At 52.6% G+C, this 137,931-nt stretch overlaps 5 protein-coding genes and 1 long non-coding RNA gene across 23 annotated transcripts; 5 read left to right on the forward strand and 1 right to left on the reverse strand.

Annotated features, from left to right (window-relative positions):
- The first annotated feature begins 7,306 nt into the window (after positions 1-7,306).
- Positions 7,307-40,595, forward strand: ACVR1B (activin A receptor type 1B). Of its 7 annotated transcripts, XM_042946598.1 has the most exons (11): positions 7,471-8,384; positions 8,682-8,830; positions 10,623-13,771; positions 23,725-23,964; positions 24,762-25,010; positions 28,166-28,396; positions 31,452-31,619; positions 32,673-32,829; positions 34,057-34,181; positions 37,654-37,784; positions 39,286-40,595. In XM_042946598.1, the coding sequence occupies exons 4-11, from the start codon at positions 23,790-23,792 to the stop codon at positions 39,409-39,411; spliced, it is 1,362 nt and encodes a 453-aa protein (XP_042802532.1). In that variant the 5' UTR covers positions 7,471-8,384; positions 8,682-8,830; positions 10,623-13,771; positions 23,725-23,789; the 3' UTR covers positions 39,412-40,595. The 7 variants fall into 7 exon arrangements, with proteins under 7 accessions (XP_042802534.1, XP_042802528.1, XP_042802530.1 ...); XM_042946600.1 differs by lacking the exons at positions 7,471-8,384; positions 8,682-8,830; positions 10,623-13,771 and adding exons at positions 7,307-7,445; positions 29,635-29,757; XM_042946596.1 differs by lacking the exon at positions 7,471-8,384 and adding an exon at positions 7,360-7,445 and having other exon boundaries at positions 8,682-13,771.
- Positions 40,596-42,393: 1,798 nt separating this feature from the next.
- LOC122224572 lies at positions 42,394-52,220 on the reverse strand. The gene is made up of 3 exons (XR_006204858.1): positions 52,128-52,220; positions 44,304-45,201; positions 42,394-43,049 (listed from the first exon to the last, which is right to left on the reverse strand). It is a non-coding gene; the product is annotated as an uncharacterized LOC122224572 (long non-coding RNA).
- On the forward strand, positions 51,170-58,215 carry TAMALIN (trafficking regulator and scaffold protein tamalin). Its single transcript, XM_042946601.1, has 8 exons — positions 51,170-51,485; positions 53,642-53,691; positions 55,308-55,362; positions 55,467-55,569; positions 56,719-56,812; positions 56,916-56,982; positions 57,198-57,264; positions 57,704-58,215. Exons 1-8 carry the CDS (start codon positions 51,234-51,236, stop codon positions 58,213-58,215), a joined length of 1,200 nt encoding a protein of 399 aa, XP_042802535.1. The 5' UTR covers positions 51,170-51,233.
- Positions 58,216-81,353: 23,138 nt separating this feature from the next.
- On the forward strand, positions 81,354-102,996 carry NR4A1 (nuclear receptor subfamily 4 group A member 1). 5 transcript variants are annotated; one of them, XM_042946603.1, is made up of 9 exons: positions 81,355-81,529; positions 85,093-85,214; positions 87,213-87,319; positions 97,519-98,396; positions 99,243-99,372; positions 99,659-99,810; positions 100,151-100,353; positions 100,439-100,617; positions 101,943-102,996. In XM_042946603.1, the coding sequence occupies exons 4-9, from the start codon at positions 97,521-97,523 to the stop codon at positions 102,197-102,199; spliced, it is 1,797 nt and encodes a 598-aa protein (XP_042802537.1). In that variant the 5' UTR covers positions 81,355-81,529; positions 85,093-85,214; positions 87,213-87,319; positions 97,519-97,520; the 3' UTR covers positions 102,200-102,996. The 5 variants fall into 5 exon arrangements, with proteins under 5 accessions (XP_042802539.1, XP_042802537.1, XP_042802538.1 ...); XM_042946605.1 differs by lacking the exon at positions 87,213-87,319 and having other exon boundaries at positions 81,354-81,529; XM_042946604.1 differs by lacking the exons at positions 81,355-81,529; positions 85,093-85,214 and having other exon boundaries at positions 87,042-87,319.
- Positions 102,997-111,444: 8,448 nt separating this feature from the next.
- Positions 111,445-117,650, forward strand: ATG101 (autophagy related 101). Of its 3 annotated transcripts, none has more exons than XM_042946607.1 (4): positions 111,445-111,537; positions 111,799-111,921; positions 114,971-115,247; positions 116,943-117,650. In XM_042946607.1, the coding sequence occupies exons 3-4, from the start codon at positions 114,996-114,998 to the stop codon at positions 117,345-117,347; spliced, it is 657 nt and encodes a 218-aa protein (XP_042802541.1). In that variant the 5' UTR covers positions 111,445-111,537; positions 111,799-111,921; positions 114,971-114,995; the 3' UTR covers positions 117,348-117,650. The 3 variants fall into 3 exon arrangements, with proteins under 3 accessions (XP_042802541.1, XP_042802542.1, XP_042802543.1); XM_042946608.1 differs by lacking the exon at positions 111,445-111,537 and adding an exon at positions 111,603-111,716; XM_042946609.1 differs by lacking the exon at positions 111,445-111,537 and having other exon boundaries at positions 111,803-111,921; positions 114,920-115,247.
- A 1,426-nt stretch (positions 117,651-119,076) lies between these two features.
- On the forward strand, positions 119,077-123,292 carry SMIM41 (small integral membrane protein 41). 6 transcript variants are annotated; one of them, XM_042946614.1, is made up of 4 exons: positions 119,077-119,994; positions 120,277-120,758; positions 122,766-122,882; positions 122,982-123,292. In XM_042946614.1, the coding sequence occupies exon 1, from the start codon at positions 119,434-119,436 to the stop codon at positions 119,854-119,856; it is 423 nt and encodes a 140-aa protein (XP_042802548.1). In that variant the 5' UTR covers positions 119,077-119,433; the 3' UTR covers positions 119,857-119,994; positions 120,277-120,758; positions 122,766-122,882; positions 122,982-123,292. The 6 variants fall into 6 exon arrangements, with proteins under 6 accessions (XP_042802548.1, XP_042802545.1, XP_042802544.1 ...); XM_042946611.1 differs by having other exon boundaries at positions 120,277-120,407; positions 120,661-120,758; positions 122,766-123,292; XM_042946610.1 differs by having other exon boundaries at positions 122,766-123,292.
- Positions 123,293-137,931: the final 14,639 nt, after the last annotated feature.

Genomic DNA, 137,931 nt, shown 5'->3' on the forward strand with positions numbered 1-137,931 from the left:
TCCTGTGACCTTCTGTATCCTTCTGGAAATCTCCTTTTCTCTCTCTTGTCCAGGCTGGAAATCTGTGTCTTTACATTGGATTATTTAGCCCATTCATATTTATTGTAATCATGGATATATTTGAATTTATTTTCACCATTTTGTTTATGTTTTCTATTCATCCTACCTTAAAATTATTTTTTTGCTTTCCTTTCTTGCCTCCTTTCGGATTGATTATTTTTCTCATTCTATTTTCTTCCTTCTCTTAACCTGGAAGTTAAATAATCTATTTCTCTTCTATTAGCAAATACCTGACAGTTAATAAAGTACTCGTGAATTCATATATAATTTATACATTTTTTTATTTAGCCTTCATTTTTGAAAGACGTTTTCTATGAGTATAGTAGCCCCCCTAATCTATGGTTTCCCTTTCCACAGTTTTAGTTACCCTTGGTCAGCCATGGTTCAGAAGCAAGCAATCCTCCTGACATATTGTCAGAAAGTCAGTAGTAGCCTAACACTACATTACAAGCCTACATCATTCACCTCATTCATCTCATCTTGTAGGCATTTTATCATCTCACATCATCACAAGGAGAAAGGTGAGTACAGTACAATAGGATATTTTGAGAGACCACATTTACATAACTTTTATCACAGTATATTTTTATAAATTGCTCTCTTTTATTGTCGGTTATTGTTGTTAATCCCTCACTGTGTCTACTTTATAAGTTAAACTTTATCATAGATATGTATAGGAAAAAAAACATAGTATATAAAGGGTTTAGTACTATCTTCAGTTTCTGGCATCCACTGGGGTCTTGGAACACATCCCTTGTGGACAGGGGGAACTATTGTATGCAATTCTAAGTCACCTCCTATTTTTCTCTTGGCCCTATTTAGTTGCTTTTTGGATTTTTGACTACAGAGCTTATATTTCTTGCAATTTTGTCTGTGAGAATTTGTTGTAGCTTGAGATGAAGGTGGCTTCCTCTAGAGATGATCTGCTCTTCTTTCTTCCAGGTACAATCAGGAGGTACCACCAGCACAGGACTACTTGAATCCAAATAGTGTGCAGTTTTTCACATCACCCAGGTAGGGCGAATCTGGAATGAAATTCAATCACGCAGGCCAGCTTGTGGTTGAGAATTCTCAGGGAAGATTTTCCCCCATTCTCACTCAGAGCCAAGGTTCAAGTCCAACAATTTTCCTTGCCTATCTCCTGGGGGAGTCAATTATTTCTAGTTCATCCTTCAACCTAGTATATTATTACCCATTGTGGGTCACCTTTGTGCAGATAGTTGCTTATTAGTCTCCTCACCTTGGGCACTTGGGCTTTGTCTTCTGTTCCCTTGCCTTTGAAAACCAAAGTTCAAGTTCACCTGGTAAGCAAATGCTCTCAAGGTGAAAGCCAGCTTTGCTGCTCTACTTTCCCCTCTTTTTGTTCCTTCATTTTTGACTCAAGTATTCTATACTTTCTTGGTAGTTTACTAAGCATTTTGAGTTGCTTCTTTAGCAGAAGGTTTGCTCAGGGAAACTGGTCAGTCATTCTGAAAGAAATCCAAACCTCCCTCTCCCGTCACAGCCAAGTTCTTTAAAGAACAGATGACAGTCTTTCTAAGCCTTCACTTTGCCTTCACCTGTAGCCCCCTGAGGTTAGGCCTCCACCCCATCCGTGTTCCACTGAACCTGCTCAGGTAAGCATCACCAATGGGCTTCAAGTAATCAAATCTTAGACATTCTTTGTTCCTCATCCTATTTTACCTCTTCTCAACATTAGAAACCACTGACCTAAGAGTGCCTGGGTGACTCAGTTGGTTAAGCGTCCAACTTCAGCTCAGGTCATGATCTCACAGTTCGCAAGTTCAAGCCCTCCATCCGGGTCTGTGCTGATAGCTCAGAGCTTCGAGCCTGCTTCTGATTCTGTGTCTCCCTCTTTCTCTGCCTCTCCTCCACTTATGCTATGTCTCTCTCTCTCTCTCAAAAATAAATTTAAAAATTAAAAAAAAAAAAAAGAAACCACTGATCTCTTGAAACCCTTTCCTGCCTTGGTTTCCATGAGTCTATTCTTTCCAAGTTCTTTTCCTGTTTCTCTGACTGTTCTTTCTCTGTCTCCTCTTTCTTGCCAGTGTTGCTGTACTTCCAGCAACACCCCTAAGCTATTTGAACAATTATGATATGCTTCCAAATCCATATCTCCATGGCTTCAGGTGCCTACAGGAGGCCTTTCAAACTCTGTACACCCAATGGGGAGCTCATCTTTCTCCCAGACCTGCTCTTGCTAATCTGCTGAATGGAGCCACCAAGTATCCAGTCAACCAAGCCAGATTATCCTGGAATCATATGGGCCATCCCCATTTCCTTCCTCTTCCTCACTTCCCACATCCAATTAATCTTATAGCTTCCACCTCTTTCAAACCTCTTGAACCTATATTTCTTTTTTTTTTTTTTTTAAGATTTTATTTTTAAGTAGGTGCCTGGGTGGCTCAGTTGGTTAGGCAGCTGACTCTTGGTCCAGGTCATGATCTCATGATTCATGAGATTTAGCCCTGTGTTGGGTCTGCACGGACAGCATGGAGCCTTCTTGGGGTTCTCTCTCTCCCTCTCTCTCTGCTCCTCCCCTGCTTGCATGTGCTTTCTCTCTCCAAAATAAATAAATAAACATTTTATTTATTTTTTATTTTTTTAACATTTATTTATTATTGAGAGACAGAGAGACACAGAGTGTGAGCAGGGGAGGAGTAGAGAGAGGGGAAGACATAGAATCTGAAGTAGGCTCCAGGCTCTGAGCCGTCAGCACAGAGCCCGACGCGGGGCTTGAACTCACAAACTGTGAGATCATGACCTGAGCCGAAGTTGGTTGCTTAACCAACTGAGCCACCCAGGTGCCCCAATAAATAAACATTTTAAAAAAGATTTTATTTTTAAGTAATCTCTACACCCAGTGCGGGGCTTGAACTCACAACCCAAAGATCAAGAGTTGCATGCTCCACCAACTGAGCCAACCCGGTGCCCTCACATCTCTTTCCCATCTCCAGTGTTGCTGCCTAGGGTCAGGTCCCCCTATCTTGACTGGACTGCTGGAATTGTCTCCTTTTTGGTTTACCTTACCACCAGCCTTGCCTTCCTCCAACCACCAGCACAAAGTTCAAGTTCATTTGGTTCAGCAAAGTGGTCTTTCTAAAACACAAATATAATAAAACACACACACACACACACACACACACACACACACACACACACACACACCAACCCATCTGCTTAGAACCCTGCTAAGAAAACTATGTTTCCAAAGTATGTTTCCACATCTGTCTAGCTCTTCAACATTACCTGTCAGCTCCACCACTGGCCCCCTTCACCTTGCACCCTTTGGGTGTGCTGCCATGCCGCTCGTGGTTCCCCTAAATGCCAGGCAGTTTTACTTCAGTATCTTGATTGTGTCACGCCCTCTGCGGGGAACAACCTCCTGCTTTCTCTTGCCTCCACAAGCCTCCTATCTATCTAGGGGACACTCATCGATCTTCCAAGAGTCAACTGTAGCATGGCCTCTCCGTGAAACCTTTCCCACCTCCTCAGCTTGTCCCTGCAGCGTTGAAGCATCCAGACCCTCCTGAGTGCCCCCACTGCCCCTTTACTGGTGTGTGTTATAGCATATATCACATGTTGCCTTTTTAGAAATGCTTGTCTTGATTATTGTAAGTTCCATGAAGGCAAGGAGCACGACTTCTCCAAGTTTACATGTTGCACCTTGTATACCATAGATGCTCCACGCGTGCTTGTAGAATGGATGAATGAAGATGAGCCATTACTTTCTTGAGGTTAATGACCCTGCTATCCACCAAGGCAAACTATGCCAAATCCCATAAGATGACAACGTCTTGGTGCGTTGTGACTAAGATGGCAGCTGTAACACTGGATGGTCCAGTCATTGGAGGCTGGGGAGCTCCAGGGAATCCCATGACAAAGTCCAGAGACAGGGCAGACAGGGAGTTTAAAGAGTGTGATGTGGGTCCAGTCCTAAGATGAAGGAGAAACCTTCACAGAAGATTTTTTTTTTTTTTTTTTTTTACAGAAATGGACACCTTGCTGAAACTTTCAGGGATGGTCAGAGAGCCGATCTGTGAGTGGGACACCGATAGATTGGGCTCTCTAGTGCTCGGCTCAGGACCTAAAAGGGAAGGTAGGCACATCATCTAGGAAAGCTCTAATTTGAGGGGGTGTGCCAAATTCTCAGGAATAGGGTGTGAACGATCCAACCCGTCCCACACCCCTGCCAGTCTAATTTCCCCACCTTCAGCTGGCTCTTGGAGACCAGTTCCTGGGAAAGCATGAGATGCTATGATGTCAAAGGAGCACAGGACCAGTAAGTAGGCTGTGGCTCCAGCGCTTAATTATACGTGAGCTTGGGCAAGGTGCTTCCCTTCCCTAGCTCTCAACTGCCTCACCTGTAAATTGCACACACACTGACATGCCTCAGCCACTTCACAGGATTGCAGTAAAGGTCAAATCATCCTCATCCTCATCACAGCTATTTTTATGTCCCTTCCTGTGTGTCAGAGGCTATGCTAAGTGCTTTACATACAATATCCTCGCAACATCTCTGCGACATAGAACTATCATCGGCTCCGTTTTCCAGATGAGAGAATCAAGGTTTAGGGAGGTAAAGTATCTTGCCCAAAGTCAAATGCTATCAAGTGAGATGGTGGAGCTGGCTTTTGGGCTGTTGCCCCAGGGTTCTGGTTCTCCAGGCTGTATATTCAGGTATCTAGCCGACCATGCTGTCTGGGAGAAAAGCAGCCACTGGTTCCTCCTGGGTCTTGCAGCCACAGTGGCAGCACTCAGCAAGGTTTAGGGGAAGCACAGTTCCTTCTCCTTGGCCTCAGCAATGTGCTCCTGAGGGGTTAGTTTTCTCTCCTCAACTGCAGGGTTTGGTTAAGGTAACTGTATTGAATAATGCCCCCCCGCCACACACACAATTCATGTCCACCCAGAACCTGTGATCGTATTTGGAAACAGGATCTTCGTAGATGTAATCAAGTTAAAATTAGTTGAACTCATACTGGATTCGGGTTGGCCCTGATCCAACGACTGGTGTCTTTATAGGAAGAGAGAAATTTGGACACAGACATACAGACACAGAGAGAAGATGGCCATGTGAAGGTGGAGGCAGAGAATGAAATAATGCTTCCACAAGCCAAGGAACACCAAGGATTCTGGGAACCACCAGAAGCCAGAAGAGACAAGGAAGGATTCTTCCCTAGAGGCTTTAGAGAGAGAGTATGGGCCTGCTGACACCCTGGTTTCAGATTTCTAGCCTCCAGAACTGTGAGAGAATAAATTTCTGTTATTTTAAGCCACCCAATTTGTGATACTTTGTTAAGGGAGCCTTAGGAAACTAACACAGTAACCCAGTGCTGTGCACATCACAGCTGGGTCCCCTAAGTATGGGTGGAGCAGGGTTTGAGAGACCAGTTAGATGGACTGGGGTGTGTGTGCCCATTTTGGGGTAGTGAGGGAGAGCAGTATAAAAATAAGGTGTTTACTCATCCAGCCACTGACCCACTTGTAGACAGTGTCTCTGCGTAACTTTGCACGTGTGTGTTTGCATGTCAGTTGTGTCTGGGGGGTGTGGCTGCAGTCTTTTTTTTCTTTTGGAGGTGAGGAAGAGCATTCTTCAGATTGGTGACAACTTAAAAGGTAAGGATTCCATTTGGGAAACTCTGCCCCCTACCTCCAGTCACCCTGTCCACCCCTAGATCTCACATGATGACATACTGTACTTAGATTAAGAAACTTGCCCGAGTGTTCATGCCAGTTAGTTAGAAAAGGAAAATTCAGATCCAGAAGTCTGGTTCCAAAGACCCTGCCTTCTTCATGAGTTCAAACTCTCAAGCTAAAGAAAGTAAACTCTTTTCAAAAAGATATGGGCGATTCAGTTTGCTTTCTATAAGCACTTCTTTCTAAATTTGTAAGTGACACTTGTTTGTTTTTTAATTTTTTTGTTTATTTTTAAGAGAGAGACAGAGCATGAGTGGGGGAGGGGCAGAGAGAGAGAGAGAGAGAGAGAGAGAGAATACCAAGCAGGTTCCAGTCTCTGAGCTGTCAGCACAGAGCCCAGCCAGGGCTCGAACTCACAAACCATGAGATCACGGCTTGAGCCGAAGTCAGACTCACAAACCGTGAGATCATGATGGCCTGAGCTGAAGTCGGATGCTCAATCAATTAAGTCACCCAGGTGCCCCAACACTTGTATATTTGTAAAATATTTAGAAAATATTGAAATGTTTCAAGAAAAAGTAAAAAAAAAAATATTCTGGCAATACTTACTGATAATATCGGGTAATTCCTTTCCAGTCTTTTTTCTGTACAGTTATACATTACCAACAAAACTAGAATAATGCTGTAAATAGTTTGGTATTTTGCTTGCTGATTTAACATTATCTCACAAATATCTCACCTTACTCGTTTCTGTAATTTTTTAGTTACTAAATAATGTTCCATCATATTGATGGGCCAGCATTTATTTGTCTTCTATTATTGCCTACTTAAGTTTCCAGCTTTTTACAATGATAAACATGCAACTGTTAACATTTTTCGTACATATTTGTCCTCATCTCTATCATTTCTTGAAGACAGATAAGGAATAATAGCAGTCCACAGGTATGGATATTTTAAGGCGTTTGATACATAATGTCAAACCCAAAAGGGTTCTATCAAGTGAGGGTTCTACCTCCGGGCAGAATGGGAGTGCGTCCCGAAGTACCCTCACCAAGACTGAGCCGTAGCATTAAAAACCTGGCTCTGTCCTGCAAAGGGCCCCCCCAGGCTGCGATCACACAGGTTGCCTGCGTCCGGCGGATGGCAGGCGGCCGCGCGGGACAGGGAGCCCAGCCAGAGGCCGGTTGCGAGGACCCGGGCAGGACGCGGGACGTGATGGGGGCTTGAGGCTCGGCAGTGGGGATGAAGGGAACGGGAACACGCACGCGACTCGCCGAACATTCGATGCTGGGGAGGGGGTCGGTGCTGATAACTGCACGCTGGGCGGGGCGCAGGCCAGGGTGGAGGCCGCGTGTCAGGCGCGGGCCTCTCCGCGGAGCGCTCCGCACCCACCCGTGAGGTGGCCGAGGCGCGGGCCCCTCCCACCCCTTTAACAGGGACACTCCCCTTTAAGGCGGGCGCCCGCGCGCACCCGGCCCCGCCCTTCGGGGGCGCGCGCGGCGGCCGCGGCGCCGGCTCGGCCGGGAGCGCACGTGCCGGCGCCGGGCGGAGGAGAGGGAGGCGGGAGCGGGGCTGAGGGAGGAGGGGAGGCGCCGGGGGCGCGCGCGCGCGCGCTGGGCGCTGCTGGGCTGCGGCGGCGGCGGCGGCGGCGGTTACTATGGCGGAGTCGGCCGGAGCCTCCTCCTTTTTCCCCGTTGTCCTCCTCCTGCTCGCCGGCAGCGGCGGGTCCGGGCCCCGGGGGATCCAGGGTGAGTCCCGGGCCGGGGGGCGGGGGCCGGGATGGAGAAGGCCGGGCGAGGGCGAGGCCTCGCGCCGCGGCCCCTAGCTACAGCGCGCCCCCTCCCCACGCGCACAATATGGCCGGGTGGGGGGCGCGGAGGAGTCGGGGTGACCCTTGGTCGGCGTCCCCAGACCCCCGAGGCGTGGCTGCCCTGCCAGGACCGAGCTCACGCGGGGCCCCTGGGGACCCGAGCCCCCTTCCAGACGGAACTGGTTTCGGGGAGCTCTCGGGGTCGCGCTCCCAGCACCCCCTTGTTCCATAGAGGGGAGAGCGGGATCCCTTCCCTAAGATTTGGAGATCCGTGCTTCTGCCTCTCAGCGTGTCCAGGGGCGGGGGTCTTCCTTCCCTCCCACCAGATGCTCTTGGGGGGGCGTCTTTTCTCCCGCCAAGATTGAGGGGCTCGGGCGATGGGTCTTTGCTTCTCCGAGGTACCCTGATGGTGCGAGCCCTTGCGCACCTCAGATGACAGGGGAAGGGGTCTCTAACCTTTTCTTCAGGACCTGCACTTGGGGTGTCTCTTCCCCTCCCTCCCCTCCCTCTCCTTCCTCCCTAATGTTCTGGGAAAGGGAGTCACATTTACCCTGCGCACAACCCCTTTGAGTTCAGTGGGGCAAAACCCCCCACATACACATGCCCCGTGGAAGCTGTTGGGAGGAAGCGAGACCAACAGGCCCCTAAACGTTTTTGTAGCTTGGCTGTGGAATCTCTTTAACCCTAGGAAACCTAGTTCCCGAACGGTTAATCAGCATCTAGGTGTATTTGCTTTCCGCCTCGCCTCCCCCACCCCACCCCAGGGGGCCCATTCAGTTAATCACTTTGTGGATGCCTTTCAGGTGAAATCCTAGAACCTACCTCCAACCCCCAAGATTATTTAAAGATCCCACCACTGGACCGACTCTGGCCCTTGGTCAGTACTTATTTACCTTCCCACACAATCCCTTTTCCCAGCCCTGCCCCCCACGCACTCCCCCACCTTCACACGCCCCTTACCTTCCAACCCCCACCCTTCCCACTCTAGAGGTGGGCACCTTTTCTGTGGGACACCCGGCTCGGTGTGTTGTTTATGAGGCTTTGGGGGCAGAAAAGAGCAGATGAAACCCTAAAATATTTAACTTAAGAGACTCGTCTTAAATGTGTTTTGGCATTGGGGTAGCAGATGAAGGTTATATTTGGCAGTTATATTGAAGTGATTATTGACCCGCAGATGGATCTGGGAGAGACGATCAGGATTGTATTCGCTCCCGATGTACAAAGCCTGTGCTTTGACTTCTCAGCAGCCCCTAACCTTCCAGCTATGGGAGATCAAGTGTGTGCACTGTGGCTGTCCTCTCTACTAAAAATAATGATTCTCAGGTGGGTTCAGGCTTCTTTAATAAACCAGACAAACAAGAAAAGACATCATCCTACTTTGGAGTCTCAAAAACAAGTTCATTATCTCCAGCTTTGATATTTGCTCCCAGTGGTGTAGCCTGTGCAGTGGGGTCTTTGTTCACTGGCTAATGCTTCTGTTAAGCACCTCGTGTGTGTTCCTGGGTCTCGCTGCTCTGTGTATGGGTAACATGCTGTGGGATCTGATAAACATGGTGAAGGTGTATGAACACAGGCCGTCGGTTGTGGTAAGATCATGGTTTTCGTGAATAATGTTTGCCGGGCCTTCTTATGGGCCATGTTCTGGGAATGTGTAACATGATGTTATTTCTCTAGTAGGATAGTAAATAAGGAGGCTCAGCCTTCAGGTTTGTCATTTTGTATGTGTCTGAGTAAATCTTATCAGTTCTCTCCATAGAATTTTTTTATACTGGCCCTAATATATGTAAGATTTTTTTAACAGCCATTTCCCTGTTGATTTGGTGTAATATCTGTGGGGTTTTTCTTGTGGTGAGCCTAGTTAAGAATGTTTAATTGGTAATCCAACTGGTTCTGAATAGGACAGAGTTCATTTTTTGTAACCTTCCTAAAATGGATGTTTGTTGGGATGAGGATGGGTGGGCATAATAGAGAGTTAGTTTCTTTTTTTGGTAAATTGGAAATTAGGTTGTGTGTCCAGCAAACATTCTCGAAGGCCTTTAAACTTCTTGGCCAGACACTACAGTTTTTTCCGGGACACATCTAGTTGCCAATAGTGCATGCTACAGAGACCACTGTTGCAAAAGGCTGAAAGTAAAACGTCAGTTCTGGGAAAATAGAGGCTGTGGGATAACAAGAAGTTGATTGCTTTCCTCCCCTGCATTTCCTCTGTGTGCTCCCCTAGGTGGGCTGGAGGAGTGGCAGAGCCAGGGAGCCTTGATGCCTGGTACTTGGACGTGGCATGAGGGCAGCAAGGGATAGGTGTTTCTGTTAGGGCATGAACTGCGACTTTGTGAAAGGCCAGTGACAAGGAGAATGAGTTCCAGGTTGTAAACAGCAACCACTTGATGGGTATAGCAGGTTTTAAGGCCTACTTTCGGAATTTCCACAACAGTCTTTAAAAATATACAATTGCATTTGTTAGTGGTGGGAGAACATGACATTCGTTTCTTAAGACCAAAGCAACGAGGGAGACATTTGAGGTTCTGATAGGAATATTTTGAATTTCTGTGAGCAGACTTCATCTAATTTCAGGCCAAGTCTTAGAATTTTGTTGAGGGGACATGGATTTGAAGTACAGTGAGAGCGAACTCTTGTAGAGAAAAAGAGAATCTCTGGTTACTTTTGTTAAAAGAGCTCCTGGAACAGATGTGATTAAAACATAATAAAATGGCTACTCTGGTTAAAGGTTGGAGCCAGATGGAGGGAGGAGGCCAGGTCTCAGCCCTAGAACTTTGCTCCCTTACAGGTTGTCCTTGAACAAGTCACTTGCTTAACCTTTCCGTGACTGCCTCAGTTTTCCCTCTGTAAAGTAAGGAAATGGTGTGTGTAGTTCTTCTTGGGACATTTGTGAGACTAACTTGCTGATAGCCAGTTGGCTGGGAGGTATTTTTAGACACAGTTTCTGACTTCAGTGAAGGAGCAATGTTGGGCTACTTTTTATCTTACGGGGCAGAATAACATACTCTTGGGATTGATAGGGGCACCACATGCCACCGCGTGGTTGATTTCTTCTGATTCGTGCATATTTTTGTGGACCGTTTCAGATTTCCTCAAGTTAATTTCTGTCTTTTGACAGGCTCTTACATCGTATCCCGGGCAGCGTACCTGTGCTAATCAAAGACAGTCTGGAGGGAGCGACCTGCTTTAGGTTTTATTGGTTTGGCAACGTTTTAATTCTTACGCAACTCTGGGTATGTTTATGGCACTATGTAAATGTTACATAAGAACATGGAGGCTGAGAGGTGGCTGGAATGGTGCCTGTGAACACAGGAAGGTTAGACTGAGGACTTCATCCGAAAGGACCTTGGGAATCTGCAGTCAGTACAGGAAGAAGCTGCACTTCATTTTCCTCTAAAAACCTTTTTAGGTGATTGTGTCTTTCAGGTGGACTGCTGTGTTATAAATAGGTTTATTCTCCACCGGTGAGCTAATTGTAACCTTGCTACCAAAATATGAATCAGTAAACGAGGAGACGTGCTGCTGCTTTCGGCATGTCCTGTTGAAGCTGCTTGTTGCATTTTGGAACATGAGTTGAATTGTGTTGCAGTCTGTTCTCATAATAACTCAGGAGTACAGGGTGTTGAGGTGGAATGGAATTCTCAGTCCATGGTGCTTTAGATCTTCTTTATTTGTGAAGGTTAAATTAGAATACCGAAGTGGCTCTTTTGTTTTAATTTTGAAATCCTTATTGTTTACTGTTCAGCATTTGCTCAGAGCAGCGGTGAACATGAATTCTGGAATCCCGCCTCTTTGTCTTGAATTCTTGTGTTACTGGTCTGTTACAGGAGGAGTTGATGTAAGGGGGTCTTATCTAATTTTCCTCTCTGTATTTATAAAAAGCAAATCCTGGAGTCCCCTTTCTCGCCGGTCCCTCCGACGCCGGAAGTGCTGCTGGCGTTGGTACCCCATCAGTTTGGCCCTGCCTGGGAATGCCAAAGCCTTGGTTGGAATCAGCCCCTCAGACCCGCAGTGTGGCCCGCACCTCTCCCACTCTGTAGGCACTGCCTCATGGCCACGTTCAAATACCTACCTACCTGCCTGCTCCTGGGGTTCGCTCTCCTCAGTTTCTCTCACACACTTGGTTTGACCTGCGCTTAGGCTTTCAGAGGCACCGTCCCTGCTCTTGCCTGTTCTCTCTGCCTGCCGGCTTCTCCGCCAAGTATAAATGTAACACCAAGCAAAAATGCTATTTCGGAGCGTATCTCTCTTTCCCTTACTCGGTAGAGCCGCCAGCATTTGGTTGAGCTGTGAAGTTTCCATCCCAGACCATCTTACCTGCTCTCTGGGTTTCAGAGACAGTGCCTCCTCGGGCAGCTCTGGTGTTCTTTTCGGTTTTCTTCTCTCTCCACTTCATCCCAAGCCTGCGCTTGTCTCGTTGAATACCTTGAATTTAGCGTGATGAAAGTAACTGCTCTTCCCTTTAAAAGTATCAGTCACCCCTGATGTTTACACAATTACGTATGGGAGATTTCTTTATTCATTAGGTTGGGTATGTGTGTGGAATGGTTCTTGGCTTGGGGAGATGATCCCAAGAGAACAAGAGAGATAAAAATCCCCGAATCCGTAACTGTCATGACAGTAGCAGTGGCTGAGACTGAAAATAAATAAGTAAACACAGTTCTCAGTCATGAGTGCTCCGGAGAAAATAAAACTGAATGATGTGCCAGATAGAGTGTGCTGTGAGCTACCATTTCACGTCTCTTTCAACTTCATGGTTTCATCTGTAAAACAAGGCTAATGTAGCCCAGTGTCTTTATTCATGGTACTTATGTTGTGTAAAGTTGACTGGAACACCGGATTAGCAAATACTGAACTACTGCTCCTAGGGGAGAGATGGCGTTAGGTTCCCGTGAGCCACTGGTCACCACATTTTCGTCAGGCAGTCAGTGCATAACCTTGCTAATGTGTGTGTTTCTGTTTAAAGACATCTTATTCAATATATAGTGTTGGTTCATTAGCCTTGAACTTGAGGCCAACAGTACCACAATGCAAGCCTGAGCAATGCTTATCTGATACACATATTGTCTCCGTAAGGCACATCGCCGTCGTCTTGAACTTAGGAACGCTGGACAGCGTCTTAGCACTACCCTTGGGGGCCGTTTTAAGTGGTGAAATCACCAAGAGAAAAAAATGCAGAAAGGGGAAAAGTGTGGCACAGAGTATACTATGAAAAGGACGCATATATATTTACTGTATGAAAGCTGGAGCAAGAAGACAGAGCGTCGTCCCCTTGTTCACTGTCAGCCGGGAACACATGTGTCGGACGACTCACGTTTTTTACCACTCTGCACACGTGTGTGAATGCCCGTGAGAATGCCGAGAGTATTGATTTTGAGGTTACAAATAAATTTTAATGAGTATGGAACCTATGGATGACCTGTATTTCGTGAGAGCCATACAGATAATTGTGGCAGAGATAAAATTATATCGTGTGGAGTTCCAAGAATTCCTAAATGGTTTCACTGAACCAGAATTTGAATATAGACAGAAGTCCCATTTACAGCCTGTAAATAAGCTAAATAAATATAGAGAGAGTACTACTCTAGTGGTCTGAAGATTCCTTTAACACATACTTATTGAGCACCTACCATATGCCAGGCACTATCATAGGTGCTAGAGGTACAACAGTAGACGAAGGAAATAAAAATGCCTTCCTTCATGAAGCTTACCTTCCGGCAGGTCACGTGGACGATAAATAAAGATACTATATAAGGTGATTCTGCCTACCATGCTCCACCCTCTGCCCCCTCCCCCCAAGATTTCCTGCCTTTGGAATATACCACCTTCCAGTTATGAAACATGAATCTAGGCACTGCTTTGAAAGGATTTTGTAGATGTAATTAAGGTCCCAAATCAGGTGATCTTCAACTAGGGAGACTGTCGTGGTAGACCTGACCTAACCACGCTAGCCCTTTGGAAGCACTTTTCTCAGCTGATTGCAGAAGAGGAAGTCGGAAGTGATCTGGCTGGTTTGGAAGAAAGTAAACATCCATGTGTGAACTGCCCATGGGGGCCACGTGGCCAGGAACTGCGGGCCAACTCCCAGAACTGAGAGTGGTCCCTGGCTGTCAGCGAGGAGGGAAATAGGGACTTCAGGCTTCCATCCACAGGGCCGTGGAGTTTGCCAACAACCAGTGAGCTTGAAAGAGGTCCCAGCCCTGAATGAGAAGGCAGCCCTGGCCAACACCAGTCACGCTGTGTCTGGACTTGTGACCTACAGAATCTGTGAGATAGTAAATAAGTGGTGTTTGCAAAAATGTGTGCGTGTGGTGGCTTAGATGGATATGTGAGGGGAAGGAAAGCAGGAAGGGAACTAGCTAGCCAGGATGGGTTCGAGGGGACTTGAGACCTGGTGCCCAGCCATGCTGGTGATGGAGCTCGCGTGTGAAAAATTCTTTGACCGCATGTGGCTTTCGTCTACTGCCAGTTACCTTTTCCTAGATATTTGTGAGTGAGTGAGTGAGTGAGTGAGTGAGTGAGTGGAGGAGAGAGGAGATTATGGGTGCTTTAGAGATAAGTTTTTTAGGTGGTTGCAATGTTTGAGTTGAGGAATCCGAACTGAAGCAGGTCTTTTTTTATTAAGTAGTTGTGGTGAACCTGCCTTGCCCTAGATCATCATGTGTTGTCTTGGTGTACATTTGTATATCACATTTTATATTTGTGGTCGATAAAATTGAATTGTAATAAGCATTCATTTCTAATATCCAGGATGAAGCTGAATGGTGAGAGGGGTACTGAAGAGTCTGTGCTTGCCCGTTAGAGGTTGACACACAAACTGACTTTCCTTCTTCTTCTTGTTGGAACAACCACAAAACTAGGAAGAGTTTAGACCCTTGTCACACACCGGGACGGCAGAAGTGATAAGGGCATCTGGTTTACCAAACATTTACCATATACTCAAGGGTTACGCTAAGGACTTGTACACTTACTCTGTACAGCTGCTCTCTGAGCGCTCTTATCCCTGTTCTGCAGATGAAGGGACTGGGGCATGGAGAGGTTCAGTGCTGAGCTTGAGGTCTGTCAGACTCCAAAGCGTATGCTCTGCATCCTGTACTCTACCATATACTATGAGGACTATGAAAGTAATTGGCTAACCAGTCTCTGCCTCCAGTCTCTCACTTGTCCTCCATGCTATTGCTGGGTTTAACTTTGGAGAGCATGCCCTCTGTATCTCATGGTTCTACTGCTTGTATGTGGCCTCCAGGATAACCCCCAGACCCTTAGCCGGGCATCACAGTGCATCTGATCTGGCCTGGTCTCCCTTACCATCCTTGTCTCTGGCTGGAACCTTGCGCCGGTCTGTTCGCTGTGGACCTAATATGCCTTGTGCTTTTCTTGGCCTTGGCCTTCTCTTCTTAGCCAAATCGACCCATCCTCCAGTGTGGGATCTTTGTCCTCTTGCCTTCCCCTGGTCGATGAGTCCATCCTCCTCTTTTGTCCATCCTGCTCCTCCCAACCTCCCAGACTCTGCCCCCTAAAAATTGATGCTAGGAACTGGCTTATTCTTGAAAGAAAATTTTTTTAATGTTTATTTATTTTTGAGAGACAGAGCATGAGCAGGGGAAGGGCAGAGAGAGAGGGAGACACAGAATCTGAAGCAGACTCTAGGCTGTGAGCTGTCAGCACAGAGCCTTACGTGGGGCTTGAACTCACAAAGCGTGAGATCATGACCTGAGCCAAAGTCGGATGCTTAACCGACTGAGTCACCCAGGCGCCCCGGAACTGGCTTATTCTTTATGTGGCTTTATCCTGTCACAGAGCCTTGCACATTTTAAGTAGTTAATAAGTTTGTTTAAGTGAATCCATTCGGTTCTTTTCCATCCTCTCAGCAATATCCTAGGTAAAATATTCCAGTTCTTCCCTGCTGTACTTCTAGTATCTCCTATATGTACAGTTTTTATCCTAGTCACTTAAAAATGCTACAGACATTTGTGAGTTACTTGGAACATGATAAGCTCTCTTCCTACCTCACCTCTTTCATCTTTGTTTTATTCTACCACCTACCCGTTTTATGCCAGCCAAATGCACTTGATCTCAGCCTCATTAGTTTTATTCTCAGCTCTGGCTGATTTTTTTCTCCTTCATTGTCCCAGTTGCCTGAAACCATTCCTATCCCTCTTCTCGCTCAGAACTGTGACGTGCACTGTCTCCTCTCCACTCATCCATAGTATAGGAAATAGGTCAGGGAGCAAATACAAAACACCACTCATAAATATCGTCCCCTGCCCTAATGAGCCACATGTACGTCTATTTCAGTACAACAAAGAAAGAAAACAGAATGATTTTATATGTTTGTTATAAACTGTAGGTGAAGGAGAAGTATCCAGTTACTAGTAGATAGTCTGAACATGACAGCTGAGTCCATACGCTTCTCTCCTAGGAACACCGGGCACGCTCTGTAGTAACGATGCCACTCAATCCAGTTTTACCTTGACATTTTCCTGGGCAGCAGGTGGGCCCTTGTAGATACTCAGGTATTTACAGTCAGCCATAAATTAAGCTGCAATGACAGGTCTCCTTAGCATAAACATCAAACGTCTCTTTTGAGTGAGAACAAAGCTTTCATTCTCTAGACCTGAGGCTTAGGGGTGAACTTGTTTAAACAGCTCTCTAAGGTTGGGTTTGTCTCCAAGTAGAATGTCAGCAAGGCAGTTGGTAGAATAGATATAGTGTGGAGCTGGCTTTTCAAACACCTTTCTCTTATGCAAACCCCATTCCGAGACCTTTCCCAGATTGGAATTAAATACCAAGCTTATCAAGTGTCTTATTGTTAAATCTCTGGGTTTTTTCCCTCCTCCTACAAATAACTTCCTTTATTAAGTCAGTTACATTTTTTTCATAAGTGCTTTTTACCAGTATATGTTTTGTTTTTTTTAGGTACTACCCAACTACACATGTAAAACTTGACTTTATTTTGGCTCTTGGATACTTGAGAGTTTTTGTTTTGCTTTAATGTGTTTTTAAATCTAATTTTGATGATGGTGAAGGGTGAAAATGTAACTTGGGTCTTTTTTACCAACCAGTAGCAGCAGCTGATTGCTTTACTTCAACACTGCAAGATTTTTCTACTTAGGTTAGAGTTGTGGCTGCTGGTATGTTGTCAGTTCCCAGTTGTTGTCCCCCATCACTCCCTGCCAGGAGAACCAAACGTTATCTGGATTTTGTGACAGTTTAGTGCCAGACACCTCCATTTTTTTAACCTGATTCAGGATTTTCCCAAACATTTGGGCAGTTGACTAGATCAGAAGTTACTAAACACCGGTTTTCTTCTTTCTTTGTCTTTTTCCTTTGTCTTTTTCAAGCAGTGGAGTTCTTTTAAGAGTACACACGTAGAAACGTATGTATGTGGATGGTAAAAGCCACTGTGGCAGAGCCCCCCTTCCCTCTCAGATTATTAGGCTGAGATTTATTAAGCCCAGTGCTATTTGCTAGACGCCAGTGAGAAAAGGTGAAGCAAAGCAGGACAGTGCTTCCTCCCTTGTGGAGCTCAGAGGTTGCTGGTACATCTTGGAGAGCATGGGGGTTCAGGAAGGATACAATCTGAAGAACACTATACCTCCAGTTTTCTTTTTCTTTTTTTTTTTTTAAATTTGTTTAAGTAATCTTTGCACCAAATGTGGGGCTCAAACTCATGACTCCAAGATCAGCCATTGCATGCTCTACTGACTGAGCCAGCCAGGCGCCCCCACTTTTAACCATTTTAATATATATATTTTTAACATTTATTTATTCTTGAGAGAAAGAGACAGAGTACGACCATCATCAGTGCTGTTAAGTAACCTCATAACCTTGTGCAAGCCATGACCACTATCTGGTTCTGGAACTTTTTACCCCAAAGGAAGTCCCGTAATCCATTAAGCAGTAACTTCCCTTCCTCCTTTCCATACTACCCCCAGCCCCTGTCAACCACTAATGTGCTTTCTGGATGTTTAATATCAATGGAACCGTACGGTATGGGGCTGCTTTCACTTAACGTAGTGTTTTCAAAGTTCATTCATATTGGGGCACTTGGGTGGCTGAGTTGGTTAAGCATCCGACTCTTGATTTCAGCACAGGTCATGACCTCGCTGTTCCTGAGTTCGGGCCCACATTGGGCTCTGGGGTAACACTGTGGAGCCCACTTGGGGTTCTCTCTCCCTTTCTCTTGCCCCTCCCCCTCTTGGACGTGTGCCTGTGCGTGCCCTCTCAAAAACAAATAAGTAAATAAATAAGTAAGGAAAGAAAGAAAGAAAGAAAGAAAAAATAAAAATAAAAGAAATAAAATTAAAAAAATAAATAAAAAAAGAAAGTTCATATTGTAGTGTATATCAATAGTTTATGCATTTTTATGGCTGGATAATACACCACATTTTGTTTTTTCGCTCATTGACAGACATCTGGGTTGTTTCCACCTTTTGACTATATGCACAGTGCTATTATGAACATTCATGTATAAGTTTTTATTTGAACACTTGTTTTCAGTCTTTTGGTGATATACCTAGGGTTGGAATTGCTGGGTTATATGGTAATTGAGTGTTTAATTGACGGAGGAACCATCAAACTTATCCGCAGTGACTACACCATTTTATGATCCTACTGGCAAAGTACGATATGAGGGTTCTGGTTTCTCGGAATCTTCACCAACACTTGTTATTTTTCTTTTTCTTATGGCCTTCCTAGTGGGTGTGCAGTGGTGTCTCACTGTGGTTTTGATTTTCATTTTCATTTAAAATTCATTTGCGTCTGAGATGATGTTGAACATCTTTTCATGTGCTTTTTGGCTCTTTGTGTATCTTTTTTGGAGAAATGTCTATTTAAGTCCTTTGCCCATTTTTTATTCTGTGTTGTTAAGTTATGAGTTCTTTTTGTAATCATTCTGAATACTAGATCATTATTAGATATGTGATTTACAAATATTTTTTCCCATTCCATAGCTGTCTTTACATTCTCTTGATAGTTTCCTTTGATTTACAGTTTTTAATTTTGATGAAGGTCAGTTTATCTGGTTTTCTTTTGTTGCTTGTGCAGTTGGTGACCTATCGAAGGTACCGTTGCTAAATCCAAAGTCATGAAGTTTACCCCTGTTTTCCTTTATAAAGTTTTAGAAGTTTTAGAATATAAGTTATAGTTTGTATATTTAAGTTGTTGATCCATTTGGAGTTAATTTTTGTGTCCAGTGTGAAGAAAGGGCCGACATCATTCTTCTGCATGTGGGTATCCAGGTGTCCAGCACCAAGTGTTGAAGACTAGTTTTTCCTCTTAAATGTTCCAGACATTCTTATCAAAAATCAGCTGATCACAGATGTGTAGGTTTGTTTCTGGACTCTTAGTTCTATTTCTTTGATTTGTATCTATACCTTTTATTTTTTTAAGTTTATTTATTTTGTGAGAGAGTGCACGGTTGCGTGCAGCATGCGAGTGGGGGAGGGGCAGAGAGAGGAAGAGAGAGAATCCCAAGCAGGCTCCGTGCCGTCAGTGTGGAGCTGGACCTGCGGCTCGATCCCATGAACCGTGAGATCATGATGTGAACTGAAATCAAGAGTCAGATGCTTACCCGACTGAGCCCCTCAGGCGCCCCTTGCGTGTCTATACTTAATGACAGTACCACACTGTTTTGGTTGCTGTGGCTTTGTAGTAAGTTTGGAAATCAGGAAGTGTGAGTCCTCCAACTTTGTTCTTTTTATTCCCCCCAAGATCATTTTGGCTATTTAGGATCACAGAGTTGTAGTCTTTGTTCTATCCTAAGGAGGCTGTGGAGGATTTGGATAAGGTCCAGAGAAGATTAATTAAAATAATCATGGGTTGTAATAGGCTATTCTTATCAGTTTGGTCTGTCTGATGGATGCTGTCATCTGGAAGGAGGAGGGCCAAGAGGCAGTTTATGATCAAGTCGCAAGATCATGAAGAGAAAGGGCTACGCCAGCTGATTTTGGCACCACGGTGGCTACTAAAGTAGAAGGTGAGCCCAGTGAGGTTTGAAAGAGGCAAGCTTAGTGTGCCCAAACAGGGCAGTGCTCCATTCTAGTACAAAATTGATGAAGCTTATTATAATTCCCCAAGGAGCAGTTGATATAAGCTAAAAATCATAAATCCTGTCGCTTTAAAACATTTTAGAACATTTGTGGACCTTTATCTACCCGGACAAATGTGGCCGTTTTGTGGCTCGCTTCTTACCTTTTGAGGTTGGTGCTACCACCCTGCACGCCCCCCTACCCTGTCCCCTGGAGATGCGGTCTAGGGCAGAATAGCGGGCTGAGTGGCCGTGAGTCCATGCCTGTATGGTGGCGCTTGGGAATTCCCATGAGCCACACCCTTGCTGCGTGTCCTCCCCGTGTAGGCCAGCGGGTCAGAGAGAGAAGACCCAACCCCAGTGTCCTGCCTGCAGTGGGATTGTCTTTGCTGAGAGCTGGCCACGTCAGTGTCTCCATAACATGCACCTAGACAGAGGCTGCTCAAGTTGGGACTTGTTGGTCTTCCGCCAAACACAGCCTCTCTCATGAATCAAATTTGCATCTACATCCTCCCACATACCACCTTCTCATCATATTTTAGAGCCACGTTCAAATCTCGCTTAGGTGGTTTTGTCTTTAGTTCCGGTTTGACTGACTTGTTTATAACAAAATGCTGGGCTAGTGAGACTGTCGTTCTGACCACTTTTTAACTTGGTTGTGTCTAGAGTGATTTTGATACTCCTCTGTGATTGGTTTTCCAAATTGTGTCATTTCTACTACATAACTCTTTGGTTATGGAATACGGAAGAGTTTTAGGTATGTATGTATTGTTTATATGCGCGCATGTAGACTGATTTAACCTGATGAGTCACTGTGAAGTAGATTATAAAGCGTTATTAGCATTCATTAGTCCAGATTTAGCTTTTCAAAGAAATCATGATTAGGTTTGTGATTTAATATACTGTACATTTACAGTAAATTCAGGTATTTTTATAGTTTTATTATCACTTATTTTGAAAAACGAACATTAACGCAAGACTAGCCCTAATGTCTGTCTTTAAAGTTCAGGAAAAAGTATATAACATTTAAAGCACCACTTCCCATTGTTGAATCAGTGATTCAGACAGTGTGAATTTAAAAACAAACTGGATTCAAATTTCAGCTGGAGGATGTAGAGGTCATCTAGTTCACTCCCTTCTTTCTGGTCAGTCATGAGGAAAGTGAGGTTCAGGGAGGTTAAATGACTTGCCCAATGCCACACGACTAGTTACTTACTGGCAGAGCTGAGACCAGAACAGCAGTTTCTTGCTGTGCCTGCTGTGGTCTTACTGTAACTTGCCACTTCCTAATTAGTGGTTAAAGAGAGACGTTTGTGCGTGTGTGTGTGTGTGTGTGTGTGTGTGTGTGTTTGAGTTTTACATTGAGAGGAGAGATTAAAATTTACTGAACACCTATTTGCTAAGCACTTTTGAAATGTATTATTTCATATAGTTCTACATAGTCCTGTAAAATAATTATTAACAGCCCCACTTTACAGATTAGGAAACCAGGGTGCTCCAGGTCATGTGATTAATGTTAGCGCTGGTATTTGAGCTTGGCTCTTTCTGACCTGTGCCTGCCATGATACCCTGCTGTGGCTCTACTGGTAGTAACTGAAACCTTTTCAGGGGTGTGGGCAATAGTGATGGTTATCTTAAAATCCATCTTTTTCAGACTTCTCCCTCACTCTATAAAATGTATAGATGTACACAGATGTGCGCAGGGAGAGTCTTTCTCAGAATACTCACAGCACTTAGCGGATGTTTGGCTAATCTTCATACCATCTCTGTAAGATAAATGGTATTTTCTGGTTAGGCGGCTGAGGCTCAGATAGATTCAGGGACTTGCCTAAGTCCTTATCACGAACCCGCATGGCCCCGCTCCCAGTTCCGTTCTTCGTCCCGTCTCACATAGATTTCACCACTTTTGTTCTTTCCTGTCTTACACCAAGATTGTTTAAGTACTTCCCAAAAATAATGAGCCACGTGTGGGTGTGTTCGTTCTCCAGAATGAATCACTGTGAAAGAGGCCGTGAACCAACGAAGGGAGAATAAATATCTGGAATCAGAGACTCTTGGCTCTCCTGTCTAATTGACAGACTCAGAAGTGAGCTTTTTTTCAAAAGGCGGCTACGGGTCTGGCCTGTGTGTCCCACTGTGCTCAGAATAGCCCTCTTGGAGTTGTTCGTTTTCCCTTCTTGCTTCCCAAAATAGCCCAATGCTGTTCTCTGTGCTGGATGTCATGGCACATGTATTGAGAGGTGTGTGCTCCACGGGGAACCCCGTTGTGCCTGAATGTCCACACCAAGGGGAGGGGCAGTAGCTTTCTTGGATTACCGGTCAGGACTCCGGTGTGAGTAGAAGAGGTTTGGCTCGAGTATTCAGAGAGTTGCGGAAGTAAATTTCAGCTGTCAAGAATAAAAGGGGAAGCAAATAAAGGCATTTGGGGGAAAACGAGGAGAGTTCTTCGTCTTTCCTGTGTCTAAAAAGGGTTGGAATCGAAGTTTAGGAAGAACTTACTTTTAAAATTCCTTTTATGATTTGGATCCTAGTCTAAAGGGTACCTGCTTTAAACTTCCTGCCCTTAAAATAGAACGCTACTCTTACCCTTCAGCAGGTAGCTGCGTGCTTTGGAATTTCTCCCAGAAGAAAGGGCTTTGATAGAAGGCCTTACGGTAGAGGATCCACAGCGGCCGTTTACCTGTCAGTGTGCGGGTGCGCTCTGCTTTGTTTCCTTGGGTGGGAATGGCGAGGGATCGTGTCATTTATAGAAAGCCTGGGGAAGGGGGCTTGGACACTGAGATATTTAGAATCGGTCTTTGGAACTGAAAAGCCGAGAGATGCCTTCTAGTGTATTGCAGGAAGAGACAAAGATAGACTGTTTACAGCCTGAAGGGGTAAGTTACAACAGGCTAGTTTTTCATGGGATTGGTCGTAAATGTCTCTTCTCTAGGGGCTTCGGTTTGAATATATTCCCACCTGGTAGCCAGATATTATTCACTGAGTGTCCAGTCCGAGACTTGGGTGGGCTCTGCCACCTCCATTCCCTGATGGGTGGGCGCCTCATTCGGCGCTAAATCCCAACCTAAGTGTCCTAGTGGCCACAGCCGCACTCCCGCTGGTTCCAAGAGGTCAGGGCTAGGTTAGGCCCATGAGAGACAGTGTTGGGGAGAACCAACTGCTGCTGTCTGTGCTATTCTTGTTAGATGGATAAATAAAGGATTTCAGATTCCAGGGCTGCTGAACTGGCTTTCAGAGGCGCCAAATTCATTTACAGTAATTTCCTGTCAACAGGGCACACTTATGTATAAAACACACCCAGCAGAACTCATTAGTCCCAGAGATGATTGCATACACTGCCTATTTGGAAAGATGGATGGATGGATGGATGGATGGATGGATGGATGGATATTATATTTTAAATGTGATATCCAGGGGCCTTCCAGAGTAGGTTGAATTTATTGAACACATTTTATATATTAGCTCATTTCATCCTCACAATAACTTGATGAGGAGGGCATTAATATCGTCTTTGGAGGTTATTCTTTTTGTCCCTCATGAGAGGTGCACCTGCCATGGACTAAAGGGAGGAGGAGGATGTTGGACTAGTGGGCGGGAGGCGTTTCAAAGGAAGTGATGGTTAAGCTGAATTTTAGAGGATTTGTGAGAAGTAGCCAGGAAAAAAAGCATTGCAGCAAAAGAATGTGTGAGAGCATGCATACTGCATTCAGAAAACGGTGGGCATGCCTAATGCTGGAGAAAGGAGATGGGGTCGGTAAGCCATTGTCAAGTGAGGAAGCCTGGATGGTTTGGGGTGGGGCAGGAGGTGGTGGCCTGTGTCTTCCAAGGGGAAGGCACCTTCCTCTAGTCCTCAGGCGTCTATTTAAAGGAAAGCTGCTTTCCCAGCCACAAAATAATGTGTGATAAGTCTAAGGCAAAGTTTAAAAGGTCCTTTCTCTGTTTCTCACAGGCATAAGATAGGGAGGACACTTAGAAGAAAATGGTAGGGCTTGCAAGCCTGCTTTCTGCACTGAATAAACAGGTGAAAAGTTTGTGCTCCCGTTGACGGTGTCCTCTTTCTGGCCCTCTCTCTATAAAAGCTCCTTATTTGGGAACATCCAGTATGCTAAAGGATTATGTTCTAAGTCTGGAAAGGGACCTAGGATAGGATCTCACCGTTAATGTCACCGTATTCCCAAATTTCCTGCAGCTCTGCAGTGTGCATGTACCAGCTGCCTCCAGGCCAACTACACGTGTGAAACAGATGGGGCCTGCATGGTTTCCATTTTCAACCTGGATGGGATGGAGCACCACGTGCGCACCTGCATCCCCAAAGTGGAGCTGGTCCCCGCCGGGAAACCCTTCTACTGCCTCAGCTCTGAGGACCTCCGCAACACCCACTGCTGCTATACTGACTTCTGCAACAGGATCGACCTTAGGGTGCCCAGTGGTGAGTGGACACCCTTGTTGGACTATTGGCTCATCCTGGAGGTAGGGCACCCCTGTCATTTCGTCCTTCTCTACTCTTCCCTAATCCCTTTGTTTGGTGATAGGTAAAAGTACCTTTTTGATGTTCCCTAAGGTGACAAGGGGATAGGATTCTTCCCAGGTCAGATTTGTAGACAAGAGGTTGAGGGAGGCAGACTGTCAAGGTTGTCCCAGAGGTGGAAGCTGCGCTTTGGAGACTGGCTGAGCAGCCATGGGCAGCTGGTGAGGGGTGGGAGAGCCAGGCAGGGATCCCCATGGAAAGGTATGTGAAGGCAGCTGCTGGGTGAGGGTGATGGTGGGACGGGAAGAGAGGCTGGAGTTGGAAGAGAAGGACAGCGATCCAGGCTGGGAAGTTTTCAGTGGCACCCCTTTGCAAATGTGCCATTTAGAAGGCATTACTGGGGAGATTGGAGGAGCGGGTACTTAAGGCTGCAGAGCTTAGCACAGCTGTCACGAGTGGAGGCACAGAACCTGGTGTCTGTCTGGGACACTGAGGCGGGATAGGCCCGTGAAAGGCAGGCGGTGACACAGTGCCTTGTGAGCGTGACTGCTGAAAAGGGCCCCTTCACTGGAGATGTTTGCATTTGAGAACATCAGGCAGACACATAGCCCAGTGAGACCTGGGAGATCGAGGGCACCTTGAATGCAGGGAGAGGGAAAGGGTATTTGCACGTGGAGGGAGGTGTCGGGGACAAATAAGGCCAGAGCTTTCCCATGTTTTTACTGTGTTCTTTCCCTCTCCTCTCTCACTTGACCCAGGTCACCTCAAGGAGTCTGAGCACCCTTCCATGTGGGGCCCCGTGGAGCTGGTAGGCATTATTGCTGGCCCAGTGTTCCTCCTGTTTCTCATCATCATCATTGTTTTCCTTGTCATTAACTATCATCAGCGTGTCTATCACAACCGCCAGAGACTGGATATGGAAGATCCCTCGTGTGAGATGTGTCTCTCCAAAGACAAGACGCTCCAGGATCTTGTCTACGATCTCTCCACATCAGGGTCTGGTTCAGGTACTGAGTTCTCTAGTGGTTTTGTGTGTTGTTGGTTTTCGTCACTGTTCCCCAGCAGGATAGAGCATTTCTGAAGACTGGGCCTTGCCCTTGTTTCTGCCAGCACTGAGGCGTTTGGTTTCATAATTCCCCTTCTTTTAGAGTCTGATATGTAATAAGATAAAGGGTTCACAGCAAATCTTTCATTCCCTGGGATTCCAAAGGTCAAGTGCAAAACTCTCCACTCCAGAAACCCTGCCTCTTTTCAAGTCTTGTAACTGTATGTCTATTAAAATTCACCTGGTTCCACCTGAGCAGTGGAGTGCTCAATTTAAGGGCCCCTTTTGAGAAACAGGAGTGTGCCGGGTTTCTCTTGGTGTGGTGACAGCTAATCATTGATCTCTGAGCAACCACAAGGGGAGTTTAAGGACACTGAGTAAAGCTGAGAGCTGGGATTTGGTGAATCATTGACTTGTACCAGTTGCCCAAGGGTTTTTGGGGGAGGTTAAATAAAGGCAACTTGGGCTTGCAGCAGGCTATCAGCACCATTTCCTGTACTGCCTGTTGGTAACCGAGTCTTTGTCAGATGAGAGAATTGAACTGAACCCTGGACCTTGATGTGAGCCCAGAATTCAGGATAAAGGGGCTGGGGTCGCTCAGGTCTCAGGGTATACCTCAGCTGGCTATTAGATGTGAAATGACTACAAAAGAGTCTTTTTATGAAGATAAACAATTATTTTAGTGATGGTGGTATTCTGTTCTTGTAAAAAAAAAAAATCATTTGCAAAGGTCACTATCGCCATTCTAGCTAAAACACACAGAATTATATTGTGAGAATTTTGTACGTGTTTATGTAGGTTTCCTTGCCATGTGACAAGACTATTGTTCTGTAGGGAAATTATGCCATCAGTCATGGGCAGACATTCCTCTTTGAACACAAGGAATACTTTGAGCTGTGACATCTCCTGAATTTCAGTGGTTTTGCCTTTATTAAGCTCTGCAGTAGAGAGTGCCAAAATGATGGATATATTTAAAAGCTGCATATTTTTAGGAAGAGAGAAAATATATGTCTTGTTCTTTGCTGAAAGAGGTAGGGCAGTGGTTAGAACTGCCTGACTGACTCTGTGACTTGATTTGCTGTCACAGGAGGGTAGCTCAGGTTTTCTGGGGTCTTTTTTAAGATCAGAACTAGCTGAAGCTAGCGAAGGTCCATGGTGGTTACTTAGTCATCCGGAGTAAAATGATTAATAACTATTTCTCCCTGGATGGTCTAGTCCGTTATCAATCCCAAATATGCAGAGTTTCCAAGGTGCTGGAGTTTTAATACTGTGGTTTTTAAAGCAATAAGTCCATGCTGCTTATGTGACTTTCGATTCCCTTTAACAAAACAGGGTAAACAAAGATGAAAAAAGCTGACCCAGAATTGGGTAGAAGAGATAGGGATTGCTGGGAAGGGCCTCATGGGGGAGGATGCACTTAAAGGGGTCTTGAAGACTGAATTGGAGGTTTAAGGAAGTAAGAGGACGGGGAACGTTCCAGGCCAAGGAAAACCCCTTGAGCAAAAGGACAAAAAGGCACGAAAGTTCACTGTGTGTTTAGGCATGGCCTGTCCAACTGGAGGACGGGGACTGGCAGGCCAGGCCAGGTGGGAAGGACCTTGGGTGCTGTGCTTTATCCAGTAAGGTGAGAGGCATCCACTGGAAGTTTTCATGTGGCAAAGTAAATGTTCGTATTTTCCTGTGGAAGGAATTCTGGCAGTGGTGTGGAGGGTGAATTCACTCATTTACCAACCTCCTGTTAGGGAGGGTAGGGTGAGGCAGGGCTGTCTGTGGGTATGCAGGGCAGGAGCAGGATGACAAGGGAGGTGGAGAGACCAGTTGGGAGTCTTTTAAAGAAGGGACAGAACTTGGACGGGCACAGCGGGGATGGAGAGGAGGGGTCTGATGGGAGACATTTTGGTGATTCTATACTGTTGTATAAAGTTAAAAGCATCAACTTTGGAGTCAGACAGTTCTGTAGGTCTAGGTTTTAATCCCTTCTTTGCCACTTGCAGCTTGTGTGAGTTCAAATGAGTTACTTAACTCCTCCCCCCCTTTTTTTTAATGTTTGTTTATTTTTGAGGGGGAGAGAGAGAGCAAGTAGGGGAGGGGTAGAGAGAGAAGGGGACAGGGGATCCGAAGCAGGCTCCAGGCTCTGTGCTGACAGCAGAGAGCCTGATTCCAGGCTCAAACTCACGAACCATGAGATCATGACCTGAGCTGAGATCAGACGTTCAACCGACTGAGCCACCCAGGCACCCCTTAACTTTCCCTTTCGAGCCTTAGTTTTCTCATCTGTAAAATGGGGATAATAACACCATCTAACTTATATAGGTGGTTGTGAGGAAAGGAGATAATTTATCTAAAGCTTTTATCATAGTGCCTAGTGTGTAGTAAGCATCCACATCCACAGGACTTAGGGATTAATAACATGTTTATTTGGTCTGGGAGAGGAAGTGAGAATTCAGAGTCAGTCATGATAGTAAGTGTGATTGGATAGATTGCATGAAGCAATTAAGTGAGCCCTACAAAGACAGTAAAATTAATCTTAGGATAAGCATGGGTAGTCTTGAATTCTGTGTCTGGAGCTTGACCTATGAGCAGAGAGAGCTTTGATCTCTTAGGAAAGAGGTGGGAGCCTTGTAGGCCCAGTTTGGTTCTCATGGGCCACATGGCACCGCCCTCTAGTGGCCACTGAGCAGAATGGCCGGAGGCACCCCTGGGGCTCAAGCCCCGTCTCTCTCACCTTCTCTGCCCTCTTTCCTCTTCAGTCTGCATAAAGCAGATATGGGTGGACTGGCCCATAAGAGGCCGGCTGCAGAGTTGATAAATCTGATCAGGGGTTGTGTGCAAGTCTGTCGTCCGTACTAACTGAAAGGAGAAATTGTTTAAATGAGGCACAGCTGGTCGCATGTGTTTCCCTTTCTGTGTTCATTCACTCCCAGTCTCTGCCTGGCTTCGCCCCTGCTGGCTTACCTGGACGTGGTGTGGGGCACCCTCAGCTCTCCACGGTCAGCAGGCCAGGGTAGAGCGGGGGCACTGTGTGGTACCGGCCTTTCCAGTGTGGCAGTGAGGGTGGGAGTTGCAGAGTTTAGCAAATTTACGGCATCTGCTTTCTTTCCATTCTTTGGTCCCCAGGGTTGCCCCTTTTTGTCCAGCGCACAGTGGCCCGAACCATCGTTTTACAGGAGATTATTGGCAAGGGCCGGTTTGGGGAAGTGTGGCGTGGCCGCTGGAGGGGTGGCGATGTCGCGGTGAAGATTTTCTCTTCTCGTGAAGAACGGTCTTGGTTCCGGGAAGCAGAGATCTACCAGACAGTCATGCTGCGCCATGAAAACATCCTTGGGTTTATTGCTGCTGACAATAAAGGTAAAGAGCTGGGCTGGGAGCTGGGCTGGGAGCATGTCCCAAAGCCAACAGTAGTCCTAGATGCAGGGGGTGACTGGGGAAGTTGAACAGCTGTGGGACTGCACTGCTCTGTTTGCCTTCGTGGTTGTTACCAGTAGAAAGAGAATCTGAATAAGCTGTGGGTCCTTCCAGCTTTTCTTCTATGCAAAGCTTATACAGAAAGCCAGGCTATTAAGCAAGCAGTTACTAAGCAGATAAACAAGATGAACCCCTTAGCCCGCCTGCGCCCTTCCCCTCCTCCCTAGTGGAGTCCCTGTAGGGGTTCCAGTTAATTTACCTTGAAAACTGCTAGAATGAAGAACCGTGGCCTCTGCCCCGCCAGGGAGGGATAGCCCGGAAAAGCATGCGGTCCATGTTCTGTGACATAATCAGCATCGTCCACCCTTGCAGTGGAGCAGGCATGGCAGGGATGACCTGGCTACCCAGAATGTTGCTCCCCGGTGGTATTTCCAGCTCAGTGTTTGGTCTGCTTGTACCTGAGTCCCTGAGCTCCTCCTTCCTCTCCCTTCTGATTTTTTACTTTTTGAGTCTCTTGTATGGCCAGGAGCATCCTTGTTTTGGAGGACCTCACTGACTAGCAAAGCGAGAAGCAAACTAACAGTTGATTATAGGAGGTAGTCAAACAGCACACTGTTCTGGTGAGCACAAATTGGGGCCGAGATGGGCATCAGGGAGGTCATACCTGAACTTCATTGAGGCATCAGGAAGTATCAGGAGTTGGTCAGGAAGAAAAATCAGCGGGAAGGAAGGGCACTTGAGACACACGTGTAGAGGGAAGGTGTGTTTGGGACCCTACAAGTAACGTGGGTTGGCTGTGTGGGTGGAGAGGTAGACACCAGATTATGAAGGACCTTTTTGAGAGGATTACATCTTATTCTGAGGTAGTGGGTAGTAATTGGAATTTCGTTCTTTGATTCACTAACGTTTGTTGACTACTTCCTGCTGCTCCGATCACCACACATGAGAACCGGACACAGTCCTTGCCCTCGCAGCTTCCGGATAGAGGGGACAGCAGACACATGGGCAGGTGGTGCGTTTGGAGTCAGAAAGACCCTGAGGTGTTTGTGTTTACATTTTAGAAGAGTCTCTCTGGCCCTTGTGACACAGTCTGCTCCTGTGACATGGCAATTTTTAGAAGTTAGTGTCTACAAAGCCTATGGAAGATGCTAAGTATTTATTTTTCTTTCTGAAAACGACTTCGGACTGCTGGTTCCTCATATTGCTGTGGGGGCTTGTAACGGCCTCAGCTGCCCCCAGGCTGAAGAGGCTCAGACTCAAACACAAGGGAAGAAGGGGAAGAGAGAATTGTATACTCCCTCTGCGTAAGCTGTGCTTTTTAAAAACAGCAGCACCTTTGATAACATTCAGTTTTACATGTAGCTTCAAGGATCAGAAGATGTCTTCCCTTAACTTTAACTTAACTGCCAGGGTCCTCACGACTTCAGGGCTGATTGGAGTGCAGGAATGGTGTGTTGGGTGGACCCCTTGTTTGTAATCAGAGAAACCAAGGTTGGTGCTCTTCCAAGAGCCACTCCCTTTATTGATTCTGGCAGCTTGTGTTAGTAGGGATCTGGCCGTAAAAACTCACATCAGGGCCAAGGGAGAAGAAAAATCGGACTCCTTCGTTTCTGCCTTTTTAGCATGATATATATAGTATAGTGTCCTGGAACTAGCACCAGCCTGGAATTGGGAGATCTCAATCCAATTTCCAATCTTCCTGTTGACAGAAGCATAACCTAATTAGATTACCAGTTTTGGGTTTTTCTTTTTCTCCTTCCTCCTTCCCACCACACGCCGCCTCCTACCTGTCACTTCTTATAAAAGTGCATGCTGTCCACCTTCCATTGCTCTTCTGAGGATAAGATGACCTCTCTGGAATACTTGGAAGTGTGCCCTTCCTGCATTGAAAAGCATTTTGGGGGGCGCCTGGGTGGCGCAGTCGGTTAAGCCTCCGACTTCAGCCAGGTCACGATCTCGCGGTCCGTGAGTTCGAGCCCCGCGTCAGGCTCTGGGCCGATGGCTCGGAGCCTGGAGCCTGTTTCCGATTCTGTGTCTCCCTCTCTCTCTGCCCCTCCCCCGTTCATGCTCTGTCTCTCTCTGTCCCAAAAATAAATAAAAAACGTTGAAAAAAAAAATTTAAAAAAAAAAAAAAATAAAAAAAGAAAAGCATTTTGGGGGGCACCTGGGTGGCTCAGTCACTTGAGCATCTGACTCTTGATTTCTGCTCAGGTCATGATCTCATGGTTTGTGAGATCGAGCTCCATGTTGGACTCTGTGCCGACTGCTCAGAGCCTGCTTGGGATTTTCTTTCTTTCTTTCTTTCTTTCTTTCTTTCTTTCTTTCTTTCTTTCTTTCTTTCTTTTTTTCTTTTTCTTTCTTTCTCTCTCTCTCTCTCTCTCTCTTTCCTTCCCTCCCTCTCCCTCCCTCCCTCTCTCTCTGTCTCTCTCTCTCCGCCCCTGTCCTGCATATATGCGTGTGCATGCACATGCTGTCTCTGAAAATAAATAAATTAAGCATTTTGTTGTTGTTGTTTGGAATACAGTAACGCATAAAGGAGCTCTTTGCTCTTCTCCCAGAGAGCTCATTGCCTACTGGGAGCAGTGGACTGAAAGCAAACATTACAGATGAGACAGCTGCTGGGGCTAGGTTGTGCTCACAGGGTCCTGGAGCACAGAGGAGGGTCTGCGAAGCCCTCCTCCTTGGCAGCGGTGGGTGCAGCCAGTCATGGTCTAACGTGTAGATGAGTAGATCTTTTTCAGACTGAGACAGCCACCTGCAAGAAATAAGGGAGCAGGTCTAAGAGAATGTTGCTCTTCTGTCCTTCCTGGAGCCCTACGTTGGTGGACAAGTGTAGATGAAACGGGTATAGAGGGGGGCCTCAGGAAGTGTGGAGGCTGGAAGCGTGAATTCAGGAGTCTAGTTGGAGTTTGTGTCGTTTACATATTCTTTCTTTCCTGCTTTAACCTTTTTGCTGGTAGTTGTGCCTGTTCCAGAACTCCTCTGTGGTTCTCTGCAGATAATGGCACCTGGACACAGCTGTGGCTCGTCTCAGACTACCATGAGCATGGCTCCCTGTTTGATTATCTTAACCGGTACACGGTGACAATCGAGGGGATGATTAAGCTGGCCTTGTCTGCGGCTAGTGGGTTAGCCCACCTGCACATGGAGATTGTGGGTACCCAAGGTGAGTGAACCCTGGTGAGTGAAGTTGAGTAGACTTTAAAAGCCTGTACCATCCTGATTTAGTTCCCAGAACTCGTCTTTACTGAGGAAGTTGGAGGTGAGCCTCAGGAACTGTGGCCTAATCTAAGGGAGAGAGGTCTGAGTTCTACATGAGAACAAGAGGTGTTTCCATTGGGGTCTCTTCACCTCTGTCTTTAGAATGCCCTCAGGGGCTCTAGAACATAAAGATTCCGTTGTCTGTCATTTGATGGCCTGGCACGGGTGTTGGTTGGTGAGCTAGTGTTCTGAGTTGCCCTCTCAGGAGCCCACGGTACACGGGTAAAAGCACGGAACCCAGAAGATGAAACAAGCTAGTGCAAAGGAGCACCGGTTTGGTAATTTCAATGTTCACCGTTGGAAGCAGCTGGCTTACGGACTGCATGGTGGATTAGACACTGGTCTTTACTGACCTGGGAGGGTTCTCCTGGAGGAAGAAGACCTCAGGCTTCCTCGTTTGTTGACTGTAGCGTCAGTTCTCTGGGGGATCATGGTTCTCGTCAAGGTAGCAGGTGTGGTGTGCTCCCTGATTCCTGGTTGACCAGGGCAACAGCGCGTGCTGGCCCTGACAGAAAGCCAACCATTGATGTTTGATCCTGTTCCTAGCTCCCGTGAATGTAGTAATAGTAGTCCTGATCTTCACGTGTTTGACAGTGAGAACCTGGCCAGTTCAGCAGCTTTCCTTGGAATTCCTTAGCAGTTCTATCCTGGAGCATATCCGTTCAGGGAAAGCGGGGGCGGGGGTAGTGATAGTGGTAACAGCTAATACGCATGCCCTTCTAAGCTCTTCACTTACCTACACTAATGCGTTTAATCCTCACATTACCATGAAGTAAGGACTGGGGTAGCCTTATGGATGAGAAGGCAGAGGTGCAGACGGGTTAAGTCGCTTTTTTAGGGTTACTGGATTAGTGGGAGGCAAAGCCAGGACTCGAACCCACATAATCTGGCTGCAGAGACTATGCTTTTAACATTTATACTATCTCTCTGTAAAGATCCCTATGTTTTTCTCTGTCAGGGAAGCCTGGAATTGCTCATCGAGACTTAAAATCAAAGAACATCCTGGTGAAGAAAAATGGCATGTGCGCCATTGCAGACCTGGGCCTGGCTGTCCGCCATGATGCGGTCACTGACACCATTGACATTGCCCCAAATCAGAGGGTGGGAACCAAACGGTAGGAAGGCCCTGGGCCTCTGCCATTGTCCTACCCTTGTACCGAGTAGCACCTGTGTGCCCTTTCCCATGTGCACGGGAGAAAGAGGCATAGAAAAGGAGGTGTGGCCCTTGCTCTCAGACAACTGAAAGCCGAACTGAAGCCCCACTCCCCACAGTGGAAAGCTGAACTGGTTGCATCTAACAGATACGAGTGCCATGAGCACAGCTTCGTAGAACTATATACACATAGCTGTTCCTGGGCAGGGGGAGGCAGCAGAGAAAGAGAATCTAGAAAAAGATTTGGAGGGGGGACAGGCACCCGGCTTGGCTAGGACAAGAGGAAGCATGTGCAGTCCAAAGGGGTACTTGTGCGGAGACCCCGAGGAGGCAGGGATTGTGTCTTGCTTGGGGGTTAGAGAGCAAATCTGCCAAGCCAGAGCAGAGGTGATCTTAGGGTGGAGATTGGGGGCACCTTTAGGATGATGGGCCTACTTCCCACTTCATACAGAAGTGAAGTAAGAAGTAAGGAATTGTGATTGCAGACTGACTTTGTGTGTTGAAAATGGAACTGTCTTGTAATGGGACAGAAGAGGAGATCTGTTTATCTGTCAAATCTCCATGAACTTCACTAAATTGTGCTGCTGGTTTTCCCCTTTTGACATGAATGAGCTACCCAGGCCCCAAAGTGTGAGGCCTGAGGTGATCCCCTGATTTGCCTTACTCTGTATGTGTGTTGGGGAGGGTAGGGGGGAGGGGAGTGGCTTGAGTAGTACTAATTAACTGAGGGAGACTTTGATGATCAGCTAGAATTAATTTTCATATATGTGTAATTAGGTAAGATAACAAAAGAGGTTCAAAATGAAATTTAAACTCAACCCATCACTGGCTACATTTAATAAAGTCCAAGACCCTAGTGGCAACCAGATACTGGGCACTGTTATTGCCCTGTGACCCGCAGTACAGATCCCTCTTCCAAGAAATCAAGACATGATTAAAATAAATCCCGGTGGCTAAAAAATAGAGGTACAAATAAGAGCAGCCTGGTATCACCTAACCTGTGCTGAAGTATTTAGATTCTAATCCAAAACATGGGAGTTTGCAATAAAGAAATTCGATCACTTGCTCCTCCCCAAGGGCCATTCTTGGGGGGATGCATTCCCACGTTCAGAGGGCCCCTGAATCACGACTTTGATTTAAGTAACGAAATCCTTTTCTGTGCATGATCTTGTTTCCTTTGCTATTGCAGATACATGGCCCCCGAAGTACTCGATGAGACCATTAATATGAAGCACTTTGACTCCTTCAAATGCGCCGATATCTACGCGCTCGGCCTTGTGTATTGGGAGATTGCTCGAAGATGCAATTCTGGAGGTACCTTTCTTTTTGGCCTTCTCTTGTTCCTACCTCCCAGTCTAGAATGCCAGATCACCTGAGGGTGCTGGTGCCTTACTGCCTCCTTTCTTTTTACAACCTGTTGGATGCCTAGTGCCAGAGCCTGTCACAACTTAGGGTTCTCTCAAAGATGAGGGAACGTTGGAGGGGGTTGTACAAGGGTGTGTTGACTCTGTTGAATAGTGTTTTGCATAGAAGTAACCGTTCCGGAGGCTTGTCTGGCTTTTTTTTTTTTTTTTTTTTTTTTTTTTTTTTTTTTTTAAAACACATCGTCCTTATTGATCCTTAAGAGGTTGGGAAAGCCCTGAGCAGGAATTGTTCCAGACTAATTCAGGGGGTCTCCTTTACACAAGAGGCACTAAGTGTGTTCTGACATGGCTCTCTAGCCAGTGCTGGGAAATGTGGGGGTTCGTTGATAAAATAATAGTGGTAATTTCTGAATCTGGAGCAGAAAGTTTCTTATATGTAGAATTTTCTCAAAATGAGGTTTTTTCTTCCTGTAATTTTTTCTTACATTTTTGGCATTTGCACCTGTTAACCCATGCCAGAATCTAGTAAAAGGTAGTATCAGACCTAGCAGGAAACAGTTTTTATCATTAACTTAGTACATCAGTACTTTACAGCGACTTCCAAGTATTCTGCCATGTGAATGTGTTCAGGAACCACTAGAACCTTTCCCTCAGCTATTTATCTTTGATGTAAGAGATTCCAGGTCATTGGAAATGAAATAAATTAAATTTAAATTAAATGAATTAAAACTGACAAGTCTTCCAGCAGAACCCTCTTCTGTATTACTGCCCTTTTCCATCTCTGATGTGTTTGGGAAGATCCAAATTATGGAGTAGCCACACAGGTATTACTCATGGAATTGTACATCTAAAATTTTTTTAAATTTATTTTCTGGGGCACCTGGGTGGCTTAGTTGGTTGGGCGTCCAACTTTGACTCAGGTCATGGTCTTATGGTTCATGGGTTCGAGCCCCTCATTGGGCTCTGTGCTGACAGTCCAGAGCCTGCAGCCAGCTTCAGATTCTGTGTCTCCCTCTCTCTGCCCCTCCCCTGCTCACACTCTGTCTCTCTCTCTCTTAAAAATAAATAAACATTAAAAATTTTTAAAAATAAAAAATAAAATTTATTTTCTTAGGTGAGCTTTACCCCAAACGTGGGGATCGAACTCAAGACCCTGAGATTAAGAGTCACATCCTCGGGGCGCCTGGGTGGCGCAGTCGGTTAAGCGTCCGACTTCAGCCAGGTCACGATCTCACGGTCCGTGAGTTCGAGCCCCGCGTCAGGCTCTGGGCTGATGGCTCAGAGCCTGGAGCCTGTTTCCGATTCTGTGTCTCCCTCTCTCTCTGTCCCTCCCCCGTTCATGCTCTGTCTCTCTCTGTCCCAAAAATAAATAAACGTTGAAAAAAAAAAAAATTTAAAAAAAAAAGAGTCACATCCTCTACTGACTAAGCCAGCCAGGCCACCCTAAAACTTTGATCATTCTATGCAGATAAAACAGATTAAGAAAAATCTGGTCATACAGGTCTTAAACTGTCAATAAGTTAATTTTTTTCCTTCTTACACCATTCAGAAATTGGGGCTAAGTATTATAATAATAAATTAAAAAAATTTTTTTAATGTTTATTTATTTTTGAGATAGAGTGTGAGCAGGAAGGGGGGCAGAGAGAGGGAGACACAGAATCAGAAGCAGGCTCCAGGCCCTGAGCTGTCAGCACAGAGCCCGACACAGGGCTCAAACTCACAAACTGTGAGATCATGACCTGAGCTGAAGTCGGATGCTTAACCGACTGAGCCACCCAGGCGCCCGTAAATAATACTAACATTTATTCACCATTCACTGTGTATAAACTCACTTAATCTGTACTACAAACCTAAGAGGTGGTGACTATTACTGTCATAATTTTTCAGATGAAGAAAATGAGTCACAGAGGTAGGTAATTTGTCCAAGGGCACACAGCTTTAAAACTCGGATTCAAACGCCGGCAGACTGAGGCCAGAGCATAGGTTCTAAAGCATTCCTTAGATGTTTACCAAGACTCTATTTAAAAATCTGCCCTACTGCAGGACACCTGGGTGGCTCCGTTGGTTAAGCGTCTGACTCTTGGTTTTGGCTCAGGTCATGAGATTGAGCCCCTTGCTTGGGATTCTCTCTCTCTCTCTCTCTCTCTCTCTCGCTCTCTCTCTCGCTCTCTCGCTCTCTGTCTCTGCCCCTCCCCTGCTCGTGCTCTGTCTCTGTCTCTCAAAATAAATAAATAAGCATTTTTAAAAAATATCTGTCCTAGTAGCTCAGAACAGCAGAATTTTTCCTGGAAAAAGGCATGGGAAAGTTACGTTGGATTTTTCAAATTAGCTTATTATGGAAACTGTTTCAGTTTGTAGCTCTAAAAGATAAGGACTTAAATACAATACAGTTATCACACTTTAAAAAGTGAACATTAATATCATTTAACATCAATTAGTGTTGGGATTTCCCCAGTTGTCTCATAATTTTTTTAAAACGGTTTCTTCAAATCAGGGTTCAAATCATGTCCATCCACTGCAGTTGATCGATACACATCTTAAGTTTCTTGTAATGTATAGTTTCCCCCTCCACTGTTTTTCTTCTGCAGTTTAGTTGAGAAGCCAGGTCATTTGTCCTGTAAAGTTTTCCTGTCTAGATTTTGGCAACTACATTTTCATGACATTCACGTGTTCTTCTAGTCCTGTGACTTTCCTATGATAGTTGCATCTAATGACTAGAATCATATATATTTTTCCCCCAGAGTTCTGTTACAAGGCACATAATACCAGTCATTTCTCTTTTTGTGATGTTAACAGCCACCAGTGATCGTTGTTTATGGGCATATTCATTAGAGGTTGAAAAATGCCAATATTCTGATGCTGTCAATCGTCATATATTAGCTAGATTTCTTCTCTAAAGAGAAACTTCCCGTAATTGTCCCATTTGGTTACCAAGATATGTAGTTTGAATAGGGAAATCAGGAAAAATACTTGATTCTTCCCATTTATTTACCATTTTTCAAAACAGTGAACTTGTTACCTCTCGTCTTACAAAGGTGACTAAGGATTTGGGTATCCTTTTTTTTTTTTTTTAAGTATAATGAACTGGTGGACTTAAAATATTTGCTTCCATTGAAGTGATTAGTCTTACTTCTGCTTAAATATTCTCATCTTTCGCCAGTGGGAGCTTTTCAGGTTGGTGCCTTTTAACATGACCTCAGTAGTCTTTGATAGTTTGCTTGCTTTTGGTATGACAGAGATGTTCCTTACTAATCTCGTGTGTCTCTTAATCCCATTCCTGGAACCCACCAACCTTTCCAAGAGCCCTAGCTCTTCTTAGTGGGAAGTGGTGTTTACAGATCATGGTGTGAGTGTTGTTACAGGTTTTTGAGTAATGCCCTCCTTCTGTTGATAACTCAGGTGGGTATTTTCTTTTCTCCCAGGAGTCCATGAAGAGTATCAGCTACCATATTATGACTTAGTGCCCTCTGACCCTTCCATTGAGGAAATGCGAAAGGTTGTATGTGACCAGAAGCTACGTCCCAACATCCCCAACTGGTGGCAGAGTTACGAGGTAGGAAGCTTCCCTGCCTCCTGTGGCTTTTCCATCTGCCTGATTTCTCTACTTTAGAAAAAGGGTTTCCCAAGTAAAAAAAAAAAGAAAGAAAGAGAAAAAGAGCTTGCCAATGAGGCCATGCCCAGAGGTACCCCTTGTGTCACTTATATACTGTTATGTGCTGTTGTATATGAATCCCAGAGGGGCCACAGTGCCTTGTCCTGGGCACTGTAGGGTCCTCTTGGGAATGGACAGCCTAGTAGAAGAAAAGGCTTGGTCCCCAAGACACAGATAAGAGGTGGTCAGCAAAAGACAGAAATAAAAACTGGGTGGGAACCGTTAGACCGGTCTAGCTAGAAAGATGGCTCTGGAACCACAGGGACGAGCTGAGCTCTGAGGAAGAATCAAATAGAGGCATCCAGAAAAGAAGCAAAGCTCAGACTGGGCATAGAAGAATGGTGGGACAGGACTTAGAAGGCATGTCTGTGAGGGAGGTGGCCTTTCTAAAAACTCAGAAGGGAGGAGGGTGTGGAGGATTGGAATTTGGGGGAGATACAGATGGAGTGGGTCAGGGACAGCATTTGGGGGAATAATTGAAATGAGGACAAATTCATGATACAGGTTCCAAATAAACATGGCATTCTGGGGTCTTAGAGTCTTCAGGGCCCTCGTGGCTCTGCTTTTAGAAAGGACTCTAACCACTAGAGGGCATTTCTGCATTTTAGAACAGAATCGCTGAGCTCACATTTTAGGTGGTGTCTTCTCGTCGCATAATTGAGCAGCATTTTCCAAAATGTTCCTTGGAGCCCTCAGGTCAGGGTTTCAGAGGATGAGGGTGAGGCTGAGAGAACTGGTCTTCAGCTTCCCCCATCCCACAACCTCTTCAGTCAGTTTTTGAAATTTTGAAAACCACTGGCCTAGGACAGCAATCAGGGACCTTTGTCGCCCTCAGTCACTGGTAGAGGTCCATAGGTGGCCTCCCAAATCCATCTCTTGGCCTGACCACAGTGGTCGCCCGTGTGGTCCAGGCAGTGGCAGTGTGGCTTTCCGCCTCTGACAGGATTGCTTTTCAGGGGCTCCTGTCCTGCTTCTTCCCCACCCCCCATCCCGTCCGTGCACATGAGCCCCGGGATTCCCGCCATGTGCTTGCACGCACCCAGGCGCGTTCCTGGTGTGCCTGCTTCACGCGCTCCTTCAAAGAACACAGTTAGTACGGAGTCGTACAAATAGATTCTCAGACCTGAGAGAAGTGATTTTCGAAGCACAGGCTACTTCGGGTACCCCCGTCCGGAGTACCCCGATGGTGGGCCGGCTGGCTGCACTCGCGGGCCAGACCTCCCCTTTCTCCTGGTCCCCGAGGAAGGGAGGGCTGAGGGGAGACAGAGGCTCGCAGAGCGCTCCCCGGGCTCAGAGGGGAGGGGAGATGGTGCCAGGCTCTGCTGAGAGGCGAGGTGGAGCGAGGCCAGGAGGGCCTCCCGGGGCAGGGTCCGGCTGACACGGCCTCCGGGTCTCCGTGCAGGCACTGCGGGTGATGGGGAAGATGATGCGAGAGTGCTGGTACGCCAACGGCGCGGCCCGCCTGACTGCCCTGCGCATTAAGAAGACCCTCTCACAGCTCAGCGTGCAGGAAGACGTGAAGATCTAAGCCTCTCCCTCCCCACACGCAGCCCTGGCAGCGGGAACTACACACAGCTGCCGCGTTGAGCGTACGACGGAGGCCTACCTCTCGTTTCTGCCCAGCCCTCGGTGGCCAGGAGCCCTGGTCCCAAAGAGGGACAGAGCCCGGGAGACTCCCTCACTCCCATGTTGGGTTTGAGACACAGACACCTTTTATATTTACCTCCTAACGGCACGGAGACTCTGAGAGCGGATGGTGTGGAGAACTCGATGCCACTACTCGAACTGGCTGTAGTGGGAAGTCCCGCAAAACCCGGTGCGTCTGGCGGATAGCCAGGGTGGCGACGGGCCCCCGAGAGGACCCCGGGGGAGCCGCGTGTCGCCATTGCTGAGCAGCACCGACGGTGTCCTCCAGGGACCAGCTCCGGCGGGGTGGGCGGCGCTCTGCGGTGGCCCAGAGGAGCCACGAGTACAGCCCCTGCAACGGGCAGCTCTGGGCCCCGGGCTCCCCTCCTGTCTCACGCGGGCCTCCAGAGGGACTGCCGGTGGAGGCGGGGCCTGCCGCCTGTCTGTCCAGCCGTGTGTGCATGTGCCGAGGTGCGTCCCCTGTTGTGCCTGGTCCGTGCCACGCCCTTACACGTGTGTGTGTATGTGTGTGTCTGTAGGTGCGCACTTACCTGCTTGAGCTTTCTGTGCATGTGCAGGTCGGGGGTGTGGTTGTCATGCCGTCTCTGCGTGCTGGTGCCTCTGTTTGGTAGTGAGCAGCGTCTAGTCTCCCTGGTGCCCTTCCCGAAGGTCTCTCTCCTGGCCCCTTCCCCCCAGAACCCCCACACCACAGCAGGACCCCCTTCCCAGCAGGCTGCTCCGCCTGCCCATGTGTCGGCACCTCCATTTCAGACCGTGGAACCAAAGCTGGCCAGGTTGTCCGTGGCAGGCGGGGGAGATTTTTGGGTCCAAATGTGAGGCAGGGACGGGCGGGGGTGGGCAGGGAAAGAATCTCGGTGGAAGTCTCGGGTGTTGTGGTCAGCGGCAACCGTGGGAAATGAGCCAGCCCAAGGGCATCATCCTCAACAGCATCAAGAAGGGCCAAGGGACTTGAGGCCCTGATCCTGGGACTCACATTGGAATGTCACATCTGTCTTTCATATCCCAGATTCTGGAAACAGCAGTGTATATTTTTGGTGGTGATGGGTTTAGGGTGGGGAAGGGGAAGGGGGGGCAAGCAGTGGGGGGGGGGGGAGTCGGGGTGGGAGGGAGGCATCTGCATGGGTCTTTTACTGGATTATCTGATCGCGGTGGAGGGGAGATGGGAGACACGTACCCACTTCAGGGGCCTGTGAAAGGGAAAAGCCCGAGCCAAACCTGTTATTTTAACCTGAGTATAGTATTTAATGATGTCTAGAAGCACGGTTATGGGTGGTGGTTTGGTCAGCGTATCTTAGGTATATAATAACTTTGAAGCCATAACTTTTAACTGGAGTGGTTTGTTTTTTTCTCTTTTCTTTTCTTTTCTTTTCTTTTCTTTTCTTTTCTTTTCTTTTCTTTTCTTTCCTTTCCTTTCCTTTCCTTTCCTTTCCTCTTCTTTTTTTTTTAATTTTATTGGAAGGGTCTGAATTTTAACTTTTTTTAATATTGTTAAGTTTTTATAAAAGGAAAACCATCTCTATGTGATGATTACCTCTTTGTTTTTAAAGAAATTGCTACAAAACAACCACAAAAAAAAAAAAAATGCTCCAATCAAGCGCACATAGCTCAGTCACACTGGAAATGTTTGTCCTTGCACCTGAGCCTGTTCCCACCGAGCAGTGAGAGTCCCTCCCTCTTTGCCCTGGAGGTTAGTCTCTCTTGCACTGTGCCCCCCACCCTTCAATTCTGTGAGTGGTTTTTGCTTCAGGGCCCTGGCCTTTTGTGCATTGTCCAGCCTGTCGCGCCTTCTCCTCCAGGCATTTACTCTACAGATGTTTGCTGCGTACCTGTTGTGTGTCAGGCACTGTGCTGGGCACTTGGATACGTATGTGAGCAAGACAGGCTTGGGTCCTACTCTTGGAACACTGAAGAAGTTGCCGATTCAAGTTAGTGGGTGCCTGTTTCAAGACCAGAAGTTTGTACCGTTGGTTCTGAGAGCCTTTTGAGCCTGGAATGATTGCTCTTAGAAAAGACCACCAAGGACCAGGATCCCTCCATACCCCCAAAGAGCCCTGCAGTGGGCAGTGAGACCCTAAATTACTGCATTCATTCTGAGCCCCCTTCCTGCCCCCAGGGGAGGCATATGATGTCTGCAGCCTGAGAGCATGCCTGCCTCCAGCCCAGTGATTCTCTGCCAAAGCTTGTGGAGGAGGGGCACGCCTCTCCCTGCTTACACGGGTCTCCCAGATGCTCCCGGTCTTCCTATTTATTTTCCTGACGTGTTGCTTCTTCCCTTGCGTTAAAGGAGATCTTCGCCTCACCCTTTGGGCCAGTTTGCTGGCTACTGACTAATTTCCCTTGAATACCAATGGTGTCATTAGGGGGACCTTCTTTCCCCAGCCCTGCTGACCCCCCACCTACCTGCTCTGCAGCAGACCCAGGCAGGGTGTGGGTGGTAATGGAACTTAGACTCCTGTGCCCCGGTCACAACCAGCCTCTGGGATCTGCCAACACTCCTCGACCCAGGGACTCCCAAGCCTCTAGCCCGCTCCCTAGGGGGACCTCCTGGCCTCACCACACCTCGGGGAAGACTGAGCAGTTTTTTGGGAAGCTCCCACCCCTGTCCCCATCACTCTTAACACCAAGGGTTAGGAGTTAGAGAGTTGGGGAGAAACTAAAGCCTAAAGCCGCGGTGTTTGGCCCCTGGGGCTAACTAACCCTGATCCGTAGGGCTACCTACACCTCTGGATTCTGGATTCACAGACCAAGTCAAAGCCCGTTCTTACGTCGCCATCAAGGCCCCCGAACGGCATTCTCGGTACTTCTGTTTGTTTTTGTACATTTTATTAGAAAGGACTGTAAAATAGCCACTTAGACACTTTACCTCTTCAGTATGCAAATGTAAATAAGTTGTAATATAGGAAATCTTTTGTTTTAATATAAGAATGAGCCTGTCCAATTTCTGCTGTACATTATTAAAGTTTTATTCACAGAGCTTTTTGGTGCCCTCTGTCTTCCATGTGTGTAGACTGACCGCCCAGCTCTTGTCAGGGGAGCGGGGAAGGGAGCAGACACGTGCTGAGGTGGCCTTGCTGCCTTCCTCGTTGGCCAGAATGACGACAGCATGTCGAAGCAGGTCGCATCAGAAGAGGAGCCAGTCTGAGTGCAGGGTCTCCCCTCCCTGAAACACCGGGAGCGGCCTGGCCTGGAGTGTGCAGGGCAGGGAGGTGGAGGGGGGGTGGCGCAAACCACACACATTTTCTTGGGCTTTGTGTCTGCCTTTGTCTTTCAGCATTTTTTTCTCTGTACAAAAGAGGATCTCGATCCTGGTGTGTCAGCAGCCACCTAGCCTTGAAGGCTGCCTAAGAACCCTGCTCAGATTGTGCTTCTCCCCTTGTAGATTGGAGAATAAATGTGAATCTCGGGGGACTCGGGTGATTTGAGGTGGGAGTCTTCCCGTGCTTCGTCGTCTTTTCAGTGTGTGGGTGGCGGGGCAGATTTTTCCTCCTCTTCGGCCGCGGGAACCCAGGATAGCGAGTCCTAGAGGCGCAGAAGCTCAAGTTTAGCCGGGACCCTAGAGGCCGCCTAGTCCCTCGGCATCAGGCACTGGACTCCCCTGCAGCATCCTCCCCATGCTGGCAGGCCATCTGCTCGGTAGCAGGCCCCTCCTCTGTGGAACTGGAAGCCTCCAGGTGACTTCTCCACAGGTGGTTGAGAGCGGTCCCTTTCTCTTCCATATAAGGTCCCTTCAGTTAACATTAGTTAGCATTATTGAAAACTTACTGTGTGGCTAAGCAATGAACCCAGAGTTGATCTGTGTATATTAACTGCTCCAATCCTCAAACAGCACTATTATCCTGTCTTTACAGATTAGGAACGGAGGAGGGTCGGAGAAGTCGATAAATTGTCAGTGTAGCTCACAGGGTGGAAAAGACCTTGGGTCTAGGGTGTCTCGTCCCAGGCTGCAGCCCCTAAGTCGTCTGCACCTTCCCGCCTGCACGGTCCCATGTTCCCCCCCCCCCCCCCCCCCGCCAGCTGCTCCTCACTGAACCCAGCTAGAGCCTGGGGCCGGGAGGGCACACGACATTCCATCCAGGCAGTAACTGAAAGCACAGGCTGGGACACGAATCCCAGACTGTGCCTGACTCCTGCGGGTCACATCCGAGGACCCCAGGACTGCATCTCATGGGCTGAAGGACAAGGCGGCTGGGCTTTCCTCATGTATGGGAAGTTGGTACTTTGAACTCAAGCGCAAGACCTTCTATGTTTACCCTGTTAAATTTATCAGAGAGTGTGCTCGTTGCTCCCAGCCTGTCAGTATTTAAAAATTCTGACTGTTGGGACACCTGGCTGGCTCAGTCGGTAGAGCATGTGACTCCTGGGGTTACAAGGTCGAGCTCCGCACTGAGTGTAGAGATTACTTAAAATCTAGGGGCACCTGGGTGACTCAGTCAGTTAAGCGCCCGACTCTTGATTTTGGCTCAGGTCACAATCTCAGTTCGTGGGTTCAAGTCCTATGTCGGGCTCTGCACTGACAGTGTGGAGCCTGCTTGGGCTTCTGTCTCTCTCTCTCTCTCTCTCTCTCTCTCTCTCTCCCTCTCTCCCTCTCTCCCTCTCTCCCTCTCTCCCTCTCTCTCCCTCTCTCCCCCTCTCTCCCTCTGCCCCTCCCCACCTCTCTCAATAAATAAATTAATTAATTTAATAATAATCTAAAAAAAATTCTGACAGTTATCCACAGTTTTCCATTGTTCTCTCATCTGAGACTGTCGGGCTGGAGAAAATCAAGTAACTCACCTCTAAGAAGTTGGTTTGAAGTTTGGCACATAGCCCAATAACCCGGATCAGCTGCTAATTAAATTGTCCTTGTGCCCTAGCCATAATTCATTTATGGACAAAGATAGCCGCAGAAATCCAGGTGTCTCTGAAGTGACAAGGTATTGTGGCTGTTGAAGCTCTCTGTTGAAAAAGATGTGGTGGCTCGTAGTGAATCTCAACCCCGTTAAAAAGCCATCCTGTGACGGATCAGTCATCTTGCCAGGCGTGGACCGAAAATCCACCAGGCTATGGATTGCAGCTTCACCTGCACCATTCTGAACATCAGAAGGGCAACTTTGCTGGTACCTCTCTGTGTGCCTTGAAGGTTACCGACACTGTTTCACCTTTGCAAGGCCCCTGTGACACAGGAGACCTGAATTCTTTGGAATAGTGTCTCACTTGGGTTTTTTTTCCACACCTCTTAAATTTTTGTCCCTGGCAGCTCGTGTCTTCTGAGGTTTACAGTCTGGAGAATGTGCTTGCTAAATAGGACCAAAACAGAATGAAGGGTAAAGTAGAATTGAGGAGGCACTCAAGAACTTAGGAGGGATGCATAATGAAGGTGGCCTGAAGGGGGGAGGCTTTGGATCAAGCCTGGAATGGTGTACTGGGGTTCTCCCGAGAAGCAGAACCAATAGGGTGGACGGATGGAGGGATCGTTCAAGGAATTGACTCACTTGACTGTGGAGGCTGGCAAGTTTCAAATCAAGCCGACAGCTAGAGATGCAGGGAAGAGTTGATGGTGCAGTCTTGAGTCCAAAGGCAGTCTGGAGGCAGAATTCCTTCTTCCTCAGGGAACTGCAGGTTTTTTTAGGGCCTTCAACTGATTGGATGAGGCCCATCCGTGTTACCGAGGGTAATCTGCTTTCCTCAGAGTCTGCTGATTGAAATGTTAATCACATCTAAAACATACCTTCATAGCAACATCTAGCACCATGCGCCGGAAGTCGTTGAGCATCCCCTGGTCCCACAGGATGGGACTTAAGGAATATGGCAGAGAGCCATGGGTCCCTCTAGGAATGCTCCTTGGGAACCAAGGATGGGTGCTAATGGGGTGGGAAGGTTTAAGGAACAATTGGATGGCCTAGGCTCTCTTTAATTTGTTGAGCAACCCTAAATGTGTAAAGCAGGTGGAATGCAGTCTGCGGTCCTTGCCCTTCAAGACAGAGAGAGGGTTTGTACAGAGAGGACAATAAGGCAGATTCTGGCAAGTCCCGTTATAGAATTACACGTAACGTATCATGGAAGCCTACACCAGGTGCCTGGGGAAAGAAAGGAGGCACACCTGCCCTCCAGGGGCTCCCAAACTAGCAGAACGGACTGGCATGTAGATAACCACAATGGGGTGAAGTACATGCTAGGATAGGGGCAGATACAGGACGTCCTGCGAGCATAGGGCCGCCAGTGGGTTGGGGTCAAGGGAGGTGACATCTCTATTTTGTTGTAGGCGTTGGCCTGCTGGCAGAGGAGAGGAGGAGAGGGTTTTAATCAAAACTTGTGTCACCCTTCAAGAACCACAGATGTCCTCAGCTAAGGCTAGAGGCAAGGGAGCCAGAGCCGCAATGAGGGAGTCCGTTGGGGCTGTCACATGCTGAGGAAATAAGACTTCATCCTGGGGGCCACCAGTGCCATCACTTGTCCTGTGACAGCTGCCTCAGCCTGTGCAAATCAGCACTTTTTCCTCTTGAGTCTGGACTTGATCTCCAAATTGTCCTCTATAGCATGAGTATGTGGATCTGCCCTTAAGTTAAAACCTCTGTGGGGTTCCTGATTCCCGATGGAGGGAATAGGCCATTGGTGGGTTTTAGCAGGGGCGGGGGGTGGGGGGAAGCGTTCCTGTTTGTGTTCAGGATGATCACAGTGCAGACTTCAGGAGGCAACCGCTGTGGTGGTGGCGCAGGGACAGCTGGAGGGCAGGGAGAGACCATGGGAGAACGCACAAATTTTGGGCATGATCACATGTGAACAGGCAGGGAAAGAGGGGAGCCAGCTTCAGTTTGGAGTCGATGGGAGAACCATAGTTGGGTGCACAACCCTGTCTCCTGGGGAGGGAACCAGGGACGAGCCACCAACGCAACTGTGTTTGCCAAGAGGGCGGAGGACTGGGGTATCTGGGGCCCTAAGAACTGTCGTGCGTGTGTTTTTTTCTTCCCTTAAAAAAAATTTTTTTTAATGTTTATTTTTGAGAGAGAGCATGCCCGTGTGCGCTAGTGCGGGCGGGGCAGAGAGAGAGGGAGACACAGAATCGGAAGCAGGCTCCAGGCTCTGAGCTGTCAGCACAGAGCCGGATGCGGGGCTCGAACCCACGAGCTGTGAGATCATGACCTGAGCTGAGTCGGACGCTCAACCCGCTGAGCCACTCAGACTCCCCAAGAACAGTTGTTTTCTGTTTCTCACTGAAACGAGCAAGGCAGGTAAACTAACACGTGCCCTGTGTCCTAGGAGTAAGTAGCACATGGGTGCTGTGAGGCAGGCTGGGGAGCTAACCCTCCCTTCTTCTGTCAATCTCTCCTGTTTACATAGCTGGGGACACCCCGTCCTCCCCACCCAAGAAGCAAGGTGGTCCCAGGCCTCTGGGCCACACTAGGCCCAGAGGCCACCCGTCTCCCAACATAAACAAACTACCATATCTGCTTCGCCCTTACTCCCAGACCCCCTAGAATCGGCTCTTTGGGCTGTGTCAGATCCTGCTGCCGGGCTGCCCTGGGCCCCAGCGCCACACACAGACACTATCCAGTGGAAACTGTTGGGCAATAGGCGCCATTAGGAAAAACAACCACTCCCTGCCCAGTCAGCTGCCCACCGGCTGTCTGTGCCTCCCTCTGTGTCATGCAACTGGGGGCCCAGCCCCTCATTCCTGACCAGAGCGCCAGCTGAGTCCCAGGCCCTCTCTCTCCCAGTTCCCCAGCTTAGAAGCAGCAGCAGTACCCAGAGGGGAATCCCAGCGCACTATTTATTATTCATTCTCCCCGTTCTGGAAGCAAATGATGATGCTGGAGTGGACATCGAGCTAGACTGCAGAGCGGCCTGAGCTGCCGGAGCTCTCGCCCTAAGTGCCCCGGCTTCCTGATGGCACCCTAGAGCTTGAGCACACGGAGCACGACGGTGGGGACAAGAGTCGGCTCTCCCCACTTCCTCCACCGGGCACTGTTGACTGTTAGGTATCCAGGCCGGGGCTCATCCCAAAGGGGAGGGGTCTTCCGCAGACCTTGTCCGTTAGGCGAGCCCACGCCGCAGCGAGCCCTATCCTGAGAGCTAAGAGCCAGGGCAACTGGAGCGAACGGAGGAAAAGCTGGGGAGCTCTTCTCAAACACAGACTTGCTCGGGATGAGCCACAGATTGAGTGCAGATGTCTGAGGGGCCAGAGTCATGGGGCTTTTGCAAGGAGGCCTCCCAGAGAGAGGTGTCCCAGCAGGCAGGCAGCGTGTGCTGCACGCTCCTCCCCACCCTCCCTTCCACCCCCGAGCTTTAAGGAGCCGCGGAAGATAGGATGGGGGGAGCAGATGCCATGCAAGAGACGCCGGGCTTAGGAGGAAGTCGCAGAGGGTGGGAAAAGGCAAAGCGCCAGCGACCTCGCGTGTCTGGCGTGTGGAGACTCTTGCACAGAGGAGGCCCCTCCAGCTGTCCGCCCTCTCCTTGTTGAACTTCACCTGCAGCCCGGAAGCCCTGGTGGAGATCAAAAACGCAACTTCCTAACTGGGCCAGCGGTGAGACTCCGGAACTCTGTGACCGAAGGGGAGCTTGGCATCTCAGTGGGACACGGACCCTCTTGCGCAGGAGAGGAGAGGTGGGGGATTCCTTAAACCCCACTCAGATCCCGAGTGGAACCAGGCACTAGCCAGACAGCCCTTCACTCTGGTTTGAAGATTTTCCACCCAGAGACCCACGGCCACCAGAGGGCATCACCACCCCATAGTGTGGCATCCTGGGCTCCCCATCCCCTCCCTGGAGATACTGAGGAGATTGGGAGAAGGAAGCAGGCACACACACATATCTCTGAACTCTCTGAACTCTCAGGGGAGCAACTAGCAGCTGAATTAAATAGTCTCTGGAGGCCGGAGACCTTGGGTCTAGTGGGTGCTAGGGCCTGTCCTGCCTCCATCCTACCCCCCCCCCCCCCACCACGGGTCTCAGTTTGCCTCCTGTGTTCAATGAGTGCTTGGACCACGTCGTATCGTTGCCAGGCCACAGGGCAGGCCCTTCCTTTCCAGCTCTTAGATTCCAGGACTGGAGGAAATCATGCCACGTGCCTCCCAGAAATTGCATTTCCTGGGCCCACACTTACTCTTTGGTTCTCCAGAGCTCTGCCTGGAAGAGGGGGAAACCTGAAGGAGGAATGCCTATTTTTTTTTAATGTTTATTTATTTCAAGAGAGAGACCACACATGCCAGCAGGTGGAGGGGCAGAGAGGTGGGGGGAGAAAGAGAATCCCAAGCAGCCGCCGCGCTGACGGCACAGAGCCTGACACGCGGCTCAATCACATGAACTGTGAGATTGTGACCTGAGCTGAAATCAAGAGCTGGACGCTTAACCGACGGAGCCACGCAGGCGCCCCTGAAGGAGGAATGTCTCAACAGGGCTGTTAGACGCGGGTGCCGTGACACCCATGGTGTTCACTTGTCCAGCTTTCAGGCAAGGAGGTGTCCTTTAGGTCATCCCTGGGATAGGTAAGGTGGTGGTCCTTCGCACAAGGGATCCTACAGGGTGCCCTTTTGCTGGTCTCTTCAGGGATACGCACAGGAGTGAAGAGAAAAGAAACCAAACCACTGCCTCCCCTGCCTTTGCTCTCCTCCCCATCCCCACCCCCACCCCCACCCCAGATGCCGTCTGTCAGGAGCAGGCAGCAGACGGTCCAGGGGTCCATCTGTGCTCATGCTTCACAATAGAGTCCCATGTTTCCCCACCAACACCCCCTCGGCCCCTCAGCCGATGGCCACTTGGTGGTGCCCAGGGGGAGGTGGCAGGAGGGAGAGGAAGGGACTCAGCTCTTGGCTCCCAGCAGCCCCCAGTCTACCCTCTGCCCCCCACCCAACAAGCATCCTGCCATCTGGACTTGTGTAATTACTGAGGGGTGGCACAGACCTCTCCCACCCATAGCTCCTGTAGGAGCTGGGGCCCCAGGGATGGGGGGCTGAGGGAAAGACAGAGTCAAGGAGACAAGGAAGGACAGCGACTGAGACAGACCAGGGCACCGAGACAGGAGATAGCCTTTCCTTCCTGTCGGATGTGGCCACTTGCCTCTCTGGACTGTTCATGCCACCCGTCTAACACAGCGCATGTATATATAACCAGACCATAGACTCTGTAGCCCCAGTGCCCAGCCGGTACCCAGCATGGATCAGGGCATAAATGTAGGGGGAAGGAGAAACTGAAGAAGACAGCATCACATCACAGCATCACAGCATCTGGTGCCAGGCTGCCTGGCTTTGAGCCTCCGTTCTGGCACTCAGTGGCCTAGAGCACGTTACTTAACCTCCCTGGGCCTCAGTTTTCTCATCCGTGAGGTACCGATTTCCTAGGGTCGTTACGAAGGCCAAATGACTTAATACATGTATGTAACAGCACCCACAGAACGGTGTGCACGGCCCATGGTAAATGCTCAATAAATGTCAGCTGTTAAGGCATAACACAGATTTGGGAAGACTGGAGAAGAAGGGGACAGATGGGGACTGTACCTCCCCAGCCTCTGTTTAGTGGCCAATGGTGGGATGCGGAGGCCCCCAGCTTGTGATGCTGACGCCTTGTGGTGGCTAGCTGCTCTTTAGACGCCAAGACTGGCCTTCCACTTCCTCCTCTCACTTCTTATTTGGGCACCACTGACGACAGAGACTTCAGCTGGGCTGTTCCAGTCTCTCCCACTGCCTGGCAGCCACGGTAACACAGGGCGGGGGTGGGGGGTGGGGGGATGGTCCCGAAGACAGGGTCAGAGAATGGTTGAGCACATCCCCCAACCCTGAGCACCCACTCAGCTCAGGCACATTCCCCTCTCCATGAGTCAACACACAGTTAAGATCTTTCTGCTGGCAAAAGGGGTATCTGAGCTCCAACATCAGGAGCTGGGGGAAAGTTTATCTAGGAGGGACCACTCTCCAGACTCTCCGAGGGGACACGCCAGAACTACGCCCACGGGATCCCGGGTTTTCACCGCTTCCCTCTCCCCTTGACAGAGAAGGGGAGGCAGCCTTTCACCTCTTCTGGGGCAGCGGTGTAGAGGGGAGATCCTGGGCCCTCACTTCCTGGGGGGGTTCTGCACAGTCAGCTCAGGGTTATCTCTAACCTCCTTCAGGGATCTCACCCTTCCCCCTGTACATCCTTTTCCCCCTGCACAGCGCAGCCACCACTCTTCCCTTGCCTAAAGGCTCCTGCAGATCCCTGGATCTCTTAGAATCTTTCCCTGAGCCTCCCAACCTCCTTACAGTGATCCCTTTCTGTACCCTCACCACCAGATTCTCCATGAATCTCCAAAGCCATCCATCTCTAAATTTTCAAATCTCGTGCACAAGCCCCTTCACAGATACACACACACACACACACACACACACACTCATCCCCTCTTCAGGTATCCGGGAGACCCCTGCCCCCCCGCCCCCAGGATGCCCTGCCCCACTCCTCCGTGGCTAGGTTTTCCCCTAGCTGGTATTCGGGTCAAGACTTTCCCCAGCCTGGCAGGGTGTCGGACGCTGTGGGCGGGGCTCCAGGCCCCCCCTGGGGGCGGGGCCTGCCGCTCCAGGGGCGAAGCCACCCGAGGCCGCTCCCCGCCCGCCCCCCAGCCCGCCCCCCAGCCCGCCCAGCTCGCCGATCCTATAAAGGGAAGCGACCTGCCGCCCGCCCGGCTGGCATCTCCGAGCCGCTGGTATTCCCGCCGCGCGGAGCGAGCGCCGCCACCGAGGGTCGCCGGGCGCAGGAGCCATGACCCTACGCCGACTCAGGAAGCTGCAGCAGAAGGAAGAGGCGGCGGCCGCCCCGGACCCCGCCGCCAGGGCTCCCGACTCGGAAGTCGCTCCCGCCGCTCCGGCCCCGACCCCGGCCTCCGGTCCCCGTGCTGCAGCCGCCAGCCCCGGAGCCCCCGGGGACGAGCTGTACGCGGCGCTGGAGGACTATCACCCGGCCGAGCTGTATCGCGCGCTCGCCGTGTCCGGGGGCACCCTGCCCCGCCGAAAGGTGCGTCCCCACCCCCCAATTCCCGTGGCCCCCCAGCTCTAGCTACCCTCCGGTGTCCCTCCCTGCCCCGAGACCTGCTCAGCCCCTCAACATCCCGCATCTATGCCCGCTGACCCCACAATATATTCCTCGGGGGCCACCGGGTCCCCCACTTTCCCCGCCCCCCCCCCCCCCAGCCCGCTCTTCCCCACCAACACATTTCAGAACCTGCTGTCCTTCGGCCAGTCTCCCGGGCCCCCTCCTCCAAAGGCGCAAGCCTCCCCGCGCCGCGGCCCCCGCCTCCACGCCGCCCCCAATCTCGGCGGCTCCCCACTCCCCACGCGACGCCGTCGCGTCTCGCTCCTCTCCTTCCCGACTCCTCCCCAACACCCCCTTCTCCTACTCGCTCCAGCTGCCCTAAGCACCCCTGTGCCCCGCCCCCTACTCCCCCCCCCCCCCCCCCCCCCCCCCCCGCTCAGGTGTCTCTAGGCCCCCAGGCCCCCAGCCTGGGCTTCTCTATTTGGAACGCAAAGGCCTAGAGCTGGGGTCCCGCCGCTCTCCCGGACGAGTTGAGGGTCCGAGAGCCCCGGGGGCGGGGGGGGGGGGGGGGAAGAGGCGGGTGGACGAGAAAGTGTGTAGCGCCGCGGACTCCCGAGAGCTCACCCTTCCGAGGGGACGCCCGGATTGCTAGGCTCCGGGCCTGCCGCCTGGCCCTGCGTCGGAGGTGCGGGGCGCGAGGCTACCGCTCCGGGGACTTCGCTGGGACCGGACGCGGTGGGAGGGGTCGCAGGGCGCCCGCGGGGCAGGAAGGATGCGAGCCGCGCCCGCCCTCTGAGTCTCCCCCTCCGCGAGGCTCTTCCTCTGGCCTGGGGGGACCTGAGCGCTCAGAAAGGGGGACAGAAGACCCAGGTTAAGGAGGGGGGGTGGCCTTCCCTGCTCAGTTCCCCCCTCCCCTGGCCCTTGGCTTCCCCCCACCACACACAATGAACAGCTTGTTGAGAATTTGCATTTTATGAAAATCGGGTTGAAAGACAAAGGGGTCTCTCTATGCTGCCCAGTCCTTCCACCCTGGCCCATTTGGGAACTCCCCTCACCCCTGAGGCTGGTCTTTGGTTCTGGAGAAAAGAGGGCTCATGTCACTTCCTAGCCTTGGAGCAGCCTGGGGGGAGGGTTAACTAGGGCACAGACCAGGAAGGCCCTGGGCTGTTGAGGGCACACGGGACAAGGGCTGGCCTGGGATGGCTTCTCCCAAAGACCAATAATTTAGGGAGGGAGAGAGACTAGTTTCTCAAGGGCCCTAGGGAGGCAGGAACCCTCAGCTCTGACATCCCCTGTCACCACCCCCCCCCCCACCCCCAGCCAACCAAACACAACCTCCTAATCTCTCTCCTAAGTATAGTGAGACTTAAGGACAAGTTTGAGATCTGTGTTTTTTGCTTTTGTCCCAGAGAGCAACAAAATATATGGCAATGTCGAGAGACACAGGTGGAGGTGGGTGTCGCTGGCCACCTACAGCTGGGATCCACAGTTGCTCCCTGAAACAGCCTGTACTTTGGGGGAGGAGAGTTGGCCCCACTGTCCCCTGCCTTTCCATGTTCAGGCTGGGATTGCCTGCCCTCCACGCTTGGGGCTCTGACCGCAGCTCCCCCAAGTCACTGTCGGTGGCTGAGAAATTAGAAGGACATGCCCGACTGGCAGGGGTCTCTGGAGTACCTTGACAGGCAAGCCCAGGAGACCCCAGCCCTTCTTGGGGAACCTCTGGAAAGAGCCCCTGCCTCAACTTGCTGGGTTTGGGAGGCCTGAGCCCTGCAGACATACGCCCTGAGGACAGAGACTATTCGATCCAGATTAAGAGTCCCCCTTGCCTCCCAACCTGGGAGCTAGCACAGAACCATTAAGCGTCGTGCATCTGGAAACTGGTAGGACTGTGGTGTCCCCAGTCTCAGTTATGGGGTAGAGCCTTAGGGAGAACTGTGGAGTGATGCTGGAGTGGTACTGGGCAGTTACACTGGCAGCAAAGCAGGTGTGGAACTGGGACCCGACAGGCAGGCAGCAGGAAGTGAGGTGCACGGTCCACGGCTGGAGCCCAGGGGAGGGACCTCCCAGAATAGGATTCTCAGTACCTGCTCAAGAACAGTTCCCCTCTCACCTGCTCCTTCCTCTGTCTTCCCCCGCAGGGCTCAGGATTCCGCTGGAAGAATCTCAGCCAGAGTCCCGAACAGCAGAGGTGAGTCACCAGCACCCCAGCCCCTGCCCTGGTCCAAAAGTGTGAGGTGCTGGGGTGGGGATGGGGGTGGGGGGGGCAGCACGACACCGCTGTCAGCCCAGGGGGTGTCACTCTCCCACCCTTTCTGCACGGCTCCCTTGCTAGGAGTGAGGGGCAGGTGGGGGTGTGGGCTGTGCTAAGGGGGTGGCAGAGAAAGGAGGTAGGGACTTTTGAGTCATCAGGTGTTCCTCATGCCACCCGCAGTCCCTGCCAGTTAGCCCTCCCTGGGGAGATCTGGATCTGGGAGGTGGAGGAAGCAGAAGCCTTCGGGCTCCCCTGAGTTCTCCCAGCCCCAGCAAGCCCCGGGGGCCCAGACCACAGCCCAGCTGGGTCCAGCTGCTTGAGTCTGGCTGCCCTGCCTGCAGAAGTCCAGTCCTATGCTGGTCCCAGCCTGTGGCGGCCCTCTTAGGAAGCATCGGAGGTGAGGGGAAGAAGTAGGCCCTGACCTCGGGCCTCGTGCTGGCCCTGGCCCTGGCCCATGCAGACTTGGGCCTGGCTTCTAAAATAGATCAGCTGACTGCAGCCTGCCAGCCGGGATTGGCCTGTTTGGCCCTTGAGCTAAGAGTTGTTTTTATATTTCTAAAGGGTTGTAAAAATAAAAACAGAACAATGTATGACAGAGGCCGAATGGAGTCCACAAAGAAAGCCCAAAATATTTACTCTCTGGCCCTTTACAGAAAAAGTTCGCCAACACTTGCAGAAAACCCCCAGAGCGCGCTGGGGTAACACAGCACTTGGGTCACCCTATTCCCCGCCCCAGCTCACACAGAGGGGGGAAAGGCCTGCGTTTACAGTGGGGAGGAGTCAGGGCCCGGAGTTGCTGTGCAGCATTTGGGGGGCATCTGGGTCAGGCTGGGCACTGCAGGCCTGGGTCTCCAGGGCCTTTCAGCGGCCGAGACTTGAAGGGGCCTTTGGAGGCTGCTTTCACTCTGCCCCTGGCCGGGCGGGAAGGAAGGGGGTGGGGGTGGGCAGAGGAAACTCTGGGCTCCCCCAGCAGGCGGGGATCTGGAGGCGCTCCAGACCATTGTGTCCAGTGGGCAGGCCTTCAGTGCGGGAAGGGGCGGCCTCGAGGCTCCCCTCCCCCCCCCCCCCAGCAGCCTCACATCTGGTGGGCTGGCCCGTCGCAGCTGGGAGGAGCAGCTGTGGTCGAGCCTCGTGACTGGCCTCTGGGGGTGGGGCCAGCCCTCTCCCCAAGGCTGTGGAGCCCAGAGGCTCAGGGCTGGGGCCGAATGTGGGGCCTCGGCTAGTCGGCTAGTCTCTCGGGCTCACTAGAAAGCTGGAGGTGTGGCTGAAAAACTCGGGAAGCCCATTCCCTCCGGGGGCCAGCCATTCCAGAGCCTGCCTCCACTGGAGGCGAGATTGAGTCTCCGCGGCTCCGTGGGGCGGAGGTCAGCCGGGGATCGGGACGGGCATTCCGACAACCCGCCAAGAGAGTTGAATTGGCGCTGGAGACGGTGAGCCCTGCCTGGATGTTCTGGAGCAGACCTCCAGCATCAGCGAAAGACCACGCTGTGGGACCGCCAAGCTCCTCTTAGTCCTGACTGTCTTGATGAGATGGCCCCTGTGTCCCTTTGCAGGAAAGTGCTGACTTTGGAGAAGGAGGAGAACCAGACCTTCGGCTTTGAGATCCAGGTGGGAGAAGCTGGGCACAGAGGGAGCGCAGGGTTGGAAGGCCACTCTGACAGATGGCGGGGCCCTGCCACACCCCTGGCTTATGGGCCCCTTGTCTGTTACAGACTTACGGCCTTCACCACCGGGAGGAGCAGCGAGTGGAGATGGTGACCTTTGTCTGCCGGGTTCATGACTCCAGCCCTGCCCAGCTGGCTGGGCTCACACCAGGTGAGGCCCGAGCCTGGGACACAGGGCCCTGGGAAGAGGGTAGGACCTTGCTCCCAAGCAGAGGGGGTGAGAAATCGCTTCTGAAACCCATTTCCTTTCTTCCTCCTGTTTTGAGAAGGCCCAGAGGAATGGATAGAGTGCGGGCTTGGGATCCAGGCAAACTTGCCATTGACTGCATGACATGGAGCAGTCCCATCTGTGAAATGGGGGCACTAACATGCCTAGGGGTTCCCTAGGCACAGAGCCAGGACCTGTTAAATGGCAGATGTCGCTGCTGCTGTTTTGTCTCCTGGCCGTCTGGCAACCCAGCCTGTACAGGAGCCGGGGAGGGGGCGACATTCCCTTAGATCTGCTCGGATACTGGACATCAGGGCCTCTCCTGTGCCGACCCGGCCCAACTCTGGGGTACCTGCGTGACGTCCTCTAACAAGGAAATGATGCCTCCACTGGGGGCCCTTGGGATTAGCCAAATCTAGAGTCCCCAGACCCCAGGAAGGGGATTGAGACTGCAAGAGCTAAGCCCCCTTCTAGCACCACTTTCTTCCCTAAGCCCTCACCTCCTTGCCCACTTACCAGCAGCCCCCGGTAGCCAAGTGGTATGTTGCAACTTTGCAAAATAGTTTCATATTCACTCTCCCTCCTGATCCCTGAAGTAGCCACACTAGGGATCACACGCCCTTTTTATAGATGGGAAATGGACCCGTAGAGAATGTGGCTTGCCCTGTCTGAAGTCAGAAGGTTCCGCAGCGGCACAGGGTGTCAGAAGCTGAGGCCTCTCATGCCTGGGGCCACTGTTAGCTCTCAGCGTGGTGCTACTCACCCTGACCCCTTCCTGTCTCGGCTGGGTCTCATGATAGCCTGTGGGCCAGACAGAAACAACCAACTCTGGGGGCAGGCAACCCAGGGTTGCTGAGAGGGCTCAGCCTTTGGGGACAGTTTCCTGAGGGGGGAGTGGAGGTGTTGGGTCTATGAGGGCCCTATGCTGGGGCGCTGGGCCAGGACAAGGTTTCCACACAGCCATCAGGAGTGGCAGGAGGGAATTCAGGAGCGTTCTGTGTATTACCCCTACCCTTCCTGGCTAGGGTAGGGGGCTGCAATTCTTCCATCCTGCCCCGTGGAACACAAGCTCACCCCCTCTCTGCCTGGCAGGGGACACCATCGCCAGCGTTAATGGCCTGAACGTGGAAGGTATCCGGCATCGAGAGATTGTTGACATCATTAAGGCGTCTGGCAATGTTCTCAGGTATGTCTGGACGCTGTCATCCTGAGGGTTCCTGAGCCCAGCTTCTCTCAGTGTGTCCACACCCTGTGGGCTCACTTAGCCTTTAATTCCCCAACCTCCTCAGGCTGGAAACTCTGTATGGGACGTCAATCCGGAAGGCTGAATTGGAGGCACGTCTGCAGTACCTAAAGGTAGGGCAGCCCAGATAACGTCCAGCCTCCACCCTCTTCTTCCAAGCTCCTGCCCCTCTGGCCCTCACTCTTCTTTTAGGGGCTCATTTACCTGTCCGAATATGCTTTTAACCTTCAGATTTCTTCTGTGCACTGCCTGATCCCTCCGTCTATACCCACCTCCTGCTTGTTTCTTGCTTAGCTCCTGACAGTGAGGCGGGGGGTGTCTCTTGCAGCAAACCCTGTATGAGAAGTGGGGAGAATACAGGTCCCTAATGGTGCAAGAGCAGCGGCTGGTGCACGGTGAGTAGATTGGGGGTGCAAAGGGTCTCTTTCACCCCTACTGATGTCCCTATGCATGCTCCCCCCTCAGCACTCGTGGGTTACTTCCCTCTCCAAAGTGAAGAAAAATTTGTTGAGCTACTGCTATGGGTACAATATTGCCCTGGGCCGCTGCACACACATTTTTAGTTCCTTCTCCCAATAGCTTTCTGAAGGCGAGCGTTAGTATCTTCTCCATTTTACCGATAGGAACAGCGAGGCTCAGTGAGCTCGTTTCAAATGCCTTCCGGGGCTCTTGTGTCACAGTGGTCCTCATAAGGACTCGAGTGTATAATCCCTGTTATACAGAGGAGGGAAGCGGGGCTTAGGCCAGGGGCCACACGGATGGTCAGCAGGAAGGAGCTGAGGTCCCCTCTCCATGCCCTCTGACAACCCTTCCTCGTGTCTTCTGCCCCTGCAGGCCTGGTGGTGAAGGACCCGAGCATTTATGATACATTGGAGTCGGTGCGCTCCTGCCTGTACGGCGCGGGCCTGCTCCCGGGCTCGCTGCCCTTCGGCCCCCTGCTGGCCGCGCCCGGGGGTCCCCGCGGGGGCGCGCGGCGGGCGGGGCGCGACGCGGACGACGCCGTCTACCACACGTGCTTCTTCGGGGGCGCCGAGCCACCCGCCCCGCCGCCGCCGCCGCCGCCCCCCACCCGCGCGCCGGGCCGGGGCCCCGCCGAGGCTCTGGCGTCCGCGCCCCGGGCCGCGCTGAGCCGCAGCGCCAGCGTGCGGTGCGCGGGCCCCGGGGGCGGCGGGGGCGGCGGCGGCGGCGGCGGCGGGGCGCCGGGCGCGCTCTGGACTGAGGCCCGCGAGCAGGCCCTGTGCGGCCCCGGCCTCCGCAAAGCCAAGTACCGCAGCTTCCGCCGGCGGCTGCTCAAGTTCATCCCCGGACTCAATCGCTCCCTGGAGGAGGAGGAGAGCCAGCTGTAGGGGCGGGGTGGGCGGGGGAGGTATTTATTTATTTATTCGTTCCAGCCAGTGCAAAAAGGGGGCGGGGGGAAGGGGCGGGAGGCCGGGTCCGAGGGGACCCCAGGAGCCCAGCGCAGCAGCGGGAGAGGGTCCTTGCCGGCCCCAGCTGGCCTGCCGGTGCCTGGCTGCCTCTGCGGACCGCTGACCCCAGGCCCCAGTACCCTTTACTCCTCCTCCCCTAAACCACAGTGGGAGGCGGGGCAGGGAGAACCAGGCGAGCTTGGGTTGGGAGAGGTTTGGGGGCGTCCATCCTACATCTGGGTCAGTAGTGCCTTGTGGGGTGTCCAGGGAAACAACTCCCCTGGAGGGGAGGAACCCTGTCCCACGAAGCCCTCTCCTCAGCTTTACTTGCTCCTCACCCTTGGCCTGGGGCCGCAATGGCCGATGGCCGGTCGCTCGCCCACCCTCCACACACATACAGAGTTCCAGTTAACCAGCCAAAGGTGCTGGTCCCCCTCCTTCCCGGCCTTGACCCCTAAGGGCTTGGCCCCCTCCCAGGGGCCTATAACTAAGTTGGGTCCTGCCGGGCAGGGGTCCTGGGTTCTCTAACCCTTGGGGGACAGGAATGGGCATGTCCAGCTGGGTGGGGGCAGCACAGACTGTTCCAGCATTTTGCATATTGTTGCTTCTGAACCACAAACTGTATAAAATTGATGGTTTTTTGCATCTGTGTCAGCGTGGTGACTGCCTGGTGGGGGGCAGGATTGGGGTCCCGCATGCTCTGACTCAAACACACACCCTGCCCCCCAACACCTCCCCCAACACACACACACACACACACACACACACACTATATTTTACATCTTATTTGCTTGGAGCCTGCAGCCAGGGAAACAGTCTGGTGGATTTTAACTTACATGTATGAACCTGAACTAGAGGCCCCACACCCTCTTCAGAACTTGGGCCTCTTGTTTAAATGTATCTGGAGCCTCCCTTCCCAAATACCCACAACAGGTGGTGCCCAAGGCTTGTCTAAAGTCCTTAACTATCCCTGTGCAAATAAATAACCGGTGCCTGGAACCCTCAGGGCCTGGGTCTCCCTTAGAGACCTTAGCAACCAGCCACCCAACCTGTGACAGGCCTAACCAGGGACTACTCCATTGTTCTAGGACTCCTCAGCCGTTCCCCAGCATTCCTACAAGAAGATTCTAACTCCTGTGCTGGGTTCTCTGACCCTTGCCTGCCTCATTTTGTCTCCCTTCTCGCTTTCTGCTCTGGCTCCCTTGCTGTACCTGGTATGTTTCAGACCCCATCCACTGGAGGCCTCTGCATTCACTCTTCTCCTAATCAGCCCCTTCAGTACTCTGCTCTGCCTCCCAAAGGCCTCCTCACCCAGTCCAAAATGCAGTCACACCTTCCACTGGCTTTTTCTGTCATACTACTCCTGACCAGCCACAACTGTCTTGACTTTGGGGGATTTTGGTGTTTGCCTGGCTCCCCTCTCTATTACGACACACACTCCTTGTAGCAGAGCCCAGGGACCTTTCCTGTCTCCTCTGCTGCTTTATTTCATGCCTGATACTAGCTCATAGTAGATGCTAGCTCAAGAACTATAGTGTGTGCTCACAGCATCTCCAAGAGGTGGACGCCACCTTTCTTTGAAGTGACCCAGGGCAAGTGACCTGTCTAGGGTCAGAGAGTAAGTAGCAGAGCTAGGCCTGAGACTTGAGGCTCCATGCCAGTGTTCCTCCCTGGCAGTAACCAGCACGCAAGGGGTGGCTTTACGAGGTCTAAGTGGCACCCTCCCCCGGCCAGGCCACCTCCTACCCTCCCCCTCCTGCCCCACTGCACTTGAATGCGCTCCCTGCTTCCTCTCTTGCCCCTGGACCATCCCTTCACCTAGTATTAGGGTGATCTTTCCAAAAAGGGAATCGGATCACAACCCTTCTCACTTAAAATCCATCATGGCTTCCCCTGGAATAAAAGAATAAATTCCAAACTACTTCCTATGCTTATCCATAACATGTTGTCCCTCTGGGCAGACAAATTACAACAAGGCATCCCTTCCTCTGAGTTGACAGCAGCCACACAGGTCCCAGAATTTGGCAACTGGGAGACTTTGTGCAGTGCACAACCTCTGCAATTGTATTGGGATGCCTTGTAGGAGGCCCTCGGGGGTCAGGTCCCTATCTCTCTCTTCAAGCTCAAATTGTTTCTCCTTCCATGTCATTTCTCATGCTTAAGCCACACTGTTCTTCCTAGTCCTAATCCTCAAATATGCTCAACTCTTTCCTGTCTCTGCCCTTTGCCTATGCTGTGCTCTCTGCCTGGACACTCTTCTTTACAAGACTGATTCCTCCATAGTGACTTCAGCTTAAACACTTCCTCAGCTTTCCCAGATCAGATCAGTAGTTCTCCTGTTCTCATTATTCTTTATCTTGAGCCCTCTAGTTATTTATTTATTTATTTAATTTTCTTTTCTTTACGACACTTAACGCCCCATTGGTGATTATACTGACTTCCTTTGTATAGATCTTTTGCCTTCCTAAGGCAGGAAACTCAGCCCTGTTGACATTGTGCCTCCAGGGCCTAACACTGCTGTGGTACACAGCAGGTGCTCAATAAACAGGAATGCTTCCTTGGGGCCAGGCCAGCAGAGGGTTGACTGGCCACCTCCCCAGCTCTCAGCCCTGGGGTAGGGGTGGTGAGGAGGCCCTACCTCTGCTCCAGCTGATGCTGGCAACTGTGAGCCCCTCTCCTGCTGTCCCTTTGGGGCTGGGTGTCGGCTCCAGCCAGGGTCCCTGCACCTGGCCACCCTCGTTCCGGGGAAGGAAAGACATTTGATTAAGCAAATGGAGCCTCCCTAAGCTCCCTGTTTGAACAGCTGCTCTGCAGCCATGACAAACAGCAGCTCTTAGAGGCTCAGGTCTAAGGGAGGGGCCCTCTCATACCTTTGTTCCCAGAGCCTGGGACTGCCAGGAGACCAGCTGCCTGGGCAGAGGCTAGCACCTTACTGGGGGCGGGGTCTGCAGGGGCCTCCCCGGCTTTTGCCTCCTAGCAGGGACACCCAGCCTCTCTCTGACCAGCCTGTTCCTCCCCTCCTCCCCTGTGGCTAGTCTTGGGGGTGATGTCGGTACCCCTCACCCAGGCTGAAGGGGCTCCTGGAGGAGGCTGAGGGGGTGCCCAGAGCGGGGCTGGATCCCACCTCACAGATGATGGGATGACGGCACCAGCACAGCAGCCTCCTGCCGTGTAGGTGGGTGACAGGGAGTGACTAATGTACGAGCTGCGATGCTAAAAATTAACCCAGGGATCGTGTTTGGTGGAGGATGGGGGTGGATGGGAAGGGAGCAGGGATGGGGAATAGTGTGTGGTTGGTATTCCCCTGCCCTGCCTTCCCTCCTTCATCTCCCACCAGTCTTCTGGTCCTTTCAGTGCCTCAGGGGACTCTGTGGGAGCCCTTCCTCATCCCCAGGCCAGAAGAGCGGTCCCCAATAACCCCAGGGACAAGAGTGGACGCCATTCTAGGTCGACCCAGCCCTGCAGATGGGAGTTCTGGTCTGAGGTCCCTGCAGAGCTCTCTGCGTCTGCCCCCATCTCCTCAGCATGGTGGCAGCGTGCCCCGGAGTCCCCTGGTTCTCCTCCCACTCTGCCCGGGGCCACCGCTCTGCTCAGAAGTGGGGGATGGGGCAGAAGTAGCCAGTGCACAGAGACAAGGGAAGGTTTCCACTGGCGGGTGGAGTGGGGGGTGGCAGTGGAGGCAGGAGCTGTACCTGAAGGAAAGGATGAGGGACCCTATCCCAGAGCACCTCTACGTACTGGTACTGTACTGAACACTTCCAGAGCCATCGGCCGCTTAGGCCTCACCGCATATCCGAGAGCCATTCGCCACAGTCCCTGTTTCACAGATGAAGAAACTAAGAAGTGGAGAGGTTAAGGGAACATAGGTGGTACCTGGAAGAGACAGCATTCCCTCATCTATGTTTGTCTGAAGGGCCCGGACTGGGCAAAGGGAAGGCGTCCCGAGGGAGAATGAGGACAGGATGTCAAGATGGTAAGGAACCAGGGAGCCTGGGTGGTTCAGTCGGTTAAGCGTCCAACGTCGGCTCAGGTCATGATCTCACGGTTCAGTTCATGAGTTCAAGCCCTGCATCAGGCTTTCTGCTATCAGCACAGTGCTTGCTTCAGATCCTCTGTACCCCTCTCTCTGCTCCTTCCCCGCTCTCTCTCTCTCAAAAATAAGTAAACACTAAAAACAAACAAACAAAAAGATGGTAAGAAACCATTTAGAGGAGCTAAACCTCTAAGGCAGTGCAACTCATGTGTGGGGAGGGAAAGTGGGAGCATGGAGGGTGGATGAAAGGGGGGACCTGAGGGAGCAGGGTCTGATATGTGCCAGACAGCAGAAGGAGATCAGGTCCAGAGGGATCAAGGCTCCATGGATGTGGGTGCTGTGCTGGAGTGAGGTGAGAACATTCCCATCAAAACATTGAGGGGCTCTTGACACTGGATTCTGGGGGCCACAAAAGGGGCTTGGGCTTGGAGAAGAGCTTTGTTGACACACATAAGAAAACTTATTAGGAGTCATCCATAAACACTCCCATTTTGCTCGGAGACAAAACCAGAGAACTTGAGCTGAATGGCGGCAGGACAAGAAGAGATAAGATAGTAGAAGGCACTTTCTGCTCACCAGTCAGTCACTCCTAAAATTGGGGAAGTGAGAGGCTTTGGGACTCCCCAAGGGTCAGGAGAAATGCCAGGCTGTCTAGTTGGGAGGCTGCTTGGCCCTGCAGTGATGGCGGGATGGGATGGCCTAGAGGAAGGAGGAATGGGCTGAGGGAAGTGAGAGAGAAAAGACCTTGAGGTTGAGAAGGCAGGGGACCAAGGAGGGCTCCTCCGTGCAATGAAATGGCCAGAGTAGAGGTGTGCCTGACCCCTGGTGGTGGCCTCAGAACACTGCATCTCTCTTGGCCCTGACCTTAACAGGCACCAGATCTGGCAGAAGGGGGGTGCCCCATCAGCCTAGTGCCCTGCCCCACAAAGTGGAGTCTCCTCTGAATCACACAACCCATCTGAAGCTCTCTGCCATCTGAATTTGCCCAGCACTGAGTAGGCATTCAAACAACATCGATTGAAGGCACGTGTGTCTGAATGAATGAATAATGCATTCGGAACTTACAAATGATCAAACTTAATTTATTTCAACCAACATACCTTCTCTGCGTGGAACCCCACTTAGTCTGAAGGCTTAGAGACTGGGCTGGAGTGGGGGAAGTGGGGAGGAATCACATCTGCTGACCTGCAAGACACAGAATTTTTACCATAAGGGAGACCTCCTAAACTTCAGTGACTGTTTCGTTCCTGGAATTTATAGAACACGCACATTTATGCAAAAAGTAAAAATTTTGGAAAAGAAGGGGTGCTAATTAGTAACAAGAAGACACGTAAGAATAAATCTCATTGGAAAAGTAAATATATACTAAAGGTAGTAGATTAATTATAAAGCTAGTGTGAAGGTTAAAAGACAACAGTAGTAACAATAACAATGATTACAATAATCAGGTAAGGAAGGGACACAAAGGTAAAAAGATGTAAAACGAGGCATCAAAAACAAAGTGTAGGTGGGGGGAGAGTAAACATTTTGAGCATTAGAATGGGATCAAGCTTAAGTTATCTCTTTAAAATGTTGTGATACGTAAGCCTCATGGTAACCACAAAGCAAAAAACTATAGGAAATACACAAAAAATAAAGAGAAGGGAACATAAGCATACCATAAAGAAAGTCATTAAGCCACAAAGGATAAGATCAAGAGAAGAAGAAAGGAACAGAGAGGAATTACAAAAACAGCCAGAAAACAATTAACAAAATGGTAAGAAGCACATACCTATCCATAATGACTTTAAATGTAAATGGACTAAATTCTCCAATCAAAAGACATACAGTGGCTGAATGAATTAAAAAAAACAAGACCCATCTATATTCTGCCCACAAAAGACACACTTTATTTATTTATTTTAAAATTTTTGAGAGAGAGCATGCATGTCCCTGCAAGTGTGGGAAGGGCACAGGGAGAGGGACGCTCAACTGACTGAGCCACCCAAGCACCCCAAAAGACATACTTTAAAATTTTTTTTTAATGTTTATTTACTATTGAGAGAGAGACAGAGAGAGACAGAGAGACAGAGCATGAGCAGGGGGAGGTACAGAGAGAGAGGGAGACACAGAATCTGAAGCAGGCTCCAGGCACTGAGCTGTCAGCACAGAGCTGGACTCGGGGCTTGAACTCACAAACCGCGACATCATGACCTGAGCCGAAGTTGGTTGCTCAACCAACTGAGCCACCCAGGTGCCCCATCAAGAGACATACTTTAGATATAAGAACAATACAGGCTGAAAGTGAAGGAATGGAAGAAGATATTTCAGGCAAATGGAAACCAAAAGAAAGCTGGAGTAGCTATGCTTATATAAGACAAAATATACTTTATTTTTTTTATTAAAATTTTTTTAATGTTTTATTTATTTTTGAGAGAAAGAGAGAGATACAGAGTATTAGCAGGGGAGGGGCAGAGAGAGAGGGAGGCACAGAATCTGAAACAGGCTCCTGGCTCTGAGCTGTCAGAGCCTGACACAGGGCTTGAACTTGTGCACTGTGAGATCATGACCTGAGCCAAAGTCAGATGCTTAAATGACTGAGCCAACCAGGCGCCCCCAAAATAGACTTTAAAACAAAGACTGTAATAAGACATAAAGAAGGCTGTTACACCATGATAAAGGTGTCAGGCCAACAAGAGGATGTAACAATTGTAAATATTAACACACCCAACACAGAAGCACCTAAAAGTATAAAGCAAATATTAATAGACCTAAAGGGAGAAATTGACAGCAATATAATAATAGTAGGGGTTTTTTTTCTTTAATGTTTATTTATTTTTGAGACAGAGAGAGACAGAGCATGAACAGGGGAGGGGCAGAGAGAGAGGGAGACGCAGAATCTGAAACAGGCTCCAGGCTCTGAGCTGTCAGCACAGAGCCCTACGCGGGGCTCGAACTCACGGACCGTGAGATCATAACCTGAGCCAAAGTCAGACACCCAACCAACCGAGCCACCCAGGCGCCCCTAGTAGGGGGTTTTAATACCTCATTTACATCAATGGGTAGATAATCCAGATATAAAATCAATAAGGAAACAGTGGCCTTAAATGATATGTTAGACCAGATGAACTTAATGGATATTTAGAGAACATTCCACCCAAAAGCAACAGAATACACATCTTCTCACATGCACAAGGAACATTCTCTAGGACAGATGATATGTTAGACCACAAAACAAATCTTAATAAGTTGAAGAGAACTAAACTCATATCAAGCGTCTTTTCTGACCATGATGGTATGAAATTAAAAATTAATTACATGAAGAAAGCTTAAAGATTCACAACTATGTGGAGATCAAACAACATGCTACTGAACAACCAGGAGGCCAAAGAAAAAGTCAAAGGAGAAATAGGGGTGCCTGACTGGCTCAGTTGGAAGAGTGTGCGACTCTTGATCTTGGGGTTGTGAGTGAGAGCCCCACGTTGGGTCCAGAGATTACTAAATAAATAAATAAATAAACTGAAAAAGGAGAAATACAAAAAAAAAAAAATACCTTGAGGGGCAGCTGGCTGGCTCCTTTGGTAGAGCTTGTGACTCTTGATCTCAGGGTCATGCGTTCAAGCCTCACGCTGGGTATGGAGCTTACTTAACAAAAAATACCTTGAGACAAATGAAAATGGAAATAGAATATACCAAAATTTATGGGACGCGGCAAAAGCAATTCTAAGAGGGAAGTTCATAGTCATAAATGCCTACCTCAAGAAACAAGAAAAGCCTCAAATAAATAACCTACCTTGATACCTCAAGGGCCTTAAAAAAGAACAAATGAAGCCCAAATTTAGTAAAGAAAGGAAATAACAAAGACTAGAGAAGAAATAAATGAAACAGAGACAAAAAACCCAATAGAAAAGATCAAGAGCTGGTTCTTTGAAAAGATAAACAATATTGACGGGCGCCCGGGGGGTTCAGTTCCTTAAGTCTCTGACTTTGGCTCAGGTCATGATTTCATGGTTCGTGGGTCTGAGCCCGACACTGGGCTCTCTGCTGCCATCGCAGAGCCTGCTTCAGGTCCTCTGTCTCCTTATCTCTGTGCCCCTCCCCCACTTGCTCATGCTCCCTCTCTCAAAAATAAGTAAACGTTAAAAAAAACCAACATTGGGGCCCGTGGGTGGCCCAGTCGGTTAAGCGTCCAACTCTAGCTCTTGACTCGGGTCATGATCTCCTGGTTCATGAATTCGAGGCCCCTGGCAGGCTCTGTGCTGACAGTGTGGAGCCTGCTTAGGATTTTTTCTCTCTTCCTCTCTCTCTGCCCCTCCCCTGCTCATGCTTTCTCTCCCTCTCTTTCTCTTGAAAATAAACAAACATTAAAAACATAATATGGACAAACCTTTAGCTAGACTCACCAAGACAATAAAAAGAGAGGAGTCCAATAAATGGAAACAGAAATGAAAGAAGAGATGTTACAAGTGACCCCACAGAAATGCCAACGCTCAGAAGGGACTACTATGAACAATTCTATGCAATGAACTAGACAACCTAGAAGAAGTGGTCACATTCCTAGAAACTCACAACCTACCCAGACTGAGTCATGGTGAAATAGAAAATCTGAACACACTGATTACCAGCAAAGGGATTAAACCAGTCATCCAAAACCTCCCAACAAACAAAAGTCCGGGACCAGAAACCCTCACTGGTGAATTCTACCCAGCATTCAAAGAATTAATATCCATCTTTCTCAAATTCTTCCAGAAAATACAAGAGGGGAATTCTGAGCACAGTTTACAAGGCCAGCCTTACCCTGATGCCAAACCAGACGTAAATGCCACAAACCAAGGAGATTCCAGGCCAATATCCCTGATGAATACAGAGGCAAAAATCCTCAACCAAACATTAGCAAACTGAATGCAACAGTACGTTAAAAAGAGTCATACACCATGATTACGTGGGATTTATTCCAGGGATGCAAGGATGGTTCAACATCCACAAATTAGTTAACGCAATACACCACATAAACAAAATGGGGGACAGAAATCACCTGATTTTCTCAACAGATAGATGCAGAAAGAGCATTTGACAAAGCTCAACATCCATTTATGACAAAAACTGTGAACACGATCAGTACCTCAACACAATAAAGGCCACGTATGAAAAAACCCCACAGGTAACATCATACTCAACAATGAAAAGCTGAAAGCTTTTCCCCTGAGATCAGGAATATGACAAAGATACCTACTCTTGCCCCTTTGACTTAACATATTATTGGAATTCCTAGTCAAGAGCAATTCAGCAAAATAAAGAAAAATGTATCCAATTGGAAAGGAAGGGATAAAAACTGTCAGTACCTGTGGATGACACGGTATTACACACAGAAACCCAAAAGACTCCATCCCCAAACTGTCAGAACTAATAAATAGATTCAGTGAGGTTGCAGGATACAAAACGAAGACACAAAAATCTGTTGTGCTTCTAAACACTAATGAACTGTCAGAAAGAGAAATTAAGAAAATAATCCCGTTTGCAATTTCATCAAAAAGAATAAAGTGCCTGAGAATAAATCTAACCAAGGAAGTGAAAGATCTGTATGTTGAAACCCACGAGACATGAATGAAAGAAACTGAAAAAGACGAGTAAATGGAAAGATATTCCACGCTCATGGATTGGAAGAATTATATTGGTAAAAGGTCTGTACGGCCCCAAACAACGTACAGATTCGGTGAATCCGTTATCAAAATTCCAACGGTGTTTTTCACAGAAATGGAACACTCCTAAAATCTGTATGGAATCACAAAAGACCCCAAATAGCCAAAGCAATCTTGAGAAAGAACAAAGTTGGAGGCATCACTCTCCCTGATTTCAAACTATATTACAAAGCAATAGGAACCCAAACAGTGCGGTACTGGCATAAAAACAGACACATGGATCAACAGAACAGAATAGAGAACTCAAGGCATAAGTCCACGCATAGGTGGTTAATTAGTTTACTACAAAGGAGCCAAGAATGTTTTTCAGCAGAGAAAGGACAGCTGTTTCAAAAATGGTGCTGGGAAAACTGGAAAGCCACATGTAAAAAACTAAAAATGGACCTCTCTCTTACACTGTACACAAACATTAACTCAGAATGGACTAAGATATGAACATAAGACCTGAAACCACAACACTCCTAGAAGAAAACTTGGGCGCTAAGCTCCCTGACATAGCTCTTGGCGAGGATCTGACACCGAAAACAAAAGCGACAAAAGCAAAAATAAATACGTGGGCCTGGCCACATCAAACTGAGAAGCTTCTGCCCACGAAGGAAACCATTAACAACATGAAAAGACAACCTACGAAATGGGAGAAAATAGTTACAAATCATGTATCTAACGACGGGCTAATATCCAAACTATATACAGAACTCATATAATCCAATAGCAAAAAAAAAACCCCGAAATCCAGTTTAAAAACGGGCAGAGGATCTGAACAGACATTTTTCCAGAAAAGACACGCAGATGGCCTACAGACACATGAAGAGATGCGCAACAGCACGACTCCTCAGGGAAATGCAAATCAAAACCACAGTGACCATTTGAGACAACATGGATGGAGGTCAAGGGCATTATGCTAAATGAAGTAAGTCATACAGGGAGAGACAAATGTGGTAGGATCTCGCTTAGATAAGGAATCCCAAGCAAAAACAAAAACAACCCAAGCTCACAGGTACAGATAACTGGTGGTTGCAAGAGGCAGGAGATGGGAGGTGGGAGAAATGGGTGAACTGTTTTGATTTTCTTTTTTTTTTTTTTTTTTTTTTAGTTTAAATAAGTTAAACAAAACTCTTCCCACAAAGTAAAAATTAGGCAAATTCTGGCCCTCTGGGCCTCTTTCCCCTATGCTCCCCTGCAGAGTCACTTGAAAGCCGCCCCCCTCACAGCTGGTGAAGTCCATGCAGCACCGCCCCCCCCCCCCCCCCCCACCAGAGTGACAGGCCACCTAGGTCCCAGCACACTAGCATATTCAGCTCTCTCCAAATCTCACTCTGATTGAAAGCCTGGCGCTAACCCCACTTTCTGGGAAACTCGTCTCTGGTTAAGTGAATGTAAGGCCAGTGATTACCAACTACAGGAACAAATCACCCGCGAGACATTTAAAAGTAACCAGGACCCTGCTCCTTCCCTTAAGGTTCTGATTCAGGCGTTCTGCGGCAGGCTGGAGCTTCCATATTTTAAAAACGATCTTTATGTTCAATAAAGAATTACTGAACACAAGTTGACTGAAGTCGACTCTAGAGACCTCTGAGCTCCCTCCCAGCTAGAACCTTGGCACTCCAAACACCGACAGAACTCTGGTTCCCCTGAGGTCCTATCATCCACAGGGAGCTGATGACCTGTGCCTCCCACTGGCACTTTCTGGCCCGTGGTGTGGTGGCGGCTCCCCCATTGACTCGGAGCTCCTGGAGGGCAGGGAGATCCCGTTGGAGACCCGTGTGTCCCCATCTTGGCTGGAGCGGCCGTTGGCACACAACAGAGGTATCCGGGACCTGCTGGCTGTGTGTGGCCAGAGCTCAATGGGGAAGGGGAGGGGAGCGGAGACCCCAGCCTGAGAAGCTGGCAGGCTAGGTCTTCCCTGCAGCTGCTCCTCAAAGGTTCTGGTCTAGACCAATAGTTGGGGGTTGGCAGGGGGAAGATCAGACCGTGAGCTGGGTGCCACTTCAGTCCACCAACTGGAATCAGCGGGGCGCCCCCCTCCCCACCCTCGCCTACCCTGAAGCTGAGAGGCTGAGGGCTGATTTTACAGAGGCAGGTTCCAGCTTGGGGGTGCAGCCACCATTAGCTGGGGTGGGGGTGGAGACGGGGACTCTGGGTTGTGTTTGGCTGGAAGCTGGAAGGGAAGCAGGTGGCAAAGCTTGAGTGAGTAACCGCCTCCCCAGAGCAGCAAATCTTGCCGCCCCAGGAAGTCCCACAGACATTCTGCACCCCCTCCCCCCGCCCACGCCGGGACCTTCTCCTGGCAAACGCCCACCCGAGCTCCGCACCTCCAGCTCGCTTTACGCGCTTGCTCTTCCGGCGCAGACGCGCGGCGCCCCAGCACACTTGACCCCGTTGCAGACACCCACACCGTGCCCCGGACAACCTCTCCGGCGGATTCTCCCTTATTCTCTTGCCACACCCCACCCGCCGCCCATCCTCTCGCCCTTCAGACCCCTTAGAAACCCGGGAAGGGTCCCTGTGGCTCCCGGGTCCCGGGAGGGGCCGGGCCGAGCCGGGGCGGGGGCGTGGCCTGGGCAGGTTTGCGGAGCTCTGGGGTACTATCGCCCTCTGCTGGGCAGACTTGGGAATTGCTTCACCTCTCTGTCGTAGGGTATTTTTCCTGCCCCCTTGGCCACCTGGTTTTGGACCTTCCTTGACCTCTCTGCCATCTCTCTTCTTTCCTTGACCTGACCCCTGGAGAACTTCGAATATGTAGGTGTCGGTCCTAGTCCCGGGTCTGTCACAGGCTAGGCTCGGGTTTCTTCCCGGCGATAGCAGTCATGAAGACCAAATGCAGGACAGTGAAAGAAGACACTTTGTAAACCGAAAGGGAGCATCTGGGTAAGAGGTGTGGCTGTTGTTAATGCTAAGGGTAGTCTCTCATACTTTCTGGGGTGTGGATCCGGGGGGGGGCGGGCATTTCCCCCCCCCCCCCCCCTGTCCTTGGCCCACAGTGGAACTAGAGGCACACATCTCTAGGGATCATTACATTTTGATATATTGCCTTTCCGTCTTTATCCCCATATAGAGAAGCAAATATATATATATATATATATGTATTTTTTAAAAATACAAATGTGACCATACTCTACATGCAGTTTTATGTCTGGTCCCCTCCCCCCCCCCCCCCAAGTGCACAAGTCATGGTTAAAAGCCTGGATTCTGAAGTCAGACAAACCTGGATTCAAGTCCCCCTGTCCTTAGGCAAACCACATAACCTCTACCTTTCTCAGCCTCAGTCTCCTCATCTACAAAGTGGTGCTGGGGCACCTGGGTGGCTCAGTCGGTTGAGCGTCCGACTTCGGCTCAGATCATGATCTCACAGTTTGTGGGTTCGAGCCCCACGTCAGGCTCTGTGCTGACAGCTCGGAGCCTGGAGCCTGCTTCCGATTCTGTGTCTCCCTCTCTCTCTGCTATTCCCCTTCTCACATGCTGTCTCTCTCTCAAAAATAAATAAAGGTTAAAAAAAATTTTTTTAATAAATAAAAACACAAAATGGTGCTAATGTGGGGAATACACACTTCACAGCCCCTGGGCATTTCCAGCTCAGCATATGTTAGCAGGTGTTATCTCATGCTTGTATTTTGTTTTGTTTTTAATGTTTATTTATTTATTTTGAAAGAGAGTGAGTGCATGGGTCCATGAGTGCACAGTGGGGGAGGGGCAGAGGGAGAGGGAAACAGAGAATCCCAAGCAGGGTCTGCACTATCAGCACAGAGCCTGACACGGGGCTGGATCCCACAAGCCCTGACATCATGACCTGAGCAGAAATCAAGAGTCAGACGCTTAACCGACTGAGCCACCCAGGCGTCTGTCATGGCTTGTATTTTGAGCAAGACTCTTCTCCAGCCCCGTGATTCTCAGTGTGCAAGATGTTCTCCCTTCTACAGGTGCCATCACGGTAAGAAAGGGAGATCTCCATCTCTGAGCTTGCCCCCATCCCAGCATTGCTCTTGGACACATGGGACTCATTATCCTTCAAGCACACTCAGAATTCCCCTTCTTAGTGAACTGCAACTGCCCTCTGCCTTGCTGGCCTTTTCCCCCAGGTTAGGGCTCCTTCCCTCCCTTCTCTGGGGTTCCTACTACCTGTTGCCTCCGCAGAGAAGCCTCTCTGACTGTTCCTTTAAAATCGACAGCCTTAGTCATTTTCTAGCCACTTACCTGCCCTGTCTGTCTTCATAGCACTTCTCAGTATGAGGCATTATGTTATATATGTTTTTATCAGTATCTCCCCTTTCCCCGACGATATATGTCCAAGGAAAGTAGAGACTTTCTGAGTTTATTTCTCGCCCATCTCTGCGGTTCCTACAAGACTGCCTGGCACGTAGTAGGCCCTGGATAGACTGTTGTGTGAATATGAATAAAACCACCACTCACCACCTTTCTCCCTTCAGAGGCAACAGTTTCCTAGAGGCCACTTGTGTCCAGCAGAGGGCGCCACCACACAGCGTTTGGAAGTCTGGGCTGGCGCTGGGATGGGAGACATTTATAAAGCCCGTGGGCCTCCCACCCTGTGGGCGCTCCGTGGGGGCTGGGATTGGAAGAAAGAGGGCCCCCTGCACTAATCTGTCTTGGCAGAGTGGAGCTGGCAAGCCCCGGCCACATCCTCCAGCGCGCTCCAGTGCCCTGACTGCCGGACACACGTCCCTTGGCAGCTGATGCTTCTGGGTGGATCACACCCTGCCCTGGGCTGTGCAAAAATGAGACCAGTACCATGAGGCGCATTGCTTGTTCCCGGGTGTGCTGCAAGGCCCAGACAGAAGTGTGTGTGAAATGTTTTGTGAGTGTGAACGCCAGGCGGATATAATTTAGACACGCTTTTACTGGTGGTGGTGGCAGATGGGCAATCAAAGAGGAGAGATCAGAGAGCTCTTCAAGGGAATTGCCAGGCTAAATGAAGGTGGGCTTGTGAAGAAGCTCAAGACAGTGAAGGAGAATGAAGAAGTTAAAAATAACAAGTACCTTTCACCAAGAGCTTATTAGGAGCCAAGGCTGAGGAAAGCGACCTCCAAACATTGTCTAATTATAGCTGACACTTAGATGGTGCTGACCTGTGCCAGGCACTGTTCAAGCGCTTTGTGCACACACACTCATCGGATCCTCACAACTTGGGGAGCTGGGTCCTTGGGATCCCTGTGTCCATTCTATGCATGAGGAAAATTAACCAAATAGCTTGAGGAACTTGCCCCAAACCACACAGACAGGGCTGGGATTCAGACCTAAGCAATCTGCCCCCTGGAGTGTGCTCCCCAAGCCCTTGTGGTCACAACCACTCTGAAAAGAAGGTATTCTTGTTCTAGTTCCCCGGGGGGAAACTGAGGCTCAGCGAGCTCACAAAGGCTGCTAAGGCCACGAGGCAAATAAGTGTATTTGAGCCCTGCTTAATGACCAGATGATACCTGCCAGTCCCCATGGAGTCAGGAAAGGGGCTGCAGAGATGGGGACAGGGTGCTCTCAGGCGGGGCTCGCAGCTGGCATGCCTGCTTCTTCCTCTGAGGGTCAGGGCCGGGTGAGAGAACACAGGCTGCGTAGGGCTGCGTGGCTGAAAGAGAGGCTGCTTGGTGGTCTCAGATTCGTGGAAGGAAGGAGCCTGGGCCACCTTCTGGGCCAGGATGGGAGGGAAAGAAGGAAGTACAAAGTGTTTTGGTAGACACCATCCACAGTGATCCCACCCAGGCCTATGGTCTCCCTCCTGCAACCCTCCCACCCCCCGCCCCTCACACACAGGGAGAAAAGGGGCACTGAGTGGCTGTCTTGACAGGGCGAGGTGGGAACAGCCCCATCCCTTGCCACAAGAGCCCCCAACCCAGCCCCTGGCTCCCAGCCTGTTACATAAGCTGCTTCATACCCAGGGACTGGAAATAGCCATGGCAGTGACGGGCTGGGCCGGGGGCATGATGAATGGTCCCCAGGAGCATCAGCTGACCGCTCCCTAAGTGACCTGAGGGCCTGCCGGCAGCTCAAGTTACCTAGCCCTCCCTGGGAGGAGGCTTGCAGAGGACAGTTCCAAAGTGACTCTGCGTCTGGACATTTATGGTGTGAGTGTCTGAGGGATCGTCCTGCTCACAAGCCTGAGTGGCTAAGGCAGTTCACAGCCACACTGGGCCGCTGCAACACCCCCCCCACCCCCCACCCCCGGATGCTGGGTGCCAGAGCCTTGCCCAGAGAAAGTGCTTCGGGATCCCTGGAGCCGGCACCAGAGACAGCTGGAGCTCTGCTCCTCTGGGTCCTCCACTAAGGGCACCAGCAGAGAGCAAGAGGACATTGAGAAATTGGGGGTGGGGCGTGGGGGCTGCTGGAGGCCGCAGGCTCCATTATTCCAGGGCTGCCCACTCCACCCCATCCCCATGCCTCCCAGTTTGCAGCACACCCTGACACTGCACTAAGGGCCCCTTGATCCAAGGAGGTGCCCATATGCTCTGATGCCCACTGGAAAGGGCAGAGCCACAAGACCCCTCCAGTTGCCAGGTATACACCCCTACTCCTGAAAGCAACTTGGGCAGACTTTCCCAGACGCCCCCCCCCCCCCCACCAGCCCTCCCTCCCCGGGGCACAGGAGGCTGTTTTCCCAGTGCACAGTGATCACATGGTAAGAATTATGATTATGGCTCTTCCAATTCTGTGCCTTTGAGATACCTACCCCTCCAAAACAAAAACAACCACGACCACCACAACAAAAAACCCACCCCAAACCAAAAATAAAAACTTTCCTCCTAAAAATATCAAATTAATGCTTTGTATCACCTACACCAGTTAAATCACCTAATTATTCGCCCCCAAATCCTTGGGTGGAATGGGTACTCCCATCCCAGGGAGTGAGGACCTGTTTTGCTCCATGACTCCAGAGCCCTCTGATGGGTAGGAACCTCCCAATTGGAGAAGTGTGGGGAATTTTACAAAAGCAACTGAAGGCAGGTGAGCCGCCCAACCCTCCTGCTGAGAGGTTCCCTGCTCAGTGATCAGATGGTCACACAGACACAGAGCCACTCTTGTTGGCGCTCAGGTGTGGGGCCAGGACTCCCCTCCAAACCCCTATAGGAGCACTCTCTGGAAAGCTCTGCCTGTGCGCAGGTAGTGCCCCTGTCTCGGCCACCCTCCTTGTGTGCCTGTGGGTCTGGGACTTCTGAGCCCGTGGAGGGGGCAAAGAAGAGACGAGCCCCAAAGGTACACCTGGGGGCTATGGAATACCCACCCCACTGCCCAGGAAACCTGTGTGGGAGAAGGGCTGGGCCTCTCCTGTTCTCCTGTCTGCCTCCATGTCTCTCCCAGCACTCCCCTGGGAGTTGTCCCCGGTAACCGAAGCTGGTGCAAGCCGGAGGAGGTGTCTCTTGGTAACAAGGACAGCACACAAGATCCAGCTAATCTGGGTTGCCCCAGCAGGGCAGGCAGCTGCCTGCTGGCTAGCAGCAGCCCCCCCGGAGACAGATGCTTAAAAACTTCTACCTATTTCCACTTCAGCAACCCCCAAGTTCTAGGCAAGTTCTAGCAAACCCCAAGGTCTGGGCAGGGAGGACACTTTATCTCCCCATCCTCCCTACCCTTCTGTCCCTATCCATTTTCTTGAGCCCTAGCTCCCTTCACAGCACGGTGAAAAATCTACAGACTTCTCTGGGGATCTCAGGCTCTGTTGCAAGTCATGAAGTTAGAGGCAAATCTGTTCGCCTGTCTGAACCTTACACTCCAATCTGGGAGGCAAGAGCCAGTGGTTCAGTGCATGGCCTTTGAGGCCACAAGGGCCTGGATGCTAATCCACAGCCCATTTTTCAGCTGTGGGACATCCAGCATGTTATTTAACCCCTGGGAGCCTCAGTTCCCTCAATACTAAATAGTACCCCCCTTAGAGGGCTGTAGAAAGAGGAGACAAAATAAGGAAAGTGCTTGGCCTAGTGCCTGCCTGGCACGGGCCTCCACATGATTTGGCCAGGCCCTCCTCTCTGGCCTCCTGTCCAGCACCCCCCCCTTAGTCACTGGGCTCTGCACTTGCTTTACTCCCCTGCTGTGGACCAAACTTTCTCCCCGACTCGGGGCTCTCTTGAATATTGTTTCCTTTCCCTGGAATACTCGGCCCTTCCCCCCACTTGAGAAATACTCCTCAGTTGAAAAATGATTTCCTTGGAGAAGCATTCCCTCACCCATCACCCCTTCTGAATTACAGCTCCCCATTAAATAGCTCACTGGCATCCTGCATTTTGTTCTCTCTCTTTCTCTTTTTTTTTTTTTTTCCGGGCCTCCTCAAATGATTGACTGCACACTGCTTCTTACCCATCCTGCCCTCTGGAGGGGCAGCCCTCCCGTTTTCTCTTTATGGCACTTATCTATTCTCCAGACGGTTTAACATTAGTCTCCCCTCCCGGGCTCTAAGAATCAGTGGGCCAGGACAGGGGCTGTGTCCGTTTTGTTCTTTGCGATGTCACAAGCGAAGAGAGTTTGGCTTAGGTGTTCCCCAAAGTACGTCCTAGCTTTCTGTATCTCTTTATTTCTTATTTCTTCCTTTTCCTCAGCTCTAAATTGACCTCAATAATTTTTTGCATCATTTCTCAGGTTCACTGAATCTGCAGGAAACGGGGTCTAACTGGAAAGGCAGCTCAAGAATTAAGGGCGCTTGCCCTTAATTCCACTCCATTCCCCACAAGACTGGCTGGACCAGGTCTGGGGTGGCAAATCGCAAACCAGCCCCCAGCCGACTCCCGGACCCCTCTTCTGCCTCCTCCCGGGGCGGGGCCTCTTCTGCCTCCTCCCGGGGCGGCCCCGCCCCGCGCCCCGGCCCCGCCCCCGCCTTCGCCAAGGCGTCTATTTGCATGCACCAGACGAGAAGGAAGCAAACGCCCAACGGCTGATTTGCATACAATCGTGTAATTGGTTGGAAGGGCCGCAAGGTAGCCAATGGTTTGCAGCGGTGTTTACCCCGGCGCGGCTCCGCGCCGCCGAGTGATGTAATGGAAGCCTGGCTGGGGCGGCGCGGGCTCCCTCCCGTCCGCCTCCTGACGTAGCGGCTTCCCCGGGCCCCACCCGGCCCAGCCGGGCCAGGCGCGGGGCAGCGCGGCCGCCCCCGGGACGGTGGCGTGGGGCACGGCCGAGGCTGCACTGCTGCGGCGGGGCCCGGCCCTGTTCCTTCCGGCCTGGCGTTCCGGTCCCGGCCCCTGGGGGAGGGCCCGTCGGGCCAGACCTGATCTCCGGCGACGTGGAGAGAAATCTGGAAGCGGACACCGGAGGATTACCAAACTCTACTCCTTGGGGAGTTGATTACCAGCCTCTCGCTTCATAAATCACATAGTTCTGTAACGTTTTGCCTTTGTTTACAACGAGCCTGTTTGATTCTGTAATTAAAAAAATAAAGTTATAGAGGTTTTCTGCTTGTTTTTAATAAAGAGTCTGGCTTGGATTTAGGGGAAAGCTTGGCATTAATTCTAGCTCTGTCACTTCCAGCCTGGTGAACTTGGTCACTTTTTCTTGCTAGCCCTGATGGCCTCTCATGGCAACCAGGGAATAGAAAATGTGGAGGTACCGTCTAAAGTACCAGGCCTCCTCATCCTTATGTAATTCAGAGCAGGTAACCCCATCCGGGTGGTGTCCCTGGAAGAACCCTGATCCCTGGGACAACCCCAGGAAGGCCCTGCTCTGTCTTTGTACCCCCATTTTCCCCTTTAATTGCTCCTAAAACTGGGGAAGGGTGGGGAGACCCCTGCAAAGTATTTCTCCATCCTCAGATGAGAAAAGGAACCACGAAGGGAATCCCCTCCACAACCCCTCTCCTCACTCAGGGCTAGGCCCTGGGTAGGGGAGCCCCTTCCGGGCACAAAAGGGCTGGGGAACCCCCTTGACATACTTTTACTGGCAACCCCATTGGGCCAGGGTGGAGGTGAGGTGGAATAGTGTCTCCCTGACTGGGTGGAGTTGCATCAACGTTTTTTTGCTACTGTGAGATTGGAGGGGCATGTGGGGAACACCACTAGAGGTCTGGCTGGTTGTTCTGGGTCTCAGCCCTGCCCCCACCCCATATCTAAGAACTCTGAAGTCAGCCTTTTCCTCCATACGATGTGCTACCTTCTCTGTGTCTTGCCTGGTCCTCTCCTTCCCTTCACACAGTGCCCCATGTTCTCTTCTTCAAGGGAGGCCTCTCAGATTAACCTTCTGGATTCCCACCCCAATGTCGGCTGGAGACCTCTTGGAGGCTACCTTTTGGGTCTTGTGGCAATGTATTCATAACTGTTCTCGTGTTCTACCTCCCCATCAGACTAGGAAGCAACTTTCTGTAGCAAGATCTTGTCCTTCTCCCTTAGGAATTTCCCAGAATGTGTCACAGCAACTGACCAGAGCACCTGTTTCCCCCCTCTGGTCCTAGCTCCTGAGCCATGCAAGTGGTTGAACTTCTCTCTCATCAATTTTCCCATCTGCGAAAGGGGCTTGTGTTCCTGGAGTCTGTGTAGAAAGAAAAGGGGCTAGGCACGAAGGAACAAGACGGTGAGTAGAAACTAGAGCACTGGTCTGGGAGTCAGAAGACCCGGGCTCTGATCCTGGCTTGGACATTGCTAGCTGAGCCAGCTGGGTCAAAGAGGCAACAAGGGGGCCGGAATTTACTGGAGATCTGTAATGACACTAAAAGGTGGTATTGCCTCCGTCACCTGTGCAGCTCTTCAAGCCCCCAAATAAACATACCAGCTCGGCAAAGCTACGGTCAGTAGTCTGCATCTGAAGATTCAAGATAGGGTCCCCAGGCCTGCCTTCCCCTAAGGCCTCCTGTATAGAAATAGCAGGTCTGCTACTATGTGCCAGACTACTTGCTACATTCTTTTTTTTTTTTTTTGAGAGAGAGAGAGAGTGAGCAAGCGAGCGGAGGGGAGGGGCAGAGAGAGGGAGACACAGAATCCCAAGCAGGCTCAGAGCTGTCAGCACAGAGCCCCAGAGCCTGACATGGGGCTCAAAGTCATAAGCCGTGAGATCATGACCTGAGCCAAAGTCGGACACCCAACTGAGCCACCCAGGTGGCCCCTACTTGCTACATTCTTTATATCTACCGTCAAAGATACACTCTTTGCAACAAGGGTACATTTTCATCTTCTTGTTTCAAATGAAGAAATGAAGAAACTGAAGCCCAGTCCAGGTGAGTAACTTCCTTGAAGTCACACAGTTGGTCACAGGTGGGACCAATGTCAATCCCAGGCCTCTTGAACCCAAGTTCCTTCTCCCACCTCAAGCTGCCATGATAAGCCACACAGGTGTGTGTGTTTTGCCGTTACATATTTTAGTATATGTTTTACTTGATTATAAAACAGGAGAAGATATATAAAGCCAAGTTGTGTTAAAGTATTTATGGAAGGGAGAGACCTCTGTGGGCTGGAAGCCTTCATGGAAAAACTGGTAATTGAGCTTTTTCTTTTTCTTTCTTTCTTTCTTTTTTTTCTTTTTTTTTCTTTTTTTTTTTTTTTATTTTTCCTGTCCAAATAAATGTATTTCTCCTACACAGGCAAATATTTTTAAAATGTATTTCAAAAGTTAGATTTCTGGAAAAAGAAAAAGAGAGGGTGGGGGTAGTGGCTTCTTTAAAATGCCCATTTGGAAGGAGCTGCTGGGGTAGGAAGGAGAAGGGGGAACTAGTCCCAAGCCTTCCCCCCCTCCCACCTTGCCATTTTGAAGTCTCGGTTTCTTTATTTCTGTGTCCACCAGATTCCATGTCGAATCTGGGAAAGGAATGTAAAGGGTCTGAGAAGAACCTTGATTTTGAGACAAAGCAGCGATTCTTGGGATCATGATGAGGATGGAGAGAAAGGGGCTTCTGAGTTGCAGCAGTTAAGGACCAGGTCCAGAAAAGGATTTCTGCGGTGGGCAGGGCGGTGGGGAGAAGAATGTGGCCCCTGGAATGAGGGCTGAGTGGGGGTGTGGGGCCTCTTTTGGAGAGTTTTGAATGCAGGAGAGATTCTTTGTTGCGTGGGGCCTGGCCTCTGTGCTGGGGATATGATAGCATGCTTGTAATCTAAGGTGGCTCCAAAAATGAGCAGGCGTTGGTGGCTGGTGTAGCAGAGCACAGGACTGGGTCCCGTCTAATGGCTCTTCCCCAGGAGCTTCGCCTGCCTGGCAGTACAGGAACAGACATTATAACACACCCCACACCCCCCAGTCAGCCCCCAGTCCCACTGCTCCAGCGTTGGCCTGGCTTCCCTGCACCAGCCACTCCAAAAGTGGGGGGCTGTTGGGGCAGAAGGATATGTTCAGAACAAGGTAGTTCTCCCATCTCCAAAGAATGTCCCAGTCCAGGGTGAGAGAGAAAGCTTCCAAGTACTCCCACCCCCAGGAAGGTTCTTACTGAGGAGACTTGGAGACTATGGCCAGAAGAGGGTGGGCCACTCAGGGCTTCCTGGCCACTGAGGTGAGCCTTCGTGTACTTCCCACACGGAGCACTCCAGTGGACTGGGGGGAAGTCGGATTCCTAGAGGAGAGTAAGAAGAAAGTATAAGGCCTCTCCACTGCTGCTCAGTCTCCTGATAACCAGAGAAGGTGGACAATATGATCACCCTCATTTAATAGGTAAGGAAACCCAGGCTCAGAGAGGTGAAGTGACTTGCCCTCGGTCACACCGTAGTACAGGAACAGCCTGATCAGTGAATCCACCACCAGCCTTGGCCTTGCACTCCCACCACCTCCGGAAACGCTTCTCTTCAGGAGAAATTTTACCCTCCCAAGCTCTCCCTCTCTGTCTAAACTGCCCTCCCGTGTGGAAGCTGGGGCGTCCTGCTAGTCGGATTCCTTGCCCTTGGGGTGGCATGCAGGCCAACCAATCGATGCCGGTGGGGGTGCCCAAGGCTCAGAGGGCGGGGGCCCTGACCTCTTAAGCCAGCCTAATGGCTGTGTGACTTTGGGCCGCCGCGGGGCCTCTCTGGGCCTCACTTTTCCCACCTCTGTTTCCGGGGAAGCCCCTGGGTAATTTATTTATAACCCAGCTCCAGGTTTGCTGCCTCGGAAGGTGTTAGCGAGGCCGCAGAACCCTCACCTGCAAAACGGCTCGCCCACCCCAGCCACAGCGAGGCGGATTATGTAACTGGGTGTGCGGCGAGTTGGGGGGGGGGGGGGCGGGGGCGCGGGGCGGGGCGCTCACGGCTATTCCGGGCGCCGCTATTTTTAGCCCCATTGATGAGGCTGCGTCGGCCGCCGCCGCCGGGATTCCGGAGACGTCAGTGGGCGCGCGTCACGGTCCCCGCCCGCCCACCGGGGGAGGCGCGCCCGGGGCCGGGAAGGCTGCGCTGGCGGCCGCGGGCTGCGGGGGCGGGGGGCGCGGCCGCGGCCGGAACTGCGGGGCGGGGGGCTTCCCGGGGTGGGGGGCGCGGAGCCGCGGCCGCGTGGCTGCAGGAGCTCGCAGCGGCGGCCGCGGAACTGGTAGGGGGCCCCGCGCGGCGCCCGCGACCCCCCGGCCTCCAGGCATGGGCGCCCCTGCGCCTTGCGGTGCGGAGCAGCTCCCCGCTGGCCGGTGCGCGACCCCGGAAGGCGGGGGTGCAGAGGCGAGCAGAGCTCGACCGGCCAGGTGAGGGGGCCCGGGTGGGGAGCGGTGAGGGGGTCTCCGGGAGCTGCCCGGGAAGAATGGGGTCTCCGCCTATGCGGTGGAGTGGCCTGGGAGCCACGCTGGGAGTCCTGCTGGGGATCGTGGGAGTGTGGGGCGGGGAGGGACTGGATTCCCTGCGGAACCTGCTGACCCAGACTCAGCCCCCCCCCCCCCCCCCCCGAGTGCGGCGGCCAACGCTTTTTCTCCCTGGCCCGCCAAGGGTGGGGTTTGGCCCGTGAGGGGCGCTGGAGATGGCCGGGCCGGAGAAATTCCTTCCAATCCCCCCCCCTCCCCGCCCCCGGCTGCGGGGAATGGGTTCCAGGAGTTCGGGAGGGGAGGGACCGGGACCAGAAATGCCCGGGGCGGCCCCTTTGTGGGACCGAGTAAAGAAATCGAGGCCGGAGAGGGTCTCCTCGAGTCAGGCGCCAGGACCTGGGATTAGAAGTGGTGCAGAAGTGGCATTTACAATGGCTTACGGTGGAGGCTTCATTTGGTTGGGGGGCTAGAGTTCTCGGCATGCCGAGGGAAAAGGAAGACTGGGCAGAGGTAGGTGGCTAAGCAACCGTTGTGCCCAAAGGGTGCCGATCGATTAGAGGGCTGATAACAGCCCGGGCAGGGCCTCCAGTGGCGGCTACAGCAGTGGTCCGACACCCACTTCAAGTGAATGTTTAGATCAGCGAGGGATGGAGACTTAAAAGGGGAGCCGGCTGACTGGAAAGCCCTAGGGCCGAGGGGAATGACAAGTGCACAGCAAGATAAAATCAAGATTCGGAATGATGGCAGCCAGGCTGCAGGATGGCCCAAGACTGACAAGATGAACAGGACTGATTATAAATGTTGGGGCCTGTGCTGGAGTGAAAAAAATGAGCTCAGGGGTTCAGGCCTAGCACCGGGCTCTAAGGCCCAGCAACCCAGGGCCGGGAGCTTCTCACTTGCTTTCCGATGTTGGCTGCCAAACTGCTTTGTGCAATCTAAGGCCTCTCTCTACCCACCAGAGGAATCCCAAGGCGGGAAGACGGATGCCTGGCCCTGGGCTCGCTGGTTGGGCTCCCTGGATTCTTTCTAATCCCAGTTTTGCCACTTCCTAGCTGTGTGACCTTTGGCAAGTTACTTGACATTTCTGTGCCTTAGTTTCTCCACTGGTAAAATGTTCCCTACAATAATCTCCTCCTCGTAGTGAGGAGGCTGAAATGAGAAAATGCATGTAAAAGGCTTAGTGATATATCTAGCACATGGTGTTCAGTAAATATTGTCTGCCATTGTTCTTGTTGATAATGAGCAATGTGCCCATTTCTGGGTGGGGACTTGGCCAATGCACTGCTTGGTGTGTCAGCCGTGTCCTGGGGGCAAGGAGGAGTTGAGTTAGCAGACTGAAATACTTGATAGGAAGGAGGAGAAGGAGGTTTTGGATGGGCCTGGGCAGAGCTGGGATCCAGGGCTGGGGCTCTTGGAGTCCAGGTTGTAGCTCAGCATTGGGAAGAGCCCTCAGACTTTGGATCCGCCCTCAAGTGGAAAGGACAGTTCCTTAGCGACAGTGTTCTCCTCACCTCCTTCCAAGCTAGCTGGCCCATTCTCCCAGCCCAGTTCTGGTGCAGGCCTGTGTGAGTCCTTTTCTCCTGCATTCCACAAATACTTACCGAGTACCTACTAGTGCTGAGCTCTGTTTTGGAGACTGCAGACTGCGGCGATCAAGACAGACACGTGAACAGATGAACAGCATTAGCCCTATGGTGATAATACGAACAGGTTAATGCGGTGAGGGTGGGGGTGGAGGCTCTCCAAGGAGATGGAATGGGACTGGAAACCTGACTGGTGACAAGGGGCAGACATACCGGGGCAGTGACTTTCCTGGAAGAGGAGGCAGCCAGTGCAAAGGCCCTGACTGGGGAAAGAAAGCCCAGGTGCTTAGAGCACAGCAAGGAGGGGGAGCAAGGGCTGGGTCCTGCGGTGTGGCCTGATGCTCCCACTCCCTTAAGGGGACATCCCTCTCTTCTCCACACCTGCCCAGTCCTATGGCATACTCAGAGGTTTGCCCTCTGCTCTGTGTTGAGTGTAATGGACTTTGATCTGTTCCCCCAGAGGAACCTCCTGGGGTCCAGAGATGTTGGTTTGCTCCTTCTTGGACCTTCTGTGGCTCGTGGCTCACTGACTGATTTTAAGCCTGATTTTGCTTTCAGTATGGGGTTGGAAGCCCTCCAGATTTCTAAACTGCCCCCCTCTCTTTCCTGCAGCCTGGTCTCCATTACCCACAGGAACATGGGAGTTCTAGTAGCTCTGTAAGAGGAGAATCTGAGTACCATGGTCCAGAGTAGCTCCTTTTAGCCCGTGGACCCTGGGGCAGAGGTCAGGAAGGCCAGGAAGCCCATTGCCCACCCTCTGGGCCCTCCTCCTCCTTACTCCGTCCACCTCCCATCATGGAGACATTTACTTCCTTTCTCCCAGACCTCATCTTGGCCTGAAGCACCTGGTCCTACTCTCACTCTGGGACTCAGTTGAGAGAGGAGAAAGCTGAATTAGGGCGGAAAAAGAAGTGGGGTCTGGGGTACCCTGGTTGAAGGAGGCTTTGGCACCAGTGAGGGGGCAGGCGAGAGCTTAAAGAGGCTGGAAGGGTGGTACTCACCGTTGGCTCTGGAAGTGGAGGCCAGGTGCCCAGAAGTGGCTTGGAGTAGGAAGCAGAGTCTGGGGCTGGCTTTGATTCGTCCTCGTCTGATTTTTCCCAACAGTGATAGCACATACATGTGTATATGTATCCAGCATTGTTCTATGTCCTGTACACGTATGAACTCATTTTAAGCTCCGTGATAGCCTTGTGGTTGTTAATATCAGAGACAACTACGGAGTGTCATTCTCACAGTTGAACAGGAGGCACAGAGAGGTTATGTAACCTGCCCAAGATCATAAGTGATAGAGCCATGATTTGAACACAGGCATCTGGGATCTGGCATCTGGGCCCTTAACCTCTTTGCTCCAGGCTGGGCCTTCCTGTCTGGGGACTGGAGTGCCTTCACAGAATATTTCCTGGGAGTCCCCACTGCTCTGGTTGGAAGGCTGGCTGCCTGGAGATGGAGTGATGGAGCCCCTGCCCTGTGGGGTTGTCTGAGGCTTTGGGGGCCAAGTTGGAGCCCCTTAAGGAGAGAGAGGTTATTCTACTCTATCCTCACAATAGCTCTCTTTTCTCTGCCTACGAAGTGCCCTTTTGTGCACATCAGGGCTGAGTGCTGGACTAAAGCCACCCCCCACCCCAATCCAGGAGTGAGGCATAAGGCTGAGGGGCTGGGTGCTGGCATGTGTCCCCATGGTCTTGAGATGTCCCACACAATGTCAGCTGTTCCTGGTCACACCTCACATCCCCAAGAGCTGTTTGCCTAGGGTGTGTGCCCCCAGGTTCTGATGCCCAGCCCAGGAAAATCCTTGGGCTGGCTTGTCAGCTCTCACGGCCCGGGTCCTGCCTCTATTCCCACTCCTGTGTTTCCTGGCTGTGCTGCCTCCAGGGAGTGTCCCTGCTGGCTGGTTATTCCTCACTCACACGGACTCTCCCTCCGTAGGCTTCCACCATGGACAGAGGCCAGCCCTGGCCCCTCTCAGGCATCCCAGCTCCGCCTGCCAGGCCCTGAAGGCACAAGGGATGGTTGAGTGTTGTCTGAGGTCTGTTGGTTCATCCAGATTGGTAAGTGCTCTACTGTTGTCCTTTGTACACCCCTGGGGCCTTCAAGCAGGTGAGGTTGGGGGACAGAGGTGGGTGTGGAGCTGCCCTAAGTGGATGTGGTTTGGGGGATGGAGGGGGAAGCCCTGCAGAGGTGGCGGGTGAGGTTCTGCTCTGCTTGGGGAGATCTGATTTCTTCAGTGATGGGGGCAATGTGGGGGTGGGGAAGGGGGAAGCCTAGCTTTCTCAGCAGGATAGGCTGCGGGACTCTGGGCCTGGGGGGCATGGGCTGGTGTGGGAGGAGAGGGGCAGGGATGTGGGTAGATGGCCGCCGTTGCCAAGGCAACACGTGTCTGGTTCCCAGAAGCTGATGGGGTGGGATTGGCCAGCTCAAGGCCGGGCCAGGAGCATGGGGGTTGGGGGGTGGGGCAGGCATGGGGGATGGGAAGCTGGCTTGTTTCTAGGGCATGCACACTGGAATGCACAAAGGGAAGGCTGGGATCATCTCCCTCGCAAAAGGGGATGACCACACCCTTCCTACTATGGCAGGCCTGTATGGCAGGCCTGTGGGGTCTGGTATGGGAAGGTGCTTCTATGAATGGGGAAGATCTTACTGGCAAAGGGCAAGGACAGGCCCTCCGCTATTCACACAGCATCCCCAAGGGGGAAAATCTCAGACTTGTGGCCATGGCCAGAGGGATTCTAGGCCATCTAGTTCACCTCCTCCCCTTATGGATGAAGAAATGGAGTCACGGAGGTGAGAAGCGACTTTTCAAGATCCTATAGTGAGGGCATATAGAGCCAAACTTAGAATCAAGGTCTCCTGGAGTCTGGGCGAGCCCAGAGGTCTGGTCGGCTGGTGGAGGACCTACTTTCCTTGCCTGAGGACACTTCTGGAGAAGGTACAAGCAGATCTAGGGGTGAAGAATGGAGTGTGGGAATGAAATTTCTATCAGGCCTTTCCCTGGGGATCTCAGATACTAGGATGGCTCCAAGGGCACCATGGGCCTGGTTACCATGTTTACTTGGGAGACCTGAAATTCAGCCTGGCACCCCAGCCAGGGATCTGTGATGCCCTTCTTCCTTCCCCAGAACAGGGGGCTATCTCCAGGCCACAGCCCCCTTCAGGCCTTGAGGGATCCCTGGATGAAGTAGGAGCTGGTTTCATATCTCCCCCAACCCCCCAAACACTGTTGCCTCATGTGGAGTTGGTGTTCAGGGCACAGGGAGTCCCACAGAGGTGGCTGCGACAGGGGAGGAGGAGGTGTCCGGCCTGAGCCTGGGTGGAAGGAGGGGAAGCCCTAGGAAGCAGGGCCTCCTGTTCCAGAGGCTGAGCTGGGTGTGCACCTGGCCGTCTACTGGCCGCAGGCTCTGTGCCACCAACCTTGGGCTGGGGGCAGGGAGAGGAATTACTGTAAGTGGGAGAGGCAGGTGTCCCTGGTCAGCCAGGGATCTGGACCGGGGAGGCACGTGAGTGATGATGACAGCAGCGGGCCAGATGGCTTCCCCCAACCCGGCCCCCACCTCTACCATCAGCTCAGACCGCCTCCTGAGCGCCTGGCCTTCCCGTGGGTACAGAGCGGCCCCCATGGGCAGAATTCCTCGTGTTCACCTTGTTGTCGGGGTGATGGTGGTGACTGGGTGGAACCCCCATGCCGTATACAATGCCAGGGCCACCCTGAGGGGCTGCCAGCCAGGGCCCCATGAGTGCTAGAGCCGCTGGTCTTGTGACGTGGGCACCTGTCTGCCAGGCCCGGGCATGGGCCCAGGGTCACGCTCACGCCGGGGCTCCCGTCAGCTGACTATTTTGGGCTCTTGCTGACCTGGGCCAAAGTCAGGCTTCAGCCAAGAGGGCCCCGAGGCAGCTCCCTCTGTCCCCAGAGGCCGGCTCTGGTTTCGGCTATATAAACAGAGGAGGACAAGCTGGCTTGGAGACAGCTCCACGTCCTAAGTCCGCTCAGCTGGTGCATAGCCTTGGCCGGGCAGGCCGGGCTGACTGGGCAGTCCCGTCTCTTCCCGCAGGGCTCCCTGAGGCCGCCAGGAAGAGCCCCTAACCAACCCCAGGATTCTCGCCTGGTGCAGTTGTCCAGGACCTCTGAGAGTCTAAGCAGATCGTGAAGAGATAGCTGGTGAGTCGTAGGGATGGGGAAACTGAGGCACGGGAGCTGGGCTGTTTGGGTCTCTTTCCATTGTGACGATCTACACTGCAGTTTCTTCGGCCCTGAGAGGAGGGGTGTGAAGGAGGAAGCAAGGGTGGCAGGCCTTCCCGAGGAGTAAGAGTAAAGCTTGACCTGAGTTGGATGGTGGTGGGAGCTGTACTTGGGAGCACGCCGTGACCCGGCACTGGGAGGTGTGGAAATAGACAGGTGCTGCTTCTGTCTCTCTCCTTCCTTGGAGACTTCCAGCACGATCTCAGTCCTCCTCCTCTCCTGTTGACCCAGCCTGGGTGAGGCACTGGTCTGCTCGGGCTGGGGAGGGACACTGGAATGAGCTAGGTGTCCATCGGGGAACCTCGGCATTGGTCCCTGAGTAGGGTCCCCACCTCCCCGCCACAACTGGTTGGGACGGGGTTGGGGGGGGCTCAGCTTCCCTGAGCCCTCAGCCCCTGCCCTGCTCTCCTTTCTTGGCCTCCCAGCTGGTCTTGGTGCCTGCGAAGCACGGCTGGAACGAGGTCTGGCAACTGCGCCAACCATCTTGCCACAAACACGCTCCCCGGGCCCCGGGCCAGGGGCTGCAGCCCGGCCTGGAAGAAGTGGCAGCTCCTTACGTGGGAGGCTCTTGTGCCTTCCTTCTCAGTTCTCAAAAAAAAAAAAAAAAAAAAAAAAAAAAAAGAATCCCCCCCCCCCCCCCTTTCTGAACGTGAGTCTCTAAATGAATCCAGAGCCTGCGACTAAAAATACTTTAACAATAGGAAAATGCATCAGTCTTTCCGGCTGGGGCTCGTTATCAGAGGGTTTTTATTTTGGAATTTGAAATTTTGCCCAAGGAGGCTGGGTGGAGACCTTGGGCAGGGGCAGGAGAATTTGGTGGGTGGTGATGTTCTGCAAGGTGGTGGGAGCCCCTCCAAGGGTGGAGGAGAGGAGCTGGCCAGGAGCTGAGCAGACTGAGGGGCACGGAAGGAGGCTTGGGGAGGGCGCAGATGAGGCGTGGGCCGACCTTTCCCGAAGGCACTCCACGATCTTCTCTGCGTTTTTCCAGCACTGTCTGGCTCTTCTTCCCAAAGTCTGATCTTCTTTTTTTGTGCTGTATGTTAATTCCTCCTAGCCTGAGAAGGAGGTGAGGGTCGAGAAGTCACTGGACTAAAGATAGCCTCTGTGGAGAGAGGTCTGACCTCCTTAACTCACAAGCTTTCCTCCAGAGTATTAATTGAGCACTTGCTGCATGCAGAGTCTGAAATCTTCCTGGTGCTAGGTAGAGCCCCATCTCTGGGCACACTCTCATTTCCTTTCACTCAGCCGTGGAGGGGGAGAGGTGTGGATGGGGTTACTGTTCTCTAATTCTTGAAGAAGGGGGTGCTGGCTCCCCAGTCCAGCTGAAGACCCTTATATCTCCTTTCCCTGCCTGCCCCCCACCCCAGGATCCTACTGCAGGTTCCTAGAGTCTAGGCCCTCAGGCAGTGCTCCATTTCACTGTTGTGCTTCTCCCTTCCCTTAATGAACTGAGTTCTCACGGCCCCAGAGCGTGATGTTGTCTATACTGGGCAGATGAAGAACAGTCTTGGAGAGGGCGAGGGACTGGCCCCAGGTGAGACACCAGGCTTGCTGGCTCCTGGTCACAGATGCCTCTAAGAGTCGCTCCATCTTTTGTCCCTGCTGGGGGCTGGGGTGAGAGGTGGCAGATCGTGGCTTACCTGCTCACATCCTTGGCGGGCTCTGTTCAGAGGTAACAACATGCATGGTCGTGGCAGGGCCTGGGTAAGGGCCGGAAGACCAGGCGCCAGGGCCTCACCCTGCACCCCCCAGTTCCCAGAAGCCCCCTGGGGCAGCAGGCACTGCTTCTGTGCCCACGGCACAAATCCCCCTACCCATTGCCAAGGCAGGAAAAGGAAGTGGCTAGGTCAGGGCTGGCAGTAGGTCCTGGGGCTGAAGAGGGGAAGCTCTCGTGGCCACTTCTCAGCGAGAGGAGGCAAAGCTCACTCCCTCTGCCCACCGCTCGGGAAGGGTGTGGAGGTATGTGGGTGGTGATGGTCTTGAAGAAAGTAGGACAAGCTCCTGCCCTCTGCTGGGGGGTGGGGAGGGGTGGCGCAGTCCAAGGCTGGGGGTGGGGGGCAGTGTGGGAAAGGGGCTGTATACTTCTACTTTTTCCATCCCCCGTTTACCCAAACTGACACCAACCTTCCTGGCCGATGAACGATGGTGGACATTGGCTGCCCGTTTGGGGCCTGCCCTGGGCCAGTTACTATTAAAGATGCATGAAGGCTACCCCCTGCCAAGGTCAGGGAGACAGGGCCTTCCCCTCATGTTCACACACAGGTGAAGGAGGGGGTGAGTCAGCACATAAGTCCCCAGGCCCCATAAGATTTGACTAGGAGGGGTCAGAGCCTAGTGAGTGTTTCAGAAAACCTGCTGGGTCGACAGAAAACACACTGTGTGGAGATCCCTTTCTAATGCTAGACATTGTAACCTCTTCTAACTGTAGCGGTGCCCTGAGCAGTCGGTAGAACCAATATATAATGAGAAGCAGCCACTGTTTCTCTGATTTCAGTAACACACACTTGAATGAATGTGTACTCGGTAAATTGCAGGGGCATCTGTGTCCCTTTGATAAATAAGTCTCTCCCATTTAGGGGTGGTTATTTAAAAAAAAAATTTTTTTTGTTTACATTTATTTATTTTTGAGAGAGAGAGAGACAGAGAGAGAGACAGAGCATGAGTAGGGGAGGGGCAGAGAGAGAAGGAGACACAGAATCCGAAGCAGGCTCTAGGCTCCCAGCTGTCAACGCAGAGCCCGACGCAGGGCTCGAACCCACAAACTGTGAGATCATGACCTGAGCCGAAGTCGGACGCTCAACCGACTGAGTAGGGGTGGTTATTTTTAAAATAAACTTTTTGTTTTTGAAAATGTACATGCAGAAAAGTGCACAAATCATGGGTGTGAAACCTTGAGAGTATGTAGTTTGATGACTTTTTCACAGCGAACAGACCTGTGTGATTGTTGTGAGATTGGGAGCCAGACTTCATCCAGTCCCACCAAAGACACCCCCGCCCCCTGCCCATAGGAACTGCTGTTTTCAGTTTACAGGCTGTGTGTGTGTATGTGTGTGTGTGTGCGCGCGCACCTGGTTCTGTGGTATACTTAGAACAATCAAGGTCCAAAGCCACAGTCTTCGCAGTTCAGAGTCAAAGGCATTGGGTCCAGCCCCAAACTGGGAGTTCCTTGACTTGCATTTGAGTCTTGCTCCCCCAACTTCCATTTCCTCGTTTATAAAATTTGGGTCACAATTCTAAACCTGGACGGTTGAGTGGAGGGTTTAGTGGAGGAATCCACGTGAAGTGCCGTGGACCGAAGTCTGACCCTTGGTTGGTACTCCCCATGACTCCCTTGACCTATGAGAAGGTGCTTAGCATTAAGAGTTAGGCAGGGGGAGGGCAATGGCCAGAAGTCTTGGGGGACGAGCAGGATCAGAGCAGAAGGGAGGAAGAGGGGCACTATGCCCACTGAGTGGTGGGAAGTTTAGCCCAAGGTCCTTTATGGGAGCAGTGGAGAGTGGTGGTGGTGGGTAATGAGGGCAGATTGGTGGGCTGAGCCAGGCCATGCTGTGGGAGCCCCGTGCGGACTGTTGTCTCATTCCCAACATGACCTCTTCTCTCCCTGCGCTTCCTGTGTTGTTATCGTGGTCCTGCTTTACCTTCTGGTCCTCGCCTGTAGTTTTGGACCTTTTGGTCCTCGCCTGTAGTTTTGGATATCTTTCCTTCATCGTTACCCCTCCCCCTCCCATTCCACCCCTTCTCCCATAAGGGGCTGCTCACTCTGACCTTGCTCTTGGGGACTGGATTTGGGGATCCCTTGGGAGCCTGGGACCAGCTTATGCTCTAGGCCTCCCAAAGTCTGCATGAAGTATGCCTTTCCCCAGAGTTCCACCTTAGATTCTACCCTCCTCAGAGCCCCAGGATACCCTCCCTGGAGGGCCTCTGGCCAGCAGGGATGAGGTCTGGGGTCCCCAAGCCCCTCTTCCCTCTCCCCTGTGCCTTAAGCTTGATGCTCCACATGGGTGCCTGAATGGGTGGTCCTGGCTGTGTTCCCACAGAGGGACTCTGCCTTTTTCTCCTTATTTACTTACTTTCAGTGCATAGTAGATTCAGACCCCCTGGCATCCTTGCCTCCACATGCGTGGCCAAATGGCGGCTGCGGTTGTCTTCCCCTCCATTATTGGGGCCCTGGGGAAGTGGGGCCTGGGCTGCAGGCACACATCTGGAGGCTAAATGATGAGATTTGGAGATGTAGTCCAGGGCCTGGGGCAGCTCCTCACCACACTCAGTTCCCTGAGGCTCCTGGGTGGACTGATCCCTACCCCCCCAGGGTAGGGATGGGTCTGTGTTGCGTTTCACAAATGGAAAGTGGTGGGGAGGACAGGGAGGTGCCAGGGCTCAAGGCTGGCTCAGCTTGCAGAGGACTGGTAAGGCTGGGCTTGAGCACAGATTGGTCAAGCTGCAGCTAATACACCTGTTTAGGTGAACATTGACTTGGCTAATCATCTTTTGCTAACATTAAAATTGTTTTTTTTTTTTAATTTTTTTTTAACGTTTACTTATTATTGAGAGACAGAGACAGGGCATGAGCATGGGAGAGGCAGAGAGAGGGAGACACAGAATCTGAAGCAGACTCCAGGCTCTGAGCTGTTAGCACAGAACCCGATGTGGGGCTCAGACTCACAAACCACGAGATCATGACCTGAGCCAAAACCAGTCGCTCAACTGACTGAGCTTCCCAGGTGCCCCAAATTGTTTTTAGTTTTTGAGGAAGGCCCTGTTGGGGTGGAGGGAGGCATTCCAGGTTGGGGTGACAGGCTAGGTGGCAAGCCAGCACTTGATGTGCCTGGGACTGGCTTCACCAACCCAAACTTGCCGTGCACTTCTGAGCAAGGTGCAGCTCCTCTGGGAACTCTTGGGTCCTAATCTGTAAAATGGGAGGATGTGAATTATATTAGCAGTTTTAAAGTCCCCCCCCCCCCCACACTCCTTTTCCTGTGGAATCTCTTTTTTCCAAGCAAACCCTATGCAAGAGCCCAACACAAAGGAACACAAAACTTTGGCTTGAGGTGGGATGGGGATCTTGTATGGGTCCCCTTGCATTACTCTACCCACGCTTCACCTTCACCCGGGTGGCCTTGAAGGGTCTCTGGAAGATGGTTTGGGGAAAACCAGAGCTCTCTGAAGACTGGTCCACATTGAGATTATATGCTGAGGTGGGGGAGCTACGGTAGGTTGTGACCGGATCACTGAATGAGATCCGTGTTGCAGGAAGACTACTCCACTGGTGAGCAGGAGGATTTGGGAAGAGGAGACAAGCTGGTTAAGGGGCAGTTTCCTTATTGGGTGTGGGCAAGGAGAAGCAGAGGTCACTGGCCTCACTCAGCTGGTCTGCTGTCTTCGTGCACCAGTGAGGCTGGGCTGCGTGTGGTTGGAGTAGAAACAGGGGATCCAAGAGATGTCCCAAAATAGAATTTCAAGAAAAAATGAGAAGTTGCATGTGGGGCATCAGGAGCAGAGATGGGGTGGTGGGCCCGGAGTACAGCGACGACGAGCTCCGCCTGCAACGGGTAAAGTTTGAAATGCTGGCAGGACCTTTGAGTGGGCAGAAGTGGGGGCAGGGGACAAGGGCGTGGGAAATCCGAGATGGGAGGTGAGGAACAGGAAGTGGCTCAAGGGTAGGGGAAGTGCTGTAGGATGACCAGATGAGGTGAGAGTTGGGCTGCCCCAGCAGGCTAAGGCTAAGGCGCAGTGAAAGTGTTAGCAGAAACCCTTCAAACTGACTTACAGGGGAGATGGGGGCTGGCTGGCTGGCTGAGACCCAAGTGTTGGTGGGGGCATTTCTCCTCCTTGTAAACGTTAGGCCTACTTCCCCTCTCTCTGACCTAGCAGGTGCAGGCCTCCCCAGGTCTGGGGTAGAATGGGGGTAGAAGGGTGACAGCCAGACCAGAGAAGTCTCCGGTGGCTGCAGCGTGGTCTGTGTCCAGATACAGCCCTGGCAGTCCCTTCCTGCTCCATGGGGCAGGTCAGAGCTGCTCTCTCCACAGGTGCTGGAGGTGAGGTGGGAGTCATGGACAGGGGAGGTCGTGGAAAAATCCCCTAGAGATGCTATCAGAGGTCCCGGGTTCCACCCCAGTGTGTCACCACCTCGCTGTGTGACCTTGAGCAAGTGCCATTATTTCTCTGAGCTTGTTTATTTATAAAATGGGGAAGAGTCACCACAAATTTGACAAGATTTCTCAGGCTCCACCCGGTTCTGAAATTCGGTAATTTCCCAACTATAGTGCACCCACTCTGCAAGGGACTGGGAAGGGGACTGGTGAGAAATCAAGTTCAGCGTGTGGAGAGGAGCCTATCAGCCCATCTTGGGCCTGGCGAACCCCTGTCCTTGGAAGGTACTTTGCATGGGAGAGTAGGGGGCGGAAATAAGCGGTGGGCTCTGATGTCCCTGGGCCAAACTCTCGGCCATCGACCCTGCTGGGGAAGACGGGTCAAGTGCACTTGGCTGTGCCTTGGGCTTCACTGGGGGCTCAGGTTGCCCGGGGTGGGTCCCTTAGTTGCCTGCTCCAGCAGCCCAGTTGCGGCAGTGGGTGCCCCCCCCCTCCCCCCGCCTCAGGCCTCCAGGAAGGGCTGGGAGAGTGCAAAGGCGGAGCCGGGTGTGGAGGGAGCCGGAGGGAGCGGGCGCAGCCGTGGCTCCCCCGGGCAGCCGGAGGCTGAGGACAGCCTAGTCCGGGGAAGCCCTGCGGCTGAGGCTCTAGAGCGCCCCCTTCTCGGGCTCTGGCCCTCTGGGCCGGTTATTTCGGACCTGGGGGACCCGGGCCGGGTCCTGGGTCCGGCGGGGGGAGCCTCGGGAGTCCGCGAGCAGCTATTTTTAGCCGGCCCAGCGGGCGCGAGGGGGCTATTTATAGATCAAACAATCCGCGCTCCCTGCGTCAATGGAACCCCGCGTGCGTCACGCGCGCAGACATTCCAGGCCCCCTCTCGCCCCGCCTCCTCGGGCTCCCCGTCCCGCGCCTCCCCCTGGCCGCCTCCCGCCGGAACCGCGCCGCCCCCCGCGCCCTTGTATGGCCATAGCTCGCCGGGCCGCGTGCGTCAGTGGCGCCCCCGCCCCTCTCCGTGCGTCACGGAGCACTTAAGAGGAGGGTCGGGCCGGGCCGGGGAGCCCCAGTGGCAGAGACTGCGGAACTTGGGGGAGTGTGCAGGACCGCGGGAGCGCACGAGGGACCAGACTGCGACTCGGGGTGCCGGTCCCGGGCAGGGGGAGCAGGAGCCAGCCGGGTAGGTGCCCCCGCGAGGAGCGTGCATCTCAGCAGCGCTCTCTGCTTTGGTTATTAGGGGTGTTGCATGAAGGAGATGGGCGTACGCGCGGGCAGAAAGGATGTTGTAGGGTCAGCATGCAGGAGGGCGGGTGTAGGGTGCAACTCTGACGTGGGAGGGGGCCGGTTGGAATGGTATGAGGACCCGGGTCGGACTTCAGTCTGCTGGGCCGGGGGTGGGGGTGGGGGTTGTGGGGGGGAGTGTCCGTGCAAGGTGGAAGGTGGAAACCGCAGGGGGTTAGAGTCGGGGCCAGGAGTGGGGACTTGTTTAGTAGGAGGCTGGCTGTAGTTCAGCCTCCAGGGTGTCCAAGTGGCAAAGTGCGCCCTGGACTGGGGTGCTGATGGAGTCTCAGTACAGTAGAGGAAAAGATACGCAGAGCTTTAACTGCTGGGATCCATCCAACTCCTGCCAGGATTGGATTTCTAAAAGGGTCTTCTTCCTCCCCGCTTGTTCACCTCCTTCCCTATTCCCTTAGTTGTTTTCTTAACACCATAGAGGCCATGGCTTAGTTTGCCAGGGTCCCCAGCCCGAAGTTGCTGCCTGAACTGTGTCAGGAGACTTCTGGATTGCTGAAGGAAATGGCCAGGATTGGTGGCTGAACTGCGGAGGGGTACTGCTTGTGTTGGACTAAACGAGTCTTCCTAGGGGCAGGATCTCTGGAAGTACAGGGAAGATTGTTTTAGCTGTAGCTTGGAGCTCGTGTGTGTGTGTGTGTGTGTGTGTGTGTGTGTGTGTGAGAGAGAGAGAGAGAGCGCGCGGGGGGGGGGGGGGGGAGATGTGGAAACATTGGTCCTTGGGGATCCTGTGTGGGAGTTGCTAACGTTGGAATCTCTGGTGTGGTACCTGAAGGATATCCCCCCCTACTCACCGTCCTAGCCTCACATGCTGATCACATCTGTACCCCCCTCCCCCAGTCCCTGTTGGATCATACAGGTAGGGTGCAGCCTGTAGCTTGTTCAGCATAACAGGTGCAAACCACATTGTTGCCAGGACCTGCCTGAAGCCGGATTCTCCCTGCTCCCTCCTTCAACCCCGCCTCTTCCTCCTCCCTGTGGGACTGCTTCCCCGCCTCCCCCCTGAGGCTAGATGTAGGTCCATATCTGGTGTAGTTAAGTACCTGCACAAAGGGGGGGGGGGTTATAGGTTGGTGGGGGTTGATCCGGATGTGGGACGTCCAGGTGGAGAAACAGGATTTGAATAAGGCTGGAACGCCCAGCCCCGTGTGGCTGCCACCCTAAACCCATCCCTACCTAGACCGTCTTAGTGCAGGGAGAGGTGGCCACCCTTATATCCTGCAGGTGCTATATGTGCATGTGGATGCGCACCGCTGGGTGGGCGGTGCCAGAGCTCCAAGGGGCTTCGGTGCCAGGGCTGGCTGTGGGAGTGACAGGCCAGGGGTGGAGCTGCCCTGTCCAGGGCCCATGGAGGTGGGGGGAAAGGCTATAACCAGAGGACCCCCTGGGCTCTTGGCTAGGAAGTGGTGCCAGCCTTTGCCCCCCTCACTGTTTCCTTGATTGTGGCCCTCTCTGTTCCAGTTTGCTTTCGTACCCACCCTAACTGGGTGGGCCAGAGCTGTGCAGACCCCAGGCATGGACGTGGGGTGGCAAACTGCCCCAGAGCCTTCTCTGTGTTAGTCTGCAAGCTTACAGATTCCCCCTACATGGTGCCATCTCTGCTCCTTCAGGCTTCTCAGGAGTGAGGGTGTAGCCCTCTTTGCCTGAGCTCCTGGGTTCGTCAGGGCATAGACATCCCTTAGTTGAGGGACTCAGGCAAGGACGGACTGTCTTCCATCTGCCCGCCGACAGCCTCCTTCTCTTCCTTGTAAAGCCACCTCAAGTCTGCTGGGCTCCGAGTGTTCTCTTATAAAAATAACAAGGGGAAATGCTTTGGGGATAGCAGAAAAATTCTTCTTAGGGACTGTCCCTTCTCCTGGAAGTCCAGGGGGGCTGTTCTCTCCTCCCTCCTATCCCCACTGGGCCTCCCACTAGCATTTGGCCTTTAAAGGTCTGGAGCCCGGTTACTTGATCCCCCAGGGAGTGGGGAACTGGGTGAGGAGGTCTGGGCTCCCTTCCTTTATGCTTTTGAGAGCATCCCAGGCAGCGCAGAGCGGGCGCCCATCCCCAGATGGCAGGACTGGGGTACGCGTGGGAGCTGCAGCCTTTGTTCAATGTGTAGGGTGGGGGCAGGGATGGGGGACAGGCTCATGGCTGCTTAGGCCTCTTTCTTAGGCAGCTGGGCCTTCGTTCCTAGCTCCTCTTCCATTTTGAGGATGTCCTTCCCAGGCACTGTGCAGGGAGGAGGAGAGGGGGTTTTGCAAAGGCTGGGCCGCGTCTGGGAATATTCCCAGAAGTGCCAGGTTAGGGAAACAACATCTCTGCACCCAGAGAATGGGCTAAGTAAGGCTTTGCCTGTCTGCCTCTCCTCCCCACCCTTCTCCCAGCCCCCACCCATGCCTTACCCGATGCGGGAGGGCAGGGGGCTGGAGGAACACAGCCTCCCCCTGTTCCAGCAGAGAAATGCTGGCTGGGTGCCTTCCCTAGGGTTCCCAGGCTGCCTGGGGTGTGGCTGGCTTTCCAACTGAGCCCACTCTTGCTGGGCCACTGCCCGGGGACTTTGTGACATGGGGGTTGAGATGGTACTCCAGCCGGGGACCAGGATTCCTGGGTTCTGTGGTGGCCCATGGTGCCAACGCCTCAGTGTCCTGTGTCTGGCCGGGATTCCTGCCACCTGGCTGCTTAGAGATCTACACTTATTTAGAGGTCAGGCTTCAGACTTCCTTCACTGACTCTCACCTCCTCAATCTTGGTCTCCCCCCTCTTCAGAGATGCCCTGTATCCAAGCCCAATATGGGACACCAGCACCGAGCCCAGGATCCCGTGACCACCTGGCAAGCGACCCCCTGACCCCCGAGCTCAGCAAGCCCACCATGGACCTGGCCAGCCCTGAGGCAGCCCCCACTGCCCCCACTGCCCTGCCTAGCTTCAGCACCTTCATGGATGGCTACACAGGGGAGTTTGACACCTTCCTCTACCAGCTGCCGGGAACAGCCCAGCCATGTTCCTCGGCCTCCTCTTCGGCCTCCTCCACATCCTCATCCTCGGCCACCTCCCCTGCCTCTGCTTCTTTCAAGTTTGAGGACTTCCAGGTGTACGGCTGCTATCCTGGCCCGTTGAGCGCCCCCCTGGATGAGACCCTGTCCTCCAGTGGCTCCGACTACTACGGCAGCCCCTGCTCAGCACCGTCACCGTCCACGCCCAGCTTCCAGCCACCCCAGCTGTCTCCCTGGGACGGCTCATTCGGCCCCTTCTCACCCAGCCAGACGTATGAAGGCCTGCGGGCATGGACAGAGCAGCTGCCCAAGGCTTCTGGGCACCCCCAGCCACCGGCCTTCTTTTCCTTCAGCCCCCCCGCCGGCCCCAGCCCCAGCCTTGTCCAAAGCCCCTTGAAGCTATTCCCCACACAGGCCCCCTGCCAGCTGGGGGAGAGAGAGAGTTATTCCATGTCGGCGGCTTTCCCAGGCCTGGCGCCCACTTCTCCACACCTGGATGGCCCAGGGATGCTGGATGTACCTGTGCCCTCTGCCAAGGCCCGGAGCGGGGCTCCAGGTGGAAGCGAGGGCCGCTGTGCCGTGTGTGGGGACAATGCTTCGTGCCAGCATTATGGTGTCCGCACCTGCGAGGGCTGCAAGGGCTTCTTCAAGGTACTGGGCTGCCCCTGGGTGCAGCTTTTTATGGGAAGCGGGCGAGGCTGGTCTCTCTTCCCAGTAGGCTCTGTGCGGTAGCCTCCCTGGGGTTCTCTTCCCAACCCATCGTGCCCTTCAGGAAGGGGTCTGATCTGCAGGTGGGCTGCCCTCCTGGGGACCCACAGATGGCCGGGGGCTGGGACCTTCGTGCACCATCGGGGCTGCCTGCGGAGGGGTGAAGGGACCGTGAGATATGGGCGAGGGTGCAGGCTGCAGGGGTGCCCCCAGGAGGGCATGTACTAATGGCCAGCCTCTGGTTTCCTCTGCCTGTCCTCTCCCAACTCAAGGTCTTAGTGGGATGGGGGCCCCGGGCACTCATGTTCCTGGCGTGAGATAAAAGGATCTGTGAAGAGGGCTTGATGCTTGAGGGCTGGGGGCGGACTGGGGAACAGGCTGTGTGTTTGTCCCAGCTCTGGGTGCCTGCTCAGCTTCCCGTCCCCACCCCCCCCATCCCTCCTCCACTCTCTCTTGTCTGCCCCAGGGAGGCACATTTACATGTACAGGTACCTGGGCTACCTGGGAGCCCCAAACCCCTGGCCCCTAATCTTGTGTCCTGGGGGGGGGGGGGTCTCCCTCCTTAGGCAAAAACCTCTCCCAGTGTCCCCAAGATTTTCTTCTTCCTCTCCCCCCCCCCCCCGCCATCTCTCCCTCCCCTGCCACCCAAATGTTAGAAAAATAGCTGTGAACAGAGAGTGCTTTTGTCTGTGATGGCAGCAGGATCTGGACGGTCCCCTCCCCTGGTCTCCCCCCCCCCTTCACCCCGCCCGGCTCTGACAGCCTGTTCCGTGTTGCCCCCCCATCCAGCGCACAGTGCAGAAAAACGCCAAGTACATCTGCCTGGCTAACAAGGACTGCCCTGTGGACAAGAGGCGGCGAAACCGCTGCCAGTTCTGCCGCTTCCAGAAGTGCCTGGCCGTAGGCATGGTGAAGGAAGGTGGGTGGCTGGGATGGGCTTGTGGGAGAGAGAGGCAGGCCTGAGTGGGGTGAGGCAGACAGAGTGTCCCCAGACATCTGTCCTGGTGGGCCCCCACAGATGGCTTATCTCCACTGCACCTCGGGTCCACCTGCCTGGCTCATGGAGGGGTGCTCTCTGTAGGGTCTCAGGGGCTCTAGGTCCTTAGACTCCAGGGTACTTCCCAGCATGACACGCACAGCTTGGGCTGAGAGTCCCTTCCCTGGACCCCTTCCTCCCTTCCTCAGCCCTCCCCGTTTCTCTGCAGTTGTCCGGACAGACAGCCTGAAGGGACGGCGGGGGCGGCTCCCTTCAAAGCCCAAGCAGCCCCCAGATGCCTCTCCTGCCAATCTCCTCACCTCCCTGGTCAGGGCGCACCTGGACTCGGGGCCCAGCACGGCCAAACTGGATTACTCCAAGGTGAGCCCCGCCCACTCCACATTCAGTGGCTTTGTGAACACCGCATAAGGCCCCTCCCCAGTTGGACGTACTGAAAAAAGAGGAGCCCCTTTTGGGCTGACCAGATGGAAAAATGTACCCCCTCGGGTGGGCGGCCAATTAGAAAAAAATGTGCTCCTTCCAGCAGCCTCAGCCCTGGGTTAACATGGGAGGATTGGCGAGTAGGACCACGGGCAGAATCGCAGTTCCTCCCTCGCCCCCGGGATCTGGCCGTCATCCGAGTGCGTGACATGGCCGTGTGTGGTTGTGGCCCCAGTGCGGGGCCCTTCGTGGGGTGCTGACCCCACCGGACCACCCTCAGTTCCAGGAGCTGGTGCTGCCCCACTTTGGGAAGGAAGATGCTGGGGATGTGCAGCAGTTCTATGACCTGCTTTCGAGTTCCCTGGAGGTTATCCGCAAGTGGGCCGAGAAGATCCCCGGCTTTGCTGAGCTGTCCCCGGGCGACCAGGACCTGCTGCTGGAGTCAGCCTTCCTGGAACTCTTCATCCTCCGCCTGGCCTACCGGTGAGTTGCCGTTGCTCCCTCAGCTCCTCCTCTGCTGCCCTGTCCTCAAGCCCCCCTGACCAACGTCTGCGTCCCTGCCCACCAGGTCCAAGCCTGCCGAGGGGAAACTCATCTTCTGCTCAGGCCTGGTGCTGCACCGGCTCCAGTGCGCCCCTGGCTTTGGCGACTGGATCGACAGCATCCTGGCCTTCTCTCGGTCCCTGCACGGCTTGGTGGTCGACGTCCCTGCCTTCGCCTGCCTCTCTGCACTCGTCCTCATCACAGGTGAGTGGCCAGCGGGGAGCTGGGGTGGGCTTGAGGGCCTGGCCCTGGGTGGGCTAGCATCTGGCACTTGGTGGGCCCCCACATGGTGAAGTGAGGGGACCTAGATGCAGAGAGGGGCAAGCATTTGCTCAGAGCGACCCAGCTGGTGGGCGGCAGAGCCGGGGTTCGGGCCCCGCTGTGCCCGAGGCAGAGCCCAAGGCAGTCTGTGAACTAATCCCGTACTACCCAAGATGCAGACTCGTGTAGGTCATCGTGTATGGCCTAGGGTTCTGGTTTGTTTTTAAAATCTTCCTGGGGCGCCTGGGTGGCTCAGTCGGTTAACCGTCCGACTTCGGCTCAGGTCATGATCTCACAGTCTGTGAGTTCGAGCCCCACGTTGGGCTCTGTGCTGACAGCTCAGAGCCTGGAGCCTGCTTTGGATTCTGTGTCTCCCTCTCTCTCTCTGACCCTCCCCGACTCATGCTCTGTCTCTCTCTGTCTCAAAAATAAATAAAGGTTAAAAAAAATAAAAAAAAAATAAAATCTTCCTGAATTATGTCACGTGCAGGAAGGCACGCAAATGACATACTTTCACGTACCAAGCACACTCACGTAAACGTTACCTAGATCAGGAAGCAGACGTGGTCACTACCCAAGGGGTCTTGGGTCCCCTGTGGTCATCTGCTCCCCTGAGGGTAACTACTACTCTGGTTTCTATCAGCATAGATTAAGTGTGCTTGTTGTCTACTTTGTGTAAGTATGGTTATTCGGGATGGATGTTTTGGAGTTAGATGTGGAGGTCTTCAGATCTCTTTTCTTACTTTCTAAAGCACCAGTCTGCCCCCATCCCCCTTTGCGCTTAAATTTCACAGGGGGCCCAGCCATATAGGACAGAATCCAAGGCACTTTGGGCTGAAGGAGTGGTGGTTTTGAAACCAGCTTTCCCTGGAGGTGGCCTCTAAAACGTAGTGCTTAATTCCAGGGCTTCTTGGAACCGTCTGGGGCGGTGGGGGGGGGAAGGGGGGGCGGCAAAAAAAGCTACTGGCCTCGTCTGAAAATCCGGTTAGGGTTTTATTTCGTTTTTGTGACCTTGGGCAAGTCATTTAACCTCTCTGGGCCTCAGTTTGTCATTTGGAAGATGAGGATAATGAGTATTCCTGAGGCTACCACTAGACTTCCAATGGGGCTTGCGCGTGAACTTGCTTTTGCGAGGTGCCAGCGGAGTGTGGGGGATGGTCAGTGGCGACAGGTCTAGAGCAGGGGGCAAGTGGGGGAGGCCGGGGCTCAGGGCAGGGCTCTGCGCCTTGGATGGACAGCTAATCCCTAAGCCTTCGCCTTCCTCGCAGACCGGCACGGGCTGCAGGAGCCTCGGCGGGTGGAGGAACTTCAGAACCGCATTGCCAGCTGCCTGAAGGAGCACGTCTCGGCCGTGGCGGGCGAGCCCCAGCCAGCCAGCTGCCTGTCACGCCTGCTGGGCAAGCTGCCCGAGCTTCGGACCCTGTGCACCCAGGGCCTGCAACGCATCTTCTACCTCAAGCTGGAGGACCTGGTGCCCCCTCCACCCATCGTCGACAAGATCTTTATGGACACGCTGCCCTTCTGACCCCAGCCCAGGAACACGCGTGCACCGTGCGTGCACCCTCCTACGCCACCCCACGTGCCTTTAGCCCACGGACCCTCGGACCCTCGGAGCAACCCCACCCTGGCCTGGCCTTGAGCTGCAGACTGGTCGGCCTCCCCACCTGCTCTGGGTGGTTGGCAGGGAGCTGACGCTCTGGGGGAGGGGGATGCACTCACGGGGGTGACCCCTACTATTTGTCTTACCCCCTAGCCCAGCCCCGGCCTTCATGTTTTTGTAAGATAAACCGTTTTTAACACACACCGCTGTGCTGTAAATAAGCCGAATGCTGCTGTAAATACAGGAAGGAAGAGGCTGCGTTGGGAGAGGGGGTTCGGGAGGGAGCGGCGGCCCCCACCAGCCTGGGCGAGCCCTTTCCCGCCTCCTTGCACCTGCTCTCTCTCCTCGCCCTCTTTTCCACATGTACAGAAACTTACTCTAGGAAGAAGACAAATGACAGATTCTGACATTTATATTTGTGTATTTTCCTGGATTTATAGTATGTGACTTTTCTGATTAATATATTTAATATATTGAATAAAAAATAGACATGTAGCTGAAACTGGGACCCCGTCTGTCTCTCTGACGTCCTCCCCAACACCACACGTGCCCTGTAATTACTTAAGAGACAGAAGTGGCTGGATAAATCTCGGACGTTATCCACCTGAGGTAACGGGCCTCAGTTTACTCTTTTGTAAGACACAGATAATGATGGCACCTGCTTCTTGGGATGGTGACACAAAGCACTCAGACTGGTTTGGGAGGTGTGGAAAGCTTGTGATGAGCCCATGTGGAAGGGGCCTGTGGTGGAGTCTGACTGGCTGAGGGGAGGGAGCACGGCTCTGGCTGTCAGTTCCTCACCCGGGGCGTGGTCTCTGATTTGGCTTCTATGTGTGTAAAACAGGATGAGGGGCAGAGCCAACCTCATGTTGCTGCTGGGGCTACAGGAGCGTGGGTGGGGGGCTGGGTACAGGGCAGCCTGGGATGCTGTTAGCTGTTGTGAGTACAAGCTGTTGTTTTCCCTCTGTGTTTTTGACATTTCTCCGACCCAGCCTAGTGCCCTAGCAAGAAGATCCAGGTTGCTGGTGGCCCTTGCCCTCTTGGTAAGAAGAGGGTTCCTACCTGTGCCCAAGTGCTGCTGTGAGGTCCTCCCAACTCCCAAGCTCATCAGTTGCTTAGAGCTGGCCTAAAATGAAGATTCCTAGGAGCTTTTTTTTTTTTTTTAAGTTTTTTAAATGTGCATTTATTTATTTTTGAGAGAGCCCAAGCAGGGGAGAGGCAGAGAAAGAGAAGGAGACACAGAATCTGAAGCAGGCTCCAGGCTCCAAGCCATCAGCACAAAGCCTGACTCAGGGCCTGAACTCAAAAACCATGAGATCATGACCTGAGCCGAAGTTGGTCACTTGACTGAGCCACCCAGGGGCTCCCAGATTCCTAGGATCTATGTCATAAATTCAGATTTGGTGAGGGGTAGGGCCCACAAATCTACACTTTCACTAAGCAGCCACAGTGCTTGTGATGCAAGTGGTCTCAGGGCCACTTTTTTGAGAAACATGAACCTAGATCAACCCCAACCTGAGGCCCAAGGTTGCTGGCAGCGTCTAGCCCCCTTCACTGAGCTCAGTCTAGCTGCATTGATTCCTTCTCGAGGACTTGGCAAGAGACCTGAAAGCAATGCCCCTTACACCTGTTTCTCACAACACTTGCCCCAGGACTCTTGACTCTCCACCTTTGGGGCCCCTGGGTGGATAGAAGTCATACAAAATAGGGCTTTTCTTCCAAAGCTAGAATCAGGTGCCTTTCCCAGTGCTCTAGCCATAGCCTGCAGGTTCCCCAAGAAGCCTTCAACCACATGCTCTCACTTGGGATCCAGGAAGACAGTCCAGCCCCAGGCCTTCTGAAGAGTCCACAAGTGGTTGGGGTGGGGAGCCCTTGGCTCTGTGCATGGTGACCACCACCTCCAACAGTGGGTGGACTTCTGGAAGCATGTGTTCCTAGCGCCCCGCGCCCGAGTCCCTGAGTGAGCCTTTGTTAAAGCACAGCACTTCGCAAGGTGCGGGGTGGGGGTTCAGTTTCAGTGAGGAGATCTGATTTTATTCTTAGCCCTGCCTCCAACTCCATGCTGCTCTCTGAAAAGCCCCTCTTCCTCCCTGAGCCTTGGTTTTCCTGTTTGCCCAGTGGGAAGGTGGGTCGGGCAGTACTCCGGTTGGGAGCAGAGCTTGCTGGGAAATCTCCCACCAGTTGTGGGACTGAACTGACTCTTCTCTCTTTGGGTCACTCTCTTCTATATCCCTGACTTTAGCAAAGATAGATGTGGAGCACAAGGCAGGCCCTTGGAGGAAGGCAAAAGGGCCACTTAGGTGCTTGAACACCGGCAGGGGTTGGGCACGGGGCGGGCAATGGAGAATCTTGGTCTGTATAGATATCTAAGCCCCAAAGTGAAAATAGCTACCCCGTACAATGTTCCATCACCCACTAAGTTCTTTTCATATGATATTTGTTATTTCTAGCCCTCACTACCACCCTATGAGGGCAGCAAAGTACTACAGAGCAAGGAACCTGGAACCGGACTGCCTGGCTTTAAATCTTGGCTCCAGCCCTACCTAGCTGTAGAAGTTTGGATAAGTTACTTAACCTTTCTGTGCCTTAGTACCTTCAGCTATAAAGGGGGAAGTAATTGTATCTATTTCATAAAGTTACTATAACCATCACACGAAAGCATACATGCAAAGTGTTTCAAACAGTGCCTGGTGTGAAGCAAACACCCAAGAAATGATAGACAGCTGCTGCTTTTACAAAAGAGGAGGAAAGGAAATGACTTTGCCAAGGTCACTTGGCTTGGAAGTGGCTGAGCAGGGTGTGTCTAACTACCTAACCGCTAACCCGCTAGGTCTCCCTGCCCAGGGCCTTGTAAATGAAAAGAAACTCCATCAGGGACGGTGGCTTCTTTCCAAGGCTGGGGATTGGGGTGCACGGTGGGAGGCTGATTTCTCCAGCCCCGCCCTGCCCCACCCTGCCCCGCCCAAGGGCTGGAGCCTGGAGGCAGGCCCTTTCTTTCCACTGAGCAACTGGAAGAACTGGCCTCCGAGTCTTGCTAGGGGCTGGGAGGGCAAACAAGGGGGCATTGAGCCTGGTGGGGCCTCACAATGGCTGCTCTGTCCCAGCTAGCCGGGGGCTGGGCCCATTTCCGACGGGGACAATAGTCAAAAGGCAGTGACGCTGGCAGGGCCTGGAATCCCAGGCGGGATTTTCCGAGGCCTCAAAGCCTGCCGTTTGTCCTCACATGGAGACCCAGGAAGCCTGCCTCCCTGTCTCCCCCCACCCCACCCACGCTGGGCCCTGTGCCCAGAGGCCCTGGCCCCCTCCCCAGCCCTGAAGTGCCATTGTGACTGGGGTTGGGGTGGCTCTGAGGTCTAGGATCTGAGTGGGTGCTCTATACCCCAGAGTCTGTGCCTAACGACCCTCCTCTGGGGCCTGGAATGGAGGAAACTGCTTCATCCCTGGGCTCTGGTCACCAGGACTTGGTTATGGAGGGAGGTGGCAAAACATTGGCCTCAAGGAAGCTGAGAAGCTTCTGAAGGTCACGGACAACCACCCTGTGCTCCAGGCGTATTGTGCCACATGGTCAGCTCCGAGTGTCCAGTGTGCCAAGCTGTGAGGTAGCTGTTGTGCGGCTGCGGAGGGGAGCCTGTGAGAGCCCATCAGAGGTGGGAGGCCGCGTGTGGTGGCTGGACAGTCAGCAGGTTGTTAGTGATGTCCTTTCACAGACCTGAGGCAGCTGTGTTAGGCATGTCCCTCTGTACGAGCCAGGCCTACCTAGGGATCCCCAGGGAGTTTTAGCTTAAATCTGAACTGGCCCCAGCCCCCACCAGAGTCTCTGATGCCAGTGGAGACCTCAGAACCACTGGGCCTCCTCAGAAGATAAGGCTAATGGGGTGAGCTTCTGTGCCTCCACCTTCCAGCCCTGTCCAGGCCTGGCCTTCCTTGCAGCGTCCCCACCGCCCCCCTCCCCGGTCCTCCGGGGAGCAGCCAGAGCCCAGCCCCAAACCTCTGCCTTCACCCCTGCTCCAGGCTGGCCCCAGGTTAGGGGCTGTTTCGGTAAGGCCTAGGCTGGCGAGTGGGACTTTAAAACCTCCAGGCTCCAGTTATGAGGGCAGGAAGGAATTAGTGCGAGGCTGAGCAAAAGCACTCCCCCACCCCAATATCTCCTTCCCCACACAGCCAGGGACATTCCGAGGGCAGGTGGCCCATTCCAGGGTCCCCAGCTAGACTCAGAGTGGGTCTGAGGACTAGGGGGCCCTGGAGGCCTTGGCCTGGGTTTCTGCCTCCTTTCCTCCACCCCATGCGCCCGTTGTTCTCCCTACCACCCTGGCTCCCCTCTGCCGCCTGCTGGGCCCTGATCCTGCCAGGCTGGGGGGCCACTTGAGGCCTCCTCAAGGTCTGACCCAGGCACTGGCACTGTCCCACCCCTACTCAGGCACCTGGAGGCACCAGCAGGGCCAGGAGGGGAGGCATCGGGGGAAGGGTGGGGGCGCTGTTCTGGTTCATGCTGTGTTAGCAGGGAGCGGTGCCCAGCTGCAAGCCAGGCAGGCAACATGCTGACTGTAGCTGCCCTCCTGGTCTGGCACATCAGAGGGACGAGGCCCCCACCCAGCCCAGCCTTGGAGACCTGGACCCCAATCTAGGTAAACTGGGGTACCATGAGGATAGATAGATGCCCCTGGCGTGACAAGAAACCAGGGGGTACATAGAGTGATCCCTTTACTGGGTGTGGGGGCGGCGGTAAATAGCCCTCTCCTTTTGCAAAGACAGTCACACAGAATCCTCTGGCCCAAAGAACAGATACACACATGCCTCCCAAAGAGACAGATGCAAAGACCTTGCGGGACAGAGAGATGACAGGCCCCTTACCCCTGAGGACAGACACAGAAATAAAGCCCCATCCCCACCCCAACTTGGCCAGAGAGACAAACACAGAGACCTTCACAGAGAAAGACACCCACCGCCCTTCCGCAACACGAGGGACAGATCCCCGCAGCCTCCAGAATAGGCTGCGGACATGGTAACTCCGAGCCGGGGCCAGGTCTAGAGGCTGCCTGATGAGGTTGGAGCTGGGAGGTGCCTCTTTCTCACGCTCTTTGCCACTCTGTCGGAAGCCCAGCCATTTCCTCTGCCTCGGAGGAGGGGGTGTTGGGGTGGGAGGTGTTGGAGCCCCTGCTCAGAATCCCAGGGGGCAGATGTCAGAAGTCCGACAGCTGATTCTCCTCAGCCCCACAGCCTGGCCAGGGTTACAGGGTCAGCAGACAGGGTGCTGGCTACCCCGGCCAGGCTAGGCACCGTCAGGAGCCCCCGGCCTGACGTCAGTCCCACTCATTGTTGTTGCTGGGGCTTGAGTCACTCCCTGTGACGCCACTGGGGTCAGCTCCGGAGCGAATGGGGGTGGCCTGCAGGGCCAGCTTCAGGGCTCAGCTCTCCCCTGGGCACATGCTAGAATGGGGTGGGGCCATCCAAGGCCACACTCACCGCGCAAAGCCAGCTGCTTACTCCCAAGGTCTTGGGTTGGCCTTCAAGGGCCCTTCACAGGCCTTTGCTGCCGTCCTGGCTCCGAGGGCCTCAGCCAGTCACCCGGCTCCCTGGCTGGCCATGGTGCTGGGCTCTGACTGAGAAGTCTGCTCTGTCTGTCTTTGTCTCTCCTGCCTCAGAAGCCTCAGTTTCCACCCTCTGCTCTCAATGAGACCTCTCTCCCCAAGCCTTTGTGTTTCCCCTTCTCCAGGAAGCCCCCCCTCCCATAATTCCCTGTAGCTCCACTTTTTTCTGGAACCCCTCCCTCCTTCTTGCCTGTCCCTTCACATTGCTATCCTGTGCTCTCTGGAGCGCAGCCTTTCCATTTTTCTTCTGGTGTCCCACCTTGCCGAGAGCAGTGCTTCGGCTTCTTCTCCACTCTCAGTGTGTCACTTTCTCTCCCACAGACATCCCTCGGAGATTGACAGCAGTAGTCTCAATCTTGGCCCCCTCTGGTCCCGGTAGAGACGGCTGCCACTTCTTTCATACTATGTCTTGTGTTCTCTTGCCCAGGTGTATCCCTTGGTCCATTTCCTCTGCAAGACTTTGAGCTCCCAGAGGGCCACATTGCGATTTGTCCACCTTGGTATGGCATGGGCACAGTGTGTGGACAGTTACCTGTGTGTGGTATGAATGAACGAACGAGTGAATGAATAAACGATTACAACTTGAAGAAGCGCCTGGCTGGCTCAGTCGGTAGAGCATGCGGCTCTTGATCTCGGGGTTGTAAGTTCCAGTCCCACGGTTAGGTGTAGAGATTGCTTAAAAATAAAATCTTAAAAAAAAAAAAAAAAAAAGATTACATCCTGCTCATCAAAGGAGTGGCACAGGGTGGGATAATTCATTCCACACGACTCACTTTTTGGGCCAAGACCCTCTCTCCCTGACAGGATCACCCACACGGGCATAGGACCCTGAGGAGGGCTTCATCCTCAGGCAGGGAAGGCTCCAGGGACAGGATGAGTTTTGGAGGAGGGACAAGAGTGAGTGGAATGAGGCTGGAGAAGCATGCAGCCTTGGCAAGTGTATTAGTCAGGGTTCTACAGGGAAACAGAATTAATAGAATGCATATCTATAGGAAGAGATTTATTATGAGGAATTGGCTAATGTAATTATGGAGGATGACAAGTCCCAAGATCTGCAGCCAGCAAGCTGGAGACTCAGGAGAGCTGAGGGTATAGTTCCAGATGCTGACAAGTGGGAGACCCAGGAAGAGCAGATATTTCAGCTCAAGTGTGAAAGTAGAAAAAAAAAACAACCAAAAAAAACCCACAAAAAACAATGTCCCAACTTGAACTTGAAAGCAGCCAGACAGGAGTTCTCTTTACTCATGGCAGGGTCAGCCCTTTTATGCTAGTCGGGCCTTCAACTGATTTCATATGGCCCACCCTCATTAGGGGAGGCAGTAGTCTGATTTACTCAAGTCTACTAGATTCAAATGTTAATCTCATTTAGAAAACACCCTTGCACAGACACATCCAGAATGTTTGACCAAATAGCTGGGCACTCTGAGGCACAGTCACGTTGACACATAAAATTAGCTATCAAAGTAAGTTACTACTTATCATTGAACTTCAGTTTCATTATCTGTAAATTGGGAGCAAATTGTATTTACCTTCAAAGGTAGCTGGAGAAATCAACACAGTAGTGCATTTGAACTGCTGGCAGTGTGCCTCGTAAGGATCAGTATTGGTACCAGGGATGATTATGAAGTCAGGACAGTGGCCTTGAAGGGCCCCGAGATGGAGGGTCTCAAGGGTAGTGGAGAGATCAGCCACTCCCTTCACTGACTGGCAGTCTCTGGGAGTTAAGCTCTGATCCCCCCACCCACCCAGGGCTGGTTCTAACCTCCTTGGGTCCCCCCTTTTTTTGCTCTTCACGCACTCTCCCCTCCCAATATTTTATGCTGATTCCCTCCTGGTTAAGACCATGCTCTGGAAGAGGTTGCTGGTCTGTAAGGCAGGCAGCTTTCTTCTTGCTGAGGCCCTGGAGGTACTCCCAGGCTGCCTGGGGAGAGGTAGCTGCACCTGGGACAGAGACAAACCAGAGACCAAGGCTTCACAAGGGCACAACTAGGGGGAGATGGGGGAAGGGATAGGGAACAGATGAGGAGGGGGTAAAGGTCAGCCAGAAAAGGAGTTTAGAAAAACTGGATGGGAGAGGGGAAGCCTTAAGTGCGTGGGGGGTGGTGGGGGTAGGTGGTGGTAGTGGTGTGCTGGAGCCAGCTGGTGCTGGTACTGCTACTCGAGAGCCCATTTTATCTCTGATGATCAAAATGTGATCCTTCATTCATTCTGGACTCTGCATTCAGTGATGTCCTGTAGTTCAAATCAGCCATCACTGGCAAACGTTACTAATGAAGGCATTTTCCCACTAGAGAGCAGGCTTTGGATGGGGTGTATTGGAGAACAGTAGTGTATGGGGAGGGTTAGGGTGGAGAAACCAGAAAGAGAACTTCGGTAGCCCTGTGGACTCCTGCATTTGAATCCCAGGCTCTGCCGCTTACTGGGTGAACTTGGGCAAGTTACGTAACCTTTCCCAGTGTCCGTTTCTTTATCGGCCTTCTAGGATTGATTGATATCAGGCTTACATTAATATATACAAAGCACTTAGAATTATACTCTTCACATTCCACTCAATAAACGTTATCTATTATGATTTGGGGAGAGAAAATGTGTGTTAGGAAAATGAGCGTCCTAATCCTCAAGTAAACAACTCAGGAGTGTCTCCTTTGGGGCATGCCAGGCTCTGTGACCACTAACAAAACAACAAACTTCTGCCTGCCCTGGGCTTACAATCTACACGGAATACCAGATATGCTCCCAGAAGTTACAGAGCACTAAAAACGCACTCGTATTCTCATAACACTTTACATTCCACAGAGGTCTTTCATATGAATTATTTCTTGTGATCGTCACAACAGCGCCTCCCTTATACAGGAGAAAATGAGTGATACAGAAAAGATGAGTGATGTCAAGATGCTGACACAGGGGGCGATGGCAGAATTACGAGCCTTACAATCGTTACCAGATCGGTCACGGTAGAACATTAAGTAATGGCCCTGTATGGAGATAACAGACTAAGGTTAAGCCTCTTTCTCCAGCATTGTGGGGCCAGGGATCCTGTCTATTGTGCACACTGGCCAAGCTAAAGTTTTGCCATCCATTCAGCATCATGCAGCGCCCTGGCTTGGAATCATCTCCAGGCCACCTCTCCAAATGGCACCCCCTTCATCTTGAGGGATAGACGCCCCGTCCAGGGCTCTGCGCCCAGAGTTGGGAACTGGCTCGCCGCCGATGACTCCTCTCCGCCTTGGGAGGCGGCACAGAGCTCACTGGCCTCTCCTTCCCTCTCATCTCTATGGCGGAAGTGCGTGGTCCCAGCCGAAACACAACAACATTCTCGGTGGTGGGAGTGAATGGACTCGTCCAAGAGAGGGGGATACTTCTCACCCTCAAATCTTAAAACGCGAGAGGTAATCAAGAAAAAAGTAGCATGTTTTTGCGGAGCAGTATGTGTCTCCATGTGTCCGCCGGCGTGACTGTAAGGCGGACCGAGTGGCTGAGCTGGCTGCGGAGCCCGGCCGGACGGGAGTTCGCGCCCCCGCCGGAGGCCGATGGAGCCGGTGGAACCCGCCCCGCTGGGAGGGGGGGGTGCCGAGGCGCGAACTTCCGCCGCCGGCGCCGCCTCCTGCCGCGGTGGCCTGGCGCCCGCGGCTAGGGGACCGAACCGTCGTGGGCTCTCGGACGCGGGCTCCGGAGGTGGGGGACCGTTTTAACCGTCTGCCCCCTTCCCGGGTGCAAGCGCGGGCACTCCCCAGGCCGGCGGGAGGGACGGCGCGCCTCGAACTCCAGAGCGCGGCCGGGGTGGGCGCGGGGCGCCACCCCCGGGACCTCAGGAGGCAGCTCCTCCCCGGACCCTGGACCTTGGAGTAGTGGCGGTGGGAGAAACGGGACCCGGGAGGAGGGTCCTTCTGCGGCCCGCCAGAGTGTCTTGACGCCGAGCCTTGTTTTTGCTTTTAGTCCGTCCCTAGCGCTCAGCCGCAGGCGCGGAGGTCGGAGAGCACCTGCGGAGTGGGCGCCTGCGCGTGGGGAGGAGGAAGGGCATGGGCAGAGCCTGAGTCACCCGCGCTCCAGCCTGTACACGTAAGTGGTCATGGGGGTGCCCGGGGCTCCAGCATGGCCCAGTGCTCTGCAGACCTGGGCCTGGAGGGGGACCAGAGGGAGGCGACTTCTCGCGCCCTGCTCTGGAGGGCTCGCTGCTCACCGGAGGCGGGGGTGAGGGGAAGGGGACAGACAGGCTCATCACAGACCAGAGGTGGCTTGCTGTGGGAAGGAGGCTGGAGTTGGTCAGTACTGGCCTCCTGCAGGAGTGTTTCCTACAACAGTGCTTAGAATGAGGGAAGAGCCTGGGCGTGGGGCAAAAGAAAAAAGTGGCCTGTTTTTGTTTTTTTTTTTAAGTTTTAAAAAATGTTTATTTTTGAGAGAGAGAGAGAGAACGAACGAACACAAGGGGGGGAGGGGCAGAGAGAGAGGGAAACACAGAACGTGAAGCAGGCTCCAGGCTCTGAGCTGTCAGCACAGAGCCAGATGTGGGGCTCAAACCCACCAGTGCCGAGATCATGACCTGAGCCGAAGTCCCACGCTCAACTGACTGAGCCACCCAGGCGCTCCAGTGGCCTGTTTGGAGGTTTGTGGGGGACGCAAGAGGGGGAAGTGGCGGAAGAAGGGGGAGCTGGACCAGAACTGGGAGTATGAATGGAAGGGCGTGAATAGAGGGCAGAAATGAGCGGGAGAACCCCCCTCCTCCTGAGTGTAGAAGCCAATTCAGTAGCCCTGGGAAGGACCTGGAGCTCCTGGGTCAGGGTGAATTGAGCAGTTACTTTGTAAGTACTTTCTGAGTACTGAGTTTCCAGTTTCAAGTATGATCCGCTCCCTGCCCTCCAGGAAAGGTCTAGTGGGAGAGACAAGACTGTATAACATCTCGTGAAGAGATGCCTGCTAGGACAGGTAGACCCGGGCTGATAGCCGAGTGAGAGGCAGAACCAGCTTGATCTCTGAGCTGTCCGCAGACTGCCTCGTGTTCACTGCTGAGCACTGCTGTATTATGGGGATTGAGACAAATACACTTAGAAGAGAGCTGCCAGATAAGATGTCATGTCCAGCTGGCGTGTTATGGGGACTGGGGACCCTTAACCTGTGGTTGGGGTAAGGGGTGATGAAAGAGTCGCTTCCAGGGATCAGAAAGGCACATTAGTGGAAAAGGGGTGATACTCCGTGTGGCTCCTGACATCCAGACTATGACCGGTGGTTAGGGGCGCCTGGCTGGCTCAGTCAGTAGAGCACATGACTCTTGATCTCAGAGTTGTGAGTTTGAGGCCCGGGTTGGGTGTAAAGATTACTTAAAACCAAAACAAAAGCACTGTGGCCAGTGGTTTGAAGCAGTAAGGGGCAGATCCTTTCTGTAGAAGGAACAACTGGGTAGAGCTGTCTGAAGATGGAATGATCTGCTGTGAGGGGTGGCCGAGCTCCCTGTCAGGAGAGGTGTGTTAAGCCGAACCCGCAGGAGGGAACTTGACCCTTCCTTCTCCTTCAGGGCTCCTGTTCAGTTACTTCCCAAGGTCTGGTTCTCAAGTCTGTTCTTCCCTTTCCAGTCTGTCCCCGGTGCTGTATTGTAGCGTGTGTCCTCTCTCAGCGGAAATGATATTATAACGAATTATAGTGGCTAACGCTTACTGTTTACTCCTTGGGAGGTACTGCTTTAAGTGCTTTACAGATGCTAACTCATCCAGTCCCTGAGACAGTCCTTGCGAGGTAGCTTTTATTAATAGCCCCTTTATATAGATTTGGGAAACTGAGGCACAGTGGGGTTAAGTAGCTTGCCCGAGATCATGCAGTGAGCGGGTGGCACGGCTGGGGTTCCAACCTGGGCTGTCTGGCATTGTTCTTAACCACTATTCTACTGCGTTTTACATAGGCAATTTTATTTGATCCTCACAAGAATCCAAATTGACGGATAAAACACCCTCAGAGAGGTTGAGTGATTTGCGTAAGACCACAGAGCATGGTAGAGGAGAGCTGGGGTCCAAACCAGGACTGTTGGACATGAAAACTCCCACACTTTGCACTTCACTCCCCTACATCCTATTGTGCTGCCCTTGTAACCGTCCCTACTGTTGTGGCCTCTAACTGGACTTCTTGCCCAGCTTTTCTGCTTTAAATCTGAGAGTTTCTACTTCAGAGTCTGTGGATGGCTCTGGAACTAGGTGAGATTTCGGGTGTGTGTGTGTGTGTGTGTGTGAGTCAGGTGTTAAAGCCCAGTCTTCATAGTTTTCACTGCTTTCTCAGAGCAGTTTCTGACCACAAAATAGTTCAGAGCCATCCTTTGGTTTTTATCCAGAGTTAAGTTTCTAAATTTTTTTTTTTTTTTTTTTTTACATTTTAGTTATTTTTGAGAGAGAGACAGAGAGCACAAGTGGGGGGGAGGCACAGAGAGAGGGAGACATAGAATCCGAAGCAGGCTCCAGGCTCCGAGCTGTTCAGCACAGAGCCCGACGCGGGGCTCGAACTCACAAACCGTGAGATCATGACCTGAGCCGAAGTCGGACACTTAACTGACTGAACCACCCAGGGGCCCCAGAGTTAACTTTCTGATGCACAGATTTGACCTTGGCACAGTGATGCATCGACTCTTCACTGCCCTCAGCACCATCCAGATGCCTTAACCTGGTCGTTCAAGGTCCCAGGCAGTCAGACTTCGATCTCTCTCTTCTTTTTACTCCCACCTTGTACTCTTGCCACTCAGGTAACATTTACCTGCCTTTCTCTCCCGCATTCCTGTGGCCTGTCAAGGGCAGGGGCTGTTCTTGTCTTTGAACGGCCAGTGCCTGATACCTGTCGCGCAGTGAACATTTGCTGTAAACTGTGCTGAACGCTGTACCGAAGTCAAGCCTTGGCTGGTTGTTTGGACTGTGACTTTGAGGCTCCCTCCCTTTCTGATCCCAAGAGTCTTTTTGATGGTATGTGTCGTTGAAATGCAGAGGAGGGCCACGTAGGCGGAGGCTGGCTGGGCCAGAAAGGACGTGACAGGTGACATGCAGGTCATCGAGAAGGTGTCCGGTTTCTGACCTGGCTGCTCTTGCAGGGTGGCCCCTGGCTGGGGTGAAGCTCCCCCGTCTTTATTCTTGTCCCCCAGCGCAGTGTGGGCTGCCGGCTGCAGGATGAACTGTCGCTCGGAGGTGCTGGAGGTGTCGGTGGAAGGGCGGCAGGTGGAGGAGGCCATGCTGGCCGTGCTGCACACCGTGCTCCTGCACCGCAGCACGGGCAAGTTCCACTACAAGAAGGAGGGCACCTACTCCATCGGCACCGTGGGCACCCAGGATGTGGACTGTGACTTCATCGACTTCACCTACGTGCGCGTCTCCTCTGAGGAGCTGGACCGTGCCCTGCGCAAGGTTGTCGGGGAATTCAAGGTAGGGGTGTGGCCCGGGGGGTGGCAGGTGGACCTCGAACGCCCCTCCACCCTGGCTTGCTGTTGGACCCTTCCCGGGTGTTCACGTCAGCTTCTTCCAGATTCTAAGGGACGGGCGCGTTCAGCGCTCCTTGTGGGGAGAATGGCTTTGGGCGAGGGCAGGGAGTGACGGCAGGGAGGCGTCAGGTCCCATGGGGTGATCGCTGCCCGCATGGTCTTGACCTTCTATCTGACTGTCCGGCTCTCCCTGCTGACGCCTTTTCTTGCTTGTACTTTTCCCTTCAGCAGTCTGGGCCTTTCCTATGTGAAGTTCCCTGGGAGGGAGGGTTGCTGGGCTCGGGTGGGGCGCCCCGGGCCTGTGGTTGTATGTGCCTTGTGTAGGCGTGGAGAAAGGTGGAAGGGCACATCAGGCTGCCAACGGTGGGAATGGGGATGTGATTTTTTTTAGGTTTTAAAGTAAGAGGGAATTTTTTTAAGGTGCCGTCTCTGAGGTCAGCGGAGGAGGGTTGTCTGTCTGACTTCCAGTCCACAAATGTTTGGAGGGTCCCTACACTGTGCCAGGCACCATGGCCTATGCTCATGGCAGGAGGCCACAGTGTCTCCCCACCCTCACTCCCCAGCCCCTCTGAGACCAGAAAGGGCAAATTCATGAGTTTCCCCGTCCCTCGTCAAGGGAGGCAGTGGTCGTCACTGTCCTCCAGATGCCTCTAAGAGACACGTGGAACGTAATGGTTAAGAGCATGGATTCCGGAGCCAGGCTCTGCCACTCAACGAGCGTGTGACCTTGGGCAGGTGACTCCGCTTCTCTCGCCCTCGGTTCCCCTGTATGTAAAATTGGAACGACAATCGTACCTGCTTCACGGGGCATACGCACTGTGAGGATTAAATGAATCGAATGTGTCAAGTGGGTGAACCAGCCTGGCACCCCAGTAAGCATCATAGAAGTGTTAGCCCCTACGACTACCAGTCAAAGTCACGTGACCTCGGTGTGTCCACAAAGGAGAGAATTGTTCCTTGATAGACGGTTCAGGACTTGAGGGAAGCATCCTTACCCTCCGAGTTGGCCCTAAAATTCAGATGGAAGGGTGCTTCAGGGTCCCACCTGCCTTAGTGTGGGGCCACCACAGCCCCTGGAGGTAGGGGATAGGCAGAATTATTGGATGAAATGGTCTCATTCGCTTCTCAGTAGAGAAAAGGGAGAAGCTGGGTCTGGTATGCCCTTCCCTTCCCCCTTGTGTGTGTGTGTGTGTTTTTTTTTTTTTTAAGTTTATTTATTTTGGGAGAGACAGAGACAGTGTGAATGGGGGAGGGGCAGAGACAGAGGGAGAGAGAGAGAATCCCTAGCAGGCTCCGAGCTGCCAGCACAGAGCCCGGTGCAGGGCTCGAACTCATGAAACCATGAGATCATGACCTGAGCCGAAATCAAGAGTCAGACACGCAACCAACTAAGCCACCCAGGTGCCCCTCTCGCTTTTCTTTAGCGTCAGATTTTGTTGATTTGCTTGGAGCACTCAAGTTTAGGCTGGCAGGTCGCTGTGTCATTTCACACGAATCCTTTACCCTCTGTGGGTCTCATTCCCCGCCCTCCCTGAAGGACTAATAAAGCTAGGAGAGCCTAATTCCCTGGGGTGTAGGAAGCACACTGAGAGCTCCTCCAAGGTCTTGGCCTGCTCATCCGTTCCCCCTCCTTCCCCAGGATGCACTGCGCAACTCTGGGGGTGATGGGCTGGGGCAGATGTCCCTGGAGTTCTATCAGAAGAAGAAGTCTCGCTGGCCTTTCTCAGACGAATGCATCCCCTGGGAGGTGTGGACGGTCAAGGTGCACGTGGTAGCTCTGGCCACAGAGCAGGAGCGGCAGATCTGCCGGGAGAAGGTGGGTGAGAAGCTCTGTGAGAAGATCATCAACATCGTGGAGGTGATGAACCGGCACGAGTACCTGCCCAAGATGCCCACGCAGTCGGAGGTGGACAACGTGTTTGACACAGGCTTGCGGGACGTGCAGCCCTACCTCTACAAGATTTCCTTCCAGATCACTGATGCCCTGGGCACCTCGGTCACCACGACCATGCGCAGGCTCATCAAAGACACCCTTGCCCTCTAGGCCTTACTGGGGCCGTGGGCTCTCCTTGATGGCTTGCAGACCTTGGCTTCTGGGGATCGTACCGTTGGCCCCTTGGGGCTCGGGAACCTGCCCCAGGTCCTTGATGAGACTTGGAATGGCCACCCCTGGCTTCCTTGTTTTGTGGTTGCCAGTCTCTGGTCATTCTTTTAACCTTGGCTGATGGTCAAGTCTGGCCTTCACTGTCTCTCCACACCCCTGGTGGGGGTTCCCCTTCCTTCTCTGCTGTATGGAAGAGCCATCGCTAGGATGGTGAATAAAGTTGAGAATGTGAGTTCAGGTTGAGCCATCTCTCCCTTGGCTTGTGTTCGGCCCGGAAACATTCACACTTTCTGACAGACCTATGAGGATACAGGTGTGTGTTGAGGGTATTATTCCAGCGTGATGGGGGGATGGGATTAAAACTGACCAATTTTGTACTTTGTGGGACATTCACGTAAGCAGGTGTTAACCATTCAGGTGTCACCATGTCAGTCCTATGAATGATGACACAGATCAGGATCTGTTGCTTTTGGATAGGACTGTGCCGTTTCTTCTCCCTCCTTAAGGAAGCGGTGATAGCCCTGCCCTTTATATTATCTGGTCTTATTTCATGATTGCCTCAAAAAGTACCTTTTCTGTCTTCATAGAGCACGTACAGGTCCCCATGTGCATCAGAAAGCTCATCTGATTTGGGGTTTCTTTCCCTGGAGAGAGATCGGCCAGCTTGAGGCAGGTGTCTGAGAGGTGTTCCAGGTCGGGCTGGCCCTGGCTGGTTGTTAGGACACTGCTTTGTTAACACACTCATTTCTACATCAGCATACTCAAGATCAGTGAACTCCTTATTGTGTACTTTTTACTGATTTAGTCTATATTTTACAATGCTTTTTCTTTGTATATGGGCGGTTCTGCTAGGCCAAATGGCGTGGGTGGGTGGGGGTCTTGCCCCTGGAGCCGGTAGATAGGATGGCCAGGAAGCCTTCACCACATTTTTCTCATTCCAAGTCACCTTAGCCCTGTGATATTTCACAACAGATCTAGTACGGTCTTGCCCTTGATCTCTGGAGCATTGGGAGAATTCAGGAGGTTCTCGGGGCTTTGGAGATGGGGAAGGCCATTTCCTAGCAAGTCCTTGATGGTGTGTAATCCCCACCTGGCCCCACTGCAACCCTCGAGACCTTGTTTTCCTCCTAGCTGGCCATTAGCTAATCCCTCCTGAGGAGTTGGTTGACTGATAGAGCTGTTTGTTGGCTGTGACTTTGTTTTTAAAAAGCATAGCGTTGCTGTCTTTCAGGAGACCTGAGCAGAAGGGTCTTGACTCCATCCCGGCTTTTTGAGACTTTCTACTTGTCTGCAGCCAGACTCTGAGACACTCTGCTCCACACTGCCCACCCCCACTCCAGGTTGGCTGTGGGCCACCCAGCTGGCAGTGAACTCCCCTTGGTGGACAGAACAGTAACATTTCCATTCCTTTTGGCATTATAATTTCCTGTATGTAGGGGACTGATTTACTCAAGGTCAGGGCAGGAGCCCTGGTGACTCAAATATGCTTTCTCATTGGTTGGTAACTCCTTGATCTCTGGGACCTGAGCAAAAGAATGGGGGTAGGATTTGAAGCCCCCCCCCCCCCCCTTCCCTGCTTGCTGTGGCCCAAGGAGGCACTGGCCTGCTTGTCCAGCTCAGAGAGGCTCCCAGAGGCGATGATGGAGGAGTAAGGATACACATCCCTCAGGTCTTGGAGGCTGCTCACTTGCCTCCTGTTCAAGTGGCCCCCTGGGCCACCTAGCAGTATTGAGCTTTGGCCCAAGGACAGCCGGGAATGCTTGCTTGTCTTGTGTCCTGCTTAGTGCGGTGGCACCCCAGGCAGCACCTGGGATGGGGTCTGGAAGGGCTTTTCAGGGTTCTGAGGGAGGTGCTATCTTGACTTCCTTTGTCAAGGGAGAGAGGGAAAGCCTTGCGGACCCGACTCCTGGGTTTGGTTGAATGCATGGGCCGGATTCCCATGCGTGGGTGTAGAGGCCCTTGGGAGGAGAAGAAACAACCCCGGGCCCTGGGAGTCTGGGCCATAGTCCACACTGGAGGATATTGAATGCTCAGCGCCCGATGGAGCCTACAGCGCCTGGGATCCGCCCCTCGGGGACCTCCCCTACGCAGCCCGGCGAGGCCCGCCTGCTGGCTTGGGCTCCCGCACATCTGGCCCTTCCGCGCACATCTGGGCAGTCGGCGTCTCAGCATGAACGGCTCTGGGGCGGGCGCCGCGGCCCCAGCCACTTGGCTGAGCTCCTGCTGCAACCAGTCGGGGGTGCTGCCCGAGCCCCCCGAGGGGCCTCCCGTCGTGCAGGCGGCGGTGCTGGGCGTGCTGTCACTGCTCGTGCTCTGCGGGGTCCTGTTCCTGGGCGGTGGCCTCCTCCTGCGTGCGGAGGGCCTGACGGCGATGGTGCTCCGCGAGCGGCGCGCGTCCCGCGAGGCCGAGTCCAGCGGCGCCGGCCGAGGCGACGACGACGACTCCTAGGCACCCATACGCTCGAGGGCGGGGGTCGCGGCCTCCGGGGCGGCCCACGACTCGGCCCTGCTGCGGAGAGGGGTGGGGGTGGGAGGGCTCGGCGCCCTCCCAGCCCTCCCCACCCTCCGTGAGCCTGGCTCTGCGCAGGTGAGAGTGCCGGGGGCGGAGTTGGGGGGCAGCTCTTCAGCGACTCTGCCTGGGCTCTGCACGTCCCCAGGGTGGGGCCTGCAGCCACCCCAAGTGTGCCAGGACCTGAGGGAAGAGGCTGCCACCCTCTCTTCTCCCGATCTCGTGTCTCTCCAGCGGCGCCTCACCCATGTCCTTTCTCTAGAAGAGCGGGTCACCCTGCCTGAGGGGGAAGTGGGGGCGGATCAGAGGGGCCTCAGTGTGCTTTGGAGCTCTTCTACCCTGCATGCACCCCCAACTCAGGGGTGCCCCAGCACTGCCCATGCCGCTGGGAGGCTGAGGAGAGACACTGTCACGGAAACTCGGACAACCCAGGCCTTTGCTGCTTCCTCCTCCTCTCCTTCCTGAAGCCTTGTCCCCAGAAGGGGGTTTGAGTAAGATTCCTTGCTATGGCCCCCCTCTTGAGGCAGGGATGGGAGTGTGGGTCCTGTTTTATGGCAGAGCCAGGGGCCTGGAGGTCTCTGGGGGATGGGGAGGTATGGCCGGGGTCCCCCCTCTCCCAGTCCCTTTTCTGGTTGTTGGGGCGCAGAGGTGGCCCTGAGCAAGGAACTTTGTGGTATGTGTGGGGAAGGCGGTGGATGGCAAGATTCCTGACAGCCGGGGGGCCTCATGAGTACGTTGCTGCAGGAAGCTGGGGCTGAGGATTCCCAGCTGTGGAGGCTCCATCTGGCTCTCCAAGGACAAGAACCATCTGGAAGGAAGGGCCTGGGTGGCCTAAAGACAAGGTAATTCCAGGCCAAGGCCACCTGGGGCACAGCCCCAGGAGTTGGGCAGGGAAGCCTTCACTGTCTCTCTCCTCTGCTCAGTGTTGTACCCACGGGCCCCTGGGAGGTTTCTGTGGGTATGGCTGTTCTTTGGGGGTGTCTCTGACCTGTAGCTTGTCACGGGCAGAGGCAGGGTCCTAGCTTCCTTCTGAGAAGACAGTCGGTGCACGTGAGGAGAGCCTGGTGAGGGGAAGGTGACAGCATGGGCAGCGTGTGGCTGAGCAGCTGTGAAGCTGACGACGTGTGATCTCTGACAGAGCAGCCCAGGGTTTAGCGCTAATCCCAGGCAGTTGTGCCACACTGGCCTTGCTGAGCTGTGGACTTCTCACCTCAGGGACACCACTGCCACCCCCTTGGAGGGAGAGGGCTGGCCAGGGCAGTGTGGGGGGTGTGTGTGTGTCTGCTCTGGCACAAGGGCAGCAGGCTGGGCCTGGGGGACACCTCCCACCTCCCTTTGCTGTGTCCCGGACGAGGGGTGAGAATGCCCTCTTTTTATTGTATCCAGGTTCCTTCACCACCCCCCCCCCCCCCCTTGCCTGATCACATCCTGCTGTTTTTCTCCCCTTCCTGTGCCCTGTGCTCTCCCCTCCTTCCCTAGCTGGGATTGTGGAATTCCCGTGTGTGCTGTGAACCCTGTATTTTACAAATGGGGCTGCTTGGAGAAAGGAGAGTGACGCGCTCAAGTGAACGACAGAGCTGGAACTGACCGCTGGGGGCTCCCGATTCCGAGCTTAGGGGTGGGGGCGGCATCCCTGAGTGAGAAGGCCCATCCCTGGGTTATTCCTCTTGCCCTGTCCTCCTTGATTTCCCACCACTGTTTGAGATGCTGGTGCAGAATAGGACCTCTGCCTGTGAAGGAATGAACCTTCACATACACACCCCCATTTGGCATATGGCTTCTGGGACCAGAACCCAAAACCCCCATGTTACTGCCTTGCTCCTGACCCTTCTTCCCCAGTGGCCTTGTTAGACAGCCTTTCATTGCTGGGGACAGCCTTCCAGGAACCTGCAGCTGCTCCCCAGCCAGCTGGGCTCAGCTTTCCCGGCCTGAACCTGAGGGTGGGGGTGGGCTCAGAGAGTCAACTGGAATATGTATCTATGGAGAACAATCCAAATGGGCAGAGCAGACGGATCAGAGGTGAGGGCCGTGACTTTTGGACTGGCATTTGGATTCAAGTCTGGGTGGTGGTAGGGGTGTACTGAGAGATCCAGTGGAGGGAAGGGCTGTGCCTCCAGCGTCATGTATCTGCTGGAGGGGGCAAGCCAAGGGGGTAGGCAAAGGCTTTATATGTTTATTTAATGTTTATTTATTTTTGAGAAGGAGACAGTACGAGTGGGGGAGGGGTAGAGAGAGAGGGAGACACAATCTGAAGCCGGCCCCGGGCTCTGTGCTGACAGCTCCGAGCCGGATACGGGGCTTGAACTCGAGAGCTGCGAGATCATGACCTGAGCTGAAGTCGGATGCTCAATGGACTGAGCCACCCAGCTGCCCTGGCAAAGGCTTTCTTCATCCAACTTCCTGCCTTTGCTGTCTGTTCAACTCAGTGCTTGGAGAGCCAGAGTGTGGGATGTGCCGGGGACTTCGATGTTCTTGGGGGAAGATACTGAGATGTTTCCTATGGAACTCTGACCCTGGCCAAGGCTGTCAAGGCTGGGGAGGAAAAAGATTTAGAAAACTGGGGAATGAGTGCCACCGTCGCCCCCATCTGTCAGGCTCCAACTTGGAGTGACAGGTGGGGGGAGTGGGTGTGGGCTGAGTGCCATGGAGTGAGGCTGGGCATCTGGACCCCCCCAGCAGGCTCCATTAGCCTGCAGTGTCCCTGAGGGAAAGGCTGGGGCCACAGATGGGTGATCTTCCCTCACCCTTCCTGCCGCCTGTGAGTTTGACCGAGTTGGAAAGAGCTGTCGGGTTTTTCCGGCCCGTGTCGGGTTTTCCTCCCCTTCCATGCGGTACAACTCCCTTTCCAGCGAAGGTGGGGGTCGCTCTCTGTTACAGATCCTGAGCCTTACGTGGTCTGTTGGTCTGTCTCCCGGAGAGCTCCACTGCCAGCCTGCCATGCTGGGGAGCTCCCGCTCCTTTGAGCCGTGAGTGTTGCGGACAGCAGCCCGGGAGAGACCTGGATTGGGGTGAGGCCTCCACCGGGATCCTCGCATTCAACCCGGCCTCCAATGTGCTCCACTCAGCCTCCTGCAGTCCTCCGGGCGTGGCTCCCGGAATGACCAGATCCTCTGAGCATCCACCGCGCGTCCAGGGCACTGAAGTAGACATACACCCTGCATACTCCATGCAGCCGATGCCAGCTGTACCTCCTGACTTCCAGGCCTCCGAGGACATGAGTGCGGTCCCTGTCCCATCTCTGATACAGGGCGGCTGTGGTCCGACAGGCCGGGGACCCGTCCCTGCTGAGGGCTGTGGTCACTGTCACCCATTCGGAGATCTTGGGTGTCCCAGCAAGGCCCTGTCACTTCCTGTGGCTTGTTATTAAACACGTTGGTCATGCAAGTTTGGCATATACAGTCTGTGTTTCTGGCTCCAGACTCTTGGTATTTGTGGTACCCTGCTCCCACCCTCCCTGCAGTTTGAACATTTTCTGGCTGATGCTGAAAGAGCAGCTCCAGCCATGGCCCCTCTGCCTGGGGCTCTCCTCAGTGGTGGCTATTCCCTGTCAACACCCTGATCCAAATCTAAGGGTGGGTAGGAGGTGCGGCCAGGTGGCCACTCTCGTGCCAGCACTCGACTGCCCCCTTGTGGCCAGTGTGGGCAAGAACACCACTTCCTTCAACCGCTGAACTGGGGTCTAATCACACACAGGCCAGCGTTAACCTGAGGTGCTTTGAAATGAGAGGGGGTTTTGTGAGCGTGTGCACTGAATTCTAGATGGTAAACTGTCCTGAACCTCGGTCTCTCCATCTATAAGATGGGGGCAGCAATGTCATGGTGAGGATCCAACAGGTAATGTGCTTGTCTATAGATGAAAGGTTTTCTGCACGGTAATTATCATGTGATGTTACTTCCCGCTCCCTGAACCTGACCATCCCCAGAGAAGAGGTGTAGAACCACCCACCCGGTTCCTGGGAACACTTCATTTATTCATCTTTTCCATGAGTACTCACTGAGTGACTGCTCTGTGCCAGGCATGCTCACGAAACTGAAGTTAAAAGAGACAATAAGGAGTGGCCAGTGTCAACGGAGCCAAGAGCAGAGAGTAACCTGCTCATAGAGAAGGTGGTGTGCAGAATGGACACGTATGGGGCGAAGAAGGCAAAGGAACATTCTGGACAGAGGTGCAGAGAGGCATGGGGCTGGGGGTACCCTAGGAGCAGGGTGTGAAGGGAGATGAGACCAGAGGCGTGGCGGCTGAAGAGGAGTGGAATTTACCCTGGGGGTGGTCAGGTATCCAGAGGGCTTCAGGCTGCCGGGTAACATGGTGAGCTCTGGACCTCAGGGGGTTGTGACAGAAGTTTGTGTGTTGGGGGAGGGGGGAGCAGGCTGGACAGCAAGGAGGCTGTGATCAAAACCCGGCAAAGCAATAGTGGCCTGGACTAGGAGGGGAAAGCAAGGGCACAGATCCATGCAGTATTTGGGGCCCAGGCTTTGGTCACTAGTTGGATGTGAGGGACGCGGGATCTGGGTCCTGCTGTGAAGTCCTGGGCCATTGGAGATGCCTGCCACCGACTGAGGTGACATGTTATCAGCCGGTCTGCATTTACTGGAAACCCAAATGATACCTGGCTTGAGCAGAGGGAATGTATTGGCCCATGTAACTGAAAAGCCCAGGGGTAGCTCTCACCTCAGGCCTGCTGTGACTCAGGTCTCAGTCAATGTTGGTTCCTCCTCCTTCCGTGGCTTAGTCTGCTCACTGCTGTCAGCCTCTGGCAGGGTGGTCTGGTGTTAAGAGCGAGGACTTGGAATCACACAGCTGGATGTGAACTCTGGCACCGCATTCGCCAGCCGTGTGATCCGTGCAAGGGGCTCAATCCCTCGGTGGCTAGAGCGGGGAGAGGCAGGGCCTCGCTTGTGCATTTTTGGGATGGATGAGATTCACGCATGCAGGGTGCCCGGCAGGGAGCAAATGCACAGTCCGTGTGCCTGTTATTAGTCCCAGCCTCTGTGTAAGGTAGGATGTTGGCTTTATTCTCAGGTTCAAATCCATCAGGAAAGAGGTGGGGTCATCTCCCCGGTCAGCCAGGCCAAACCCCTGGAGCAGCTGAGACTGGGCCTGTTTGACTCTGTGCTCACCCTGAATCACTGTGCTGCAAGGAGAGAATGTTCGAGGCCTCAGTCCCATGCTCTACTCACAGTGTATGTGTGTGGGGTGTCTTGACAAACCACAGGGCCCAGAGGAAGGGGATGTCTCCTCACCAGATCTAGGCCCTGTTTCAGTCCTGGGGTGAACAGATGCGGTGTGGCCATAAACCAACCTGTGGCTGCTGCAGAGGGGACCGTGGATGCGTCCAGTTCTGATGCGTTCTGGACGTGATGCTGCTAGAGACAGAAAGCGGAGCTGTGGGAACGGGTCAGCTTTGGGGGAGTGGCTGGGGCAAGATGGGAGGAGACTTGGCATGCCACCCCGCAGGACGCCACTTAAAGGCAAGACAGAAGAGGGGCCCGTCAAGGAGGCAGAGGAGGAGATCCCGGGGAGGTGGGTGGGAAACCAGGGAAACTGCTATCTTGGCAGTCAGGGAAGGAAAGACTTTGGAACCGAGTGGGTGGCCAGGAGTGTCCACGTCCCAGCAGTTCTGGTGTCCTGGGAGGGGGCCTCGGCCTGAGACTTGCAGGGACAGAGTGGGGAGGTCTTCTTGCTAGGCCGTGTGGCCAGCCTGAGCCACCCGGCCACTACCCTCAACCTCGGGGGGGGAAAAAGGAGCCCCTGTCCTGAAGAAAATGGAAACGGTGGACCCACGGTCGGGAGAAGGTTGGGTTTATTTTTTGTAGCACCCTTCCGGGTACCGTGTGAATGCTTACCTACCACACGCTCATCATACCCGGGCGAAATAAAGCAACACAGAACGAACACTCACAAAAGCACCTCATCCTACTCCGCGGCTACTGAGCCGCCCTTCCAAGGCGCAGCAGGCACACTGGTGAGAGTCCCGCATCCTGCCGTGTGACCCAGGGTGACTCCGCCTCTGAGACCCCTTCAGATGCTGCTGTGCTTTCTATTCCTTCAGCTTGCTCATTCACACATTTTCACGATGGTCCCTTGACCTCTCCCTTTCTAGGCCCTCCCTGTGGTGCAGCCCTGGCCGGCCCCCACGTCCCTCCTCTCCAATTTGGAGTCCATGTGTGTTACTTCAGTCCTGCTCCTGCCCATCTCCTGACTTCACTCTTCCCATGGAGCCCTCCTGCTAGAGCCTCAGCCCTGGATGGATGCAACTCTCTGTTCTTTGAACTCGCACCTGGCCGCTGCGTGCCTCCAAAGAACATCGCAGCCCCGGGCAGACTGGTGGCACCGAGAGTGGCCCCCCCCAGTGGACCCTTGCCACGCCTGGCCCTCCCTCCCTGCGGCTGGCACTGTCTCCCAGCTGAATTTCAGCAAGACTTCCCCACTCTCAAGCCCTGCCCTCCCTCTTCCCCCCTGCGCTCCGCTCTCTGCTCCGACGTCCTCGCCGCCTGCTTCTCACGGAACAGAGGCGCCAGCGGACAACGCCCGCTGCCTCCGCTTCTGTCCCCAGATCTGCAGCGCGCCTCCTGGGAACCAGGGGCTTTCCTGTGGCCTGTCCCCCTGCTGAGGATGTGCTCCTGCCGCGGCGCACCCCTCCCCCTCCTCCGGCTCAGTGCCCTCTGCTGCTCCACTCGTTTCTTTAATGCTCCTTCAGTGGCTTCTTCTCCACTGACTCTGGCTTCCAAACACACTCAGGTTTCTTCCAGCTTAAAATAGCCCTCCTCCTCACCCAGTGCTCCTCCAGTTACTACCCCGCGTCTCACTTCATCTTTGTAGCCAGACTTTTCCAAAGAGTGGCCCGCACTTGCGCCCACGTGTGCGCCCTTCGCTCCTCTCCAGCCTGGCCTCTGTCCTAGCTGGCGGCAGGAGATCCAAGTCCTGGGGGGATGCGGTGTGTGTGTGTGGGTTGGGGGGTTGGTGGTTGAGGCCGCCTCCTAGTTCTTATCTCAGCGGCCCACCTGGCTACTTGCAGGGGACTGCTGCTCCACCCCCCCCCCCCCCCCCCCGCCAGTTTCTGCAGGAAGCTCGGGGCCTTGGAGAGAGGAGGCTGTGACTCTGGGCTCCCCCTGGGTCCATCACTTAGTAATGGAAATCCTCTCCCTCACCGGTAAAATTGGATAATGCTAACACCCACTGAGGGAAGCTCCCAGACGATGTGGTCCAGAGTGTGGGAGCGCCAGCCTGGGTGGAACCTGGGCCCCCCAGCTCCCGGCTGCGTGCCCCCGGGGGAGTCTTGCTTTACCCCTGCCCCGGCTCACCTCTCTGGCAGATCCCTGTGCCACCCCTCCTCCTGCCCCTCCCAGGCCTGCGTGCTCAGTTCCTCAGGACTCTGTCCTTGGCCTTCCCCTTCCCCTGCCCTCTCGCCTGGGGTGCTCCCCCCACCTTCTGGAGCTGAAATCGCCACCTCTCTGCCATGGCTCTGAAATGTCAGCTGCCTCCGTTGTCATGGGGCGCGGCGCTCTCCTGCCACGTGTCTCTGTTTCCAAATTTCTTTCTTCTTAAAAAAATACCAGTCAGGTTGGATTAGGGGGCCCACCCTAATCCAGCATGACCTCATTTTAATTTAATTATGTCTGCACTGACCCTGTTTCCTAATAAATTCCCATTCTGAGGCGCTAGGGGTTAGGACTCCAACATGTCTTTTGGTGGCAAGGCGGGGGGGGTGGGGGGGTGGGGGGGGTGGGTCACAACTCAACTGGTAACAGTTGGTAATAAGCGCTAGGAGAACAAAAGAGGGAGGGTGCCTGCGCAGTGTGGGGAACGACTGACATTTTAAGTCAGGGTCATCAGGGAAGGTGTCACCGAGGAGGAGACATTTGGCCAAAGACCTGAAGGAGAGAATCAATAGAGACACGTGGGGGGTCCTGTGTCCCCTGTGTGGTTAAGACACAGCAAGGTGGCCCAGGGAGCACAGGCGTCCTGACAGGGCCACGGAGGCCCCAGCCTCCCTACCCTGTGCAGGGAGCGTGCTCTTCTACCCAAACCGAAGAGTGACCCAGAAATGATGGCCACAAAGCCATGTCACACACTCTGGGAGAAGGGGAAGCCTGGGCGTCATCTCCTGAGCTCTCAGGCCCGAGGGCCTGCACTCTTCTTGGCCAACGACCCACCGATGGCCAGTGAGTAGGACAGAAGAAGCTGTTCCTGTCTCTGGCTGCCACGCTCCCCTGGCCCAGAACACACTGAGCTTCTCTGATGGTCCAAGATGTATTTAATTAATTAATTAGTTAATTAATTAATTAAATGTTTATTTAGTTTTGAGGGGGAGGATCGTGAGTGGGGAGGGGCAGAGAGAGAGGGGGACAGAGGATCTGAAGCAGGCTCCAAGCTCTTTGCTGACAGCAGCAGGCCCAGCCCAACGTGGGGCTCGAACTCGTGAACGGTGAGATCATGACCCGAGCCGAAGTTGGACGCTCAACCCACTGAGCCACCCAGGCGCCCCCAAGATATATTTTAGTGAAGGATCTGGTTGGGATTCCAAAGCTGTGTAGGCGACTCGTCTTAACTACCTCACTCCCTTGCACCACGTGAGGGTCCCTAAGGGTTTCGTTTCACTGACAGTCCATGGGGGTGCCCTCAGCCTGGGCTTCTGTTGTTTCCACAGGCGGAGGCTTCAACCCCAGCTCCATTTCTCTGCCGGGGTCTTTCTCCTTCTGAGCCACCTCGACTCTCCCACCCGTGTGAGAGCTGCTCTTCATTCACAGATGAAAGTCGATGGGAACCTTCCTATTCTCCTAACTTTGGACCCCTTCCTTGCAGAACAACAACCTGGCTAAAGGCACAGATTTGCCTCTTTCTTGGACTGCTTTTCATGATAAGAGCCACCATATTAGCTGGAAACTTCTCTGCCTGAGCCATCTGCTCAAATGTCAGCTCCATTAGGAGAGGGGTTTTTGCTGTTTTGTTCGCTGCACATAGAGGGCCGGTAGGAAATGTATTTTTGAGTAAATGACATCGTCTCTTAGATTACTTCTTTAATCACAGGGTGGGGAGGAGGGAGAAACTATAAATGCATCATAGCCCCTTAGTTTTCTCTAGCAAAAGATGTGTTAACTCTGGAAATGGACTAGAACCTAACTGAGGCACACGGGAGTTGATCATATGCTATGCTGCTGGCATGAGCGGAGGCTTTGGAGAAATGACAGCAAAGTTTAAGGGGGGCAGTTGGCAGCCTTCCAGCTATCGATTGTCATGTTCACCTGTTGGATTTAGCAATAACAAATCAATGAACAGTGAAGTTTGTGGAGGAAAGCAAATAACTCCAAAACGCTTTCAACACTGTCCGTTCTTTTAGACACTACTCTGCATGGGTTTGTGGAAAAAATCAGCACATTTTTCCCGGTGTGCAAGCAGGGCGGAGAGGGGCAGAGCTGTGTGATTGGTTGAAGATTTGAGCAACACACTTTAGTACGGAGGTGGGGAGGGGCGGTGTGTTCCAGAAGTTATAGAAACAGTGGGAGCAGAACCAGTCACTTTAAACACACAGGTGGCTGGTGACTGGGACAGTTTGTTGTCTGTTGGTTCCCAATTTTGAATGTATCTTCTTGTTTAAAATTTCTTTATCAGATACCAAATGTTACAGGAATTGTAGGCGAAATGAATTAATTGATGAATATTTCAAAACCATTTGGCAGAATCCCTCCTCCAGTGGCTAAGGCAATCTTCCTTCCTTCCTTCCTTCCTTCCTTCCTACCTTCCTTCCTTCCTTCCTTCCAAAAAATATTTTTTAATGTTTATTTGTTTTTGAGAGAGAGACACAGAGTGTGAGCAGGAGAGGGGCAGAGAGAGAGGGAGACACAGAATCCGAAGCAGGAGCCCAAATCAGGGCTTGAACTCACAAACTGTGAGATCGTGACCCGAGTCAAAGTTGAACGCTTAACTGACTGAGCCACCCAGGCACCCCTAGGCAGTGTTTCTTAAAGTGGGTTCTTTGGTTGGTTGCTCTAGTTTCAAGGGACTTTAATGGGCAGTACTTGAAAACAAAGGTTCTGTGGTCTAATCAATCTGGGAGTACTGTGTTAAGCAAAGTTAAATAGGTAGATGTGACCAAAGAATTCTTTTTTCTCCTTTGTCCTCCCTCCCCCCTGCCCTTGTTTTCTTTTTAAGGAGCATCTCATGGGACCACCATTCCAACAAACAGACTTTGGGAAACGTCATTTAAAATCTTCCCTTTAGAAGAGAAGAAACATTTTGGAAAAAATTAGATCACATTACTTCAGATAGTGCATTTCCCTTACTTTGTCAGAACAACAGTATAAAATTAATTTTCTTTCCAAGGACTATAATGCCACATTACTAAATTTAAATTCACGTTTCCCCCAAAGAGTGTTTTAAAAAACACATTTCGGAACTGCTCCTTATGTGAAACAAACCTCTACAGGGAGCAATGGCCAAATATGTTCAAGAATTTTATACAGGATGTAAATGTAATCCCAGAACTTCAATTTTGCCACAACTATTTTACCCAAAGTTGACTATGCTCTGCGGTTCCTGCAACGCAATAGATCTTGGCTGGTTTTCCTGCAGCGTGGTTGTCTCAGAGAAAGTCCCTTTCTCGAGTGGACTTTTGTTGACTTGGTTTGACCAGTCTCTATAGCAGGTCCGCCACTGTGTTGCCTAAAGTGAGCCGACCCACAGACGGGCGTCAGTGGCCTGGGGCTGTTGGCTGAGGTGTGGGGACCCAGGCGCCATGCTGAGGAAGCCCGAGGGCCTGACATACCCACTCTGTGGGGAAGTTGACTGCATCAGCTGAGAGATTGGTAATGTTTTACTAGACTAATCTGAGCGTACCTTGGTAGGCTTTGTCATATTATACATTCTGCACGTTAATTTCTGAGCCACAACTCTGGCTGCTGTGGTTATGGCTGGGAGCTGTCACGTTGGTTCTGTTGCTGTACTAAAATAATGGAAATGCACACATTCTTTATGGAACTATTTTACTATTAAAACTCACGTAATTTTTTGGGGGAAGAGCTCAACTGGAAAATTTCTCACAAAACTTTTTCTCTGTTGAGTTCAGTTTCGCTTGGAGAGGGACCTCTCCCCCAGCACGTCTCGGTAGCTTGTCCTTTGTCCAACCCTGGATACTGGTCATATCCTGCATTGTCCTTACTCTCTTTTCCCTGCCTGATCTTGTCCATCCGGTGCGTTTAACTACTGTTTCAGCTTTCTGTTGCTGCAGGACACACTCCTCCAAACTGTAGTGGCTTGAAAGGACCACCACCCTCGTTTCTTATTTGCTCACGATTCTAGGGCTTTTTGCAGGGCTCCGAGGGGCATTCTGGGCGGTTCCACTGCTTTCACCCCCATGACTGGTACCCCACATGGGGGGAGGGCAATGGAATGGCTGGGGCACTTTTCTCTTCCCTTGATCTGTCATTCTTGTAATCTAGCCCGAGTTTTTTTTTTTTTTTTTAAGTTTATTTATTTTGAGAGAGACAGTTACAGCGCAAGTTGGGGAGAGGCAGAGAGAGAGGGAGACAGAGAATCCCAAGCAGGCTCCACACTGTCAGCACGAAGCCTGATGTGGAGCCTGAACCCACGAAACCTCGAGATCACCACCTGAGCCGAAACAAGAGTTGGATGTTTACCTGACTGAGCCACCTAGGTGCCCCTAACCTGAGCTTCTTTGACATGGTGCTGGGTCCTGAGAAGTTACCTGATATCACCTCTGTTGCATTTGGTCAAAGCAAGTCATAAAGCCAACCCAGGTTCAAGAGGAGGACATAGGTGGCCTTTTAAAAAAGTACTTATTTATTTATTTATTTATTTATTTATTTAGAGAGAGTGTATGCATGCACGTGTGAGCGAGCAGGGGAAGGGCAGAGAGATAGAGAGGGAGAGACAGATAACCCCAAGCAGGCTCCGAGCTGTCAGCGCAGAGCCCCATGCGGGGCTCGATCTCACGAAACATGAGATCATGACCCGAGCTGAAATCAAGAGTCAGATGCTCAACCTTCATGGCCTGAGCCACCCAGGTGGCTGAGCCACCCAGATGGCACCTCTTGAGGACAGTAGTGAGCAAGTCACTTTGTAAAGGGGCCTGTAGGATGGAAGAGGAAGTCTTGTGAGTCTTTTGAAACAATCTACCACAACTACCAAATATTCTATCAAGGGTGATCAAAGACAGTGCCCACAGGGCTAGGTGGGCAAGGGAGGGTGTCCCTCTAAGGGAGGGGCCGCTAGGCAACTAGAGACGGCTCTTGCAGGAGGGATCAGGCCTGATGGTGTCAGATCTTTTGGTTTTTCAAGAAGAGATGGAAATACAGATTTTCAAATACCATGAATTTGAAGTGTAGCTTCCATTCGAAAACAATGTGAGCCAGTCCAAACTTCCACCTGTGGTCTCACGTGGCCTGTGGGCTGTCAGTTCGTGAGCTCTAGGGATTGACAAATCCCTCTCCAGCTCTGATTCTCTCCTGAGCACCAGAGCCGCATACAGAACTGTCCACCAGATGCCCCCACCTGTATGTCCCAAAGCACATCAGTTTCCCCGTGTCCAAAATGGAGCTCATCATCTCTACACCTGCTCCTGGTGATGCTGTAGCAAAAGCATCCTGCCTGGGAACCTCCGAGGCTCTCCCTCCCTCCTCCCCACTCTCAGTTCATCATCATGACTTGCTTCCTGGTTCTAGTTATTAACAACCTCTGGCATCCATACTGTCCTCTCCATGTCTTTGCCACTGTCTTCCCTCTCTTCCCTGGACCATTTCCACAGGGGTCCCTGCCTCCAAATCTTCTGCCTTCCGGCCCTTCCTCCAGAGCGGCGCTGTCCAATGTTGTAGCTGCTAGCCATCTGTGGCTGCTTAAATTTAAATTAATTAAAATGAAATACAATTTAAAAATTCAGTCCCTCAGTCCTAGTTCAAGTCCTATTCCAAGTACTCAGTCGCCATGTGTGGCTAATGGCTGCCATATCGGACAGTGAAGGTACAGAACATTTCTGTCACTGCAGAAAATTTTATAGGACAGTGTTGCTCTGTCATCACATTACTGCCTCAAACCTCCCTGGTTGCCCATTTCTCTGTGTCTCCTTAACCTGGTTTACACCTCCATGTCGCCTGGGTGCACCCAGCCCCCTTGTTCTCACATGCATCCTTTGTTCTGGCCACCAAACTCTCGGCAGCTCCCTGCCTATGTCGACTCTTTCCTGTTTCATGCCTGGGCACACTTGCTTTTTGCAGCTTGAGAAGCACCATGGAGTTAGCAGAAGGCTTTCCTTTGCAAGGACACACGCACCTCACTCACACTGGGCTAAGCAGTAAAAAAGGTTTAGGAGCTCAGCCAACTGGCTAGTACAGAGGAAGATGGACCTCAGGGCTGGTTTGACTCAGGCTCCGCCAGTCAAGACCGGGGTAGTCAGTAGCTCAGATGGGCAAAGTCTGGATAGTCAGTCTCTCTACAGCCAGGCGTGAACGTGGCAGCCACCTGAGATTGGTGCCCTCGTGTGGCCCAAAGAGGTACAGCAGCTCCCGCGCTTGTGGCTCCCTGGTTCAGGTCCAGGTCGAGAAAGAGGGCGGCTTTGGGAGGCTCTCCTGAGAGGGTGAGGAAGCGACTTTCCAAGCAGCCCACTTGACCCACATGGGTCATATTCCCATCCTGAGCCCATAACTGGTGGGGAGCAGGCATGGTCTTGCACGCCCACCCTAGAACCCATGGGGGCGTCAGTTTCCCGCAAAGCACAATGAGTTGTTTGGGGAAGTGTGGACAGAATATCAGGAACACTACCAAGAAAAGGGGAATGGTCGCTGGGGAGGCATCAGAGGGCCACCGCAGCCCAGCAGGCTCTCGCCTTGGTTGTTAGCCAGAGGGCAGCAGCAGCTTCCCATGCAGGAGTGGGTGAAAACTGGATGGCCACCCCATTCTTCCCCTCCCCTAGCCTCAGAGAGGGACAGCCTCAGTCCACCGCTACTTGATGGAGAAGTCTGGGGAGGTCGTGCCTAAGGAGTTCGTTTTAGAGGCTCCCTGCCCACTCCTCCCTCTCGACTCCAGCCACACCGGCCACTATCTCTTCCTCTGAGCCTTCCTTCCAGCCCTTGCCAGCCTCAAGGCTGTGCTCTTGCCCACAGCACTTCCCCTGGCATACCCCACCCCTGCCCACACCCCCTTACTTATGCAGTAAGTAAGTAGGGGTGAGGGAGGGGAGGGCCACTGTCTCAGCCTCAACTCCCTTGAATAAGCTCCCAAGGCACCCTGAGAGTGTGCTAGGGGAGTGGAGGCACCCTTCATTTCTGCATAGGGAAGGCTCTGGATTAAAGAAGGTAACCCAGGCCAGGGCCCTGTTCTGATGCGAAGAGGCCCTGAAGGATCCTGGACAGGGTAACGGGATGACCCTGATGACCTCTGGAGCAGGACAGGCGCCTTGCAAGTGTGGGGTTGTTCTTCCTGCAGTCACATTCGTCTGACTGTCTTGTCCCTGGGAGTTGCTTCCACGTTCTTGTAGCCTGGAGCCACCTGAGAAGGAACGGGGTGTCTCTAGTTCCCTTAGTGGGACTAGGAAATTTATGGGAGGTTTGCTGTCCTTGTCCCCTGGGGACTGCACCCCACCTCCTCCAAGCCGCCCTCCAGGCTTGGAATCTATTTAAGGCTTCAGGAGCCAGACCTGAGGCCTGTTCTGAAGGCAGGTGAGGGGTCCATGGCGGGAAGGGGTGGATGTCCGAGGGAGAGGGAAGGAGAGGGGGGTGTTGGAGGCAGGAGGGCAGCCCCGACTGGGAGACTCCGTGTGAGGAGTCCCTGCCTTGGAAAGGCCCTTGTTTTTAAGTGCATTCCTTAGTGAAACTCAAGGGAAACTCCAAGTCAGCTGGGGCTTTAATGTTTCCTCTCAGAAGAGGTAATTCCCTTTCATGCAAGTACGTTGGTAAATACATTTGCATATGGAGTAGATGTGCCTTTTGGGGGAGATTAAAGGGACCTGGTGGCAAAAGGAGCCAGTATCACCCGCCTCTTTTTGCTTTCCACCTGCCTCTTTCCGCTTTCCAGCAGAGAGGACGTCAGTCTATTGAGGCAAGAGGTCCACGGGTGATGGAGGGCTCTAGAGGTGCCAAAGCAACGGCAGGAAAAATAGACCAGAAGTCAGGTAACTGGGGAGATGAGCCCCAACTTTCAGATGGTGCCCAGAGAACAGAGAGTCCTGTCACCCCCACCCCTGAGCGAGGGGTCCGGCGAACTCCTGCCTTCTCGTCTGGGCTGGGGACTGTGCACTGGATCTCAGCATCCATTCCTTCATCCTTCAATGTGTCCTCATCCCCAATGTGTCCTGCAGGGGCCAGGAAATCAGACACCATGCTCCTCAGGCTCCCTTGCAGCAACGTGCCGTCAGATAGATGCACTTGTGCAGGGCTTGTGAGTTGCAGGTTTGGCGGGGGCCGTCCTCTGCCGACCAGCAAGGTTGTGCGACGGAGACTACGGGGTCCGCGCACGACTGCCTTGGGCGTCCGGTGGTAGCTCTGGTGGTGGTGATCCTGGATCTGTGGATGGTGACCTGGGGGTCTGTTGGTGTGTCCTTGAACTCAGCAATTCCCTGGGAAGCCTCCTGACGCCTGCCATCTCCACCCCGCGATTTTACGAGCACCGGATTCCCTTGAACCGAATCCCCTCTTTTCCCTAGAATGGTTTGTTTCCTGCACTGGCTGTGCAGTAGGCACGCAGATGAGGCTGGTTGGAACGGACGAAAATAGAACGTTGAATCAACTCCTAAAACAGATCTTTGGGCCCGTTGGTTCTAAACAAGAGAGAGAGCCCCAGCAGGCTGGAGGATAGGAGGTGGAGGGACCCCGCAGGGGTACAGGGCTGGACCGGAGTCCTGTTTCAGAGGCCAGGGGCGTGGGGAGCCGGGAAAGTGGAGGTGGCGGTGAAGCAGAAGCTCATGGGAGGACCAGACTGGTGAAACGGCGGCACTGGCCAAGTTCACCTTCAGGACCTTAGACATCGCCCCTTCTTTCCTTCTGTTTCTCTTCCCAGGCATCTAGTCAGGACGGACTCTTGAGGAAGCGCAGTGACCCGGGGGCTCACTCCCCCAGTCTTAGCCACAGGTGCTCTCTAGAAAGAGATGTGCGTGAAGAAGCCGGAAGAAGGGTTCCAGCCCCAGACGTCCGAGTCGCCCCCACCCAGTCGAGCCCTCCCAAACTGAGGCTCCAGGCTCCGTCCCTGACACACACCCTGTCCCAAAGCCCTGACCCCCAGACTCTGAGCATGACACAACGGGGGCTGCTCATGCCACTAGGTTGGAGGAGGTTTGAAACATTGCAGTAGCTAACTGCAACCTGGTTCATGCAGGGCCCTTCCGGAGGGCAAGGGGGCTTCTGCCAGGTCCCACGCGCCGTGGGCTGTTGTGGAACAAGGTCTTTTCAGGGTCGCAAAGTCCAGGTGCACTTGGTGGGATCTGCCAACTGGCCGGCTGGGAAGGTCATGGCCACACAGCAGAACGCAGGCCCTCCCTCCACCACGTGTCCCTCTTACGACGTGGCAGCTGGGGCCTCAACCCTGGCCCAGGGCTGGTGTCTTCCCCCGTTTGCACGAGAAAGCCACCTCCTTCCAGTGTTCTGTGACTTTTGGAGGGTCCTACTGAGATTTTAGTGGGTGGTGGGCAGCACCCTGTCACAGCTCTTGGAGGTCTGCCCAGCCCTCCCTGCAACCGCCCCCCCGCCCCCCCCCCCCCCCCCCCCCCCCCCCCCCCCCCCCCCCCCCCACCGCCCTGATCTTCCTCTCTCCCTCCAGCCTCCTCCTGGTCCCAGTCTTCTCCCTGTTTGATGCAGAATAGCTTCCCTCTGAAATCTTATCACAAGCTCCCTAGCTCGTGGGGGACTGAGCTTAGCCTCTGGACAGGTTCACCAGGACCTCTCCCACAGACACCCTCTCTCCCGATACGAAAACAACCACTGGACATTTGGCCGAGTTGGGTGAACAATTCTTCTTTCTGTCAGAGAGAGCAGAGCCTTGGGAGCAGCCAGACCTGGATTTGAGACTGGTTCCACCAATTTTCTTTCTTTCTTTCTTTCTTTCTTTCTTTCTTTCTTTCTTTCTTTCTTTCTTTCTTTCTTTCTTTTAATGTTTGTTTATTTATTTATTATTATTTAATGTTTATTTATTTTTGAGAGAGACACAGTGCGAGCAGGGTAGAGGCAGAGAGAGAGGGAGACACAGAATCCGAAGCAGGCTCCAGGCTCCGAGCCGTCAGCACAGAGCCCGACGCGAAGCTCGAACTCGTAGACCGCGAGATCATGACCTGAGCCGAAGTCGGCTGTTTAACCGATTGAGCCACCCAGACTCCCCTCTACCAGTTCTTATTGCCTCTGAGCTCTCACAGTTTTGGTCATGTCCCCGAGCCTCAGTTTTCCCCATCTGTAAAACAGGAATAGAAAGTTTCTTGCAGGGTTGCGGTGAAAAGCCTCAGGCGCAGTGATGGCCCAGGTGGGACCAGCGAGCCCCCGGCTTGGAAGTGTAGATAGTGGAACCGAGTAGCCAGGAGACCATGTAGTGGAAAGGAGTGCCCGGGGACGGAAGGCAGTGGCTTTTCATGGCAGTTCCTGGGTTCACTGGGATATAGGCAGCCTGTCGATTCTCCTAGTGCATCAGAGACTCAAAGCAACAGTGGCTTAAGAGGGGAGCTCGGTTTCCTCTCCCCTAACCGTCCCGGCGGGAGCGTTCCCGGACTGGAATGGCAGCTCCCCAGAACCAGGTCTCGGGCTTTTTCTGTCTTGTTCCTTCACAGGCTGACAGGCAAGTTTGATCTAAGCTGGCTGTCACCACCACCTCTGGGTTTCGGGGACAGGGCCAGGGGAAAGCGTGCCCCCAGTGTAGGGCTGAACTCATGACCTCCACTCACTTCTTGTCGCCTGTAGTTAGTCACAAGGCTACACCCAGCTGCCTGGGGTGCTGGGCAACACCATGGGCGCCCGTGGGCCCAGCTATAAACTACAGACTAGAAGTTTCACTACTTCTACTGAAGGGACAGCAGAGATTAGGGGACA

Source organism: Panthera leo, chromosome B4 (assembly GCF_018350215.1).
Source record: "Panthera leo isolate Ple1 chromosome B4, P.leo_Ple1_pat1.1, whole genome shotgun sequence".
Classification (NCBI taxonomy): Eukaryota; Metazoa; Chordata; class Mammalia; order Carnivora; family Felidae; genus Panthera; species Panthera leo.

What these genes read in the sequence shown, in the direction of transcription:
- SMIM41 (XM_042946610.1), top strand. Translation starts at nt 119,434, where the DNA reads ATGCTCAGCGCCCGATGGAGCCTACAGCGCCTGGGATCCGCCCCTCGG.
- ACVR1B (XM_042946600.1), top strand. Translation starts at nt 7,355, where the DNA reads ATGGCGGAGTCGGCCGGAGCCTCCTCCTTTTTCCCCGTTGTCCTCCTC. An exon ending in CGGGCCCCGGGGGATCCAGG is followed by an intron (nt 7,446 to 23,724) that starts GTGAGTCCCGGG and finishes AATTTCCTGCAG; the next exon opens with CTCTGCAGTGTGCATGTACC. An exon ending in TCGAAGATGCAATTCTGGAG is followed by an intron (nt 34,182 to 37,653) that starts GTACCTTTCTTT and finishes CTTTTCTCCCAG; the next exon opens with GAGTCCATGAAGAGTATCAG.
- ATG101 (XM_042946607.1), top strand. Translation starts at nt 114,996, where the DNA reads ATGAACTGTCGCTCGGAGGTGCTGGAGGTGTCGGTGGAAGGGCGGCAG. An exon ending in AGGTTGTCGGGGAATTCAAG is followed by an intron (nt 115,248 to 116,942) that starts GTAGGGGTGTGG and finishes CTCCTTCCCCAG; the next exon opens with GATGCACTGCGCAACTCTGG.
- NR4A1 (XM_042946605.1), top strand. Translation starts at nt 97,521, where the DNA reads ATGCCCTGTATCCAAGCCCAATATGGGACACCAGCACCGAGCCCAGGA. An exon ending in GCTGCAAGGGCTTCTTCAAG is followed by an intron (nt 98,397 to 99,242) that starts GTACTGGGCTGC and finishes CCCCCCATCCAG; the next exon opens with CGCACAGTGCAGAAAAACGC. An exon ending in ATCCTCCGCCTGGCCTACCG is followed by an intron (nt 100,354 to 100,438) that starts GTGAGTTGCCGT and finishes CCTGCCCACCAG; the next exon opens with GTCCAAGCCTGCCGAGGGGA.
- TAMALIN (XM_042946601.1), top strand. Translation starts at nt 51,234, where the DNA reads ATGACCCTACGCCGACTCAGGAAGCTGCAGCAGAAGGAAGAGGCGGCG. An exon ending in CAGAGTCCCGAACAGCAGAG is followed by an intron (nt 53,692 to 55,307) that starts GTGAGTCACCAG and finishes GTCCCTTTGCAG; the next exon opens with GAAAGTGCTGACTTTGGAGA. An exon ending in GCGTCTGGCAATGTTCTCAG is followed by an intron (nt 56,813 to 56,915) that starts GTATGTCTGGAC and finishes CAACCTCCTCAG; the next exon opens with GCTGGAAACTCTGTATGGGA.